Source organism: Indicator indicator, chromosome 10 (assembly GCF_027791375.1).
Source record: "Indicator indicator isolate 239-I01 chromosome 10, UM_Iind_1.1, whole genome shotgun sequence".
Classification (NCBI taxonomy): Eukaryota; Metazoa; Chordata; class Aves; order Piciformes; family Indicatoridae; genus Indicator; species Indicator indicator.
This window is the reverse complement of record NC_072019.1, coordinates 15650878-15755900: the sequence shown is the minus strand read 5'-3', so window position 1 is coordinate 15755900 and position 105023 is coordinate 15650878. Positions and strand designations below refer to the sequence as shown.

General features: G+C 46.1%; 2 protein-coding genes across 2 annotated transcripts; one reads left to right on the top strand and one right to left on the bottom strand.

Annotated features, from left to right (window-relative positions):
- Positions 1–4305: 4305 nt before the first annotated feature.
- COLGALT2 (collagen beta(1-O)galactosyltransferase 2) lies at positions 4306–59263 on the bottom strand. Its single transcript, XM_054384198.1, has 12 exons — positions 58986–59263; positions 22743–22853; positions 20537–20654; positions 19702–19836; positions 14731–14935; positions 11363–11482; positions 10854–10930; positions 8390–8496; positions 6618–6750; positions 5802–5929; positions 5086–5292; positions 4306–4613 (listed from the first exon to the last, which is right to left on the bottom strand). The coding sequence occupies exons 1-12, from the start codon at positions 59261–59263 to the stop codon at positions 4337–4339; spliced, it is 1896 nt and encodes a 631-aa protein (XP_054240173.1). The 3' UTR covers positions 4306–4336.
- Positions 59264–63892: 4629 nt separating this feature from the next.
- On the top strand, positions 63893–77935 carry TSEN15 (tRNA splicing endonuclease subunit 15). Its single transcript, XM_054384428.1, has 4 exons — positions 63893–63943; positions 64852–64933; positions 66425–66560; positions 77564–77935. Exons 1-4 carry the CDS (start codon positions 63926–63928, stop codon positions 77766–77768), a joined length of 441 nt encoding a protein of 146 aa, XP_054240403.1. The 5' UTR covers positions 63893–63925; the 3' UTR covers positions 77769–77935.
- Positions 77936–105023: the final 27088 nt, after the last annotated feature.

Here is a 105023-nt window from a genome sequence, read left to right as displayed (position 1 = left end):
AGAATGGACTGCGCTTGCCTTTTGGATGAATGTCACGGTTTGCTCGAGGACAAGGCAAACGCCATGCCTGTGGCTTTAGGTCTTGTCTAAATGCCACTGCAAGCTGGTTTGTCTTTTCCTTTGCTAACCCCTGAACAGAAACCAGTGCCTTTTGCATGTGCTCCGCCATGACTGATGTTCCTCTGAAATGACTGATGTTCCTCTTTGTAACGTGCAATAGCTTGGAGAGCAGAACTTTTAAATCACATCTTCATTCCTGAAGGGCAACTCAATCACCTTTTGTTTTAAAAGCATGTAATGAGCAGTTTTACCTGTCACCCACCCACTGGAGAGGTTTTATATACACAATCTACAGGCACTTCTCTTGCTCTTTACCTAAATCAGTTCCTGACATGGTACATCTTTCAGCTGGAATGAAGAATCCAGCTGGAAGAAACAATTTAATAATCTATTCTCTGAGAGACTTTAAAGAATGGATTTATTGAGTCTCTTTTCCCTCAACACAGACTTCACTGGAAAGGACGGTTACAGAACGAGTTTTTAAAAGCCATAAACGAGACATTGGATTGTAAGCAGCCATTACTGAACTGGCTGCCTTTGGAAGATAAGAGGATTAATTGAACTGAGAGATGTTAGGATTTAATTAAGAGACATTGGTATTAGCTAAAATAAGATGCATTAAGTTATTTAAAAGAATAGACATTGGAATTAGCTAAAATAACTAAGAAACCCTCCCCCAAGTTGTGTAGCACTAATTCTCAGAACTGGGCACAGCTTACACTGCCCTTCAGTGACAACCTGCAGCCAGTGTTGGGCTGAACTGCCTTTTACACTACCTGAAGATCATCTTTACAGCAGTACCATGCAGGTCCTAATCTGAATACTTCAAGCACTCCCATCTTGGTGTCTGTGAGAGGGTGAAGATGGTGAATTGGTAACTGAGCCTTAGTCTTAAGGCAGTATTCCATAGACGTGACAGCTTTCTCTTTCTTTCAGTGTAAGCATGTATTGATGTCTGTCCAGTGCCTGTTGTTAAGTGGAACATTGCTCACTCGGAGGGTATATGTCTGTGTTAAGGGGAATGTTCTTAACTGCTTACTTGTAATCTTTATATACTTGTTCTATAAATCTTTTTCCATCAGTATTTGCCTGGTGTGAAGCTGTTCTTAGTAGATTTTATTACTGCATGGCCATTGGGTTAGGTTTTTTTACACCTCTCACTTCTTCACTTCCCTCACTCCCTCTCTTCAACCTCACCCTTTTTACTGGTTTAAAACCGTGCTCAACTTGTTCCAGCTCCTACAACTCTTATTTCCTGCCACCACCAGAACTTGACACCACGTTTTGCCTGTATTCCTGTTCAGATGCAACACTTCAGCTCCATTCTTCCTTCAGCATTTTTACTCTCCAACATCATATGCAGTGACACTGTCAGTGTTACTGTCATGCTGCTTTTCTTGGGTTGCTAAAAGAGTTTCTGAGGACAGCTGCTGTCTTTCTTCAGAAGTGGGACTTGAAAAGTATACCAGCCTCTCACCAACATTACCCAGTGAGGGTGGTGAGGCAGTGGCCCAGGTTGCCCAGAGAGGTGGTAGATGCCCCATCCCAGGTCAGATTGGTGCCTCAGCATGCACTGGGTGACTTTTGCTTTGCTCTCAGCAAGCCCACTGCACTCCTGCAGCATGCAGCTGGACCCATGCACAGCTTACAATGAGCTGCTGTCACTGCTAGAATCAGTCAGCAAGGACATCTGCAACTGGAGCAGGCTGCTCAGAGCCCCAGACAGCCCCACCTGGAATGGTTCCAGGGATGGGACATCTTCCACCTCTCTGGGTAACCACTCTCACCACTCTCAAGTGTCAAAAACTTCTATCTATTCTGAACTTCCTTATCTTTGTTTAAAGCCAGCCTTTGTCCTGTCACAAAAGCCCTGCTAAAACATGATAAAAAGTGGTAAAAAGTCTTCCTGATCTGTAAGTACTGGAAGGCTTAATAAATACAATCCTTAAGCAACAACGCTTAATAAAAAAAAAAAAGCCTCAGTCTCCCCCAGCATCCAACCCAATTCCTCTGACAATATCATTTGCAAGAACCAGAGCTTTCCTGACACAGGTGAGCTTCTCCCTTGGCTGGGGGAAAGAGGTCTCCCTTGTAGCTAGAGAGATGGGTCTTTCACCCACGCAGGGGTGAGGTATGTGAACACAGCACAACCACAGTGAGGTTTTAGGTGGAGAAGCAGCCACAATGTTAGATCAGAGAAACCACACCAGGCCAGAGGGACTCACCCACCCAGTGCTGGCTCATCCCTGCTGTCCAGACGCACATTAGTGGGACTGGATACCTGCACAGATGCCATGCCAAATTGAAGCGCTGCTCCTGTGGTTCCCCCTTTCCACCACAGCTCCAGCAGCTACCCAGCCCTCAGACAGCATTACCAAAGGCCTAGAGAAACACTTGTGCTACAAAATCAGACCCATTGTCAAGGGAAACATTTACATGACAATGATTTGGTAACATGATTCTCACAACCCAGTGACACCTGGCAACATGCTGGGTGCTCACCAGTTCACAGATGTGCTGCTGAAGGCCACACCAAGCTTCTTACCCACATCTCTCAGATGATCATGCTCAGCAATACTTCAACCAGATCAGACTTGCCACTTGGACAGTGAAACCTGAGGAGGAAAGAGAGGGCTTGTCAGAGAGGAATGACCCAGGCTGTGCATGGTGGCCCCTAGCAGACCTGTTCCCTATACCATGTTGCACAGGCCACCTGCTGAGCCTGGACAGCAGAAAGAGCTGGTTCCAGGCAGTAGCTGTAGAACAGGCACATACATAGAGCCAGTGACTCCATGGTAGAGTGACAGAGCTTATAGTTGCCCTTCCCCAGCCACGGCTGCTGCCACCCAATGAAGAACACACACAGCTGCAGAGCTTGCACCAGGTTCTATGTATTATCAGACCAGCTGACAGGTAATAACAGGGCTTCTTCAGCAGAAAGCACAACATTAGCAAGTAATTATTAAAGACAAACAACAAAATTCCTCTAAAAAAAAAAAAAAGCCAGCCACACCTACTGAACCACACAGACCTGCCTGCAGGTGAATCTCTAGACTGCAGGTCATCCTCCTGTACCACCAGCAGCCTGTAGTTTGAGGTCTGTGCTAGCCAGCTAAGTGCTGTGGTCCATGATCGCCTGGCCTCTTAGAAAAAAATTTAAAGAGCAAAATCAACATCATACAGTGCTGGCATGTTAGCCAGATGCAAGTACACCAGCACTCATCCCAAATTGAAAAGAAAAAAGAAAAGTTCGTTCCTCACATGAAAAAATATCCAGGCAAGTTGCCTTTCTGTCCTGTAATGCACAATTCTATCAAGAAGAGTACAGCTGACAAGTGTTAACTGCAGTTAACACTGCTGGGGGTTGTTTTGTTCTGACAAGGAGAGTGTCAAGCAGTTCATAACCAAATCTTCTAGATTTGCAGTTCCTAGAAGTCCTGTACTTGGGTTTATGGCCTAATTAATTAAACAGACCTGCAAAGAGGCTGTCAGGCTTTGTTTTCTTCAAGGAGGAGGTTGAGGCAGGGAGTGAAGCAGGGATGTGACACAGACTAACTCCGCCTGCATTCCCTTCAGGCAGTGCAGAGATGAACAAAACCAGCAAACTCCACTTTCTCTGCCAGCTTCAAAGACTTGAGCCATACCAAGACATCAGTTCTGGACTGGGAGCCCTGTTAAGGTGGGATCTAGAAAGCTTTGAAATCTGTGGAGGGAAACTACAGAAGCATGATGAGGGAGAAGACACAGCAGAGGAGCACTGCTCCAGTGCATGGAAGAGCTTTGGAAACACCCTGATTCTGACAGGGATCCCTTTGAAAAATAAAGCCAAGTGACCCAAGCTTGGTTGTCCCCTGTGAACAGGGTTACGGAAGCCTACAAACCTGCAAGGAGCAACAGTTAGCAGCCCAGTTACAGCTACCCAGGAAGGTATTAACAGTTGTACACCTCTATATATTAATCTTTATAAATACAGTATTCTACAGCAAGCAACTGTAGAAAGACGTCGTTCAAGGTTGGCTTTTCACAAAAGCTTGTGAGGGCTTTTGTTCAGATCTCTGCCTTTTTTCTGCCAGTCTGCAGCACTTGTCCTTTTTCCTCCTTCATCTGCCACCCAGTCCTATGGGGCTCAGTTTGTTGTCAGGTCCAACCGCAGTGCTTTGCCATTTGAAGCAGTGGGAAGGAGACCACATGAAGAGCTGCTCTACAACTTTCAAGGGTGAAAAGCTAAAGTGTGAGGCAGGTTCATCTGTCAGCAGAGCCCTGGGGAAGCAGGCAGTCATAGCTCATCCCTGGAGGACGGTGTGTTGAGGGATGACTGGGAAGGCAGAGCATCCTTGTTCTGGGCATCGCTGTGGATCTCGCCCTGCTGCCGGGACTTCCAGGAGTGTGTTCTGTCCCAGTCTGTTGACACGGTCTCGTTGTCCCAGATGGTAGAGGTCTCTGTGTCACTGAGGTAGCCTGGCTGCCCTGTGTAGTGGGTGGGGTAAACAAGCAGGGGTTCTGCTGAAAAGGCTTTCAAGTCTCTGGACTCGTAGTACTCCATGTACTTCGTTCTAAAGAGGAGAAAAGAGCCACGAGTAACAGAGTGAGGGTTCATCCGTGCCACTGCTTATAGCTGTGAGACAGAAGCCAATCCACTGAGCAAACAGGTCTCAGGGAGTGCAGGGAGTTGCAGGGGTAGAGTCTGACTCTGTACAGCCTTACAACTACACACAACCTATACAACATAAGCCTCTTACCAAAGAGCCAAGTGTCTCAGACCCAGCTCTGGAACTAACAAACCAACCAAGGAAAACAAGCCCTGCACTAGGCAGGGACCACAATCCTTCTGCAACAGGTCTGCCACCTTCTCTGATCTGTGTCAGGAGCTTTGCTGCAGACAACCAAAAAGCACTGAGGAGCAGCACAAGCCCTGCCCTCCACCAGCTAGCCTACAGAAGTGAGACACACCAACATGATCTGCCTTAACATCATTCAGCAAGACCCAGCTCAGGCCAACTTGAGCAACAAAGGCAACCTACTTACACAGGGTGCTTGTTGTACATGACTGGCAGAAATTCATCTACAGGCAGCATCTTGCTGAAAGGCTCAGCTCTGATGAGTTTCTGAGCCCCTTGGAAAGAGATGGCATAGCCCAGGGTCCAGTAGGAGTAATCAGCTTCCACCAGGTTCATGACATTGGGAACGGCTTTCTCAGGCTCCTGCACCTGCATCCTTTTCCGGCCAATGTAGCTTAAAGGGTGAAAAGAGCAAGGAGGTTGGAACCAAAGTGAATCTGCAGCAGTTAGAACCACACAACTGTTCCTGCCAATGCCCTTGCAAAGGCTCAGTTCAAGAAGTAATTCTTGACCAGGCTCACAGATTTCCATCCTTCACCACTCCCAGATATCCAAGTCTTAACCCCATGGGTGATACAGCTCTGAAAGACTTCATAAGGGAGCTAAGATGACATGGCCTCAGGACTGAGTGTGTGAGGTGGTCTGTCACAGCAGCATTTCAACAGCTACTGCTGAAATCAGCCAGCACCAGGCACAAAGGGCAGGAATGGTAGACAATGGACATTCCAGCATCAACCTGCCCCTGCAGGCAGATCCATCTCAATAGGAAGAGCCACCAAGAAGTCTCTACCGCAATTCCCTGCACTCCAGCACTAACCTGCACCTCTATCATGACACAGCACGTGCTGCTTACCTCCCCCACAGGCACAGGAGTTCCCTGATGGCTGAGGGCCAGTTACTTACATAAGCTCCCAGTCTAGCTGGGCTTGTTCAATGTCATCCATCAGCTTCATGAGCTTCCTTTTAAACTGGTGTTCAAAGCGCACATCGTCCTCAATAACAAGCGTCTTCTCCAGTTCTCTGTTCACCACCTGAATCAAGAGGGGTCAGAAGTGATCACAGTAGCCCTGAAATGGTTGGGGTCATATCCTGACCTGGCACTGCCTCCTAGAACATGAAGGCAGGGAGGGCAGAGAACAGCTCCCAGATTTCCATTGCAGATGGGAGAGACTACAAAAGCCAATGAGAATAGGCCAAAAAATGTCCCATGACTGAGCATCTGCAACCTACAAAAGCCTCTCATCTGATGTGGCACCACCTAGAACCCAGGAGCCACCATCTAGCTGCTGTTCAGAAAAACCTCTTTGTTGGAAGAGAGTGTTCCTGGAGTCTGGGAAGGAAGGCAATCCAAAGTCTGGCCCTGATGACCTGGAGAGCACACATACTAAGGTATGTACAAAGGACTTGAGCCCCTTGAGCAACCTCATCTAGTTGGGAGAAGTCTCTGTTCACTGCAGGGGAACTGGACAAGATGACCTCCGAGGGTCCCTTCCAACCCAGTGCATTCTGTGATTCTAAAAATCACTCAGAACTGTTGGTGAATGGAAAGCAGAGATAAAGTTCAAGAAAACTCCTGTGTGTGATCCCCTACAAAGTAAGGAAAACAGTTCCATCCAAGAATCCTGCATTGTAGGGGATGCTCTACCCCAGCACTGGCTGCAAACCTTCTGCCTATGGCACCGTCCTGCAGGAACCCCAAGGCACCCACTCACTCCTTACCTCCTTCCAGATGTAATAGTGACTAAGGAAGCAGCCAATCTCTCCCCTGGTTAGTGGCCTGGAGGAGTAGGGGTCCCGGTAACCTGGGAGCATATCGATGCTGAGAGCCTTGAGCTGGCTTGTGTTTAGTGTTCTGAGAAACAGAGAGTATCCATCACCACTTTGTTCCAAAGTAAATTCAAGTCAGACACAGACACAACAGAGAAATAATGATGATGTCCAGAGAAAAGCCATATCTTGAGAAATTCCTCCACTTGTTTAGCTCCAGTACCTGAAGATGCCTAAAAAAAAGAGCTGGGAAGAGACTTTTTACAAGAGCTTGCAGTACCAGAATGAGAGGAAATGGATTGAAGCTAGAAGAGGGCAGATTTAGACTGGAGATTAGGAAGAAATTCTTTACAGTAAGGGTGGTGAGACACTGGAAAAGGTTGCCCAGGGAGCACTACAGGCTGGGAACAGAGTGGCTGGAGAGCAGCCAGGCAGAAAGGGACCAGGGGGTAGTGGTTGACAGCCAGCTGAAAATGAACCAGCAGTGTGCACAGGTAGCCAAGAAGGCCAATGGCATCCTGGCCTGCATCAGAAATAGTGTGGCCAGCAGGAGCAGGGGAGTCATTCTCCCCTATACTCAGTACTGGTTATACCACACCTTAAGTGCTGTGTCCAGTTCTGGGCTCCTCAGTTTAAGAAGGACATTGAGATACTTGAATGTGCCCAGAGAAAGGCAATGAGGCTGGTGAGAGGCCTTGAGCACAAGCCCTATGAGGAGAGGTTGAGGGAGCTGGGGTTGTTTAGTCTGGAGAAGAGGAGGCTCAGGGGAGACCTTAGTGCTCTCTCCAACTACCTGAAAAGAGGTTGTAGACAGGTGGGGGTTGGTCTCTTCTCCCAGACAACCAGTGGCATAACAAGAGGACACAGACTCAAGCTGTGCCAGGGGAAGTTCAGGCTTGAGGTGAGGAGAAAGTTCTTCACAGAAAGAGCATATTGGCCAGTGGAATGGGCTGCCCAGGGAGGTGGTGGAGTCACTGTCCCTGGAGGTGTTCAAAAAAAGATTGGATATGGCACTTGGAGCCATCATTTAGTTGTCAGGTGGTGTTGGGTGATAGGTTGGACTCGATCTCTGAGGTCTTTTCCAACCTGTGATTCAGTGGACAACCCCTCCCGAGAGGTGTTCAAGGCCCAGCTGGATGAGACCTTGAGCAATCTGGTCTAGTGGAAGGTGTCCCAGCCTATGGCAGGGGGGTTGGAACAAGATGATCTTTAAGGTCCCTTCCCTTCTTGTAGGGCTATCGACTTGTCAGGTGCTTGGCTGAGATGGTTTTCCTAAGAGGTCTCTATAGGGAGCCAAGTCTCAAAAGACCATCACATGGCATGTAGTGTCCTGTCTCCCTGAGGCCTTTTTGCACCTCCCAGACCCTAAATTTCTGCCTTGATTCCTCATTGTGAAAAAGTCTCAACTTGGAAAGGGCTGCACCAGGGTTACCACTGTGGCAGCACAGCTCTGTAGCACTAGTATGGACCATCCTCCCAGGAGAAGTTTGCTCTCAAACACTTTCACTGCTGACTCCTCCACAGAAATCATTTTGATTTTAGCCTGGTTTTCCTCTTAGTCTAAACCACACTGCTCTGGTTCTTGTCCCAAACACACTGTTAGGTAAAGCGTGTTCACCTCTCCCCTCAGCCCACCCTTGCCCACCAGAAGGGAAGTCCAAAGAGATGATGTTAAGCAGTTACAAACCACTCTGCAAGCCCCAGCAACCCCAGCTGAAACTCACTTTCCATCCACAGCCTCCACTATCTTGACTGCAATCTCCTGCTCATAGAGTGTCCGCAGCATCCGATCCCGCCTGTCCTTCCGGCGCTTCAGGTTGATCATGAAGATCTGGGTAAAAGACAAAGACATCAGGCTTGGAAGTGGAGAAGAAGAGTGAGTTCTGCTCCACTCTTCTCCAGCAGCCTCCCTGGAAAAGCAGATCTTATGACAATACTTGGGTGTGATTTCATTTCAGGTTGCTTAGAACTCGTCCAAAAACCGGGGCTGGTTGTGAGTGGAACACTTAGAGGCTTGTTCTCTAAACAACTATTTTTTGTGGATGTTCTGAGGGAAAACTTCCTCTTCAAGGATGAATAAAGGGCCAGTCACAGCCAAGCCTATACTCTCCAAAGTTACAAGATGCTTTGCTCTCTATTAAACACAGAGCTACATGGCCACCTCCAGCCTCAATCCCAGAGGAACACTGACCCATATGCTTCCCCACAATGCCACCACTGCCTGTATTTAGGATTATCAGTGGGGCCACCAACCAAGTACAAGGACACAGCAAAGAGAGGATTCCCTAATTCAGGCACTGAAAATCCACTGCTGCCCCTGCCAGAGCAGAGCACCAAGACCAGGTACAAAGTTGTCCAGGCAGGGCTTCATCCAAGCCTTGAGGAGACAGAGGAGGGCAGAGGGTTGAAGGCCTGCAGAGAGTCAGGGATATTTTTTCAGTCCTAGGCAGACAAGTACAAGTGCAGCCTTGTAGCCTGTGGAGCAAAACCTCATCCCCTTAAGAAGCGGATCAAATTCCAGCTCAGTACAAGTGCAAAAATAATAAATTGGATAAATAAAGCACAGCCACAAAGCACAACATGGAAAAACCCTGCACCAGCTGTGTCCTAAGCAGAGAGGCTCAAACACCCATAGCCAAATCAGGTTCAGGCTTTCCAAGCCATGAAAACAGATGTAGCAGAATAGCCACAAGAACAAAGGCTGCCCTGATTACATCAACTGCCTCGGTCACGGTGCCACTGCCACCCTGGCAGCTGCATACACAGGGCTTGCTGGCTCTGTGAACAACACTGGTTAATTAAAGCACAGCAGAGCCTCCTCCAGCCCTCTCCCTCTCTCCATGTGAGGCAGAGTTGGGAGAGGAATTTCTGCAGTCTTGGGGCCCTGGGAACGTCAGAGACCATCCTTCTAGTTCACTTTTACTTACAGCTGTAGCAGAAAAGATGTGAGGACCAAGCAGGACAGAGGGAGAGCTGCCCCAGTAAGGAGACAATGCATGGTGTTCATCACTCCTGGATGTACCCAGGTTGGGAGAGAACTCAGCTGAGAGCCTGGATTCCCAGCTGCTCTCAGCTCTCCAGTGACTCTCAGCTAAGATAAATTGTTCCCTTCTGGCACTGGAAAGCAGAAGAGGTTTCCCAAAAGACCAGTTTTTGTCTCAGACTGGGATGACTGCCAAGAGGAATAAGTACAAGAACTGGGGAACTAAATAACCTGATTTTCAGCCTCACTTCTGCCATCTCCTCCTGTCTGGGTTAAAACACAGAATCCGTTTGGTTGGAGAAGATCTTCAAGATCATTGAGTCCTTGAGTCCAACAGTTAACCCAGCACTGCAAGATCACCACTAAACCATGTCCCTCAGCACCACAGCTACATAGCTGTAAAATCCTTCAGGGTTGGTGACTCCACCTCCACCATTTCCCTGGGCAGCCTGTTGACAACCCTTTAGAAGGAAAAAAAGCGTTCCTAATCTCCAGTCTAAACCTCCTCTGGCACAAATTAAGGCCATTTCATCCTAACACTTGTTACAAAGAACAAGAAACCAACACTCACCCTGCTCCAACCTCCTTTCAGGGAGTTGTAGGGACTCAAAGTTTTCCCTTCAGCCTCCTTTTCTCCAGGCTAAAACAACTCCAGTTTCCTTAATTGCTCCTCACCAGACCTGTTCTCCAGACCCTTCACCAGCTTCATTGTCCTCGTTTGGACCTGCTTCAACACCTCAATATCCTTCTTGTAGTGAGGGCCCCAAAACTGAACGCAGTATTTGAGGTGCATACAGAGTACAAACATTCATACCAGCAAGACAGGAAGCCCCAAGACTTGCTGGGCACTGCCCTTACAGACAAGTCAGCTCCTGCTACAAAACCCTTGATTAGAAGAGCAATGTGCCTACAAATCTGACTGGCCTCATTCTCCACAGCAAGTGCCAGAGGGAATGAACATGCTTTGAGTCCTTTACATTCTGCTTCCCCAAGCTCAGGAGAAGTCCTCCCTGAATAAGAATGGTTATTTTCACCTTGAAAAACTGAAGTTCAAAAGAAGAGTGATTGGGAAAGAGCTAACTATGTACAGAGATAATATACTCCAAGGAAAATGGCTGGAAGCTAAGCTACAGGGAGAATCCAGCTCCTCTAACTGAAAAACAGGAAGAAAAGACAAAACAATGGCAGCAAAATAAGTTCCTTACTTCATCAAATCCCATCTTGTCAGGGTTCTTCGGAGGAACAGAGACATACTGAGAGGGTTCAATGGGAGGACGATCAACTGAAAGAGAGGAGAGATCCCAAGCATCACTCTCATGTATGAGCTGCAGTGATAGAACACATCCAATTGTGACTTTATCACTGGGTCTAGAAAGCCCCAGGGAGCTGGAATCTGAGCTCTGTGCAAGACTGGATGTAGCAGAAAGTGTCCATGTTGCACAGCAGAAGCCAGCAGCCACATACCCAACAGACCTCAAGACAAAACCAAGGTTCTGCAGCATCCTTTCTGCAATAAAGATGCAACTTTGCATCTAACGTGGGGAAGTGAAGTGGTTTTGTGAATGGAGCTGACCTGAATGTGGTTATATTCTTAGCTAGGAAAGGGGTAGAAAATGGAAAACTGCATATCCAACCAGTGTGACAGCAGTCAGAGCAGTCAGGCTCTCCAAACATTACCTTGAAGGGGTCCACCATGGCAAGGCAAGAAACTTACTCATGGCCTCAATCAGCGTGTGCACAAAGTTCTCGGTTTCTTCTTGCAGCGACTGGTGTGATTTCAGGGGCATGGGAAGGAAACCATAGTGCTCACGGTTGCAGATGAACATCTGTATTCCTGGGAATCAGACAAAGCCAGGAATTAGAGCCAGGCCTTTTGCCAGTGGATTTTGCTGCTCTATTGCTATGTAGCCACAATCAAACTTCTGCCCAGACCTCAGTTCCAAGATATTCTGCTTCATAAGCAAGTGATTCAAAAACATCATAGAGGCATTTTCTGTTTTATTTGGCCATCAGCAAGTTGCCTCTCCCATCTAATCAATTTCTTTTTGCTCCCTAACAGCAGGTATTCCTACCCAAAAACAGTTTTCTCCTTTTCTCCTAGGAGAGACTGGGAAAGCCCTTCTTAGCCCAGAGAAAGGGTCGTCTTTGACCTTTGCCTTCATGCTATGAAAACAATCCTACAACAGAGGGCAGAACTGGCCTTCAGCAAAAGCTGTGTCTGACCAACTGAATCACCTAGGTTAGAAAAGGCCTTCAAAATCATCAAATCCAACCCTTCACCCAGCACTGCCAGGTCACCACTAAGCCATGTCCCTCAACACCACATCTACAGGGTTTTGAAATCCCTCCAGGGATGGGGACTCCAATTCCTTGGGCAGCCTGTTTCAGGGCTTGACAGCCCTTTTAGGGAAGGAATTGTTCCTAATGTCCAACCTAAATCTCTCCTGATGCAACTTCAGGCTATTTCCTCTTGTCCTATCTCTTGTTACTCAGGGGAAGTAACACCGAGTAACCTTGCCACAACCTTGCAGCAGGACTGCTGTGGGTAACTGGGGAGTACCACAGAAACACCCATCCCCAAAACCCCACCTGCACTGCTCAGTCCTGGCCCTCACCTGACAAATCCCTTCATAGGCCCAGAGCCAAAAGGAGGAACAGGTTTTCACCCTTTAAGGAAGCCAGCCTCAAGTGCTGCAACAGCTGGCACAAGGAGCCAGTGGGCTTCCACCTGCCACAGTGCTGAAGGAGAAGCAGCAGCAGTCCTGGGATGTTTGGCCTCTCCCTATACAAATCCAGGGCTGAGCAACAGCCTCCTGCTCCAACTCCTCTGCAGCAAGGAGGGACAGCTGCAACTACAACAGGTTGTTCAGAGCCCCAGACAACCTCACCTGGAATGATTCCAGGGATAAGGAACTACCACCTCTCTGGGCAAACTGAGCCATGGTCTCATCATCCTCAGTGTCAAAAATACCTTTTTTTAGTTTAAAACCATCACTCCTTGTCCTGTCACAGCAGGCTCTAATAAAATGTCTGTCCCAAACTTTCTTCTCTGCCCCTTTAAGCACTGAAAGGCTACCAGAAGGTCTCCCTGGAGCCTTCTCTTCTCCAGGCTGAACAATCCCATCTCTCTCAACCTGGCCTCACAGAAGAGAGCTTCCAGCCCTCCCATCACTGATGTGGCCTCCTTTGGCCCTGTTCCAACAGGTCCGTGTCTCTGCTGTGCTGAGGACTCCAGAGCTGGCCCCAGCATTGCAGATGGGCTCCCAGCAGAGTGGAGCACAGGTGCAGAATCCCCTCCCTCCCCCTTGCTGTCCAGGCTCAGCCCAGGACACAGCTGGCTCTGGGCTAGGAGTGCACAGTGCCAGCTCATGTCCATCTTTTCACCCATGAGCACCCTCAAGTCCTTTCTCCACAGGGCTGCTCTCCATCCTTTCATTCCCCAGCCTAGATTGATACTAGGGATTGCCCTGACCCATCTGCAAGTGCACTTTGCCTTGGGGAACCTCATGAAGTTTACCTGGGCCCACTTCTCCAGCTTGTCCTGGTCCAGGATTCTATCCCATCCCTCAGGTGTTTCAGCTGCATCTCTCAGCTTAGTGTCATCTGCAAACTGGCTGAGGGTGCACTTGATCCCACTATGTCATTGATGAAAGTATTAAGCAGCACTGCTCTGTAACAGCTCCTGTGTCAGCCACTGCAGCACTTGAGGTTGACTTACTCAAAAGGTAAGAGCTGGCTTGCTCACTATCAACTACAACAGGAACAGCACTGGGCCTGATGCCACATCAGGCACCCAGCTCGAGCTACATCCAGAGAAGCCAAGGGAAGTATTTCTATTGGTTTTTCATTGAGCTCTACTAAACCTTTTTTTAAAGTAATTAACCACAATCTGACAGCTGCTATATACAGCAGCAAGTGCCCATGCAGGCAGCCAAGTAGATTTAAAGAAAAACACAAACCTGCCTTTCTTTTCATTTTGTTTTTTTTTTAATCAAACAATCACAACCACCCCACTCCCTCTAGGAAGTAAATGAAAATCAGACACTGCCTGCTGTGGGTGCTTCCATGTATGAGTGCCCCTAATCCCTGGTAGTTTTAGCAGAGCAGAATTGTCTGCATTAATGACTTTGCTGTTCCTACCATTTTAAGTTCTGCAAGTAAATTGCTGGCTGCTCTACTCGCCAAAACACATTCAGTTGTCAGCTGCAATTTAGGTAAATGGCAGAAGAAAAAAAACAAATGCTACCTGCTGACATTAATGGATTTGGCACTGATCTCATCAACTAATCTTATCTGGCTCACTGATCTCCGGTCTTCTCTTCCACAGGCTTAAACACTGTTAAGCTGCACAGAGTCAGCCAATCCTTCTGCTCCTTCTGGCATAAAAGCTATTTTAGAATCTACCTTAAAACAGGGTGGGGGACCCTCCCTCAGTAAGCCACCAGTCCTGAACCTCTGAACAGAAAAGCATTTCACTGGTGCTGCTGAGGTTTCATCCAAGGTCCCAAACTTTGCCCTATTCAACACACAGGGCAAAGAATGTCACAGATGGCTGTTACAACAGGAAATCCCTTCAGTTCTGACAATGGTCTACCAGCTAGGACTTTGCCAGGGAGAGAATACCCACCAGAAACACCCTCCAAAAAACATCACAGAATCATAGACTGGTTTGGGTTGGAAGGAATCTTTTCAGGTCCAACACCCCTGCAGTAGGCAGGGTCATCTGCAACTAGATGAGCCCCAAACAACCTGACCTGGAATGTCTCCAGGGATGGGAAATAACTAGGACTAAACATCCTCGCAAATCCAAGCACCAGTGGCAGCATCATACACTTGCATTTTGTCTCTGAAACACTGACCCCATCTCAGGAATGGCTCCTGTGTCCTTCAAAGCTAGCCGTGACTCAAAACTGGGTTGCCAGTCACTTGCTGCTGGTTATCCTGATCAGATCCAAAAAGGGAAAAAGAACAGGGGCTTAACTCACCACTAATGTCAACACAGAACTTCTTGCCTGTAAATTCAAAGTAGAGATCTGAATGTCTCTACTAGTGAATCCTCCCCAGAAGAGGCTCCAGACATACCTGCTTGACGACTGGAGAAGGCAAAGACCATGATATCATCAAAGCTCCAGGTGTAGTCCTGGTGAGGGGGGTAGAACGTCAGCTTGGTGGAGGCCTCCTTCCTTAAGTCAATGAGGAATGTGGAATGAATCATGGGGACAGCAAAACAGCCTGTCCTCTTCCACTCCCGGATCAGGGGATAATCCAAGGTCCTTCGGTAGTAGCCCTGCAATCACAGCAAGGAGCTGCTTGTTACAGGAGATTTCTGTTTCAGAGATGCTCCTCAGCAAAATCTCTCACCCTAGCCCTCCCCAGCAGAAAAGATCAGTGTTCAGATTTAAGCATTTCCCCTGAGGACAGGGCTCAGCCAAGTATTTAGAAACAATCACCACCCCAAAAGTTAAAGCTTCATTTTCTTTCTCCTTCTTAGCAGCTCTAGGAAATCCAAGCCTTTCCGCTCCAGAATTCCCCTGCAATAGAGCTTCAGACACTGGAATATTTTCTCCTGGTTTTTCAAAAACTGGTTTTGCACAAGGGACTCTCAGATCTGAGCCCAAAAGCTGCTGAGTACTTGTGACGTCCTCTGCCTTCAGCAGGCACAAAGGGCAATCAGTGCTGCACAGAACAGAACCTGGGAATTAGTTTTCAAAGTGACTTTAAAAAAAAATTTTAAATCATTTGCTTCACTGCAGTGAAGGCAACATCTCAGTCTCCAGCAGCTGTGTAAGAATCCCTGACACTTCCATTCCAAGGCAAGCAGGTTTAATACTTATCCCTGAGTTCTCCCTACAGAGGCTGCTCAGGGGAAGCACTTAGAAACATGAAATTGTTTAGGTTGGGAAAAACCTGTAAGATCACTGAGTTCAACCATTAACCCAGAACTGCCAGGTCACCATTACATGTCCCTCAGCACTTTTAAATCCCTAGAGGGATGGGGACTCCACCACTGTCCAGAGCAGCCTGTTTCAGGGCTTGACAACCCTTTTGAGGAAGACAGTTTCCTTCATGTTCCACCTCCTCTGGTGCAACTTGAAGGTGATTCCTTCTTGTCTTGTCACTTGTTCCACGAGAGCAGAGATCAACCCCAACCTGATGCCAACCTCCTTTCAGGGAGCTGTAGAGAGCCAGAAGGTCTCCCCTTCAGCCTCCTTTTCTCCAGGGTGAACAATCCTAGTTCCCTCAGCTGCTCACCACCAGACCTGTTCTCCAGACTCTTCCCCAAGCTTCACTGCCCTCCCCTGGACCTGCTCCAGCCCCTTAATGTCTTTCTTCTAGTAAGGGCCCCAAATCTGAACCCACTATTCAAAGTGTGGCCTCAGCAGTGCTAAGTACAGGGGACAATCTGCCCCAGTCCTGCTGGCTACACCATTGCTGATGAAAATAATGTGTTCTGATACAGGCTTCAACCAGCTCATTTGTCTGTGACCATGAGCTCTGCCAGCCTTCCAGACCTGTGGGTGCAACAGCCACATTCTGCAGCTCACAGATGGTTTTGCAGATGCAGTACGTCTAAAGCTATAGGATCTGGAAATAAACACACTGAATTCCTCCAGAAAGAGTCTTGAGGCACCAATTAGACATCTGGACACAGCTGACGGTTGAATCCAGAGCAGATCCTGGTCTTCACAGAAATGATGAGTCACTAAGAGAAGTTAAAAGTTACTTTTGTGTTACATTTTCCATGAGCATCCTAGCAACAGCTGGGCAAACCACTCTAGAACCACTTTAGCCTGGTTCTGTGTTGAAGCATGGTGTGGTGCATTTGTCTGTGTATCTGCTGATCCTTCCCTCTGCCCTTCAGTACTCACAGCACAGTCAGAAGGTCTCTCAAACACAGCCTGTCTGATTTTCATGAAAAGGAGCAAGCAGCTCTTACTTGCATTCCCACTGAAAGAAGGGTTAAGACACTCAACCTTTTTAACAGCCATCTGAGAATGCCCACAGGTGACAGATGCTGGAAACTAATCTTTTCTCCTCCAGTCATTCACTACAGGGTTTTTGGGCTTTGCACTGCTCATAAATCACATGTAGTCAAGAAAGACTCCAACTTGTCAGTACCGTCACCACGCTCTCCTAAGGTTAGCTTCATGACAACTAAATGTCAAGCTGCCTGGAGCTGGGTTTGGCTTGCTGCTGTTCAGTGCCAGAGGCCATTTCAGAGCATGCTCCAGCTGTTCCTCCCTTCCCAAGTCCCCAGGGAGATCATGAGGCTGTGGGACTGCAAGCACAGAAACAAGCAGCAGAAACTCAGAAAATTTAAAAAAAATCACATGGGAACTTTCCTATTTGTTAGAGCAGCTTCTTTCACCAGATTCTGCAAGATTTATTTGCTGCTAGATATTTTTACCTCTCCTTTCTCTGCTAATGCTGGTAATGATGGAAATTTACTACTGGAGAAGTAACACTGGGGGCCAGGGCTGAGGCTGGTGCATGCAGACAGAGATCCACTTCAGCTTGTGGAGCAATGCTGACTGACATCAGTGGAAAACCTAGCTGTCCAAGGACATAACCTTAAAACTTGATGGACAATGACCTCATTATAAAGTCTCTATCTCCATTCTAAAACAAAACCTGAAACAAGTAAACACACCCAAACCAGCCCCATCTTCTTATCTATTTACTTCCCAAGAATCTGGAAAGTTCAGGACTTTTTCCTGCTATTTTTACTCAGTTACTCTGAGCTGTGTAATTCCTTGCCCTAAGATGGTGTGGGTGCCAAAAAAAGATTCAGATATAGTGAGTTCGGTAAAAGAAAAAACAATCACTGAGAGCCTTTGAAGACAAAGACCTTTCTCAAGAAATCCTAGAGGAGACAGATAAAATAATTTGGGATAGTGTCATTCCCTTGTTTGCCATGCTCTTATACTTGGAATATCCCTAAGCATCTGCTAGGAACTGCTGCTATCAGATGGACCTTTGGCCTGATCCAACACCATTGTTTTCACTCTGCCTGTTGTCCCTACTTGCTTCCTTGGGAATACCAAAAGAAGGGGGAAACAGAATTTGCTCTTTGTTTCAGTCCAGCAATAATGTCAATTTGTATCTGGAATAAAGCAAGAGGATAGGGAAGGGCAGGAGTATGGAGCCTCTCTAAAACAGCTCTGTTCATATGTTCCAGGCTGACATGTACAGCTTTGGCTTAAACGCATTTGTCTATGCAGTAGGGCAAGCTAGTCTTTATGAAGAAGGAAACACAAGACCAAGGCATAGAAGTAAAAAGGAAATCCTGAAGCTTTCCAGAGGCAATATGTGCAAAAAGGGAACATTTTCAAGAGTAAATAAATAAATAAATAAATATCTCCTGTTATCATTCTAGGAGATATCCAATTTAGGATTCTGTCTCTTCAAAGGATGACAAAGCACATGCCAGCAGCAGACAGGAGAACAGCAGACAGGTCAAAAAGCTGATCTCATTATTGAGGCTTACCTGGAAGAAAAAAAGAAACCTAGTTACTGTAGTAGCCATTGCAGCTTAATATCTTGGAAAGCCCATCTACAGCTTCATTGAGATCATTTCAAAGGAAAGAGTAAAAAAAAGGCCAAAATTGACTGTGACAGATTTTGCCCTTCTGCATATTTGATTCTCTTGCTGAAATCTTTTTAAGAGCAAGGTGATTGTACTGGCCTGTCTGGTGCTGTGTTTTAGACTGGTGACCAAAACAGTGTTGATAACACACAGAGGTTTTGGCTGCTGCTGAGCAGTATTTGTACAGCATCAAGGCTGTTTCTCACAGCAAGTAGACTGTAAGTGGGCAAAAGTTTGAGAGGGGACACAGCTGGGACTGCTGACCCTAACTGACCAAAGGGATATTCCATACCATATAACATCAAGCTCCTCAACATCAAGTAACACTGACAGCAAGATTTTCAGGTCCAGGGTGCTCAGGGAACAGCTGACCATTTGTCTCCTGCTTTGTTTGGGGTGTTTTTTTTTCCCCTTCACTTATTAAATTGACTTTATGTCGACCCATAAGGGCTGTGGGGTCCAAGGTTGTGGGGTTTTTTTAATGCTTTTGCCCCTCTGATTTGCTCCCCCATCCTGCTATAGACAACATACCACAGAGATGTGGATTTGCTTGCAAAGTGATAGCTCAACCTTGTTCTGGCTCTAAAATCAGTGCTATTTCTACTACACAAGTATCTTATACTTTCTGTATGTGGTTTGAAAACGTAACATGAAACTCAAACTTCTGACCTCAGCACTTCCGCAGTTTACATCAGTACCTTTTACATACACACTTAGCACACACCCCCTCCCTACAAGGCAAAGGGTGCTGTCCCACTACATAAATCTTGTTTATATGTGAGAAAAAAGAACCTATACACAATGGAAAGCTCAAGAAAGAAAAGCAAATTCCTGTCAGATTAGTGTCACTGTATAGGAAAGCTGGTCTAAAATTATGGACCAAGAGTTTTGAGGCCATTGCACAAACATATGGAATCATTTATATATATTCTGGTGTGTATTGCGGGGGGTGGTTATGTAATTAGTGGGATTGTATCACTTCCCAGGATTTTGGCTAAGCAAGCTGAGCTTCCTCCAGATTCAGCTTTTTTCAAGTGAGGGATCTCAGACAAGGAAACAAGTTCCAGCTCTGTGCCTGCACACCCCATGAAGAACATGCATTGCTTTGCTCATACATACATCTTGGTTAGAAAAAGCCTGAAAAAACATTTTCAGGCTGCAAGGTCCACTCTATCCTGCTTCCCAGATTCCCTTTCCCAAAGATACCCACCCAAGATTTGGGATGCAGCCACTGAGAGAGGCACAAGCTGAGATGACTGCATGACAGCACTATCATCAGCTCCATGCCAAGATCCCCTCTGCATGCCTCAGAGCTACAGCAGCTTCTTCTCAGAAAGATACTACAAAAGCAGATTGGAAAGCCCACAGAATAGAAATGATGCCCACTGGTTCACAGACACAAGGCAGGCCTTTGAAATCATAGTTTGCGTACACAGACACCCAGCATCATTCCTGTGGTCACTTGCCTGAGGGGTGATGCCACACCAGAAGTTAGAGTAGAGAGAGCGAGACTCGAGCATTGGTGCCACTAACGTCTTGTTTTCTGCTATCATCAGGTTCAGGGTTTGTGGGTTGGTCAGTAAGTTATCTGCATCAATAAACTAGAGAAGGAACAGGGGAAGAGAAAAATTTGTTATTAGGTAAAGTTAATTGCTTTCCCTGACACTTTCTGGGGAACAAGGCAGTCAAAGACTTGAGGTATTGGCCAAAACCAGACAGCTAGTTTCTTCGACACCACAGGACATGTGGTTGTTATGCCTCTGCACCACAGCTGTGGGATGGGAAAGGATGAGGAACTTCCTTCTGACTGCACAATGTTACTCCAGCACAGGGGTGAGGGAGCTGTGATGGGAGATAACATTGCTGAAAATACAGGGCAGCCTTATTTTGTGAAGGAGATCAGGAAGAACCCTTAAAAACCATCCTGACATGCTCACCTTGTGCAGAGGCTGTGGGAACACCACAGGCACCCATCTTCCCACAAGTGTTCTGCAGAACTAGTTCCCTTACATCTCACCAATAACCAGTGGGGTTTCAATCTGGAGGAGCTTTGCAAATACATACCTACTACCAGGACTATAGTCAGTCCTGACCCCCTGGAGAAAGCCTTGGGCTTGCCCAAGGACTTCTCTCTCTAGCTGCAAATTCCCTCAGACCACACAGAACCAACACAGAGCATCACACTGCAGAGATCTTTGTCTTTAGATGGAGAAGAAACTTTTTTGGCAGCCTTAAGTATCACAGTGACTATTGGAAAAGCTTTAGCCTGAGGACAGCTCATAAGTCAAACCTCTTATTTACCAGGATGTAGTCTGACCACTTCTCCCGTGCAGCACGCAGGGCAGCCTGACGGAGCTTCATCACATGAGTGAATCGGGAGCTTGGCCAATGTTTTGGCCCAATTTCTTCTGGGTAAGACCTCGGAGAGAAAAAAAAAATTGTGACTGTAACCCATGTCTGGGTCCTTGTATATTCGTCTAAAACCAAGAAAGTTCTCTTGCTGCTTTCTTTCAGGGAGAAAAACAGTGTTAAGAGTCACCTCAGGCAACCCAGGAGAGGCTTGGAGGGAGAACGATTCCAAGTTTGGTGCTGGCATGGTTACACAGGGCACTGGGAAGCAAGCAGTGCTGCAGCATTTCCTGCTGGCCAAGTGGCCACAAGCAAAACAACACTACTGAACCCAGAAGTTTCTTCTGCAGCAGCAGGCCCTCACCTGATGTAAGCAGAGGTTACCCCACCAAAATGAACTAAAGATGATTTACCTCATCTGACCCTCTGGTACGAAGTGCTCTCTGCTAGGATTTCAGACTGTAAACACAACTTCTTTAAGCCCAGTGGAATCAACAAAGCTGAGGATGTGAAGATGAAGGCAATGTGGAGTCCCTTGGGGTCTGGACATTATTAGTAACTGTTAACACATCCCAGTAACAGCTCTTAAATCTGCAAACACTGAACTCCATAGCTCAATCATGTGAGCCAAGTTTTCAGGGGCAGGTCCAAAAGCAAACCTCTTGTAACAACAATGAGAGGAAACTTAGGGACAGATTCTACCTTTAATAAAAAGTCAGGCCTTTGAAACTGCACTGGCATAAGCCAGTGAAGGAGCTAAGAACTTAAAAATCTTTCTACAGGACTTAAAGAAAAGGTTAAGTGTGGCAGGATTAAGAAAATTCAATTCCAATTAAAGGATTAAAAAAAGTCAATAAAACAAGTGTTCCGTGTGGGTTTGTACCACAAACACCCCACCACTGCATCGAGCACCTTGGAAATAGAAGCCTAGGAAAGAGGGAAACTGATGAACTTTTTCCTGATGGAAGAAACAGAAACCAGAACAAAACAATGAACTGCTCATCTTAAAAACCCAAATGAATTAAAATAAAGCATAAAACTCCAACACACCTAACAATATATGTCAAAGCAATGATCCTGCAAGTCATGTTAAGGTGCAAGATTGACTGAACATGAGCCAGCAGTGTGCTCAGGTGGCCAAGAAGGCCAACAGTATCCTGGCCTGGAACAGCAATAGTGTGACCAGCAGAAGTAGGGAAGAGATTGTGCCTCCGTACTCAGCACTGGTGAGACCACACTGCAAATACTGGGTTGAGTTTTGGACCCATCACCACAAAAAGGACATTGAGGGGATGGAGTGTGTCCAGAAAAGGGCAACAAAGCTGGTGAAGGATCTGGAGAACACGTCTGGTGAGGAGCAGATGAAGGAACTGGGGTTATTCAGCCCAGAGAAGAGAAGGCTGAGGGAGACCTTCTGGCTCTCTACAGATACCTGAAAGGAAGTTGGAGTGAGGTAGGGGTGGTCTGTTCTACCTAAGTAACAAGTGACAGGACAAGAGGAAATGGCCTCAAGCTGTTCCAGGGGAGGTTTAGGTTGGCTATTAGGAAGAAGCAGACAGGCACAGGAATAGGCTGCCCAGGGAGGAGGTGGTGGAGGCACCACCCCTGATGGTGTTCAAGAAATGCGTGGACGTGGCACTTTGGGACATGGTTTAATGGCCATGGTGCTGTTAGGTTGATGGCTGGACTCGAAGCCCTTAGAGGTCTTTTCAAAGCAAAACAATTCTATGACTATACTGAACTAAATCTAGCTCTCTGGCTCAGGACTACCTGGATGTTTGATGACTCAGACAGAACTTCCACAGACACTAAAGGAACAGGCTATGGTTTCTCTGCTCCCTTGCAAAGATTGATAGCTTTCATTCCCTGTGGCTTTTGATGGCATTTGTTTACCATGCAAAGAGAGCAGAGGCAGATGCAAAATAACTGAATTATAAACATTTTCTTCTCAGAATCTGTGGATGAATTGCTTCACGGAAGTCAGATACCTTTTTTATAGGCTCCAGAAGAGCATCATTTTAATGGGTCAGACCCTGCAAAATCTATCCACATTCTAATGCTTGGATATTGACTACATCTCCTGGCTTAGAAACAGAAAATCTAGAAAATTTGACATATACATGAAATGGCTTTAGTCAACCCCTTGCTGCATACTCACTGGGGGTCTTCCATGGGTCTCCACTCCACGTCATGGTAGAGGTTCTGCACATTTTTCAGCCACTCTCTAAGGACTGCTGTGGTGTTGTCAACGTTGTGGTCAGTGGCTGCCCTGGGGAGAAAAAAAAAAACAAACAAAAAAAGAGAACAAAGTTAGCTTGTTAACACAAGGTTTAGGTCATTCTGTTCTTCCACTTATCACCTGCAATACTGCTCACCCGAGGAGCTACACCACGATTAAGAAACCTTTGAACAACTACTAAAGGAACAACAGCTTGACCACAGTCACACACACACACTTTGTATAACAACAGAAGGCCACTGTGATTAGGGGAATGGAATATCAACCTTATGAAGAAAGGCTGGGAGACTTGAGTCTGTTTAGCCTGAAGGAGACTGAAGGTCTTCTCATTAATGCTCAGACATATCTAAAAAGTGAATGTCAGGAGGATGAGGCCAGGCTCTTCTCAGTAGTGTCTAACGACAGGACAAAGGGCAATGGACACAAACTGGAGGGTACTATGAGGGTAGTGAACACTGGAACAGGCTGCCCAGGGAGGTGGTTGAGGCCCCTTCCCTGGAGATATTCAAGGTGAGGCTCAACGAGGCCCTGGGCAGCCTGGTCTAGTTGGGGATGTCCCTGCTGACTGCAGGGAGGTTGGACTAGATGACCTTTGGAGTTCCCTTCTGGCCTGGACCATTCTATGATTCTATGATTCAATAGCCAGCACTTCTTTACTTCTCCAAGCAAGACAAGAGGGCTGAAAGCAGCTCTTCCCATCGCATCTTTGTCTCCAGTTCCCGTTAGGTCAGGCCACACAAGTTTTACTGCATGGACATTACCACCATCCTGAGAGAAGGTTATGCTAAAGACTGCTACCGTCTCATCTTGCTCTCTGCTAAGAGCTGCCTAGAGAAAGAGTTTTCCAACAGTTAGTCAAACCTCCTGCACCTGTGGTTACCCATCCTGCTCCTGGTAGGGCAGCATGCCCTTGACAACTTACCCTGGAAGACTCCAACAGCTAACGTTGTTCAGACAGAAGTAAACAGATGCCTGGAGGAATCTCTAGGTCTACCCACAAGGAAAGTACTAGAAGAAAAATCTGCCGAGGCTGTGATGGCATTAAGTAGAAGGTAAATTCACATCCCAGTAGGCCTTCATGAAAATTGATGAGACAAACCTCTGGCATAAAAAAAGCACTGTCCTTTCCAGCACTATCCACCCCGCAGCGTTTCTCAGCCCAGAAGTTCTGAAAGGCAATAAAGTTTGTCACACCCTGGATGAAACATGCCCTATGACTAGCAATTTGGCAAACTTCTGTTTTTCCAGTTTTGAGCCTCAAAAAAAAACCCAAACAAAAAAACCCAACCCAACACCACCCCAAGCAACTCAAGTCATTCCCAAAAAGCAAGAGTTTAGAACAATTCATGTTTAAGATCAAACAAAATCAGCACTTATTCCTGCTGTAATGTCTGAACCAGTCCACTTCAGAGTAAAACAAAACAAACAAACCAAAAAAAACCAAACAAAGCAATGAGAAACCATGGTGTTGGCAATACCACTGCATGGAAAAAAAAAGCACATAGTTCTTTTTTCCCCTCATAAGGACAGCCCCTGCACAAGAAAAACAGGCCAATAAAACTGAGCAGGACTTCCCACTAGCAGCAAGAGCTCGCCAAGCCGTAAGAGGCACATCAGGATATTCCCCATTATAAATACTCCTCCTGCAATAGCTTCTCGAAGTCCTACAAACCAAGTACACAGCTAAAACTTCAAAACTCTACTTCAGATGGATGGACCAACCGGACCTTATTCATTCTTAATCCATTTTCAAGATGCTAAGGCCATCTCTGCTGCAGATCTGCTGGAAGGCCACAGACATCCTGGCCCAGACACTGGGGAAGTGATTGTGCTGCTGTACTCAGCACTGGTGAGGCCACATCTCAAACATTCCGTTCAGTTTTGGCACCACAGTGTAAGAAAGACATTGAGGTGCTGGAATGGGTGCAGAGAAGGGCAGTGAAGCTGGTGAGGGGTTTGGAGAACACATCTTCCAAGGAGAGGCTGAGGCAGCTGGTATTGTTTAGCCTGAAGAAGAAGAGACTGAAAGGAGACCTTATTGCTCTCTACAGCTATCTGAAAGGAGTTTCAAGTGAGGCTGGTGTTGGCCTCCTCTCCCAAGTAACTAACCACAAGACAAAAGGAAATCACCTCAACTTGCACCAAGGGAGGTTTAGATTGGATATTAAGAAGAATTGCTTTACTGAGAGAGTGGTCAGGCATTGGAACAGACTGCCCAGGGAAGTAATGGAGTCACCATTCCCTGGAGGTGTTCAAAAACAAGTAGATGTAGCACTTTGGAACATGGTCTAGTGGCCATGGAGGCGTGGGGTAAAAGATTGGATTTGATGATCTTAGAGGTCTTTTCCAAACTTAATGACTCTATGATCTCACCACCACAGGTGGTCTGTTGCCCACAGTGCACATCTCCCCAGTTCTGGAAAACTGACTGTCCTTTCTCTGAGTTATGACAGTCAGGAAGGGCTGAGACACACTGAGCAGCCAGCACTTGTATTGTATATGGTACAGTGAGACAAGGCTATGAAATGGCTGATGAAGGAGAATAAATCTTATGAGGAGCGACTGAAGGAGCTGGGGCTGTTTGGTTTGAAGAAGGCGAGGCCAAAGGGAGGCCTCATCACTCTCTACAACTACCTGAAAGCACATTGTAGAGAGGTTGGTGCTGGTCTCTCCTCAGGTAATTAGTGATAGAACAAGAGGAAACAGCCTCAAACTGCAACAAAGGAGGTTTAGACTGGACATTAGGAAAAATTTTTCACAGAAAGAGTGGTCAAGCATTGGAGTGAGCTGCCCAGTCACCATCCCAGGATGCATTTAAAGGTTGTTTAGATGTGGTGCTTAGGGATATGGTTTAAGGGTGAACTTCGTAGAATAGGGTCAATGGTTGGACTTGATGATCCCAAGGGTCTTTTCCAACCTGAATGATTCTGGGAAAGGAGACAGCCCATGTGATAAAATAAGGGAAGGTGGCACCACATGGAAGACATTGTGCTGGCAATGTCCTTCACCACCTTCTCCTGAAAAGGAAGAACTGGCAGAGGCAAGGTAATCCATACCTCCCAATACAAAGGCAATCCCAGGCTGCCCAAACTCCTCCTAAAACTGGAGGGAGGCAGCACAGGCTAACAGGACTTCTCTGTGCATCTTGCAATGAAGTTTGGTGGTGAAAGCACACCATGTAAGAGATGTTACCACCTCTCCTCCCTTCCTTGTCCTGGAGAAGTGGTTTAATACCTCTTCTGATCTGTAATGGTATGCACCTGACAGGGTGCTCACCAGAACACAGCTTAGCAGTCCACATGGCCCTTAGGCCAAGAGAGACACTAGATTTTTTTGAGTGTACTTTTTGAAAGGTTGGTGAGCACAGTATTGTTTTTTGAGTTGGAGTCTATCAGCATCATTCTTGGCCTGGTGTCATGTTCAAATCACTTTTTTGAGTGGATCAGTTTGAAGCATTTGAACACTCCAGACAAAGCAGGAGCTACAAGAACATGTCCTGAGTGCAAGACCACAGGACGAGGAGAGGTGAGCTGGCTGACAAGGACTACAATTCCCATCATTCTCCAACGTCTTATCTTCATGGTCTCACCACCTTTGTGGCTCTCTGCTGGACTTACTCACACTTGTTAACATATTTATTCATCAATAGGGCTCAAAACCAGATGTGATGTTCCAGATGTTCTCCTTTTGCTAGGCATTTGTTTGATCACAACCCCTGTCCCTTGATCTCTTGGCTTACTCATGTTCATGCTGCCATAGATGCAGTTGACCTTTGCTGCCAGGGCACACCACTGGCTCATGTTTGGGTTGCTGTCCACCATAGGTTTATAGGATACCTGAGGCCTCTTCAGCAGAGCTGCTCCCCAGCCTGCACCACTGCAAAATGTTCTTCCTTCCCAGATGACAGATCTGATGGAAATTCAAGGGATTCCCTGCAGGCAAATTTCAAGTCAAAACAAATATGCTCTACCTACATCCAGCAATTGTGGGAGAAGACTCAAAACAGCAGGCTACCCTTACCTAATAAGTGACAGGTTACATCAATGTTGTTTGCACTGTACAGAAACCAACTTTATGCTCAAGAGCTGATTAACAAAGCCTAGGATTTAATTAGAGGAAAAACGTTTCATGCAAGATTGACAACCTGAAGCCCAAGTGACACAACCAGAGGGCAGAGTGACAAAGAAAATAATTTAAATTCTTGCCACTCATTTGAGAAAAGGAAGTTTAATTTATCAAAGATCTCCAGATTTTCCACTCAGATTTAGACCCATTTCCAACTCAAATTCTGGAGAAGTGAGTGAGAATGTTCATACAGGGGCTTATGGTGGCTTAATTACAACCACTTCAGTGTTTACTTTGGCTTTAACCAGCAGTCTTAACATGGACACAAGCCCTCATTGTCCATGCTCAGAGTAGCCCCTCCCAAAAATACCCAAGAACCATGAATAGTGGAAAAGTAAGAGCAACATTAAGCACCTAATGTGTGAGTAGCAGCAAAGGAGGCAAACTGCTTGTATTTTTAGCTCGATAATGTGTCCCCAAACTATGTTTGCAAGAGGGAGTTAATTTAGCCTTTAATTGTTACCCTCCTCTTTTCCTCTCCCCCAAAAAGGGGGAAAAAATAAAAATAAAAATCACCCTTTTTCACTTCTTCACATCCCAGCCTGCTCTCCCAAGCTATTTATGGTTTATTTACCTCAGGCACTGGGTCAGAGGAGAAAATGTTCACCTTCACCATCTGTATAGGAAAAGTACTACAGGACAAAACCAACACTGTGTGCCTTTGGCTTGTCAGAGTATGGATCAGGTTGCAACACAAGTTGTGGGAAACTCTAAGGCCAAGACCCTGCAGTAATTTTCCTACTGAATTTAGCATTTACCAGCTCTTCTCATTGGCAAAGAGGGAGGGAGGGAAGGCTTCCAACAAGAGTAAGTACTTCATGATCAAAAATATATACTGCAAATCAGGGTCAGAACTGGAGACCATTCTCAAGAACAAAAGCTATGAAGAGGATCTGTCAGTGTTTTGAAGACTGTAGGGCTTGAGGAGAGTGTTGGCTGCTGCTTCTACTGCTATGAGAGGAAAACTCAGATAACTGAGGTTGAGTGGAAATGTCCTCACTCTCTACAACTCCCTGAAAGGAAGTGAGAGCAAGGTAGGAGTCAGTCTCTTCTCCCAAGGAACAAGCAACAGGATAAAAGCAAAGAGCCTCAAATTGTACCAGGGAAGGTTTAGGTTGCACATTAGGAAAATTTTCTTCCCCAAAAGGGTTGTCAAGCCATGGAACAGGCTGCTGAAGGCAGTGGTGGAGGCCCCATCCCTGAAGGGCTTGAAAAGCCATGTAGTGCTGAGGGACATGGTTTTGTGATGATCTGGCATCAACAATTGATCATGATGATCTTAATCCATTTCAACCAAAATGATTCTATGATTCCCATCACCTTACCAAGCACATACCACAGATAACAATGATCAGGGTGGTACTGAATGGTTCTTTGGACTGGTTTCAGTCCAAAGACTGAGAATGGCTCACACCAAGAGGATGCTCATGGCTTTCCAGGGCTCCTGTTGCTTCTGCACATTGCAGGACTGAGTTGGGCATGCAACCAAGTCCCAGGAAAACCTAACAAAATCCGTTTTAGCTGTCTGATTCAGTTACTCTCTGCCTGCAGACAGAGATTCAATTTACTCACAAGGCTTACAATGGGATATAGTCCAATATTGAGTTCCACTGAAACAAGAGTGCCCTAAAGCTGCAGGGTCTCATCCAAAGCAAAGCCCAAAAAGTCATTGGAAAGGCTGTTGATAGATCATTCTTAACTCCAGCATAGAAACTGGTGACAAAATCAACAGTAGCTCACTTTGGACATCTTGAGGTTGAACCTTGAACCCCTCCATGCTGTCACACTGAGCCAGTGAGACAGACTGGGAAGGAGCTCACCTGCAGAGCTGTTTCTTTCCTGTTTTATTACAGATGATACAGGCTCACAGGGAACACAGCATTTTGGGTCCAGCTCTCTTACTGTTTGCTAAAGCTCAGCAAGGCCACTGAACCTGCCACCTTCCAGCTTATTGAGAAATGCTGCATGTCTACAGTTACTCCCAAGGAAGCTACCTCCCACAAGTTTAAACGCTCATCAGGAATCTGGCCAGTCTGAGCTCTCTGGAGAAGCCTTGGAGACCAAAGCACTGTCACCAAACGGCTTGGTCGTTGAGTCAGCAGAGCTGCACCCTTCACTTGCTATATGGGTTACAGATAAAGCTGGTCCCACCAGATGTTTCAAGAGGTGATAGCTCAAAGCAGTACTCAGCATGTTTGTGACAACTTGCTGCCACAACCTAGCAGCAGCACAGGGAGTTCCCCTTTCTTACTAGGGAGAACCAACACCCATCTCACTCCAACCTTCTTTTAGGAAGTTGGGAAGAGCAAGGTCTCCCCTGAGTCTCCTTTTCTCCAGAACCACCCCAGTTCCCTCAGCTGTTCCTCATAAGACCTGTTCTCTAGTCCCTTCACCAGCTTTGCTGCCCTTCTCTGGAACTGCTCCAGCACCTCAATGTCCTTTTTGTAGCAGGGACCCCACAGCTGAATCCAGTACTACTCAAGGTGTGGCTTCACCAGTGCTGAGTGCAGGGGGAACTAAAGATAAAGCAACACTAGACAGGGCAGCATAAGGCTCACTACAGGCCTCTGAATTGTTGGAACTCTGCAGAGGGAAAAAAAAAAAAGCTTCCTCCTTTCAGTCAATTTGGACAGCTCAAAGAGCTCTCTGGTGTGAGTGGAGAGCTGAGCTCAGTGTCACATAGGCTGCTCTGACTGATGACTCTCTGTACTCTAGGTGTGAATTCAGTCCTGTCAAAAACAACAAAAATACCCCTAAGTTTTAAGGAGTCCAATACAAACATGGATGGAGACTTCCCAAAACAACTGGTAAATAAAGTAACAGGCGAGTCATTTCTCCCTGCCTTTTTGTTTGAATGCTGCCAGACTTGGAAAGCCAATTCAAAACATAAACCCCAAACTACCGGTTTCCACTGTGAACCCATGATGAATTACCTTGACAAGGAAACAGTGCAGCAGGGAGAGACTAGAAGAGAATGTATGGATCCTAAACGTCAGGAAAAACATCCAAAACAAGACAGAGGCAGAACACTTCTGAAACTCAGTGAGAGGAGCCTGCCAAAGAAGCAGAGAACTACCAGAAAGCAGCTGCACTGTTACAGCAGCCCAAGACAAAGCTTTTGCAGCTATGGCTCCACCACCTTCCCCCTGAGGGCCACAGAACACAACCCACCCCAAAGCAGCTGTTTTTTACTGCCACGAGCATGGCTTGATCACTATCACACAGAACGGTAGGGGTAGGAAGAGACCTCCAGAGATCATCAAGTCCAACTCCACTGTCAAAGCAGGATCATGTAGGGCAGGCCACACAGGAATGCATTCAGGTGGGCTTTGAAAGTCTCCAGAGAAGGAGACTCCACAACCTCTCTGGGCAGCGTGTCTTTGTGCCCAAGAGCTGCTGAGCACTCAGTTGGGCAGCACACCCTGATTCCCCAAACTCGGGGGTTTTATCTCAGCTGTGAAAATGTCCTCTTTTACCACAGAGGAACAAGCAGAGTTGTTACTATTACACAGATCATCTGTTACTATTACTCTTCAGATCATCTGGTCCAAGCCCCTACCAGAACAGGATCACCTAGAGCAGGTTGCACAGGATGGCATTCAGGCAGGTTCTGAATGACTCCAGAGAAGGAGACTCTACCATCTCTCTAGGCAGCCTATTCCAGTGCTCTGCCACCCACCAAAGTAAAGAAGTTCCTCCTCACGTTTAAAAGTAACTTCATACGTTCAAGTTTGTGCCTGTTACCTCTTGTCCTGTCACTGGACACCACTGAAAAAAAAAAATTGGCCCCACCCTCCTGACACCCACCCTTTAAGTATTTATAGGCACTGAGAAGAACCCCTTCCAGTCTTCTCTTATTCTCCTGCTCAGCATCTTCCCCAAAAGGCAGCAAAGCAAGCAGGGCTCATTGTATCTTTTCTAGACCTCCCATTCGAACAGGCAAGGTGTGGCTCTTGTTCAGACAGCACTGAGGATACTGTTAATAAACAATTTCATAGATTCACAGAATGGTTTGGGTTGGAAGGGACCTTAAAGATCATCCAGTTCCAGCCCCCTGCCACAGGCAGGGACACCTTGCACTAGAGCAGGTTGCTCAAGGCATCATCCAACCTGGCTTTGAACACTTCCAGGAAGAGGGAATCCACAACCTCCCTGGGCAACCTGTTCCAGTGTCTCACCACCCTCACTGGAAAGAATTTCTTTTCAATACCCAGTCTAAATCTGCCCTCCTCCTTTTAATGAGAGATTTCCGCTGCTTCCTGAACTTCCCACCTCACCTTACATCTATTAATCCAAGACGTGACACCTCAAACCTCGGAGGTATCAATGAGACCGTCCCACATTATGAGACACCACAGAGCTAGCACACAATGCAGTCCAGAGGCTGTGAACAGACTCAAACCTCCCTTGTCACCATTTATTTGAGCACAATTAAGCTCACACACTTCATTAATAAAGCCTGAACATTCAGGCCCAAGTTCAAAGAACTCTTTAAACATTTAAACGTGTTGCTAAAATCTTAACGTATGCGTAAGGCCTTCTGGCTTTGTAGGGACTTGGTGTTTGCTCTTGGGTTTTCCTTAATTAAGGACAGACTTTTGGAAGTACCTTCTCTTGGGTTGGTTTGGTTTTTTCAATCATTATTTTAAACCGGTCCCAGATAGAGGTGGTCTGAGCCCAGATCAGTGGCCGGGAGTTGTGTGGGAGTGTGGAGTGAGTAACAAGAGCAGCAACACTCCAGCCTGGGCAGCTGTACAAGAACAGGACCTCACACTACAGGAATGCAACAAATATGCTTCTTCTCTAACTCCTTCCCTGTGTCCTTCATCAACTTGTGGATAATGGATTTTGCTGGCAGCAGAACTGATTTTACAGCCTTCAATGATCTTCCAAGCCCAAGTGAGAGAATGATTCACAGATGTATAGAAGTGTGTAGATACATTCTTACACACCACGATCTTTGTTCTTTCCACAGTACCTCCAGAAATCCTTCTCTTGTCTCACTCTCCAAGATCCCCAGGTTGTCTCTGATAGCACAATGCCATGACAGGCATGTCCTTTAGCCAGTGGGCACAGACACAATGAGGGAATCAACACCTCCCCAGAAAAGCCATCGGGCTAGGGTTGCAACAGAAATGCATGTTTATCAGATGGTCTGGCATCCATGCAATGGGAATTCTGTTGCAGCACAAAGGAGCTTCCTGCTGCTTCAATCCCAACTCCTCTGTTAGTCTTGCTTTCATTCTCCCTGTGGCAACTTCACTTCAGACAAAGCTTTAAACGGAACAAAAAAACATCTGCATCTGGTCTTGAGAATATTTCCAAGCAGACTTGGCTGCAAGAAAGCATCTCCCATAAGGGAAGCCCAAGAAATGTCACACATGCAGGATCAGGGCTGTATGTGGCCCCTGAAATCAGTTTCCTCAAACAAGGAATTAATTGCAAGAGTTCTGTAATTTCTGAAGGGATGGCTTGCTCCCAGCAGTGCTAACTGGGACACCAGCTAATGCAGCTGTTTTAATTAGTGGAAGCATATAAGGCACCAGGAAGAAACACTGGTATTCAGAAACAGTGTTGGCTCTGGTAACAAAGAAAAACCCCAAACAACTGAATAGGGCAGAATCTGCTCAAATTAGGAGCTCAGGACCACTCAGTACATTGAGTATGGATCCATACCACATAACCAAGGGTCCTACAAAACAGAAACATCTGAAAAGCTCTCAGTTGCTACACCAAGCTTACAGAAGAATGACTGCAAGGCTCCTACAGTCTGCCTCACCACCAGGAAGATAACTTCGCAAGTTTGCAGATAACACCAAGCTGGGTGAGTGTGTCTAGCTGATCCTGAGGGTCTTTTCCAACCTGAATGTCTCTGTGATTCTGTGAAGGCAGGAAGATTCTGCAGAGGGATAGGGCAAGACTAGATCAAGGTACCTCATCCCACAAGCCTTGGCCCAACAAGGCAAAGTGCCAGGTCCTGCACTTGGGTCACAACAACCCTCTGAACTTCCAAGCTTAGGGAATAGCAGCAAAAAATGCCTGGTGGAAAAGGACCTGGAGGTGTTGGCTGACAGCCAGGTGAATATGAACCAACATGTGCCCAGGTGGCCAAAAAGACCACCAGCATCCTGGCCTGGATCAGCAATAGTGTGACCAGCAGGACCAGAGCAGTCGTTGTCCCTTGGTGCTTAGCACTGGTGAGGCTGCACCTTGAATACTGGGTTAAATTTTGGGCTTCTTACTGGAAGAAAGGCATTGAGGTGCTGCAGTGGGTCCAGAAAAGGGCAAAGTTAATGAAGGGTTTAGATCACAAAGTCTTCTGAGGAGTAGCTGAGGGAACTGGGGTTGTTTAGTCTGGAGAAAAGGAGGCTGAAGGGAGATTTTCTGGCTCTCTACAACTCCCTAAAAGAAGGTTGGAGCCAGGTGGGACGTAGTCTCTTTGCCCTAGTAATCTGTGACAGGACAAGAAGAAACAGCCTCAAGTTGCACCAGGGGAGGTTTACGTTGCATATTAGAAGAAAGTTCTTAACAAAAACTCCTCAAACACTGTAACAGGCTGCCCAGGGCGGTGGCTGAAGCTCCATCCCTGGAGGTGGGGTAAAAGATGCAGAGATGTGCTGCTGGTTGGACTGGATGATTTTTAAAGGTCTTTTCCAACTGAAGTGATTCTATGATTCTAAACCCCTGGGACTCCTACTAGCACATGAAACGGGGCTGGCAGGTTGGACAAAGTCAAGCTGTGCTGCACCAAGTGCTCTCAGCATCCCACAGACTTCCTGTGAGTGACATGCAGGCTTCATATTGATAGTGAAGAGGCTAGGAACACACCCCAGCAAGAATGAATGAAAGAGCCATCAAGGCCAACATGATGAGATTCCATGATGCCCCCAAACTGCAAGGACATATCTCATCATTTGTTCACCCTCTCCAGCCTAGCTAGGGTTTTTTGTGTGCTATTTTTTGGGGTTTGGTTGGTTTTTTGTTTGTTTGTGGGGTTTTTGTTTGTTTGTTGTGGTTTGGGTTGGTTTTAGGGTTTTGTTTTCTGTTGTGGTTTTCTTGTTATTGTTCTGGTTTTTTGTTTTGTTTCATTTTTTACAAATGGGGCTGTCCTACAGCAAATCACAGAATATTAGGGCTTGGAAGAGAGCTCCAGAGATCTAACCCAACACCCCCCACCAAGGCAGGATCACCTAGGGCAGGCTGCACAGGAATACATCCAGGTGGGTTTTGAAAGTCTCCAGAGAAGGAGACTCCACAACCTCTGGGCAGCCTGCTCTACTGCTCCATCACCCTCACTGTAAAGAAATTTCACCTCATGTTGAGGTGGAAACTCCTGTGTTCCAACTCTGTATTTAGGTTGCTTTCCATCCGAACCCTGCACCTCTCCAGTGTACCAGGAATTCCTTTGCTGCTAGGGCTATCAACAGGACAACAGCACCAAGCCCTCCAGACTTAGTCTCCAACAAGCTGCTACATGCCTGCATACTCAGGTGCACAGAGCCATTGCACAGAAGACCTCAACAGTAAAACGTTTTGTCTGTGTGCTGTGATTTCTGAAAACATGGCACAAATGTCAGCAGGTATCTTCCAGTTCAGCATGTCTGGAAGACTTCAAGGATTCTGGTACATACTTGCTGAGTAACAGCTTGGAAAAGCCCATCTCTGTAGGCTTTTGGACAGTGGTTTTGTTACAGTGCTCTGTACTAAACTTGCATGGCTTATTGGAGAACCTCATGCTTTTCTGCAATCCTAGTGTCCACCTCCTGAGAAGGACCCTTTGATCCACACCTGCATTGTGTTAGAAGCAGCCAAGGCTTGCAGGTAGACACAGAAACAACACTGCCCACAGAGGTGTGGAAAAGGGGAGCTATAGGCAGGAAGAAAGACTGGGCTCAGCCACCATCCCATGTCCAGGACTGCTCAAGTGCAGCAGTCTCACCAAAGATTGTCCCAGTAGCACTACCAGCAACTATGAGAATCCTATATTTGTTTTGGTTGGAAAAGACCTTTAAGATCATCCAGTCCAACCATTCTCTAACTCTGCCAAGTCTGGTGCTAAACCTTGTGCCTCAGCATCACATCTCTGCATCTCTTGAACACCTCCAGGGGTGGTCATTCAACCACCTCCCTGGGGAGCCTACTTCAGTGAGAAGTATTCTATCAACTTCCAAAGGGCTAGGGTTTCTTCTGGGCATTCCTTGGGCATGCAGGAAGGTAAGCCTGGTTCAAAGTATTTTATTTCTGTTGCACCATCCCGTGGATGGTGTCTAATCATGAAAGCCACCAAGACAAAATGGAGGACACAGCATTTGGCTGAAGAACTCTTGCCCTGCTGCATAACCTGCTCTCCAACAGAGGAGGGCCAACCCTCAGCTCCTGTATCTGCTGGCAGTGTATACACTGGTATTGACTTACACCTCCCCCGTCCCAGCTCAGTGAGGCTCACTCGCAGCGTAGCCGTTCAGAGAAATTAGCTTGCCTGAGCTCACACTACAAATAAATCCCCTGGCCAATTTGCACTCAGAAATATGACTCTGCACTTCTCTTTCATGAAAGGACTCACTGTCTGGGCACAGAGAGGGCTGTGGCAGGAGCATGTACCCGATGAATAGATCATTAGAGACACACGAAGAAAGCCCAGTGCTGCTGTCAAAGCACAGAGTATTGTTGTCGAGCACACAGCTCTCTCTTTGCTATACTCTCGCCCAGAGAACTTTGCAAAGTTTAAAGGTTTGGACCCTTTGGATTGCCTTGCACAAGCAAAAGCAGTTACAACAATTTCATTAAGCTTTTCCTCATTGTGTGTGCCAACCTCTTTCTGCCCTGATGATCTGCAGTGTACCACCAGGACTGGATGGTACAGAATACAAAGACAAATCAACACCCAGTCAGGAAGGGCAATTCCTTCCCAATTCCTAGAGTGGATAAATCTTAGATATGTGGTTATGTTGTACCAGGTATCAGACTTACAAAACCAGAAGCAGGCAAAGTTAGTGGTTCTTGTCCATGAGAATTCAATTTCAGGAAGGCTCCAGAAGAGCAGTTTTCAAACAGTGATCAGCAGACATCTGTGAGTTATTCCCAGTTTGTTTGAGAAAGGAAACTTGACCCCCATCATGCATGAGTGAAAGTTTGCTATGCAGGCAAACCCACAAGAAAAATGTGTTGGGATTCTGCTCAGCTGACAGAATACCATTTCCCTCTCATAGAATGGCTTAAGGTAGAAGGGACCTTAAAGCTCATCTAGTTGCAACCCCTCTGCCATGGGCAGGGACACTTTCCCTAAGACTAAGTTGCCTAAGGCCTCATCCAACCTGGTCTTAAACACTTCTAGGGATGAGGCACCTGCAACTTCTCTGGGCAACCCATTCCACTGTCTCATCACCCTCACAGTAAAGAGCTTCTTCCTAATAGCTAAACTAAATCTAACCTGCTCTAGTCTGATACCATTGCCCCTTGTCCTATCACTGCAGGCCCTTACAGAAAGTTCCTCTCCACCTTTATTGTAGCCCCCTTCAGATACTGGAAGGCAGCTCTAAGGTGTCCCTGGAGGCTTCTCTTCTCCAGGCTGAACAGCCCCAACTCTCTCAGCCTGTCCCCATATAGGAGGTGGTGCTCCAGCCCTCTGATCATCTTTGTAGCCCTCCTCTGGACCCTCTCCCACAGATCCATGTCCTTCTTGTGCTGGGGACTCCAAAGCTGGATGCCATACTCCAGATGCAGTCTCACAAGAGCAGAGTGGAAGGGCAGAATCACCTCCCTTGACCTGCTGGCCATGCTTCTTTTGATGCAGCTCAGGATACAGTTGCACTTGTTTTCACTTGTGTCAAAGGATCACCAGTCAGTGCCCCCATCTAAAACTTTACTGCATGATCCCCAGTGCAGTCACAGCAGGCAGCAGAAGCAGCCATCTCTACACCTACAGACTCACAGAACTTTTGGCACTAACAATAAGTTAAGTTTATTCATACACTGCAAGGTAACCAAGGCTGGCACAGGCACATAATAAACACCCCTGTGTCACTGGGAGGGCTGTGAACTACTGGATGCCTATAGGCAAGCTGAGCAAGCCTGAGGATGATGAAACTTCAAGTGCTCATAACATTTGGTAGAGACAGAGGAGTAGAAGCAGAAGTAGATTTCTTGACTGCTTCTGTACTAGTGAGTCAGCACGCTTTGGGCTGGAAAGTGTTAACACAGAACCTGCTTTTAAAACATAGCCAGGAGGTACAGCAAATAAAAGTCAACCAGGGACCTCTAACAGATTACTCACAAAAAGGAGAGTTGCCATGACTTTTTTCTTGGACTTCACCAGGATGCAGGCACTGGCTTAGATCACAAGCAGAGCTGGCCTTCCTGCTACTGCCAGAGCCCCTCCTCTTCCACAAATCACAAGGCTAACCACCAGAGATGTCCTAAGGGGCAAACTTGTATGTTGCTGTAAATACGACCTTTAAGAAGGATCAGTCTCAAGTCTTCAGACAAGGGAAATGTTACCCTCACTTCTATAGCTGGAAGATGTGTCAGTTACATACTTTGTCTAGAGCACAGATAAGGAAAAGAAAGGCCCAACCTGTTCATCATGAGGCTGTATCTAGCTAGGCTGCCTCCTCACAATGTGTCCCAGCACTGCAGGGCACCCCGAAAGCCAGCCTGTATACCAAGAACATAAATAAGAACATGCTGGTAGAAACCAAGAGAAGACCTCATCACAGAGCTCATAGCTCCAGGTGAATCCCGGAGATAGCACAGCTCCACAGATAGGACAAGAACTTTGCAGACCATCTCACAGGCAGGTCATATCACAGTTGATATGGATTGCATTATTTATCCCACCTAACACTGTCATATGCTGAGGCACATTCTTAGCCATTACGGTGCTGGTAAGAAACATCACAGCCCTCCAAGAAGTTACAGGGCTCACGCCTCTCTCCACCAAAGGAAAAGAGTTTCTGCTTTTTAGAACACTTCTAAACCTGATCTGCAGTATCAAAAACAAGCAAAGAAACTTCAAACCACAACAGCAGTGTACCAGATCCTCTTGGAAAGACTGAGACACAAAACCCACCTAAACCTATGTCCAGATTCTTCCAAAGGTATGCAAGGTGTTTACAACAGCTGCTGCTGATAGAAGCCACATGAAGGAAGCTTAACACAGCTAATAATGACCACATAATGTATATCCCAAGATGCTGCTGCTTGCCATATGGCAAGGAAATGAAAGGATATTGTGGGTGCAGGCCAGGACAATCTACCTTCAAGGCAAGGCATGTGCAATTTGAATGGACATTATAAAAGCCATACAGAAAAAGTAATGCAGGGAAATTAAAAATAAATAAATCAAACATTAGTTCACCTTCCAAATAGTTAGCAGAGCCCCCTCTTCACCATCTGCACTAAACTTGGTCTTTACCACCACCCAGCTGTGCAGAGGTGGGGTCATGAGGCCAGCCAGGGCTACGACTGGAGTGCAGTTTTTTCCAGTGACAGTCCATGAAGTGGCATAGCCAAAGGCTGAAGCACCCTGGTTTATTCACAAGACCAGGAATAAAGGATTTTGGCCTTTTCAGGGATTATCAGAGCTTCAGACAGTGCCCTTGAAAAAAAAAAAAAAAAAAAACCCACAGCCAGACACATATAAGTCAATTACAGAATTGTTAGGGTTGGAAGGGACCTTAAAGACCATCTAGTTCCAAACCTCCTGCCATGGGCAGGGGCATTTCCTACTAGACCAGGTAGCTCAAGGCCCCATCCAACCTGGCTTGGAAGACTTCCAGGCTTGGAGCCTCCATAACTTCTCTGGGCAACCTGTTTCAGTGCCTCACCACCCTCACAGTGAAGAATTTCTTCCTAACATCTAATGTAAATTGATTGTTTTCCATTTTGAAGCCATTAGCCCTCATCATTTACCTTCCTGTATTCTGGGATCAAGGAATCTCCAATAAAAGAGCAACATTTAAGTGTTAATACTGGAAATACAACCAGCCCTTCCCTCCCAGAATAAGTAACACCTCTAAGTTTAATAGGCCAACCAATGGACAATCCTGTGAACCTACAAGAGGAACTAAATCATATGCAGCAGAATCTAACGACATCACATTGTTCATTTCTCTTGATCTACTGTAAGTGAGCAGCAAATGAAGTGGACTCAATTACCCTCGCACTGGAACAGGTTTCACTTAGCATGAAGTTGTTTATGCCAAATTCTACTTTCACTGACACCAAGCTAAAGCTAACAGTCATCAGCAAGTTATTTTAGAGTTACACTTTGCTGAAGCCAGCATGGAAATTGAGCCTGGAAAAATGGAGGTTCTCTGAATTGCCTGGAGTGGCACAGAGTTTCAAAATATTATGTCATATTTGCCATCAAATGGCTGAAAAACTTTATAATTAAGTAAGAAATTAGGAAAATAACCTCTGCGGCCAAGCAGGGAAAAAAATTTCAAATTCAACCTTTACATACGAAGTAGAGAGTTCTCCTGGATGTTCTCTGTAATTTTGGCCACCACATTTCAAATGAAGAAACAACTGAAAAGGTGATGACACCTTAAAGGCTGAGAGGGTTTTGAACAGAATCATAGCAACGTTCCAGCTGGAAAACACCTTAGGGTTAGGAGTCCAGTCATTCTCTAACTCCACCAAGGCTGGTGCTAAACCATGTTGCTCAGCACCACATCTCTGCCTCTTTTAAATACCCCCAGGGATGGGGATTCAACCACATCCCAGGGTAACCTGTTTCAATGTTTGAGAACCTTTTCAGGTTGGAGGGGTGTTGGAAGTACATGATCTTTGAGGTCCCTTCCAACCCTAATGATTCTATGGTGCTAAATACATCTTAACACTTAACAATCTGTCTCAAAATTAGGCCCAAATATGCCAAGTTCCTTGCTCAACAGGCTGCTTCATTTGCTGACCTGGAGCTCCCTTGCCCAGATCCAGCCTCACAGGGAGAAGGGTGGCAGATAACAGAGGGCTGTGACTCTGAGTTAGTTTATTAACTGCCTTTCATCTTTTTGTACTTTGAAGGGTGAGCTTCTAAGCAAGCTGTCAAACCAGATAGCTAAACCTTTGGGTTTTCTGCCTAACTCAGCACTAGGGTGGCAAAAAAAAAAAAAAAAAGTTGCTCTGTAATCTCCTAGAGTCAACACTATAGAATAACATAGTATAGTGTTAGCTCAGAGGACTATCACCAACATCATGGCTTAAGAGACCTGAAAGGAAAACATTGCTACTTTTAAATTTCAAGTACTTCAGGCTAAGCTAAAATTTCTGTCTGAACCTCTCCGATTGGTGATCTTGTGTTTCAATCATGGATACAGGAATCCATACGACTTCTCCTATGAAGAGAGGCACAAGCACACATGTGCAGGACACATGGCTACTGCTTGGTGAACACAGGTGACATACCACAGATGCCAGAGGCAGAGCTCATTTTCTCTTGGAAAGGATCAACTGTGGACTCAAAGTGATGGAAAACACATTGATGGCTGACTCAGCTCTGCAGCCTCCCATAGGTAATGCTGAGTATTCCTCATCCTCAACTGAGGAAAATTGATCATGGAAATGAATTGACATCTAAACATCTATGGGATTGCTTTCATTATGCTGCACAACATGGTAGATCTCACTTCTGCTGGCCTGTTCTCTTTGTGCTGGTTTCAGCAGGCATCTCTAGAGAGCTGACCACTGGAGAGGTGCAAATTTCAGTGACAGCCGGGCACCAAAGGCTGCACATGGAGAAGAAAGCAAGTGCACAATTTATTTTAAATGCTTAAAGTTGAATCCTGACCACAAAGGCACAATTTGTGGGTAGCTAATTTTTTTTCCTTTCGTTGCTTGGATGCCATTAAAGAAAGGAAATGGGCACTTCCTAGTAAATTGACTGGGAAATTGGAAAGCCCACGAAATACATGCATGCCTTTATTTTGCAAAGTGTGATTCCTAACTATGCCATTTCATAAAATCATAGAACAGTTTGGATTGGATAGGACCTTTAAAGGTCATCTAGTCCAGCCCACCTGCAGTGAGCAGGGACACCTGCAACTAAAACAGATTACTCAGAGCCCCATATAACCTCACCAGGAATGGGGTGTATCTACCACCTCTCTGGACAACCTGGCCCAGTGTCTCACCTCTCTCACTGTCAAAAACATTTTCTATATATCCCATATAAGTTTTTAATCTTCTAGTTTCAAGCCATGACCACTTGTTCTGTAACCACAGGCCCTGATAAAAAGTCTGTTCCCAGTTTTCTGATCATCCCCTTTAGAACTGTCCCCTTGGAGCCTTCTCATCTCCAGGCTGACCAACCCCAAGTCTCTCAGCTTGACCTTACAGCAGAAGGCTTCCAGCTCTCCCATCATTACTGTGGCCACCTCTGGCCTTGCTCCAACAGGTCCATGTCTGTTGTGCTGAGGACTCCAGAGCTGGCCCCAGCACTGCAGGTGGGGTCTCAGCAGAGCTGAGCAGAGGGGCAAAATCCCCTCCCTCCTCCTCCCTAGGCTGTGAGCTCATGCTGCCGGCTCATGTCCAGCTTTTCATCCAACAATTTCCAATGGAAAAGCTTCACAGCTTGGATATATCCACTGCCTGTGGATGAAGTACACAAGATAAAGTGCTTTTTAATCTCAGTGGAGAGACTCCCCCACACACCTGCAGGCATTATTCTTGCCTGTCCCACCAGGGACACGCTCTGACCCGCACAGTCCTTGCATGCATCCCAACATGTGTCCAGCAGCATTCCCATGCCTGGACATTTGAACTCCCTGGGGGCTATCAGGGAATTTCAAAGGCTGTAATACTGAATTCTCAGAATACCTGATAAATCCATCACAAGGCATTGCATAAGGATGAAAGAGCTGAGAAGAAATTAACAGTCCCATTTCAGTGAGGCCACAGTCTACCAGTTGAGGTTGCAAGAATCCAGTAGCTCTGCCAGTGATTAACACCTTCCTAACCACAATCCCAGTATTACTACAGGGAACAGCAGGTATCATGCAACAACTGCTTTCCATATTACAAAATATCTATCTACTTCATATAAATATTGTAGGATTTTAGCCATGGGCTGTCTTTGGAGACTTTGGTTTTTACATAGGAATGTGAGGTATAAGGAGACAAAAATGAAACTTGTGTAATTTAACTGCTGCTGTTTTACATTTTTAGAAGTTATGTTCAAAGGTGTCCCACAGATTCATAGAATGGTTTGGGTTGGAAGGGATCTTAAAGATCATCCAGTTCCAACCCCCCTGCCATGGGCAGGGACACCTCTCACTAGACCAGGTTTCTCAAGGCCTCATCCAACCTTGAACACCCCCAGGGAGGGGGCATCCACAACATCCCTGGGCAACCTGTTCCAGTGTCTCACCACTGTAATCTCTTCCTAATATCCAGTCTAAATCAGCCCTCTTCTAGCTTCAACCCATTCCCTTTCATCCTATCACTACAAGCCCTTGTAAAAAGTCCCTCCCCATCTTTCTTGTAGCCCCCTTCTGGAAGGCTCTATGGTCTTCCCAGAGCCTTCTCTTCTCCAGGCTGAACAGCCCAAAATCCCTCAGCCTATCCCCCCAGGGGAGGTTCTCCAGCTCTCTGATCATCTTTGTGGCCTCCTCTGGACTCGCTCCAGCAGTTCGATGCCTTTCTTGTGCTGGTGGCACCAAAACTGGGCACACTGCTCCAAGCAGGATCTCAGCAGAGCAGAGGGGCAGAATCACCTCCCTCATCCTGCTGGTCACACTGCTTGTGATGCAAGCCCAGGATACTTTTGGCCTTCTGGGCTTCAAACACATGTTGTTGGCTCAGATCATTTAATCTGACTAACTACTTGCCACAGCCAAAGCACCACTTAATGTCTCCAAAAGCAGTTCAAAGATTTTACCATCCCTTGTTTGCCACTCATAAAAAAATACCAAATTAAAAAAAAAAATCCCCTGAAACTGTGTCAGGCCTGTTTTCTGAAGTCTTTCAGCTAATCCATCAAGAGTTTCATTCAAAATCCATACCGAAGCTGCAACCAACCAGCCAACATGTCATATAAGTAACTTGCCACTAGAGGGATTTCTTAGAGGAAATAAAAGGTAATCAGTTGATTTTCTCATGAAAACCAAGAGACCTGATCTGTCTTATCTGAGAAACCATTCTGTTCTCTCTTAAACATCTGCCAGTTTCTCAGTCACTGCCCAGGAGAACTGGCAGATCAGACAGGGTTTCTGCACCAGCACAGCCACCAAGATGTTTACAGGTAGCAGCTCATTTCTTGGGCTCCAGACCTCACCACCCAAGACAGGCAGTAGACACCTTACACATCATTTCAATATCAGCTATTTCTGCCCTCTAACAGCTGAGTAAGGCTTTTGGTTTAACGTGTTTCATTAACCTATTCATAGAATCACAGAATCATCACGGTTGGAAAAGACCTCCAAGATCATCAAGTCCAACCATAAGACTGAGTCCAACTGCATGATCATCAAGTCCAGCTACAACCTGATCATCATATAACCTGATTCAATATCTAACAAGCTGAAATCTCAGTTCCTTTGGTTCCTTATTTGTTTTTTTTCCAAACGTATACTTAACTTCTAGGCCAGAGACAGCACAGCTTTATAGCTCCCCTGCACTGCCAGCTCAAGAGACTTGGAAAAAATGTTCTTTTATTGGTTCAGTAGATAGACAAGAAATACATCCTCCAGAGCAGAAAAGGCTGGAGTTTTGGTCCAAACTGTTATAACCAGATGTTTTCCTATGTTTGTGGGCTGTCCCAAAAGTCTATGTGTAGTAACCAACTTGGCTACAGATTTTGCAGCAGCAGTAGAAGCTGGTCAGATTGGTCAGGTGAGTGATTACTGCTGTTAGATGTAACACACAATTACTTTACCCTAGAGATGTCACTCTGATGAGCTAAAAATAAATGTGGGATACTTGAACCATGTCTCTCCTCAGCAAATTGCTCCTCTGATTTTATGCTTGCTATGGCTTGTGAATTAGATCTGTGTGGCTCTCTGCAGTGGGTAGACAGTCTGCATTCTGAGTGCAGCAACAACTGATGCACTTCGCAGCAGACAACAGAGCAAAATGCCCAGCAGAGCAAGACCTGGGGGTGTTGGTTGACAGCCAGCTGAATGAGCTCACGTGTGCCCAAGTAGCCAAGAAGGTCATCAGTATCCCAGCCTGGATCAGCAGTAGCAGGGCATTGGTTGTCCTCCTGTACTTGCCACTAGTGAGGCCATACAAAACTGACTTGTGTTCAGTTTTGGCACCCTCACTACAAGAAGGACATTGAGGTGCTGGAGCAGATCCAGAGAAGGGCAACACATCTGGTGAAGGGACTGGATAACAGGTGTGGTGAGAAGCAGCTGAGGGAAGTGGGGTTGTGTAGCAGGGAGAAAGAGGCTGAGGGGAGACCTTCTCACCCTTCACCACTATTTGAAAGGAGTTTGGAGCCAGGTGGGGCTTGCTCTCTTCTCCCAGGTAACAAATGACAGGAGAAGAGGAAAATGCCTCAAGTCATACCAGGGCAGGTTTAGGTTGGATATTAGAAAAAACTTCTTCACCAAAATGGTTCTCAGACACTGACATAAGCTCCCCAGGCAGGGAGGTGATTTAATCTTCATCCCTGGAGGTGTTTAAAAGCCATGGTGATGTGGTGCTGAGGGACATGGTTTAGCACCAGTCTTTGTAGAGATTGAAAATAGTTGGACTTGATCTTGAAGGTCTTCTCCAACCAAAGCAATTCTATGATTCTATAAAACCTGACAGTGATCAATGTCCTCCACAGGTAGTGGGATCAGCTAACACCACTGCACTGCCTTTGCAACTTGCCAAGTATAGAACAGAAATTACTGCTGTCTTTAGCCCCTGGGGCTAAGTAATATTCTTACCCCCTTAAATTGACATCACATATACAAAGACAGGCTGGGCCAAAAAAAAAAAGTGATGTGTGTAGTCAAAGGCACCATAAATGCCACTGGTAGCAGCTTGATTCTTGTTCTGCAAAACAGAGCTTCCTTCAAGGCTCAGGTATTAGGCAAAAAATCCTGGCAACAGCCTACGCTTGTGTGAAGTCAGAGCAGAGTTCTGCCAGCAGACAGCTATGAGCTCACTGGTCTGAAATAACAACTCATTGACAAGACTATTTGTGGAAGAAACAGCTTGTTTGTGGGAGAAACAAAGCTGGGAAGGGGAACGCGAGTGTGTGCTAGGAGTGACAAAATGTGTATCACAAGTCCACTCCACGATCTAACAATGCCAATTTGCATTTTTAATCATGCCTTAAGTAAAACAAAACAACACATTTAAAAATCATAAATTAAGAGAAGGCATTTACCAGCAGTGACATTTTCATATTCCAAGCACACACACACTGAACTTTTTTGAGATGAGTGTTTTGAAAAATGAGTGTAACCAAAGTCTCCAACAGCCAGAGTCAAAGGAAGAAAATATTTGAAAGGGCAAAAGACGCAAAAGCAATTATTATTCTCTGCTAGTCTATTCAGAAATCGGGGTAGACTCCTCCAGAAGCCTGAAACCAGTAATCTCAGGGACAGCTAAATGGAAACTCCATCCAGAACTTCCTACTGAAGTAGGATGTATCATCTGGAACAAACACTGGCAGCATCCAGAAGCTGATTTATGTGAGTGAGTCAAGTACATCTTAATGGCATGAGATGGAAAAATGAGCATGATGCTGCTCTACTGCTCTGTTGTTCCCTGCTTGGTTCTGTGGACTGGTTATGCTGGTGCCTCTTCACAATGGTTACCAGAACTGCCCATTTCATTTCAAGCCCCAGGAAATGTGAAGAGAACATCAGGTCTGAGTCTACATTAACCCTTGGTCTCTAATTTTGTGAGCTCTACAGAATATTTTGGAGTCTAGAACCTTTACATTCTCCATCTTTGTCCCTAAGCCAGATACAAGCACACCCCAACAGCACAGAATAGCATGCAACAGGTCTCTTCCTAAACCTCCAAGATTCCAATAATCTACTACTATCACAGTATACAGCTGCTTGAAACTCCCCAAGCCTAACCCTGCCACAAGCTGGTCCATACAGCAAAAGAGAAGAGAATGAATTCACCTATACCAAAACCCCATCTCCATCTTGAGGACACTGAAGACAGAACCAAGCCAAACTACAGAAGCTATGAAGTTCCAAGCATTGACACTAGTAGAATTATAGCTAGAAACTCTGTACATACACTAACAGACAATAAAAAGCAATGCACCTGCGTCAACAGCAGCCTTTGTCCCACCTATGCCAGCCACACAGTATCCAACAGCAGCTTCATGTTTCCAAATCGTACTCCTAACCACGATGACCCCAAAACTAACAGCTTGTTCCAGAGGGATCTGCTTACAACAGATCGTAACTGGACACACAGGAATTTGATTGAGACAGCCTGCTGAATATGAGCCAGTGGTGTGCTCAAATGTCCAAGAAGGTCAACAGCATCCTGACCTGTATCAGCAGTAGGTGAGTAAAACTAGGGTAGTGATTGTTCCCCTGTACTCAGCATAGCAATGCCACACTGAGTACTGGGTTCAGTTTTGGGATGCCTCATTTCAAGAAGGACACTGAGGTCCTGGAGCGGGTCCAGGGAAGGGCAACAAAGCTGGTGAAGGGTCCAGAACACAAGTCTTGTGAGGAGGGGGTGAGGAACCGGGGTTGTTTGGTCTGGAGAAAAGGAGGCTGACAGAAGATCTTGCTCTCTACAACTCCCCAAAAGGAGGTTGGAGCCAGGTGGGGGTTGGTGTCTTCTCCCTAGTACAAGTGATAGGATGAGAGGAAATGGCCTCAAGTTGCACCAGGAGAGGTTTTGGCTGGATATTAGGAGAAAATTCTTCACTCAAAATTCTTCACTCAAAGTTCTCAGATACTAGAGGCTGCCCAGGAAGTAGCTGAATCCCCATCCATGGAGCTGTTTAAGAGGCAGAGATGTGGCGCTGAGGGACATGGTTTAGCATCAGCCTTGGTAGAATTAGAGAATGGTTAGACTAAATGATCTTAAGACCTTTTCCAACCAAAACTGTTCTATGAATCTATAGAAAAATAAAATGCAGGCCATCTGTTCCTGAAAACACCAGAACCTTTCTTAGCATCACTTCTGCCATTTTCCAAAACAAAAACATAAGCCTTTGCCCTATTCATACACTTTCTGCAATTTTTCATTGTTCAATGTCTTTTATTGTGAGGATTCTTGCTGTTCACAGTGATTTGCACTATTAGCTTTTCATTTAGCTTTAAATGGTTTTGTCACTGCCACTGAGGGTGGTAAAACACTTGGAACTGGTTGCCCAGCGTGGTGGTAGATGCCCCACACCTGAACACATTCCAGGTCAGGTTGGATGGGGCTCTGAGCAACCTGCTCTAGCTGAAAATACCCCTGCTAACTACAGTGGAGGCTGGACTAGATGGCTTTTCATGATCCCTTCCAATCTAAAACATTCTAAGAGTCTATGGTGTCAAATTCAAGTTCTGGTTAGACTATGAGATGGGACACTATTCATTTAAGAAGAGTTTTCAAGAGCAAAACCACACCCTCAATAAACCTTAAGGGGAGTTAATAGCATTAATACGCATCCCAGCACTGAAACTCCACAGAGCAGCAAATCAGCAGCTAAATCTCTGGATCCTGGGATTTCCCATGCAAGACAGCCCTGAAAACAGGTTCCCCAGGAAAGCAAAATAAGTACTCCAGCCTGTCCTCCATCACTCCTCTCCATGGGTTGTGTCACTCCTGCAGTCCCTATTTATCTTCTCACACTGAGCTGCAGCTGGGAGACAGAACTCTCTCAAAAAGTCACTTCCCTGCTGGCAGGCAGCAGGATGAAGCAGCCAAGGACCACACTCCAGCAGGCATCAGGGAAAACAGCTGAGGCAGTGCAGCCAAGGTCAATGCTAAGCACCTGTTCTCTCTGCAGCAAACACCAAACCTCAGAAGCTCCTCTCTAATGAGATTTTAACACTTAAACATGTTGGTTTATTTTTTTGATGTAAAGATGATGTAATACCCCTGAATCCTCACATGAGCTGGTAATTGCTGATGACTGAACAAGAAAATCTTGCTGCAAAGCTTTAAAGTTCATGTTCCTCTTTGCCTTCTAGACTACAGGAACTGAAAGTTTCTCATGGCTTTTCCTAGTTGGCCAAAGCTCACACTTACTAATTAACCTCCTCCTAGGACTTGGCATAAGATGGCTTTTGACTGTCTAATGACACAGCATCTATATTGGTTTGACTAGGGAAACTTGCTGAAGTAGACTTGGCTGAAGTTTGTGGGTGAATAATTCATGGATTTGAATGAATAAACGGAAGGAAAATTGACCAGGGGAGGGAGGGATGTGTGTCATAGTAATGTTTAACCCCCATGTCACAAATTCAACAAGGGCAAGGAGACAGGGATCTAGTGGAGAGAGTACAGGGTAGGGCTACAAAGATGTTGAAGGAACTGTAACATCTCTGTGAGGAGGAAAGGCTGAGAGACCTGGGACTGTTTAGCCTGGAGAAGAGCAGCCTGAGAGGGGATCTGATCAATGCTCAGCAATAGCTAAGAGGCAGAAAGCAAGAGGATGGGGCCAGATTGTTCTGTCACTGGGTGCCACTGAGAAGAGACAATCGCACAAACTGGAACCCCAAGAGGTTCCACCTGAACAGAAGGAAAAGCTTCTTTGTTGTGAGAGTGCTGAAGCCCTGAAGCAGGCTGCCCAGAGAGGTTAAGTCTCCTCCTTGAGAGACTCCAAACCCACCTGTTCATTGGGATCCTGGACAACCTGCTGTGGGTGACCCTGCTTTAGCAGGGGGTTGGACTAGATGAATGCTGAAGGCAGCCTTTTCCTCCAGTTTTCCTAAGCACAAGAATACTTGAAACGTACTGAGGAAATAACCCAGAACTACAGCCACAAATTCCTAATCTACCCCAAAAAGGTACAACACAGCAACTGTTTTAAGAGGAGCTTTTGAGCAAGTAGCAAAACCAAGACTCCAATCTGCTAATTGAAGAGATAATCACCTGCTATCAGCTTTGGGATAGAAACTAAACACTTCACAGTTAATGCAGCCTAGCTTTTGCCTTTGGGCAAAATTCAAGCCAGACTGCAGCCCTGTATAACCTTGCTTCTGGAGAGGGATCAAAGAGTAAAAATAAGCAAAGAATCAATTTAGAATTAAGGGAAGCCTATGTCCTGTCTGAGGGGGAAGTATAAATAAAACCCAGATTTTTCTCCTTACAGGAAAATAAATATACAAATAAACAAAAATCCCTCTGGGAGCTATTTTCCAAAACTAATGTGAAAGAGCTTTCATGGGTCCTACCACGCCCCTGTAGTTTACATGGATTCCCACTATCTTTTATCTTATTAAGGTTTATAAATATGTGAAGGGTGGGTGTCAAGAACAGGCCAGTCTGGTGTCCTGTGTTAGGACAAGGGGCAATAAGCACAAACGAACACAGGAAGTGTCACCTCAACGTAAGGAAAAAAATTCTTTAAAGGTGATGGAGCCCTGGAGCAGGCAGCCCAGAGAGGCTATGGAGTCTCTTACTCTGGAGACTTTCAAGACCCACTTGGATGTGTTCCTGCATGACATGTTCTACATGACCCTGCTGTGGCAGGAGGGCTGGACTTGATCTCTGGAAGTCCCTTCCAATCCCCACCATTCTATCATTCTGCTTCAGCAGAAATTTGGATCCTCAGGAGTCATGGCAGGGGACACAGCCTCAAAGTTAATGCATATTCTGATCCAGACCAAGATGTGCTTATCTTTAGAAGAGATCTGTCATTCCTAGCAGCACATACAGACATGGCAACAGCTAGAAACCTGCTCACTTCCATGCATCACAACTTCACAGGCATCATGATAGCACCAAAGCTGAACCAGTGTTTTAAGAGTCCCAGGGATAAGGAGCAAGGATGAACTTTGGTGAAAACGTGTATTTGTCAGAATGACAGGAGAAGATCACAGAATTGTTTTGTTTGGAAAAGACCTCTAAGATAGAGGTCGATCTGAGACCACCAGGGAGATAGTTTAATGGCTGTAAGTGCCATGTCCATGTGTTTCTTGAACACCTCCAGGTGTTCAACATAAACCTGCCCTGGCACAAACTAAGGCCATTTGCTCTTGTCCTTCATACCAGCCTCCACTCCTGCATAAGGAAGTCTCATTTCCCAGCATGTCTTATAGCTATCTCAAGTGACCATTACTCTCACAAAATCATAATACTGCATGAACACAATTCCAGTCCGCTACAGTGGAACTCCTTACTCAGCGTCTAGTATGAAATTAAGGTATTTATTTAGCAGGGCTACATCTGTCAAGAAGTTCAACAAGCTACATTAGAAAACATCACAACCAAAGTGGTTTTCATGAAATTACTACTCCACTTTGAAAGCTGTCTACATTTAGCCCCTGTCCAGAGCTAAAACTCTAGCATTGCTCTATCACCCCATGATCAAAGCAGAGAAGGGGGATTGGAGAAAAGGAGAGGACACCCATAAGCTGAAATTAAAATGGATTTAATGAAACAAGAAAACTAATACCAATGCAAATATAAACTACCTAAAAGTTATACTCAGCCCAGTGAATGTACAGTGGTCACAATAAATGGGAAAGCAGTGCTCAAGAGCAGGAGAAAAGGAACAGAGCCAAGAAGAGCCCAAAGAAGAGCAGAAGCCCAAGCAGGAGGCTCCCCATTCTCAGCAAGACCAAAAATGGTGTTTATGGCCTGAGATACCTTTGCAGCCAGCTCAAGTCAATTGCCCTGGCTGACTCTAAACTGCTAATGGCCTGCAGACTCTGTGATTCTGTCCCAGCAAAACCAGAACAAAAGCACATACCACTTCCACAATCAGCTGGCAAAAGGCTTAAATCATCACATAATTATCAGGTTCCCTGCTAACTTTCCATGAAGAAAATTGGAGTCCTTCTACAGAAACAAAAGTACTCTGGTCCAAGGACACCACATACAGACATGCATGGTCAAGCTGTACCAGGGGAGAGTTAGGTTGGACAATTGGACTCAATGATCTTAAAGGTCTTTTCCAGCCTCAATGATTCTGTGATTAGGAACAATTCTTCCCCCAAAAGGGTTGCCAAGGCCTGGATCAGGCTGCCCAGAGCAGTAGTGGAGTCCCCACCCCTGGAGAGATTTAAAAGCTGTGTAGATGTGGTGTGAGTGGCATGGTTTAGTGGTGACCTAGCAGTGCTGGGTTAACAGTCAGACTTGATGAGCTTAAAAGCCTCTTCCCAGTTTTATGATTCTATGAATGCGCATACACACACGTAACCAACCTCAATTATTTCCACATTTAAAGATTGGGATTGGGCACTGAATGCAGTAAATTGGGCAGTTCCATTGAAAGAATAAAAGTCCTTTTATCTTTACTGACAAGCCTAGCAGCAGTGCCATGTGCCTGTATGAAGAATCTGGGCATCCTGGCAGTAGATGGCCTTACAGAGGTGGATTTTTTCATCCTTGTTGTTCCTTAGCCTGAATTTTTGATGCATGTGGGCCTCATTTATCTCTAATCCACCCTGGCGATAAGCAGCATCAATGTACAGTATGTTTCACTGAAATAAAGGAAATTAGATGCACATAAATATACTGAAATAATGTTAAGTCTGAGACACCCCACAGGAAGGAAATTCCAGGTTCTGACAGACAGGACCCTGCATCGTCTCAGTCATCTAGCCCATATGGTCTTTCATGGAGTCCCCCAAGACCAAAGAGCGACAGAGAGTGCTGGTGACGGGCAGCTCCCAATGTTCTGCACACCATGTGTCATGGCTCTATTTTTAGAGAATTCTGACTCAGTACATGAAGACTTTCAGTCACAGGGGACTTGGATAAATACTTGCAGGTGCTGTGATACTTCACATAAGAGATCAAAAATGCCCTTCAATCTATGGCTCAGCCTACACCCCAACAGGCAACAGGGCTACCTGCTCTGCTAGCTTGTCTCTGGTCCCCCAAGCAAAAGCTCCTAGGGCAGGTCCATGCCATGCCTTTCAGGAACCAACCATGCCCCAGCTGGAGTCTCTTCTTCAGGCGGCTGACTAGCAGTGATAAAACAGCTTTCTGACAAGAAGATATGCTCAATTTAGCAAAAAGAGCATGGAAAAGAGAAAGGAAAAAGCTATTGGGACAACAACCTTTGAAAGTTTTGTCTTCATCCCAAAGATCTGCCACTCTTCTAGACTCACCCTCAGTTGATACTAATTTCTGAGACATTCCTTGCTAGTGATTATCTCACTGGAACAGTAGTTAAGGAGCTGAAACAGTTTGTATACCAGACATATACAAGTGAAATTGCCTCTTTTTTTTTTTTAAGGGACCAATTAACACCAGCACTTTACAGCCAAGCCTGGTTGCAGCTGGTCCTCTAACTGACACACCCACAGCTGCCTACCACTTCTCCCACACTTGAACAGGCTTCAGTTGAAGTGACAACACACAGCCTTGACACTCTTCAGCCTTGACTGGTTGAGGAATCCCAACCCTAGGCAACAGACAAAGCAGGGATGAAACAGGATCATGCCCTAGGCAGGAATGAGCTAGACAACACTGAGATCTTTTCACCTCTACTTTGTAACTTGAAAGCTAGTTCTCCCTGACCTCTGATATCATCCAAAGGCTTAAAATAAACAACCACCTTTGATATCAAACTCTGCCCAGCTGTTCCTTTGAGAAAACATATTATTTTATTGGCACCTAGCCTCTAAACACAACACCAAGGCACCAGATAGACAACACCATTAGTGACAGACAAAAGGTTGATGCGGCAGACCTGTCTCAAAATGTAGCTGCCAAAAGACAGCAGCCAAAAGAAACGGCTGTGTTTTCAAAGATATGGAACATGCAGGATTCAGACCACAAATCAAACATGCACCATGTATTATATTCACTAGTTTTACAGAATTCCTAACATCATGTTTACACTGTAATCCCCTCACCTCTGGAGGACTCTTTACTCATTTTGTGCAAGACCCCAATGCTGATTTATAGAACCCTAGGATGGTTTGGGTTGGAAGAAACCTTATAGATCATCTAGTTCTAACCCTCGCACCACGGGCAGGGACATCTTCCTCTAGTCCAGGTTGCTTAAGGCCTCATCCAACTTGGCCCTGAACACCTCCAGGGAGAGGGCATCAACAACCTCCCTGGACAACCTGTTCCAGCGTCTCACTACCCTCACTGTGAGAAATTTATTTCTAATCTCCAGTCTAAATCTACTGTCGTCAAGCTTTAATCCATTCCCTCCCAGCCTATCACTACAAGCCCTTGAAAAAAAGTCCCTCCCTCCCCAGCTTTCTTCCAGGCCCCTTCAGGTACTGGAATGCCCCTATAAGGTCTCCCCAGAGCCTTCTCTTCTTCAGGCTGAACAGCCCCAATTATTCCCATTCATATCTAGCAGACCCTAATATAAAGCATGACTCAAGATGCTCTTTAGTGGCATCAAAAAAGCATCAGAATCTGGCAATTTGTCAGCACAGAACAAAAAAAAAAAAATTTGCCTGCCTTTGGTGATCCTGTGTTAGCTGGGGAGGTTGGACTAGATGATCTCTAGAGGTCCCTTCCAATCCCTGACATTCTATGATTCTGTGCTACCCAACAAATTCCCATCATACAGCTGATGCTTCATTTAATGTTTTTCTTCAGAACTGCAAAATTTTTAGCTGAAGAGCAATTTTGAGTCTTGCCACGCAGACCTCAGTGAAGCACAACAGTAATTTTCAGCTTCCTTTCAAATAGTTCTACTGAACATTTTATGATGCCATTCACATAAGTTTGCCAAGATTTAGATGAGAGAGATGAACCCAAATGACCAAAAGAGAAAAAAGTTATTGTGGCTATAGGGATGGGATAATTTCTTTAGCCTTTTCTGGTTCTCTATTAGTAAGTAAAATTACTACACGTTAGTGTAGAATTGACCTCAGTAAGAAAGAAAGGTAAAAACTAAATAAATTAATAAGTTAATAATTAATGTCCAGTCTTAATACTTTCAAGAACCTTGTGTAGGTTACTTAATATTTCTTCCTGAATTTCCCCAGCTGGAAAATTGAAGTATTTTACTCCCATTCCTTCTCTGATGTAGTCATCTAAACACAAGTCCTACAGAAGGACTTTTTGCAAAATCTTGCACAACAGGACTATCACTTGAATCATAACTCCAAGGGCATGCAAGTGCCATCTCACTTGGTCTATTATTTGTTATATAGCTTTAACAACAGAATCAAATACCTGCAAACGTGAATTGGAAACTAAATTCCAGAAGTTTAAACAACCAGCCAAGTGAAAAGTCATTTTCTAAACCCTAAGTTTTAATCACAGCACAGGTAAGCGAATTTCAAACAGATGCAAAACCCCAGTGAGCAGAAGCAACAGGGACAGAGCCAGCAGACTAGAACTTCAACATTCCTACATGATTAATACTGACCATGAAGATTAAAGTGACCTTGCTGCACAAATGGAAATTAGGTCAGAAAGCACAGAGTTTAAAAGCAAATTCTTCCCAGTGAGTAATAACACCCATTAAAGTTTCAAATGAACCCTGAATCTTACTGGAAATTGTTCTCTTTTTACATTTGAAAAGTGAACCGCTGATGAAGAAGAAAATCCTTAGAGTAACATCAGCTAGTCCCAAACTAATCATATATAAATTAATTATTATACTGATCTCATCAGCTTCTGTTTCCAGGTACAACTAGTTCTTTTAAGCTGAAACTTCTTACACATTGGAGCTTCTGTTACAGTATATCCACTGATCTCTCATCTGGGATTTAGTCCAGTTTTCCCACCAACTTCACCTATGGTTCACATTATCATTTCTGAAATACAAGCACACTCTAAACTGCAAAGCAGGCACAGGTCCTCAAGCACAAAAGAATCTAATTATTGCTTCCAAGCACCGACTCATTCATGCAGGCACTTAATCCCCAGGTTAGTGAAAGATGAGAGAGCAGACAGCCCACAACTATGGCATTTAAAGATGAAATTACAGACAACTTTCTCTGCTACACCCTCACTTAATCCAAGGCTAAAGAAAGTGTAAGCCAGCGTGATAAACTGCTGAATACACACACTTTTAGTTTGCCTATTACAGCAAAGAATAACCTAACTGACAGGTTCCTTAGCTATAATTGAATGGATCTCAAATAAACAGTCAGCATTGCTAACATTAAAAAACAAACAAAACAAACAAAACAAAAAAAAAAACCTCCAACCCAAACAAACAACAACCCCAAAACACCAAAAGAGGGTTGGGGCCTGCTGACTGTTTTTATCCAAGATAAAGAAGAGTATTTTCCCCTCCCTTTGCAATTTGCCAACACAAACAATACAGTAAGTCCTTCTAACATGCCAGCTCATTTAGGCTGGGTTCACAACAGAGCCTCAGTGGCACTGCCCTGAGAACAGCTCAGCCCACCCCAGTAAACAGCCAAGTGCAGCCACACAATGACAATATTAGAAGAACACTCCCTAGCTAAAAAATAGATTGACTTAGGTCCAACAGCCCTATTTCCTAAAGGGAAACTGCTGCTGAGCACTAGCCTGTTTCTCACAGCATTCAGTGAATCCCAGCATGGTGATGGTTGGAAGGGACCTCTGGAGATCATCTAGTCAATACCACCTCCTGAAGCCAGGTCACCCACAGCAGGTTGCCCAGGATCACAATGTCCAGGCAAGTCTGGAATCTCTGCAAAGAGGGAGACTCCTTAACTCCTCTGGGCAGCCTGCTCCAGCACCCTCACAGCAAAGAAGTTTTTTCCCCTGTTCAGGTGGAACCCCCTGGGTTCCAGTTTGTGCCTGTTGCTCCTTGTCCTGTAGTTGGGCACCACTGAAAAGAATCTGGCCCCATCCTCTTACTCCCTGTGCTTGATACTGATCAGCATTGATCAGGCTGCTCTTCTCCAGACTAAATATCCCAGGTCTCTCAGCCTTTCCTCCTCAAAGAGATGCTCCAGTTCCCACACCATCATATGCATTTTTGAGCCATCATTCCACAAGCACTCAAGAGCTGTGACCCATTCCTCCTTCACAAGAAAGAACTGTCATCTCCAGCATTACTTTTCCAGAGCTACACAAGCACCAGCTTGAAGAGCAGAGAAGGAAGTTGGGTTGTGCTGCTAAGGCAGGGAGTCTTTGCCGTTCCCATCTTAGTGGCCAGCATCAATGTCTCTGAGACAAAGTGCCTTTGGCCACTAAGCAGGGCCCAGACAAAGACCTGAGCACTGTTTCACAGAACTTCCCACTGCTACATCGTAAGTATAATCCTGGGGTGATCTGGCCAGTAGGGTGATCCCCCCAGTACTCTCCAAGACAAGGGTTAATACATGCCATGGATCATCCCCAGGAGGTAGTCTGGACACAGTTCCTGATTCTCAGAAGAGGAAGGAAGAAAGAAAGGAAGTGTTTAACTGAAAGGACATGGGTTACCACACGCCAGCTGGCTCCAGACCAAATTGCCTGTTCAATTCATTAGTAGTCAGCAAGTCCTGAGGTTGCTCACAAACACAGCAATGGAGAAGTCAGAATTAAGACCAACACATGACTGTCCACTGTACATCTTTTGGACAGTATCAGGCTAATGGAGATTAACAGATAAAGGCTATGGAATAAAAATTGCTTGCTTCAAACTAATTCATTGTCTCTTAACCCATCTTTGTTGCCATTCATAAGTCTTCCACCCTAGAAGTGTGTCTGAGGAACCCACTGCTGAATTTAAGCCCTCAAGCAACAGGCAGAGCACATGGGGCTTCAGGAGATGATGTATGGTTTTAATTTTCACTCTCAAGACCTACATTTGGGCATTTTAAAATGTTGACTTCCTCAAGGAAAATTTGAAGTAGAACATAAGTGGCAGAGAAGGAATGCAATTCTTTTGACAACCACCACTTCACTGCCCCTCACACCAAGCTATCTCAGTAATGCCACAGCACAGGTAAATCCTGGAATTATTTATTGAAAGGACTCTATCAGGCATGAAGTCTGAAATGCCAGATGCTTCTAAAAGTGGACTGTATTGTTTCACTTGTTCTCAAGAGACTTGATAGGCACCATACCTGAGCTTCCTCTTGGTGGGTACTTTGATGTCCTGAATAGCCCCAGCTCATCTTACTAGGGAGATGAAGTGAAGCAACTGTAGCAACTCAAAACATCTATAGAACTTCCTTCTCAGTGACCAAGACATTTTAGTCATTCTCATTTTATAATGCTTGACATTTTCAACAGCAGATTTTCCATTTAACCATGACTTGTGATCATGCACAATCTTCTTTAAAGTTGAGTGATATTCTCCCAAGAATCTTAGCATATTTTAAGTTATGTTACATTGTTATTTCATGAACAGTCCCCACACAACACTGCAGAGACCTTAAGTGAAGTAAGGATAATGCAACCAACTGGCTAAAAACACTGTAGAGCCAACCAATGTTCTGCAGGACTTCACAAACAACCCAAACTTATTCTGCACTTCTACAGCAAGAGGCATTTCAAGATACACCCTGCTCTGGTGATCAAACTCCCACCAGGTTTTAAAAACACCAAGCTTAGCTGAATCACAGTCCACATGTAGGGTCTGATGGTATCTACTCAAACATACATCTGCTAAGGTGAAATCCAAACCAGCAAAATTCCTATTGACACAAATAAAAGTAGAGTCATGGACCCACAAACAGGCGAGACCTACATTCACCCCCTGCCCCATACCACCTTGTAATTCCACAGCCACATTCATGTGGCACAACACATTTGGGCTGATACCCCAATCTAATTTCAAAAGAGGAAAAGACAAACAAACAAACAAACAAACAAAAAAAAAAAAAAAAAAACACATGGAAAAAATAAGAGCCATGGGCTGATTGTACCAGCCACAGATTTTCTGCAAAGACTGGTGGAATACCTGAAGACAAGTTAACAGTTGCATTCCTGAAGCACGCACAGAAACATCTAATGCTGTCTACTTCAGGACAATGACCACTCATGAGGGAGAGATCTTCCCCACACCCTATTATACAAAGTAAAACTTCATTGACTTTAAGTCAACAGAATTCTTATCACTGATTTCAGTGAACTTTGGATCAGGTCCTACGGCACCATTTCTTACTTGATACGCGTACCATATTAAATCCGGTCTGAGCCCTTCCAAGCAATTCTGGTTTGTCTCAACATTTACGTCAGGTTGAAAGACTCTTATTTCTTTCTTCTTTTTACCCTTAGAAATATAGGCAGATTGACCCGTTCCTAAATTGGTCTAATGCCTCCATCCCGACACACATTTCATTGCCACAGCTGCCCCCATGCTGTGATTTCTGAATACATCTTTGAATCCATCCCTGAGACTGCAGCCCAGCAACAATGCTCCTTTTCAATGCCCATCAGCACCTACCCAGCACGCCTGCTCTCCAGCCCTGGCAAGACCCCGGCCATCTCCCCACAAAGCCCGGTATTTACCAGCCACGGAGCCAAACCCACGCTCCCACCCCGGCTCTCCATTAGTGTCTCGTCTCTGCGGATTTGGACAAATGCTCAGGCGATGAATATTCTCAGGCTTCAAGCCAGCTTCGCTGGAAAACCTCCTCTCCTGCCGCTACCGCAGAGCCCTCTCGCTGCTCCGGCGGCAGGGAGGCCCTCGGGGGACCCCTTGCCCTTCGTCCGGACGGGCTGGCGACTGTTCCCCAGCGTGCCAAAGCCAAACGCCGACTCTTAGGTGGGAGCGGCTCCCTCGGTTCGCTGCCGCTTTCCCCCTGTGCCTGGCCAGGCAGAGGTGCCCGAAACCCGGCTACCTGTGCTGCCGGGGCAGGCTCGGCAGCCCCGCTCCCACCGCAGAGCGGGAAGGGCCGACCGGAGGTAAGGGGAAACCCCCTCTCCACCTTCCCGGGCAAGCCATGCTGCCGGTTCCCAAAAAACTCTCTCTACAGAGGCAGCTGGACTCCTAGCCATGCACAACCGGGGACTGGGGTACCCGGCGCTCTGCTCGTCCCCCCGGGGCCAGGCCACAAGCCCCGGCGCAGGGGTGCCTCACACCGCCACCCCGCCTCTCCTTACCAGAGAGCGATCCTGCTCTTGGGGTAGTCCAGCCTCTCGATGCAGCCGAGGACGTGGGGCAGCGTGTGTGCTGCATTACGGGCGATGATAGCCAGGAGCACGGTGGGTTTCTGTAGAGCCGACTCGGGCAGGGGCTGAGGTTCGGGGCTCGGCGGTGGCGGTGGTGGCGGGGGCTCCGGGGTCAGCCTGGCCCCGCAGCCGCCCAGCAGCATTAGGAAAAGGAGGAAAAAGAAGAGGACAGGAGGCTGGGGGGCTCGGGGCCCGGCACACGCAGCCATGATGGGTGCGGGGAGCCGCAAAGGCTGTGCGGGGCGGCCGCTGCAGCGCGCCCGGCGCCGCGGGAAGAACGAGGAGGAGGGAGAAGGAGGAGGAGCAGGAGCACTGCGATCGCCAGCCCAGCCCAGCCCAGCGCCCCCGAAAACAGCATTTGTGGGCAGCACAGCCCTCCCCCGCGCCTCAGCAGGCCGCCGGGCGAAGGCAAAAATACGGACGCGGGCCCCCGGGGGTTGGCCCAGCTGGGAGCCTCAGAACACCTGGAAGGGTCTGATTAGCGCAGCCTGTGCGCACCGGCATGAGGCTGCTCTGGGTAAGAGTTATAAACCCTGCATTTATCAGCTGAAGTTTAGGTTTAAAGAAGCCTTTTGGCAGTTCCCGTCACAGCACATCCGCCACAGTGCTACTTCATGGATCTCCGGCGGCTGCACCCTTATGGAGTCACAGACTGGTTGGGGCTGGGAGGAACTTTTAAAGGTCATCCAGTACAACCCCTCTGCAGTCAGCAGGAACCTCTGGGCAGCCTGGGCCTGAGTCTCACTACTCTTAGTGTCAAAAACTTCTTTCTATCTAGTCTGATCGTCCTTATTCTTGTTTAAAGCCATTGCCCCCTGTCCTTTTACAAGACGCCCTGATAAAAAGTCTGTTCCCAGCTTTCTGTCTGGCCCCTTTACACACTGAAAGGCCCCAAGAAGGTCTCCCTGGAGCCTTCTCTTCTCCAGGCTGAAGAAACCAAACTCTCTCAGCCTGACCTCACAGGAGAGGGCTTCCAGCCTTCTCATCATTGCTGTGGCCTCCTGTGGCCCTGCTCCACCAGGTCCATATCTCTGCTGTGCTGCAGACTCCTAAGATGAGGGGTCTCTGCAGGTGGGGTCTCAGTAGAGTGGACCAGAGGGGTAGAATCTCCTCTCTTCACCTGCTGCCCATGCTTCTGGGTATCAGCCCAGGACATGGTGGGCTCCTGGCTGGGAGCACACATTGCTGTCTTATGTTCAACTTCTCATCCACCAGCACCCTCAGGTCTTTCTCACTGCGCTGCTCTCAATCCCATCATCTCCCATCCTGGATTGATACTGAGGATTGCCCTGCTCCAGGTGCAGGACATTGCATTTGGCCTTGTTGAACCTCATGATGGTCACATAGGTGCACTTCTCAAGCTTGTCCAAGTCCCTCTGGGTAGCATTCTAGACCTCAGACAAGTCAAATTGGTTCTATGGTTGATCCAGAGGGTAGTGGTCAATGGCTCAATGTCCAGATGGAGATTGGTGGCAAGTGATGTCCTTCAGAGGTCCATATTGGGACCAGTGCTGTTTAATAAAGTTACTTTGTGCTTTTACATCAAAAAGTGTTTTGGAGACACCCCTGGGATGGCAATATAAAGCAGCCTTGCACACAGCACCCATTCCACACTACAGGAGGGAGGCACAGCTGTCCCAGATGGAATGTGGCTGGAAGATGGAAGACATTTCCTCTCTTTCATTGACTCAGCTGCCACAGAAACATTCCCATGAATGGACTGATGACAATTTAACAACAAAATAAAACATGTTACAGCAATTAAAATTACTGGGTTATGATCTTAAAAGTGGCATAATAATCAGAGCTGTCTTAGAAGTAGATAGGATTTGGGCATGTTAAAACCCTTTTCAAGATGAAATCTCTAAGGGCTCCACCACAGTGTATGTGGTTTGTACTGTGGGTAGATAGTCCCTCCAGTGTGAAGAGATCCAATTTAAGCAGGCAGCACTGGTGACTGTGTGCTTGCAAATAGGAGGAAACGTTTAGCCAAAGGAACAACTGTTTCTTGATTATCCATACTCTCATTGAGAATTGTTTGCAGCCCAATTAGTATATATATAGTTCATGTCTGCTGTGTTGTTTGTAGAATGTGATTTGTCACCCACTTCATATTATATTGTCTTTGTTTCCTGATCAGATGACTCCCTAAAAAACTAGCACAAAAAGGAATATCTGAGGAAAACAGCAAACTTCGGTAAATAATCTCCAGAGGCTGAATGATCTGTACTAAAATTTGAGAAGCTTCTGCAATTTGTCAGCATGTTCCTGAACAGTTAATGAAAATTTATTCCTCCTGATTGCCCTTTACGACATCTTTATAATTGTCATTTTAGAATGATACATTAATGAGGCTTTTCTTTCATGGTTAGTTTGTCACATGTTGCTTTTATGCTTGGATTCATTAACCAAATAGAAGGAGCAGCTCTTTGTAGCCTGGACGAAGTGATTAGGGTTTTTCAGGAGCCAACTGATCCCACATGCACACAATGCCACTGTCACTTGCAGGACCACTCACATTTGGAGGATGGGGACTAATGCTACTGAACTGTGCTGGCAGCTGGCTTTTTCTATCCACTGGATGTTCTAACTGCATCACAATCCTGGTTTTAGGAGGCTATGAAGAAGCTTCAGAAGAAACGTACACCTCTGGTAACTCCTCCTTGCCATGTCTCCTCTGTGAATGCAGGTATAACAACACAAGCTGTGTCCCTTCTGCAGGGTCAGCCTTCCCCTGTAGACCAGGGCCAGTATGAACAAGCTAGCACAAGGTCAGGGTCAAACAGATATTTTCCACCACTGAAACAACAGGAGACCTGAGAGGCAGAGACTGCAAAGCCCCAGCTTTGTCCTACCTCCATAGTGAAATATAAAGGTACCATCCAATTATGTGTTATTGCAGTTAGTGTATTCAGCCTTGATGCCTTCAGTGAAATCTGAAGTGACTTCAGCTCTTTTCAACCTACTCTCTTTTTTTGTTCGCTTTCTAAACAGCATCTGAATCATAATGATTTGCTATCAGCAAATGCACTGCCTTCAAGCAGTGTCCCACAAGTCATTTTCTCCTCAAAATTACTTTCCTCTCATAACTCGCTTTGCTGTCTGCTTCCTGTCGGTACACAAAAGAAAAAGGCAGTCCTTACCCTGGAGAGGGGTAAATGCCTGAAACATGAGATGTTTCTTCATGCGTAAGAGAAAAGAGTTAACTGAGCTTCATTTCTTACTCCCAGTCACACAGCATGGGGGAATGTTTGGAAAGTTCAGGTCAACAGTTACCCTTACAATTCATGTCATTCTTACACCTACAAATTCATATACATTTAGTGCATAGACCAAGAAATCTGTATACATTTTTGACTTCCTAATTAGTGGCAATGTTTTTTTGGTTTGGTTGGTGTTTTTTTTAAGCCAAGACCAAATCCTGCTGTGACAGAACAATCAACCACCCTGTGGTGAAATATTCTAGCTTTGAGGAAGAAACAGATTTTTGTAGACTTAAGTCCTACAGAAATAAATGTAGACCACTTGTTTTGGCCTCCTCTAAATAACCATGCCAACAGGAACAGCCCAGCTGTGAGCACTGTCTCTGGCAGTGGCATAATCCTTTGGTTTGGCAGGTAACAAGTTCTCTCAGAGGCGGCTTTCTTCTAATTTTGACTTGTTTGTGACAAAGTGCAAGACAGAGGATCCATCCTTGGTGATGAAGCATATCATATGTGTAGACCTACAAGAAGAGACAAGTGTGTTTCCTTTGCTTTGCTTCTTCACCTCTGACAACTCAAATCCATCCAGTTCTTTCCAAGTAAACAGTTATTGCCAACTCTTCTAAGAGTCTCAGAGATTGGGTTCTTTTTTTTCCTTTTCTTTGAATTTATTTTGTGCCCAAGGAATTGAAGTGCTGTCTAACACAATGTCTACACAGGCCAGCCTCCTCAAAGTTGCTTGAATAAGATTGGCTGCAATACGACTTCCTGTGGCTACCAATTTATGTATTCCATACAGAGAGATTAATTTTCAGCAACACCTTATTATATAATAACAAGTAAGCCTACAGATAATGAAACTACGGTTTGGGTGGGAAGGGACCTTTAAAAGCCATCTGGTCCAACAGCATGTTGCAGTCATCAGGGACATCTGCAACTAGAGCAGGTTCCACAGAGTGTGACAGGACAAGGGTGGATGTTTTTAAACTAAAAGAGGGAGATTTAGACTAGAGGGAGAAATTTTTTTGACACTGAGGGTGGTGAGACATTGGCCCAGATTGGCCAGAGAGGTGGTAGATGCTCTATGTCTGGAGGAATTTAAAAGCCATGTAGATGTGGTGCTGAGGGACATGGTTTAGTGGTGACCTGGCAGTGCTGGACTAACAGTTGGACTTGATGAATTTAAAGATCTCTTCCAACCAAAACGATTCCATGATGCATGGCATCCTCTCTCCTGCTATCTCTATACACCAGACAGAGCAGCTTCTGGCCTTCTTACCTGCCTGAAATAGTTATTTGAACTCCCCAAACCTCCTTGCGTAATAAGATTTTGGGATTAGGAAGAGGAAGTGCAGAAGGCCCCGCTGTGGGCAGACACAGACATCATCCTGGCCGTGAATAGGGTTAACGCAGCGCTTCGGGCCGTGGGGCTTTGGTTGGGCGAGGGGGAACGTTGTGGCCGCGGAACTGGAGCAGCAGCTCCACAGTTACCGGCGACTGGTCGGCTGCGTGGCGCCGCCCGGAGCGAAGCCGCGTTACACCGGGGAGCGCATGGAGCCGGTGGCCAGCCCCGTGGAGAGGGGTTGTGACGCGGTGGAGGGAACCTCCGCGGGCGGGCAGGAGCCAGGGGAACAGCAGGGCTGGGCGTGGTGGGCTGGCGGCAACTGGATGGCGAAGCACCCCACGGTAGGTCTGAACAAGCTCCCCGGCCCATCATTGCGGAAAGGGCCCATCCCCGCTGAGGCGGGAGGCTCTCAGGCACTGGGAGTGATGCAGTCTCGCTTTCCCGCCCTTGCCCGTTGCCCCTGGCCCCCCACCATTGCTTTATGGAGCACCCCGGGGGGTGGGGACACGTAGGTGATCGTAGGCACCCCGTGTCCGAGGGCCGAGGAAGGAGGTACCGTGCTCGCCTCGTCGTGCCTCGTCATTCCCCGTCATCCCCTGCCTCCCTCGAGAAGGGGTGCTGGAAGGGGAGATTGTTTTTAATGTGTTTCGTTATATTTGGGCTGTTGAGGGGGATCATCTCCCAAGTAGTGCGGTGGGGATGTTGGAGAATGCTAGTTTTAGTAGGGGATAAGGCTCTAAATCATGAAATCATGGAATCCTTTAGCTTGGAAAAGACCATTAAGAATCATTTAGGTTAGAAAAGACCTTCAAGATCACCAAGTCCAGCTGTTAATGCTGAAGTGACAGCTGGGAAATGCAAGCATTTTAAACTTTGACTCCATCTCAATGTTTAGCATACTGAAGACGTGGAGGTATTTAATTTGGCTGTCATCTTGTGTTGATATACTGCAGCAAAAATAGGTAAAATTCACAGCCCTTTCCCACAGAGCTAGATCTGTTCCAGGAATAGATGAGATTCCTCACTTACTTGTTTATTTGGCTTGCTTTCTTAAGGGCTGAAATAGCAGGAATGAGGAAAACAGATCTCTTAACCATCAGACAACAAATCTTGCTTTTTAATTGCCTGTTGGTCCTTGAAACCTGGTTTCATATTTCAGTGGCAGAGATAACTGTTCAGATTGTGGGTTTGGTCTGCCTTCTTAGTATACTTCTACTTTCCTTCACTAACATTACTTTTTGGGTTTCAGTTCACAGAAATGATGTCACTTGATATATCTGACAGTGCCCAAATATATGCTGCATTTGTGGTGTATCTGGACCTCTTAGAAGGTAATTCAATGAAGTGGTGGAGCAGACATCCAATAAATGTGTTTGCACTTAGGTGGTGTTAAAATTGGTGCACTGACAGGACCCTTCCTACAAAAGTCCTTGTTGTTCTTCTTGAAACTTCATGTAGTGATGGTTCTCAGAAACATGATATTTTGGTACTGAAGATTCCTATCCTGTACCTGCCTGGAGCCTTACAAAGGTGAGGGCTCTTTTGTCCAGTGGTTCTAGGGCAAAGACAATTGGCATGGGAAAAAAAGCAAAAGAGGAGTAGGGGAAGAAAAGGGTACTTAGAGTCACAGAATCACGGGATACTAGGGGTTGGAAGGAATATCTGGAGATGATCCAGTCCAACCCCCCTGCTAAAGCAGGGTCACCCACAGCAGCTTGCCCAGGATCACAATGTCCAGGTGGGTTTGGAATCTCTCCAGAGAAGGAGACTCCACAGCCTCTCTGGGCAGCTTTCTCCAGGGCTACAGCACCCTCAACCAAAGAAGTTTTCTCTCACGCTTAAGTGAAACGTCCTGTGTTCCAGATTGTGCCCGTTGCCCCTTGTTCTATTCCTGGCACCATTGAAAAGAGTCTGGCCCCATCCTCTTGCCTCCTACCCTTTAGCTCTTGCTGAGCATTGATCAGATTCCCTCTCAGTCTGCTCTTCTCTTGGTTAAACAGCCCCAGGTTTCTCAGCCTTTGCATGTAATAGAAAGGTGAAACTACAAGTTCAGTGGTTATGCTGGTGAGAAAGTCCTCATTTGTAGGCTAATGTCCAAGTTACTAAATCATAGTGTTTCACTGTGGCTGATGGCCGTAGCAAATGGCTGATATGTGCCGGCCTGATTAGGATGTTGTTTTCTGGAAAGGGCAGGATTACTTGAGGAAAGGAGATGATTTGGAAGTCTGGTGTTTTGTAAGACTGGAGTAGAGGTATGTTTAAACATCTGCCTGATAGTTCTTGAGGCCAGGGAAGGGAGGGATTTTACAGGCCAGAGAGCACCATGTCTGTTACTGTTAACACCTCTGAAGAAAATGGCTTAATAGGCTTTAAGAGAAGATTTCTGTAGTTCTGCAATAAAAACTTTTAGCCTTATTCCTTCAAGCTAAAGGGGAAAACTGTGGATCATTGTTAATCATGTTTTTAGCACCTGCTCCTTCACAGTTCAGGGTACTGATAAAGTTCAAATTTGGATTACAGCTTTATGCTGCAGATGACAAAGATGGGTTTTGTCTTCTTTTTGCTTTTTTGAAAGGAAGATTTGTCAGCCAGATCCTTTTTCATCATCAGTGTATAGTTCTGGAGTCAGCAGAACTGCTCTCATGGGGTTTTTTTAACAGGGCTGTTTCTCAGAGGGGGAACTTGATAGTTGGCTCCCATGGGAGGTGTTCTGTGAGGAGAAGGACGGAAGACAGAAACTGCGGTGTTAAAATACCAAAATTGATATCTGATGGTTAAAATTTGTGGTTTATGTTCTTCTCACCAACAATGAATCTTCCTAGGGAGAAACTGGCATGAAGTGAAGCACGTTGGAGTAGCAGAATTGCAGCTGGTGTGCTTACATGCACGTGAAAAAGAGCAAGACAGTTTCCAAGTGATGGTGCCGGTACCTGTGCACATGTCCTTGAGCCATGAGAGGTGAGGATGTGGTTGGTCTTTGCCCTGTGTTGCCAATAAGATAAAATGAAGAAAAGATTTATTGAGCAGGCTGGTGGTGACTTGGGAAGAGGGGAATGGGGAGAAACGAAGGAGTATCAGAGCAAAGCAATGTTTCGGCCTGTGAGCAGAGTTACTTTGGGTGCTGGACACATGTACACAAAGTTGAGATTTGTTTACTTTTCTGAGCTGTATCAGTCTCTGCCTCTCTCTCTCTGAAAGTTGCAGGCCTTTCATGTCAGCTTCCCACAGCAGCTGTCTCCTACTGACAAACACTTCCTATTGTTTTGAAGTTGCATATGCTCTGGGAGATAACAAAGGGTATCAAAGTCTGTGCTTGAAAGGCAAGGTTAGAATACAAGACCTTCACTGCTTGCATTTTGAACGTTCTTGTGCTGCTTTTTTATAGTCTGGGAAGTCTAGCAATATTTTTGTGGTGTCACTGGGCTTTAAAGTACCTAAAAGGAAAGAAATTGTATGGGACCTGTCTAAAAATAAACATTTTTATTGTTGATTCTATGGATAAGCCTGGTCTGTTTGGTTTGTTTTTTGTTTTGAAAGTATAATATGGCTACTTTCAACTGGAAATTCCTCTTATCCAGACTTCAATGTTAAACGTCTTTTGAGCTGTGATTTTGATTTGCTTTCACATGTAAAGCTAAATTATTCTCCAGTGCAGGACAGCACAGCTCTGACTTTGTGGTATTACAGATAGTTGCAGCCTAGGAAAATTCCACTTCAGTCATCTTAGGGTCTATTTTAACTGGCCCTTTAGAGCAGCTTCAAACACATAGTGTGAATCACTCTCTGATAGTGGCCACCTTCTCTTGCTGGTATTTGCCATTCTGTCCTATGATCTCTCTGAACATCTGAACTATTTCAGCTGCATTTGGCAGTACATTTTGCACTTTCTTTTGTTCCTGCTCTTGCTGGGAGCGTGTAATCAGAGCTGGCTTTATAGACCTTGCTTGTGTTTGCTGTTTCCTCTTGCTCTGCAGGCAGCAGTCTGACACAGTAGTAGGTAGCTGATGAATTTTGTTTAGCAGACGTGTGTGTTTTAGACATGTTGAATGATGTTTTAAACTGTGTTATGGTTTTGGCTTTATTAATTCAGGTCTTAGAAGTGACAGAGCTGTCTGTTGCAAACAGTCTTCCATCTTAATTATTCTATAAGAATATATTTGTGAGGGGGAAGAAAATTACTAGATGTTGCTGGATTTGAGTACTACCTATGTGCTGAGAAAACCTCCCATTTGCAAATATTGGTCAGTCGCTCTTGGAGGCTTGATCTTGCCCAGAAAAGACAGTATGATCTCTGTGATCTGGAGCTGTAGAGACTTTCTTGCTCTCTACAACTACCTGAAAGGAGGTTGGAGCCAGGTGGGGGTTGTTCTGTTTTCCCTAGTACAAGTGATAGGATGAGAGGAAATGGCTTCAAGTTGTACCAGGGGAGGTTTAGGTTGGACATTAGAAAAAAATTTCTTCACTGAAAGGGTTCTTAAATACTGGAGCGGATTCCCCAGGGATGTGGCCGAATCCCCATCACTAGAGGTGTTTAAAAGATGCAGAGATGTGGTGCTGAGGGACATGGTTTAGCACCAGACTTGGCAGAATTAGAGAATGGTTGAACTCAATGATCTTAAAGGTCTTCTACCCAAAATGATTCTGTGATTCTATCTCCACAGCAGAGGAAAGCTGCTGAGAGGTCTTGCAGGATGAAATGCTGAGTGTCCTTGAGCCTCTCTGCATGTGTGTGCAGGGGACACACTGCATTAATGGTTCAAACTAGATTTTAGGTGGGAAAAGAAGGCAGCAAATTAGGATATGGGCTCTTTGGGAAGTTACAGCTATGTGCTGAGTTGTGCTTGCTTAAAGTAGCAGCTTTCTACCTAGGCTGGAAAGTTTGATTCCTAGCATTGAATCAATGCCAGCAAGGATGTTCTAATTGGCTTTTAATGACAGTACAATATTGCACTGCATGTGTGTCCTATCTTTCACTGTTTCATTGGAGCTTTTCATTTGGAGCCCCTGACCTTGTTTGTACTGTGGTGATACTGTTTGCTCTGCCTCTGGCAGCGGCACGGATGGAATCCATTACTGGAAGGATGTGAAGCAGGGAGGGAGTGAATGTGTCACGTTGATTGAAAGTACAGTGTGTGACTGGGTTTTGCTACAGAGCAACTACATAGGGCATGTTGTCACCAGAAGGAGCTGAATACTGGGTTGTGATGCCAGGTGAGTCCATAAAAGCCTGTATGTGCTCGATAGCCATGGGTGTTGTCAGTCAGGAAGATTGTGTACACTTGAATTTGTATTACTGGATGTGCATATGCGTGCTTGGAATTTTATTAGCAGGTCACCACTGCTCAGAGGGGCCTGGTCTGTCTTTGGAGAGAGAGGACAGTATCAACAGCTCCTGTGCTGGAACAGCAGGCAAAAACCAGGGGGTGTGGACAGTAGCTGTATCTCAAAGTGTCAGGACAAAGGGTACTGTCAAGGTCGAATGGCTTCAAACTGGAAGAAGCTGGATTTAGATTAGATGTTAGGAAGAAATTCTTCCCCATGAGGCACTGGAACAGGTTGCCTAGAGACATTATGGAGACTCCAAGCCTAGAAGTGTTCAGAGGCAGGCTGGATGGGGCTTTGACAAAGCTGGTCTACTGGGAGGTGTTCTTGTCCATGGCAGGGTGGTTGGAACTAGGTGATCTATAAGGTCCCTTCACACCCAAACTATTCTGTGATTCTCTGAAAGTTCAACAGCGTAGCGGGAGGCCATTAAAAGGCATCACACAGAAGGAGATGGAGATGGAAACAATATCAGAGTGCTGCTGCCTCTTTGTTCTGACAGTGATGAATGTGGTGTTGTGATTGTTGATGGTAAGAGGCTTGTTATGTTTCTGATGTCTTAAATGCTATTTTCTCACTTGACTTCCCAAGCTGAAGGTAGACAGGACAGCTTTTGTACCTGACTGCTTTGCTTTTTTTGGTTCAAAGCAATGCTAAAAGTAGAGGAAGAAGTATGAATGCATCTCACTTCATGTTGAAAGTAATGCATTGGAGGGCACTGGGAAGGTTGAAACCTTCTGTCCTCATTGCTGGGCCTGGAAATGAGCTAATGGCAAAAGCAGCATTTATGAGCAGCATTTTCTTGCTTAAGCAGCAAGGCCTGGGTAGGAGCTGCAGGGGTGGCTTTCCTCTCCAAGCCACTTCAGTCAAGCTCTGCCTTCCCAGGTGTCTCATGAAAGTTTCTGCTTGGCTGATGAGCAGGGGAATGTGTCCTTAAATGGGCATAGTCAAGTTGCAGTGGAAATTACCAGCGGGACACCTAAGCACATGATAAATATGAGTGCCCTACAGAAAAAAATAAAAATCTGCTCAGTGTTTTTTAGCCTATCATAAGATTCCATCATGTCCAGTTTCTGCATGGCAGCTAACTGCTTAAGGCAAAAGCTGTTCTGCTCACTCAGCTCACTGTCCACTTCTACAAACAACTTCTGGAAGCTGATCTTCCTGCTCTGACAGTGCAAGGCTGCACAGGAACTCATTGACTCACAAAATGACAGGGTCTGGAGCAAACTGACCACTGATGCAAATGGTAGTCTGACACAGTTTGAGAAGTGGCTTCAAGCTCTGTGTGTGTGTATGCTCTTAAAATGAAGGTTGCTGAATCTTCTGTGAGGAAAGACCTGGAGGATAAGATGCACAACAACGCCATGCAACACTACAGGCCTGGGAAGAATGTCTGGAAAGCTGCCCAGTAGAGAAAGACTGTGTTCCAGTTTGTGCCCATTGCCCCTTGGTCTGTCATGGGGCACCACTGACAAGTAACTCTGACCCTATCCTCTTGACCTTACTTTCATCTAATATCCAATCTAAACCTCCCCTGGTGCAACTTGATGCTCCTTTTCTTGCATCCTCAGCTTTTCTGCTCTGAGCATCATTTGAGTTTACTCATCCAGTTGGTGTATCTTGTAGAATGTAGCTAATTCTAATTCCTCTTTTTTTTCATGATTTGTCTTTTCTTCTTCAACTTCCATGGGAAAAGGGCCTTCATACACCTTGGGCTCTCAATTCCTTTTCCTGACCAGTGAGCCATGTGGAGTTTTCTTGGGTTTATTTATTTTTTTCTGTTATAAAAATTATAGAATCATGGAATCATTAAGATTGGAAAAGTCCTCTAAGATCATCAAGTCCAACCTTCTACCCAATATCTCCGTGACCACTAGACCATGTCCCAAAGTGCCACATCTACTCTTCTTTTTTTAACACCACCAGGGATGGTGACTCTACCACCTTTCTGGGCAGCCTGTTCCAATGCCACTCTTTCAGTACAGAAATTCTTCCTAATATCCAATCTAAACCTCCCTTGGTTCAGCTTGAGGCCATTTCCTCTTGTCATGCTGTTAGTTGCTCAGGAGAAGAGGCTGACACCAGCCTCGCTCCAACCTCCTTTCAGGTCCCTATAGAGAGCAATAAGGTCTCCTCTGAGCCTCATCTTCTTCAGGCTAACCAATGCCAGCTCCCTCAGCCTGGCCTCCTAAAACATGCTCTGCTAACTCCTCACCAGGTTTGTTGCCCTGAAAAACATAAGTTTCTTCCAGCATCCCATGTTCCTGTAGTTTGGAAATAAATCCCAAGATCTAATGGTGTCCAAGTACACCTTCCCACCACCACGTGCTTCTTCCTGTGTATTTCAAGGCACTGAGTTCATCTAGCTGCAGGGCAGGCAGCAGTGTCTGGAGCAGTGTTCCTGATGGTGAGCCATGCTGTGCTGTTTCTGTAATGCTGACTAAATTCAAGGTATTGTACTTTGCAGGAGGTTTCCTCCACCTTGGTTCTCCTGTCACGGGGCCTGTCTGAACACGCCTGGTACAATGACGTGCTCCGATGCACAGAGTAATGATCTGTCTGTAGTGGTACAGAGACCAACTTGTGTTGCCTCTCCAGTCCTGCCTTGATGGAGGGGAGGGAGCTGTTGGGGCTGGCCAAGCCTGCAATGAATTATTCATCCAAGTATAAAGGGCAGATTGAAAGCCTTTGGCTTTTCTGGTGGGGAAGGCAGGAGTTCCATTTCGGCTCAATGGAGCTCTATGCAACCTCCATAAAACCACCCGGAGCTTTCAGTGCTTCTGCTGCTTCTCAGAGGTGCCTGCATGGGATTTAGCACTGAAACACTCTTTTGTTCAACACAAAACTTACTGTCCATGTTGTCTTTCCTTTCTGATTCTGTTCTCTTTTAGTTTTTGGACAGTCATTTAAAATCTCAAGCCACATTTGCCTGAAGTTCACTGCTCAGATGCCTGTTTCTTTCTCTGGAGCAAAAAGGACATTGTTATTTTAGATCATTAGGAAGTTCAGTACAAATTTCTGATGTGTTGAAGGCCTTGCTAGTACAAAAGTCTTCTGTTAATAAAAAATTAAGATAGGAAAATTTCCCTCTTTTATATGGATTGTTTGTTTTTAAGCTGTTAATTGCAGCAGCGATAGGAGACTAAGTAAGTTCGCTGTCACCATTTAGTTTGAATGCAGCACTGAAAGCAGATGCAGGGTGGCATTCTTAATGCTGCTACCTTCACTGCCATGGTACTTGCATGATGTCCAGTGAGTTAAACCTGCTCTTACAGCTAATTCTTTGGTAGAAAAAAAGGCAGACCTAACTGACTGTAGCTTGTACATATCTAGAAACCTTTTCTGCAGCCTTTTTTGTGATGCAAAGGGTTTTAGAAATGCCAGCTCTCTACTTGGAGAACAATGTCTCCTTCACTGTTTGAGACCCTTTGCGTCTTCTGCAGTGTGAGGGGATTGTGAGTTTGCTTCCTAGGTGGAAATTGAGGGCTTCATGGTCCGTGGATTTGTCTTGCTGGGAGCAGATCCTAGCTTGCAGCAAATGTGCAGACACCGTCAGATTTTAGAGATGATTTTTCCAGCTATTCTGCAAACTTCGGACTGTACAATCTGCAACAAAGGATAATCCTTATTAACAAAAATAGTTCATCTCATTCTATTTGTGGGACTTAAAAACTTTCCAGTGTTTCTTGTGATGTCTGTATTCCCCTAGCTTGTGGATGTTATTTTCCTTTCGCAAGGCCTTCGTTCCAGATGTACGTTTCTGTGGGGCAAACCTAAAGCTTCAGTGTTGTCTGTTGTAACATTCAATAGTTTTTCTTCATAGAGAGGAGAAGGAAAGAAGGGAAAGGAGTGGTTGCACAATCTAACTCCTAGACTTCCCACTGTGGATGCTGCAGGGCACACACTTTGTTCTGTGAGCTCTCTTGGAGATACCTTTTTATTTGGTACCAGGTAGTCACTGGCATAAATCCTGAAAAGGCAGCACATAGAGAGTTGGCTGCTCCTGATCTCCCTAACCAACCTGAGCCTGTGGATGATCCTGAGGTGATGGACAAGGTAGAGCCTGGGGTTGAACATGTACTAAGGTGATTAAGTTCTCTTAAGGAGATGACAAAGTGAAATGGTGTGTTCTTCCAGCACAGGCTTTAGTTGAGACTGGGTTGAAAACACGCCGTCCAGACACTTCAGGACACTGTTGTTTCTCAGCTGCACCTTTTCTCATTTTAAGTCTCTTTATTCTGCTTAAAACTCCATGTCTAGAGTGGGCATGCCTTAAAACTTGATGTGGAGCGGGCATACCTGAATGCCTGTTGAAATGGAAGAGGCAGCTGGGGCAGGTCTGTGTGAAATGCTTGACACCACAGCTTCTCTGGGGTTCACCTGGTGGAGCATGGCCTGTAAAGGCTGAGGAACCAAAAGCAGAGCCATTGTGTGTCATATCCCATGGTATCAATGGGAACAGTGTTTGCAGAACGAGTCCTAACAGTTGTGAGTCATGGTGAAAAAAAGGCTGGATTGGAGGTTATCAAGCCTGTTGGAGGAATATGCCAAAGCACTTGAGGGTATTGAGTTCCTCTGTTCCAGAGGCTTCTGATAGTTGTCACTTCCAGAAACATCAAACCCATTTTTACTTAAGCAAAAGCCATCTTTTATAACTGACATCACTTGCATGGTGTAGCAGATGTTCTGCTCAGTAAGGAGCTTATCTGTAACCATTAACACAGGAACTGAAGTCAGCTAGCTCTGGGGGGAGGTGGTAACATATGGACTTGTTGTTTAGGACTTCATTTTAGTCATGGAATGCAGCTGTTGGGTGAGATGGGCTGCCTGTAAGGCTGTATCTCCTGGAATAAAGGCTTCTTACTCTGGTTAGGAGGTCAAACATGGATTCCTTTGAATTTCAGGAGGCCAAGAACGCTTTTTTCCTATTTTTTTTAATCTTTTTTTTTTTTTCATAGTGTTAGATACATAAGAAAGATTAAAAATACTCAACCTTCCCTGCAACAGTTCATCTTTCTGTTCAGGGCAGGTAGCAAGTGCAGTGAAATCAGCTCCGAGCCAGATGTTCTCTGACTCCTTCTCTGAAATGCTGTGGAGAAACTCTGTGGATGGGCTGGATGCAGAGGCTGACAGTGATGGCTTCAGGGGAGGAGAGGAAGCACAGGCATCTGTATCAGACTTCCTGAATTCCAAAGCTTATTCTTTTAAAAGAATATTTATTTTGTTACTCTCTACTGTACAGATGTGCTGCCTTGTGCCATGGCTAGTTGTACCATGTGGTATGCATGAATGAGAGCTCTTCTTCTGGGGCTACCTGAGTTGAGCAAAGGGGGAAGAGGAGAATTTTGCATTTGCAGTTGTAATTCTTTATGGTGGTAGAAGTTGATTCCCTATGTGCAGTGGAAAATGTGGGCTTTGTGGACAGCAGTATCAGCAGATCGTCCTGAGGTGGGTCTTTGTGTTCTTTACATAAAGCCTGAAACTTAGGCTCCCAAAAAGGAAGTCAGTGGTGTCCCAAAATCTCATTAATCTGTTGGCAGGACCTGACCACTTTGGGGATTGTGGTGCATCTTCTAAGTGCTAAATGTGGGGAAATAAAGGTTCAAATATCTGTGCTTGACAGTATAAGAAGAAACTGGGTGACGGAAAATCTGGATCTAAGACCTCACCATTACATCCATCTCCCTAATAGAGCAGGAAGAGAGATGGTGGCATTTCTAATGAAAATATGAAGGAGCTTCTGCCCTGGCTGAGTGCAGACCACTGCCAGAGTCTGCTTCCAGATAGGGAATTATCCACCTTCAACACAAGCTGGGTTTCTTTAGGGCCCAAAGTGTCTCTCAAGGATAGCTGTGCCCTTTTATTTGACTGTTAGTTGCTACTTCTATTTTAAATTCCTAGGAGAAAGAGACAAATAAATATCCACTGCTTCAAAAAGGCCATGGATAGTTCTTCTCTCCCTGAGTCTCTGACAGCAATCTGGCCTGACCATTGGCAATTTACTCAGAGCTTCCTCCAGACATACCAGGGTGTGACAAGTGGATCCTTGTTCTGTGCATGTGTAGAATGTCTGAAAAGACATCTAGAATCCTTTTCCAGACCCTTGTCACCTGCCAGAACTACAGTAAAACATTGTGGAACATTCAGAACAGTGTGACTAGCAGGTTGAGGGAAGTTCTCCTGCCCCTCTACTCTGCCTTAATAAGGCCATGTCTGGAGTCATGGTTCCAGTTCTGGGCTCCCCAGTTCAGAGGAGACAGGGATCTGCTGGAGAGAGTCCAGCATAGGGCTACAAAGATGTTGAAGGACCTGGAGCATCTCTGTGAGGAGGAAAGGTTGAGAGACCTGGGACTGTTTAGCCTGGAGAAGAGCAGCCTGAGACGGGATCTGATCGATGTTGATCAATAGCTAAAGGGTGGGGGACAAGAGGATGGGGTCAGACTCTTGTCAGTGGTGCCCAGCAGCAATAGGCACAAACTGGAATCTAGGAGATTCCATCTGAACAGGAGGTAAAACTTTGGTGTGAGTGTGCTGGAGCCCTGGAGCAGGCTGCCCAGAGAGGCTGTGGAGTCTTTTTCTGGAGAGATTCCAAACCCACCAGGACATTGTGATCCTGGGCAAGCTGTTGTGAGTGACCCTGCTGTAGCAGGAAGGTTGGACTAGATGATCCTTTAGTGCTTTCACTGGAAGGCCTTGACATTTTTGAGGCATCACTCATAGTGTTCCATTTTTATTGCATCTCCGTCCATGAATTACCTACAGCTTTGGAAAGCAGGCTTTGGTTTACAGTCTCCTCAATGCACCCACAGTGCAGTTAGTGTTCCTACAGCAAAGCACCTGCCCAGAAAGTGTGCAGACGAAGCAGTGCCAAGGTGGCAGGGAGCAGAGAAACTAATGTCACGTTGCTTGAAATGTGAGTCTTTTGCAGGTGTCTGTCTTCTTCTGCAGCCTGTCTTAGCTCATGTGTTCTCATTGTGAAATGTGCTGAGGAAGACCAGAACATGTCTTTTCTCAGCCTTAGTATCTCTCTTGCCTGGAATGATTGTGTATTGTATTGCCTTCCCTTGCATTGCATAATAGGCCAGCATGAAAGAAGGGAAAGCACTGCGGCGGTTATTAGCCAAGTTGGATTATGAACAGTTCAGAACACAGATGGACACTTCAGAGGGTCACAGACTTAACAGCAAAGGCTTTCCAGGCTGCTGCTGCTTCTCTGACGCTTTCCATTTGGCTTTTATTAAAGGATCAAAGAGGTTTGGAAGGAAGATGATGATTAAGGTTTGAGAGCTGATGTGTTTAGAAAGAGGCTGATTTTCAACTACAGTGCCCAGCTTCAGAAATGAATGTTTTCTGGTGGATGAGATCTGAGGGGTGATTTTTGCCTCTGCATGGCTGACTTCTCCTTGGAGCATAACTTGTTCTGGCAGTCCCAGGTGAGCCCTCTCACACCCAACCTTTAGGTGAAGGAAGCAGTGTTGTCCTCAGCTCTGAACTGAAGAGCAACTGGCATGTTATTCCTCAAATAAGCTGAACAGGAAAAATTGCATAACTTTGCCTTGAATTTTTACGGAGGATGTTATTTATGCTGACTGTCTTGAAGAAGATTACTCTTGTGGCTTCTAGTCTAGACAGGGAGGTAGAGAAACCTGGCTTTGGTTCCTGCGTCTTCCACAATCTGTACTGTAGCACAGAGACTGGAATACTTGTCTCTAGAAATGGAACAAGTCTGAATTATGTTGTTCTCTAATTGACTACCATGTGTTACTTAAATAGATTATTATTTTAAGGTAATGAAAATTAGAGATTATAGACTGCCATGCTATGGTCGTGCTGGGTGAAGGATGGGCAGGGCTCATGCACAGTAGAACATCTAAGCAGAGCTTAGAGTCATAGAATCATAGTCTGGTCTGGGTTGGAAGGGACCTTAAAGATCATCTAGTTCCAACCCCCCTGCCCTGGGCAGGGACACTTCCAACTAGATCAGGTTGCTCAAGGTCACATCCAGCCTGACTTTGAACACTTGCAGGCTTGGAGCCTCCACACCTTTTCTGGGCAACCTGTTCCAGTGCCTCATCACCCTCATGGGGAAGAATTTCTTCCTAATCTCTAATCTAAATTGAGCTGCTTCTAGTTTGAAGCCATTACTCCTCATCCTGTCACTCCATGCCTTTGTAAAAAGGCCTTCTCCAGCTATCCTGGTGGCCTCCTTCAAATACTGGATGGTTGCTCTAAGGTCTCCCTGGGGCCTTCTGTTCTCCAGGCTGAACAACCCCAGGATGCGCCGAGCTGTTCCCAGCAGAGATGTACCCAAGGGAGTATATCTGCGTGAGATTCTTTGTTATTTGGGCTTGTTACTTTGCTTATATGAGTTTACATCTTTACTGGAACAGAAATCACAGAATCATTTTCACTGGAAAAGACCTTTAAGATTGTTGAGCCCAACCATTATCTCACTCCACCAAGTCTGGTGTAAAATCATGTCCCTCAGCACCACATCTTTGCTTCTTTCTTCAGTGAAGACAAACGTGCAAAATAAAGCCAGACTGAACACAAATAGCAGTAGTGCACTTCTGCCTCAGTGCCATGCTTAGGTGGTTGTGGTGGGCTCCTTTCTAACCAGCTGTTTGCTCTTGCAGGATCAGAGAAATCCTGAGGAAGGCGTCCCTCCCCCAGGACGACCCCGACACCCCGCTGTCAGTTACTTTGGCCATAGTTGAGTCAGATTCCACAACAGTCTACTACAAAGTGACTGATGGCTTTGTACTACCAGACCCTCCTGACGACACCGAAGAGGCCAACAATAAACAGTGGAGGAAGAAAAGAAAGAAGCTTTTCAAATGATCGAAGCAAATGGACTTCTCTTGAACTGCTGTCCTCAAACCTAAGCAAACCCAGGAGAGGAGATAAGGGCTGTGCTGAAGGCTGCCCTCTGTACCTCGAGCTTCTGTTCAGGGAGTGCAGCTGTACTGTAATGTAATGCCATTTAAAGTCTGCCATGGGTCACACTTTGGGACAGATTGCTCCTGACTAATAAATACACTTGTGAGATACTTCCAAAGTTTGTGTCTCCTTTCTGTCTGCTCAGGTACACAATTAGCACGTCCTTACCCATATCGTCAGTGCTGGGTAAAGGTAAATCTGAGGAGCTTGTGGCTGGTGCTTAGGGTTTTGTAGTTTTACAGAGTGCCTTTGTCTTCATGCTCTCAGAAGCACTCCTGCTACCTCCCAGGTTACATTGCTGAACGCTTTCTTCTGTCCTCTGCTTTTGGAGAAAAGACTTTTCCACAGAAATGCCTTAGACGTTGAACGTAGAATGCTAGGGATAGGAAGTGACCTCGAGAGGTCAAGTGGAGGTCTGGGGAAGGGAGGCAACTGTTTTGTTGGCTTGTTTGGACTTCAGCACTCTTAGGGTGTTCCTGGGCTTGTATGGCATACTCATCCCTCCCAGCTTTGCCAGCAAGCTGAGAAGAGAATCATAGAACCATAGACTAGTTTGGGTTGGAAGGGACCCTCAAAGCTCATCTAGTCCAACCTCGCTGCTGTCTTCAGAGACATCTGCACTGGAGCAGGTTGCTCAGAGCCAAAAACCATTCCAGAGCTAACCTGGAATGCTATCACGGATGGGGCATCTCCCAACTCTCTGGGCAAACTGAGCCAGTGTTTCAAAACCCTCAATGTCAAAAACATTCTTCCTTACCTCTTGTAGTTTAAAGCCATCACCCCTTGTCCTGTCACAACAGACCCTGCTAAAAAGTCTGTCCCCAGCTTTCTCATCACCCCTTTTAAGCACTGAGAGGCCACCAGAAGGCCTCCTTGAAGCTTTCTCTTCTCCAGGTTGAACAACCCCAACTCTGTGAGCCTGGTCTCACAGCAGAGGGCTTCCAGCTCTCCCATCATTGCTGTGGCCGCCTCTGGCCCTGCTTCACCAGGTCCATGTCTCTGCTGTGTTGAGGACTCCAGAGCTGACCTAGTATGGCATGTGGGGTCTCAACAGAGTGGAGCAGAGGTGCAGAACCCCCTCCCTGCCCCTGCTGCCCACACTGCTGGAGACAGTCCAGGATGGGCTTCTGTGCTATGAGCACAGGTTGCTGGCTCATAGCACAGCTTATCGCCCACAGAAGAGTGCACTGTTGCCCAGAGCTCTGCATGGCAACCTCAGGCAAAGAGGAAAACATTTTCTGAGCTTTGCCACAAGCACCATCACCCACGGGTCCATGATGACTTGGAGAGCCTGTTAATCTGTGAAGAGCAGGCTGCCTGGCATGCCCAGGTGCTTTGCTGAACACATCCTAGTCAAAGAATCATTTTGGTTGGAAGAGACCCCTAAGAGCATCAGGTCTCACTAATGCAGGAGGCTGTTCCAAGCATGTGAGCAACTCTCTGGTATTGTCCCTTACAGTAGTGCTGTTTTTTTCATCTGTTGCTGGAAACATTTCTCATCATCACAGATCTTTCATCCAACTAGCTCCTCAGGCATAAGCTGTGGGTCACTGACGTGGGGCCTTTGGTAGCTAACACCAGCTCAGGAAGATTTGCTGCTGGCAGTTTTGTTGTCACCTGTTGGTCTGATGCTGCATGGGCTGAGCTTGGATGGGGTTCAGCTGTGGGTATGTCCCCCAAGATGTTAAAGGAATGGGACAAGGCATATGTGAGGCTGTGTGTATGTTCTGCTGTGGTCAGAAACAAAATGGGTGCTTCTTTCCTGTACAGCAAGGGGAGACCTGGGGTCTGTGGGCTTTGGTCATGGAGAAAGGCAAAGAAAAATTCTCTTTTTCTCAGTCCTGCTCCCTTCATGGATGAAAAAACATAATTTGACTTTGGTCTCATGCCATGCTGCCTTAAAAGGGTACCTGTGTGCTGGCTCCTGATGGGCTGCATTTGACCTTTCTGTTGATATTTCATGTACTCTGCTGCTGGTTCCATAAAGTAAACCTTGGGCTTTGCTAGGCACATACCACCAGGGAAATCATCCTTGCCAGAAGCTGGGAAACACTTCAGCCCCAGCATGTGTGCTGGGAGAGAGCTGCTCTAACAAATGCTGCATAATTTGTATTTCAGTGGCACACAATTAACCCCCAAAGCAAATCCTTCTGCTTTTGCTCCCATTTCTGGGAAATGTTTGCATTTTTCAGTTTGCTGCATGACAGATGCTCAGCTTTCTCCTTCATTTTACCAGCAGGGCAAAGGAGGTGATTCTCCCCCTTCTACTCTCCTCTCATGAGACCCCACCTGGAGCACTGTGTCCAGTTCTAGTGCCCCCAGCACAAGAAGGACATGGAGCTGCTGGAGTGGGTCCAGAGGTGGCCACAAAGATGATCTGAGGGCTGGAGAACCTCCCCTAGGGGGACAGGCTGAGAGAGTTTGGGCTGTTCAGCCTGGAGAAGAGAAGGCTCTGGGGAGACCTTACAGCACCCTTCAAGTACCTGAAGGGGGCTACAAGAAAGCTGGGAGGGACTTTTTACAAGGGCTTGTAATGGTAGGACAAGAGGCAGATTTAGACTGGGTATTAGGAAAAGATTCTTTACAGTGAGGGTAGTGAGACACAGGAACAGATTGCCCAGGGAGGTTGTGGATGCTCACTCCCTGGAGGTGTTCAAGGCCAGGTTGGATGAGGCCTTGAGCAACCTGGTTAGTGGGAAGTGTCTCTGCCCAAGGCAGGAGTGTCTGAACTAGATGATCTTTAAGGTGTGTCCCCCAGCCCCCAAACCATTCTAGGAATCATTTCTGTGCACAGAAAGAGGAAAAGAATTTGATCCTCCTTCTCTGTACACCAAAACCTGCTTACCCAGTCTTCAGAAGCTAAGCTGGAGAGACTGTGTCCGGAGGCTCTGCTTCCTGCCATGTGTCCCACTGAGAAGTGATGATATAGGCCCTTTTCCAGCCTCCTTAGATTGTGGTGGTTCTTTATTTCTGAGGGGAAAAAAAGAAGAAGAAGAATAAAGAATACGACTGTGCTGTTTGTCCCATGTGAATTACAATGTAAACACAGGGATGTTAAAGAAGTTTAGAGCCAGCTGGGCTGTTCCTCCTTTACATTCCACTGAAGTATTTCTCTTTGTCATAGATTCAAAATAATTTTGGATGGAAAAGACCTTAAAGATCAACAAGTCCATCAGTTAACCCAGCACTGCCAGGTCACCACTAAACCACATCCCCCAGCAATACATCTACACAGCTTTGAAACTCCTCCAGGGATGGGGACTCCACCACTGCCCTGGGCAGCCTGTTCCAGGGCTTGACAACCCTTTTGGGGAAGAAATTGTTCCTCATGTCCAACCTAAAGTCAGCAGCACACAGGTCAGAGTCTCTGGTCTTCCAGGCACTGAATAAAGTTAGCAAGATACCTCACTTGGAAGTGGCTTAGTTCAGAGCAGTAGTATAGCATTCCTATATCTATAGTGTCTTGGTGCTGTGCCTAAAGCAGCCAGACATTATTGTGCTTTTCAGTATCTGAAGGGTGGGTGTCCAGAAGAAAGGGTCAGTTTCTTTCCATTGGTGTCCTGTGACAAGGGGCAACAGGCACAAACTGGAACTCAGGAAGTTTCACCTCAACATGAGGAAAAATATCTTTGCTCTGAGGCTGCTGAGGTCCTGGGGCAGGCTGCCCAGAGAGTCTGTGGAGTCTCCTCTAGAGACTTTCAAAACCCATCTCAATGTGTTCCTGTGTGACCTGCCCTAGGTGATCCTGCTTTGGACTTGATGATCTCCAGGGGTCCCTTCCTACACTTCCCATTCTATGAATCTATGATTTAAGCATTTGTAAGACACTTGTGGAAGCAGAAACTATGACACCTTTGCTAATTCCTCTCTTACTTCAGAAGCTTTCACAGGCTACATCTTGCTGTCTTTCAAAGGTTTTATCAAGTTTTATGTGCTAAGCACAGCTTGATTTGTTTTACTGATTACCCTTAACCCACAGAAGGTATATTTTAAAACCTGAAAGAGTATCATTTTTTGGGAGATTATTGTTTCAAGTGTTTTCTCTCTTTGGAGAGCTATTTGCATTGCAGCTTCCCCAGCGAGCACAGAATGATAGCAAAGCAAAGGGCTGTCTTGGCAGGGCTCTGTCGGTGAGACTCGGGGCCCAGTTATGTAAGCGAGCATCCGCTTTGGTCTATGCAAACTCTGTTTCCTTGAGGCATTACTGGCACCCTCGCCCAGGCTGTCCTGTATCCAGCCTGACTGTCTGCAATGCACACACCACGTTTTCTGCTAGAAACACCCATCAAGAAGCTGGAAGCCTTGTCAGAGGCATGAAGAGGAGCTGTGGTTGCAAAAAGAGGCCAAGAAACATGCACTGTAGCAGACAGCTGCACAAAGTGCACAGCTGCTACCACAATATTCCCCTTCTTGTGGTGAAGATGCAGCAGCAAGTGCATCTGGGCAGTGGGCTCCCTCCTTTGGGGTCACCTACCCCTGGCCCCAGTGTCTGGCCCCACCTTCTTTAGCTATTGATGCCCTCCCAGGCTGCTCTTCTCCAGGCTAAACAGCCCCAGGTCTCTCGGCCTTTGTGGCCCATGGTGCAATTGGGAGAGAGAAGGATGCTGGAGCTTCAGCTTACAACCTGTCCCTGCATGCCAGGGTGTGCCAGTGTGACAGCAACCCAGTCCCTGGCAGCACTGCCTAGCAAGTAATGACCAGGTTAAAGTGTGTTGCTCCCCAAGCACACCCTAAATGGGATCTTGTTGCCTACAAAATGGCCCTCAGCATCTCTACAAATCAGTCCTGGTTTTCAGGAATCACTAGAAGAAAGACATAGTCTCCTCTTGTAACCCATTCTCAAGCTGTACAGTATCTTCTAGAGGGTCTTTTGCCTGGACACGTGTCAGTGCTGTGCCAAGGTCCACCCTGCAGAGGAGGCTCTTTCTGTTGGAGGTTGCTGCCTTCATGATGCAGGGTGGTTGTCACTGCCCTGTCCACCGTTCAAAACCTCTCCAGTAACACCCAGCATGGATGTCTGATATCTGTGGGATAAACCGGCAGAGAAAGCTTCCTGAAGGCAGCTGGCTCTGCTTGCACCAGAGGGCGCTTGCAGACTGCCGAGCAAGAGCTGCCTTCTGGTAACGCCAGAACCTGGCAAACCCTCCTTGCACTCCTCTGCTTGCCTTCTCAAACACAAAACAGGTGGAAAACCCCTCAGCAGCAAGGCCTGGATGGCTGTTACTCCTTCTTGAACGCTGCAGAAGTGCTGAAAATCTGCATCCTGGCCTGGGTAAGCACGGGTGAGGCCAGCAGGACCAGGGCAGTGATTGTCCCCTGGCACTCTGCACTGGTGAGGCTGCACTTCAAATGCTTGGTTCACTACAAGACAGACACTGAGGTGCTGGAGCATGGCCAGAGAAGGGCAATGAAGCTGGTGAAGGGTCTGGAGAGAGAACAGGTCTAGTGAGTATTCAGCTGAGGGGGTACCAAATCCTTCTGTGGATCTGAGACATCTGCCCCACTCCCTTCTCATCTTTTCCTGCTTCCCAGGAAGCCCAGCCTGTCCTCAGAAGGACAGGTAGCTCAAGAGATGTTTACCTTGGTGTCCTCTTCTTTGTGTCAGTTAGGCATCTATTCTACAGGCTTGCCTTGTATGGCCATTTACAAGGAATCACAAACTGTCTTGGTTTGGAAGGGACTCTCAAAGCTCATATAGTCCAACTCCGCTGCCATCTTCAAAAACATCTACAACTAGAGCAGGTTGCTCAGAGCCCCAAACAACGTCACCTGGAATGGTGCTAGGGATGGGGCATCTCCCAACTCTCTGGGCAACCTGTTTCAGTGTCTCACCACCCTCACTGTAAAGAATTTCTTCTTCATTTCCAGTCTAAATCTCCCCTCTTCCAGCTTCAATGCATTCCCTCTCATCCTGTCACTACAGGGCAATGTAAAAAGTTCCTCCCCATCTTTCTTGTTGCCCCCTTCAGGTACTGGAAACCTTCTCTGAGGTCTCCCTGGAGCCTTCTCTTCTCCAGGCTGAACAGCCTAACTTGAGCTCTGGCATTTTGAACCTATTGCTTGTTTTCCTGAGAACCAGGTTACTGCTAGTTTGACATAATCATGATGGTCCTAAGGAGAAATGAATTCAGATGATGCCCTCACCAAGCTATTGCCAAAGCAAAATTATCTAAACAGAGAGTGATTGTAAGGACTGGTAAAATGGGTTTGGAGGTGAGAGAGTGTGATGAAAAGATATCACAAGTTGCATATCTCAAGGGAAGTATCAGGGTGGAAAGAGATTACTCATGGATTTGTTCAAGGGTTGATCTTTGGCCTGTTACTGATGGCTGTTTTAATTGATGGTGTTAGATTAATCACAAGCACAAAGATAATTAAATGTCAAGGCAAGAAAAAATGTGAAAGAGAATGAGAATGTCACATGAGGGGGAGAAAAGGGCTCTGCAAGCCATTTCTGAGAGCCATACCTCTGTCCAGCCTGCAGCATTGCACAGTCAGGTCCAAATTCTGTGCTGTAAACACAGGTTTTCTGGTTAGGACTGATGGAAACCAGACTCTAAACTGGAAAGCAGTGAATTGGCACCAATAACATGGCTGCAAAAAGACAAATGCAATCTCTAGGACCTCTCAGGCAAAATATTTTCAGCAAGGATATGCAACCCAGTAGGTACCACCAGTAGGTTTTCTGGGGAAGCTGAGAGTCAGGAGAGTATCTTCATCCAGGGGTTTGGTTTCAAGACCACCAGGAGGAATACAGACTAGGATCAGAGCTAGCTGGAGACATTTTCATGGTGTATTTTTTTTTTAACCCAGCTATTAAAATGTGTTGTCAAAGTAATGCATTGGGTTAAAAGAGTCTAAGCTGAGCAAAGGGAATTTACACAGGAGCACAAAAAGCCCCCACATCCTCTGGGTGGTGATTTCCCCAAGTCAGCCTAATTCCCATCCAGCTTGTTCCCAAACATCATCTTTAATTGCTGGATCCTGGCAGAAAAGACCATATGAGGAGAGGAAGATGGTAATTAGCCTTGCATCTCTCTCGCCTTTGTTGTGAGTCTGCAGGGACTGAGCCTTTTCTCCATCTGTTATTTGGTTAAATCATTTGGTTCCAGTGGCTTGGTTAGAAGGAGAGCTGGGGTGGGGGAAGGCTGCTGGCATTATGCTGTGCAGGCCCTGAAGCTTCTATTGTTGGCTTCAGGGAGATGAATATTGTTGACATGTGTCAAATGTTTCTCTCCCAGTTTACAAAATTGCTGCTTTTAGGAATGTGAGAGGAAAATTCAGATGCTAGTGTAGGGTAGCTTGGGCAACCTAGGAGGCACGCCGAGGAGAAGACCTGAAACTTTGAACAAATCCAACAGAAAAGCAGAGTAGAGCAATGGATGGAGTCCTGCTCCTCCTCATCTGCAGCACCCATTCAATTCTCTCCCCCTCAAGGCTCATGGTGGTGTTGGGTTCATAATTGGACTTGATGATCTTAGAGATCTTTTCCAACCTTAATGATTCCATGGCTCTTTAAGTTGGTCTCTATCTGGTATGGAGGCAGACAAATAACTGCAGTCACAACAGAAAGGAAACTGCAAATTATTTTGGGAAGGAGAAGAACAGGTGAGATTTAGAAAATGAACTTTAGCACCAGCATTAATAAAAGATGAGCTTCTGGTCTGAGGTAGGCCAGACCTGATTCTGTTCAGTGCAGTCACTTTTCAGCTCAGGCTCTGCTCAGTGAGGCACTTTCTCAAGTTCAGGGCAGGTTTGCACAGCCAGGGGCTGCATCTAGCAGGGAGAAGCTGATGGGGAGAGAGTTCCTGCCAAGGGCTGGGCTGAGGCAAGGCCCTTGCCTTAGACTTGCTTCTGGGCAGACCAAGGGCACTGTCACAGTTTATGCCCCACCTTTAGGGGCAGGAAGTTGGGGTGGCACCTGCAGGGAGGAGCAGACAGGATGGGGGACCCTCAACTGCCCCACAAAGGATTGCAGCCCATGGATGGCATCTTCAGGAGAAAGATGAGGGATCATCAGGGTCAAGCTTCTCCTTCAATCACTGGTGTCCCAGGAGGGCTCTGTTCTGCCTTCAATCCTGATCTGTGTGTTCCTGAATCCAGTTCCAGAATCCAGTTCCAGAATCCAGTTCCTGAATCTGGTTTCCATCTGCTGCTGAGCCCAGTCTGGAACTTGCCCAGTTCCTGTCCCAGCATCAGTTGTGCCAATGGTGACATCACTGCCATCAGGGGTTGGGTTGCCTCTTGGTTTTTATGTCATTGCCTCTATTCCATTGGATTATTCTTTCCATTCCAGCTGGTTCAATTTCTTTCCTACCCCATCAGTCTCTCTTCCCTTTTCCCTTTCTTCTTTGGGAAGGCAGAGGGGTTCACAGAGACAGTCTGCCATTCATCTGGTGGATGACAGTGATGATTCATCACAGACCCACTTGGGAAGGAGGCCATCAATGAGAACTAAAGCAGAGCTAAAAGTGAGATTGTTTGTTAACTGGGATAGCTGAGGCATCTTGATGAGGGCCCAAGTGGGAGAAGTTATCTAAAAATAAACAAACAAACCAACCCCCAAAGCTCTGAAGATGTCAGCACCATCTGGAGCCTCTGGGAAGAGAGAAGCAGCTTGCCATAGTAGGAAGGATTAAAGCACAAGGCTTCTATATCCTCCTGTAGATGTACAAAGATGTGCATCAAAGCAATGCACATCACCAAGAGAGGTGAGTCCAAGGCTCAGAAGTCGAATCCAAGCAGAGATGTCTGCAGTCACAGTTTAATAAGATAGAGGCTGAAGTGCCAAGTGCTGAGAGAACCAATTCTCATCCAGAGCCTAGCACCCCATCCCAGCCTCACCAAGTGTCAGGGAGCTGTGCTGAGTCCCAGCCAGGAGACCCTGACCTGCAGCTGACTTTACATTGCTTAATGAACATAGTTTGTCTCTGAGATGAAAAGAAATAAAACAGGGAGGAGAAGGGATTTGCTGGTGTCACTGATTTGTCTTAAGGTGAATGTAGCAGCAACTGTTGAGTCTTCAGATGAAGAACCACGTTGGTGGGAACATGTATGAGTTGAGAACAGGTCCCTTCACCTCTTTAGATCCCAGTCAGTCCCCTAAAGAGAGGTTTACTTCAAGGTGTGGAGAGTTTTGGGTTAGCTATTGCCTCCACAGCAGGTTGAACCAGCAAAGTGCAGCTGAATTGCTAGGCATGAGTAATTAAAGCAAATTGAATTAAAAAGTTAAGCTCTCATTATCTGAAACTAAGCACTGGAAATTACTAGACACTTATGGCCTTAATCTCTGTTCCTCAGATCTCAAGCTGCAAAAGGCATCACCTCGGTCTAATTTCCTCATCTAATTACAGAGGATTACAGTGCTTACAGCTCACTAAAATTTGTGCATTGTTTCAATATTCCAGTGAAACACCCCAAAGGCAGGACTGCTGCTTTCAGTGCTGTATCCAAATACTCTTAATACAACAATGAACATCACACAGAGTTCCAGTGTGGTGGGGTTGGAGGGGACCTCTGGAGTCATCTAGTCCAACCCCCTTGATAAAGCAGGGTAACCCTCTGCAGGCTGCCCAGGATCAAAATGTCCAGGTGGGTTTGGAATCTGTCCAGAGAAGGAGACTCCACAACCTCTCTGAGCAGCTAGATCCAGGGCTCCAGCACCCCCACAGCAAAGATTTTTCTCATGGATTCCAGATGGAACCTCCTGGGTTCCATTTTGTGCCTCTCGCCCCTTGTCCTATTGCTGACTCCATCCTCTTGCATCCCATCCTTTAGCTCTTGCAGAGCATTGATCAGATCCCCTCTCAGACTGCTCTTCTCCAGGGTAAACAGCCCCAGGTCTCTCAACCTTTCCTCCTCAGAGAAATGCTCCAGGCCCCTCACATCTTTGTAGCCTCCACTGGACTCTCCCCAGTAGTTCCCTGCCTTGAACACTTCAAAGGAGGGGGCATCCACAACCTCCCTGGGCAATCTGTTCCTGTAAAGAGTTTCTTTCTAATCTCCATTCTAAATCTCCCCTCTTTCAGCTTTAATCCATCCCCTCCACTTCTATCAGCCCAAGCCATTGTAAAAAGTCCCTCCCCAGCTTTCTTGTAGCCCCCTTCAGGTACTAGAAGGCTGCTCTAATTCTCTCTGGAGCCTTCCCTTCTCCAAGCTGAACAGCCCCAACTCTCTCAGCCTGTCCCTATAGGCGATGTTCTCCAACCCTCTGATCATCTTTGTGGCCTGCTCCAGCAGTTCAATATCCTTCTTGTGTGGTGGGCATCAGAACTGGACACAGTGCTCTAGGTGGGGTCAGAGCAGAGCACAGCAGAAGGGCAAGACGACCTCCCTTGTCCTGCTGGTCAGACTGCTATTGATACGGTCCATACAATCCATGCAGTCCCTTTTCTCCCTACAGTGTTAGGGAGAAAAGGGGATTTTAATGGCCATCTGGGGCATTTCGTGGTTCATTTCACAAGAATGAGCCAATGTTTCATCTCTGAGCAGCTGCCCAGCTCGTGGATCTCATGCTCACAGCCAGTGCCCTCCCAGCACAGCTCCCCACATCTCCTGATGTGGAGCCGGGCATCCCCCCAGTCACCACCTGGGTTTTTGGAGCGCTGTGGCTCGTCTGCCAGCAGCTCTATATTTAGCTGCCGTGTGCTGGCATTTCCAGCTTTCTATTTTTGTTAATGCTGTTTCCCAGGAAAGGGGCTGAGCCACCTCTGAGCCCTGCCATCACCAGGGAGCGGGGGCTGTGTCTTTGATGGTCAAGGTTGCCCCCGTGCTGCTTTGGAGAGACTGCAGAGATTCCTCCTGCCCTAGGCACAACTCAGTGTTCCCTGTGCCAGCCCAGGCGGCTGCAGAGCTCTGCCAGTGGGGTGCTAATGCACAGACGATTCCCCTCCCCGTTCTGCAGCCCATCCCACAGTTTTCCTCAGCCCCTGCAACCCCCTGCAGTTCTCCAGGCTGGGGCAGAGTGGCTGTAAAGCTGCCTGGCAGAAAGGGATCTGGGGGTGTTGATAAACATCTAGCTGAAGATGAGCAAGCATGTGGCCAGGTGGCCAAGAAGGTCACCAGCATCCTGGCCTGGATCAACAATAGTTTGGTCAGCAGGACTAGGGCAATGGTTGTCCTCCTGTACTCGCCACTGGTGAGGCCACACTTCAAATACTGGGTTCAGGTTTAGGGCCCTCACTCCAAGAAGGACATTGAGGTTCTGGAGCAAGTCCAGAGAAGGACAACAAAGCTGGAGAAGGGTCTGGAGAACAGGTCTGGTGAGGAACAGCTGACAGAACCAGGGGTGCTTAGCCTGGAGAAAAGGAAGATAAGGGGAGGCCTTCTGGCTCTCTACAATTCCCTGAAAGGAGGGTGGATCCAGGTGGGGGGGTCAGTCTCTTCTCTCTAATAACAAGCAATAAGACAAGAGGAAATGACCGCAAGTTGCACCAGGGCAGATTTTGGTTGTTAGGAAAATGCCTTCCCTGAAGGGGTTGTCAAGCTCTGGAACAGACTGCTCAAAGCAGTGGCAGAGTCACCATCCCTGGAGGAACTGATTTAAATAATTTTGGATGGAAAAGACCTTGAAAATCATGACTTGCACCTGTTAACCCAGCACTGCCAGGTCACCACTAAACCATGCTCCTCAGCATCACATCTACAGAGCTTTTAAATCCCTCCAGAACTGGTTGCTCACCCACTTCCCTGGGCAAAAGACACCTTTAAAATCATCCATCAGCAGTAGTGTTCACTGGAAAGACAACCACTGGTTACCACAGCCCTGGGACCATCAGCATGAGATAAAGAGAGGCTGGGACAATTTCCCCCAGGCAAGTATGGAGGCACCTGTCTCCCTCCAGACACCTTTCCACCTTACAGTGAAGGCATCTTGGCAGCTTTCTTCCCAGGCAGTAAGTCCAGCCACAGACTTCTACTGTGCTTTCTTTAGTGTCTTTCACAGCCAGCCTTGCAACACACATTGCAACACGCTCAGTTGGTCTCTCAGGCTGTGAAAGCTGACTAAGTCTTCCATCTCTTTCCATGTCTTTCATTTAAAGCCTTTTGAAGAGAACTGTCAGGGATTGCCCTGGCAGATCTGGACCCTACAGGACTCCCACAGGCAGCTGAAGCAGACAAAGACTAGAAAGCAAAAAGAGAACAATGGTGTTCAAAACACACCTCTGTGGTCCAGCAGGGTCCTCAAAGGGTTGTCTCTATTGCAACATCTCCTTGGCCCGAGAATAACCTCATATCTCTTTGAACTTGTGGTCAGCAGGCTCTGGCCAGATAGGAAGAGTATCCATGAGAGCTTCTCATTAGTACATTAGTGCTCAAGGTAACCCTGTTTTTCTCTTTCTCAGGCAGCAGCTAACTGAAAGAGCATCTCAGGGTTGAATCAGGCTGAGAAAGCTTTTCTCCTCCATCAGAGGTATTTCTAAGCATCACCAAATTTTAGCTATGCCAACGTAAGTGATGGAATTAAAAAAAAAGAGATCATAGAATCATAGAGTTGTTTTGTTTGGAAAAGACCTCTAAGATCATCAAGTCCAACTGTCAACCCAACACCACCATGGACACTAAACCATGTTCCCAAGTGCCATGAGTACATGTTTTTTGAATACCTCCAGGGACAGTAACTCTACCACCTCCCTGGGCAGCCTGTTCCAATGCCTGATATCACTCTTTCAGGAAAGACATTTTTCCTGACATCCAGTCTAATAAGGTGGAGATTTTTAGAGAGATACTCAGTGATTTGGGTTGGCCAAGCAGGAGCTGCATTTGCACCAAAAAAGGGCCATCCAAATGCTTTGGGCCACCCAAACCCCTTTGCCATCCAAACCTTTGACATTTTCTTAGTATCTGAAGATGTACACCAGCAAGCAAAGACTTGAGACCACAGCTGAAATGGATATCACAGTATATCAGCATGGGGGCAGAATTTAGGAGTTATTTTATTGACAAGAAGAACAAAAATTCCATGCTGGGGATTTTCCTCACTTTTGAAGCCACACTGCAGGCCCACAGCAGAGTAATGCAGCCTGTATGAGTGAGTGACTCACCCAAAGTATGCGAGCAGAGCATTGCTGCCAGGCTTGGGCACAAGAACTGGAGGAACCTGAAGCCAAAAACACAGCTCAGCAATTCCTTCAAGCCCTCTTGGACTGATGGGGCCAGCACACAGAAACAAGCCACTGCCTGACATACCATTAGCATCCAGCCAAGCCGAAGGCAAGAAGAAGCTGAGCTAGACTGGGGTGCACCAGCCTGCTTTTAAAAGCTAATTCACTCTGTGTGACTGGCAGGGTAAATTCATGCACACAGCAGGCATACTGCTGCCTCTGGAGATGATATACCCCAGTACTCACCACTGGTGAGGCTGCACCTTGAATATTGGGTCTGGTTTTGGGGCCATCACTCCAAGAAAGACATTGGAAAAGGAGCCTGAGAGACCTTCTGGCTCTCTACAGCTTCCTGGATGGAGGTTGTAGTATGGTGGGTGTTGGTCTCTTCTCTCTAGTAACATGAGGAAATGGCCTCAAATTGCACCAGAGGAGGTTTAGATTGGATATTAGGGGAAAAAATAATTTTAAAGGTATTCAGACTTTGGAATAGGTTGCTCAGGGAGGTGGTGGAATCACCATCCCTGGAGGTGTTCAAAAAATGTGCAGACATGGCATTTTGAGACATGGTTAGTGGCCATGTGGTGTCAGGTCAATGGTTGGACTCGATGATCTTAGAGGTCTTTTCCAACAGAAACAATTCTCTGATTGATTCCATAGTTTACAAAGCTGTCTCAAAGCTGTATGTAGTTCTTGCACAGTTTTCACATGGGACCGTGTTTGTGAGGCCCAGCAATTTGCTTGGGATCCTGTCCTCTTTCTACTGCAATTCACTCATAAGTGGACCCCAGCTTCCACCAGCTCAGTGATGGTTTGCAATAATTTCAGAAGCTGCATGCTCCCTCCTTCTTACTTGCAATAAAAAATGGAGGTGTAGAGGAGCAAGTGAATTCCACCCTGGATTTTTGTTTCTTTTTTTCTTTTTTTTTTGTCAGCAAACCCTAAATTCTGCTCCAAAATGGACATGTTACAATATCTATTTCAATTTTCCTTTGAGATCAATGCTCCATGGTGTACAAACTCTTCCATCACTTACTTCCTTCAGTGGCTTTATCCTTCCTAAATTAGCCTCTGTGTTTATGAACATCTCTCTTGTCTCCGATTCCTTGCAGGGCCCAGGGTACACACATAGACCAATCACAGGGCCAAAACACCCCATGGGTCCTGTGTTTCCAACTATCACCAAAACTAGCTTGCATGTGGCAGATGACCAACTCTCCCACCCAGTGTAGCTCCATTTGGGATTTCTGAGCTCAGGCTCAGGGCTGCTCTGCCATCTGGGATCTCAAGCAAACCACACAGAGCCTGCAGACACCACCTGGCATCTTTGTGGTTAAACATGTCCACAAAGCCTAATGTTCCAGCTGCAAAGCAGCTAAAATATTAATTAAAACTTGAAGTAGACCACAAGCAAAAGGTGGAAAGCATCCTGATCTGCAATGAGTGTTTACAGCCCAGAGCTTTGCACTTGGTCATTCACTGTCCCATTCCTGGGAACTGGCAGGTTGTGCCAGCTGGAGAAGCTCCATTGATACCATCATTTCTCCCCAGTACTGGGTGTTGTCCATCCTTACAGACAACCACTTCATAGTCCCAAGAAATTTGGGGGTACCACCTTTACTTTAGTTTCTAACCCACAGTGTTTCACTTTGTGCTCTATTTGGCATCATAAGAGCTCAGGTTCAAAACTGAACATGTCCAACTGCTGCTCCACCAGGGAACATGCCAGCAATGAATGCCCTTGTCCATCCTTACAGTCCCCTGGCAACCATTTCATAGCCCCAAGAAATCTGGGGGCACCACCTTTAATATAGCTTATAGGATGTTCTTTGAGGCCATACATATCAAATAAACTATTGCCCAATTTCCTGATCCCACCACAAAGTCTACTCATCCATCTCTCCACCACTGACAAGCATCTGAACAATGAGAAGTTGTGCTCCCTTGAGTCCAATGAGCAAAACATGGAAAAGGCAGAAATCATATTAGTATTTAAAACTTGGAGAGTTCATTGCACCTTCTCCTGCCCAGTTAAATTTCTTTCACCCCCTCTACTTCTCCTCAGACAACATTCCTTCTGATGTTATTCCAGGACTGGTATCAGACTCCTTTGATGCATTGAAATTCCCCAAAGAACAATACTCAACTTTCACACACAACCCTTATCTGCATGTATATATTCCTTCTCTCTGCCTCCAAGGAATAGTTTCCTATGATCTTCCAAAGTTTATTTAGGTCGATTTTGTCTCGATTCAGTTTTATCTTTGGAGAAGAAATCCTGCATATGTTTCTTCAGATGTCACTCTCTCTCTCCCATACAGTCACAGTAAATACACAGCTGTGAAGTCTTTCCTCCTTGTAAACATTGAAATAAAGAAAAAGTATCCCAGTTATCTTCAAGATTTACCCCTGGGGTATCTGCTCCCCTTGAAGTCTGCATTAGCTTTAGTGTTCACCTCAATTAGCAGCATTAACCCAACACCAAGGCAATTTCCAAAGCCTCCACCCAAGTGTCTACTATTAGGGTTTGCTTCTCCCAGAGTCTCAGAAGACATGTTCTGCACACTTCATGTGAATGCCATGACTCACTGTATCCATAGGAACTTAAAAGACACTTTTTATAGATCTGATTTCAGCTAAATTCAGCCTTCTGGATATGAAACTGTTCAAGAGCAGGAGCTGCATGTCTTTGGAGGCAGCCCTGTCCTGCTTTTTTCTATGTAAGGTCCCCTAGACTTGATTACAGTATCACTAAATCCCAGCATGGTAGGGATTGGAAGGGACCTCTGCAGATCACCCAGTCTAACCCCCCTGCTAAAGCAGGGTCACTAACAGCAGCTTGCCCAGGATCACAATGTTCAGGTGGGCTTGGAATCTCTCCAGAGAAGGAGACTCCACAACCTCTCTGGGCAGCCTGCTCCAGGGCTCCTGTTCAGATGATATATCCTGGGTTCCAATTTGTGCTCATTGTCCCTTGTCCTTTCACTGGACACCACTGAGAAGAATCTGGCCCCTTCCTATTGTCTCTTGCCCTTTAGTAATTGATGAGCATTGATCAGGTCCCTTCTCAGGCTGTTCTTTTTCAAGGTAAATAGCCCCAGGTCTCTCAGCCTTTCCTCCTCAGAGAGATGCTCCAGGCCCCTCAACATCTTTGTAGCCTCCACTGGACTCTCTCCAGCAGTTCTCTGTCTGTCTTGAACTGGGGAGCCCAGAACTGGACACAGTTATCCAGATATGGCCTCATTAGGACAGAGCAGAAGGCAAAGAGAACCTCCCTTGACATGCTACTGGCCATACTCTTTTAATGCACCCTAGGAGACCATTGGCCTTCTTGGCCAAAAGAACACATTGCTGGTTTATGGTGAATTTGTTGTCCACCAGTACTGCCAGGCCCTTCTCTGAAGAGCTTCTTTCCAGCAGGCCAGTCCCTCACCTGCACTGGTGCAGGGGGTTATTCCTCACCAAGTGCAGGACCCTACACTTGCCCTTGCTGAACTGTTACCAGCTGCCCAGGTACCACCAGCCGCTACAGGACTGCAAAGGCAGAAAACAAGGCTCTGTTTTTGTCTAATTATCAGACAGTGAAAGTTATTTGGAGGCTGCCAAGATGATATTCACAAACCCAATGAATTTGTGATGGTTTCTGCAGTTCTCCATGGCCCAGGTATCACTCACACACACATAACCAGTTTGTTCTTCAGTAGAACAGCCTCCAGCAAGACCCAGCTCAGGAGGAGGAGGGATTACTTGCTGCCTTTCCAGCTCCTGAAGCTGGAGGGCCTGGAGTGAAACGAGGCTTGAGCCAATGTTTCCCACACGGGATGAAGAGGACAAATAAGCGTCCTGACAATGCAGCTCATAGGCTTTGGGAGATGCTCAGTTTCTGCTGGTCTTTTGTAGGCACTAATCTGCTGATATGGCAACTGGATAAGAACAAATTTCCATGGCAGGAGTCTGCATGGGGGGGAAGGGGGAGGTGGGCGGAAAGCCCCTTGGTGCCAGCAGAGCCAAGTGCCAGATTCTGCTCACTGTAATCTCTCAGTGAAACCACTTATCTGCAAAGGCAGGAGGAAGCTGGCTCCAGTTCTTTGCATAATTAAAGGTCTGGTGCTCTGGGCACATATGCTTGGAGTAGAAATCTTATTCTCCTACTTTTCAGCTCCCAAAGAAACATGGCTTAGTTACAGTGACTTGTAAACCTATAAGACCAAGATCTATACTTCCTTCTCACTTGCCATTGATAGAGTCAGTGCCAGCTCCCAGTCAGAAGAATCTCCAGATACCTGCTGGCGTGGAAGACATTTCAGCCATGCGGGTGAGCCTGTAAAATCACAGAATTGTTTCTGTTGGAAAAGACCTTTAAGATCATTGAGTCCAACCATTCTCTAACTCTGCCAAGGCTGGTGCTAAACCATGTCCCTCAGCATCACATCTCTGCCTCTTTTAAACACCTCCAGGGACAGGGATTCAACCATCACATCCCTGGAGAGGCTGTTGCAGTGTTGGAGAACTCTTTCAATGAAGAGCTTTCTTGTAATGTCCAACCTAAACCTACTCTGGTGCAACTTGAGACCATTTCCTCTTGTCCTATCACTCATTCCTTGGGAGAAGAGTCTGACCCCCACCTGGCTTTAACCTCTTCTCAGTGAGTTTTAGAGAGCAATAAAATGAGTGTGTGGGTGTGCATAAAAACACACAAGTGTAGATGAGAGAAGGGGTTACTGATGTCAAAAGCAATCTTGTAACAAGCAAAAAAGAAATATAACTTAACATCTGTGCATGATTCACTGTGGTCACTCAGTCTCTTGCCCACTGAAAGTGATTTCTGGCTCAGAGATTTTACTGTAAAAGCTCATTTTCTCACCCAGAGAAAAACATTTATTTAACCAAGCCCCTGGGAAAGAAGAAAGGTTGGACTGTCCTATTTCCACAAAACAATTTTGTTTTAAAAGTATTCTTATTCCTCAAGTGGATGTGAGTGGCCAAGTTTACTAATCTTCTTAACATCCATCTGTAACTTGTCTCAGTAAGGGGAGAAAAGATCTTTCTGCTCTCCCATGGCGAGTCAGACTCCTCAAGACAAAACCCCATTACTATGTGGATAGCTCTGCCATCTGCTTCAGCACCTTCATAACATGAGCTCTTGGCTTTTTTCTCACAACTCAGTTTTACTGTTTTCGGCATGGCTGATCCCACTAAGAGGGATATTCCTGCACTTTTTACCCATTTTCCCTCAGTTTCTGCTCAGAAGCTTTGCCAAGAGTAGCTCCCAACAACACCTGTGTAGGGACAGGTCACATTTCCATAAGACTGGGGTGGGAAAAGCAGCCTTTGTCTATATATCAAATATATTTTACAGATTTTATATATAGTCAAATACAGTTGATGCGATTTTGGAGGAGAGCCTTTTAAAGGGAGACCAAAACCCATTCAGCTGAAGCCCAGCATCTTCATGGCTCAACTGTACAGTCCAACAAGCGTTAAAGCTTGCTAAACCTGCTACTATGAGTGTTAAAATTTGCTAAAACTGCTACTACAAGTGTTAAAACTTGTGCTATTTTAATGTCCTCCTCAAAATGCTAAACTAGCTGTAAATTTCCTGGATGCCTTTATCCAAAACAGCAAATCTGGATGTCTTCTGGCTTTGAGTCATTGGGGCAGGGTAAGGGTCTCACCAAGCTGCTGATGGGAGATGGGGCTAACACTTGTGCTCATTCATTGGGTGTCAAGAAGAGGCCAGCCTTGTTTCAATGGTGTCCTGTGATAGGACAAGGGGCAATGGATACAAATTAGAACACAAGAAGGTCCATCTCAGTATGATGAAAAACTTCTTTACTGTAAGGGGAACAGACCACTGGAACAGGCTGCCTAAAGAGGTTGTGGAGTCTCCTTCTCTGGAGACTTTCAAGACCCATCTGGATGCGTTCCTGTGTGGCCTGCCCTACGTGATCCTGCTTTGGCAGGAGGGTTGGACTCAGTGATCTCTAGAGGTTCCCTCCCGCCCCCACCATTCTATGATTCTCATCACTCTGAGCCCTGTGAGGAGTTACCTGTGAGGTAGGTTTGTAAAGCTCTGGAAAGGTTGATTTTCCCAGCCTGCTCCCCAGCTCGTAACAGCGAGTGCTTACGCTTCTGCATGCAAGGCTGCTGAGCAGCCCTCACACACTTGCTTAAGCAGACAAACTGTTTTAGCATGAGTAACCCTGAAACTCTTGATGGGATGGAAAGTCTGTGCTCTGCATCCAAATGGAGTTATAATTTTGCTGCTGGGTAGTTTATATTCAGGCACTGCTGCCTAATGACATCACTATGGGATCAATGATGTTAAGAAAGCAGCAAATTAACCAACAACTCATTTGTAATGTCAGTTCTGCCTAGAAAAATGACTGTTATCCTCTGTGCTGGAACAAGCCTGATTGTTCAAGTGGGCTGAAATCCATTTTCCATGATGTTTGATCAAGCTGAAGTGCTGTGGATAGCAGTATTGCGAAGCATTATTATGGGAAAGCATTAAACACCATCTGGATGGACTTTGTCTTTACAACATGGAATTGGCATATCTGCACCAGTGGTGGGAGAGGATGTGAGACCTTGACGCGCAAATCAAATCCTGCCCTTTCAACAGGCATGGCATTTCTACCCCAATGGCATCTCACGTACAGAGTTGCGTTTCAGAAACATCCCGAGCAGCAAATTGCTTGTGTTGTAGCTCATGAAAATGCAAATACACATGAAGCTGATGGCTTCTCTGGATGGGTAGATGAGGGGAGATCATGGATGGTGTCTACCTTGACTTCAGTAAGGCTTTTGACAGTGTCTCCCTGGTGAGGCCACATCTGGAATATTGTGTCTAGTTCTGGGCCCCTCAGTTCAAGAAGGACCTCAGGGAACTGCTTGAAAGAGTCCCCTGCACAGCCACGATGATGATTAAGAGAATGGAACATCTCCATTCTGAGGAAAGGCTGAGGGAGCTGGGTCTCTTTACCTTGGAGAAGAGGAGGCTGAGAGGTGACCTCATTGATGTTTAAAAAGATGTGAAGGACGAGTGTCAGGACAGAGCCAGGCTGTGCTCAGTGATGTCCAATGATAGGACAAGGGGCAATGGGTGTAAGCTGCAGCAGAGGAGGTTCCATGTGAACATAAGGAGATTTTTTTTTCACTGCAAGGATGACAAAACACTGGAGCAGGCTGCCCAGGTTGTGGAGTCTCCTTCTCTGGAGACTTTCAAAGCCCACCTGAATGCATTCTTGTGTGACCTGCTGTAGGTGATCCTGCTCTGGCAGGGGAGTTGGACTGGATGATCGCTTGAGGTCCCTTCCAACACCTCATGTTCTGTGATTCTGTGATAGGACATCTACCATCTCTCTGGACAACATATTACTTAAAACTGTTTTTAGGGTTCATCTGAAACAAGTCTAAGAACAATCTAACAGTAGAATGAGCGAGCTCCTGTTGACTTCAGAGGGAGCATGGCTGTGATCTGACAGCTTTTCGAGCCCATAGAGCACGTTCCCTCTGACTCCAAGAGCCTCTGCATCCTTTGCTGATTAATGCACTATAGCATATTAAGAGTTATTCATGTCTTCATGGTTGGGAATGCCCAAGAGCATTTCCAAGCTGCTTATCTCCAGATGTGCAGCTTGTGGACTGCAGGGTCATGAGCAGAAACCCAGAGGAAATGATAATCTCAGGATAAGATCTTAAACTGGCATGTACCTGTGTCAGCTCTGGGATGCCATTATGAGATGCTGGTTCTTCTGCAGAAGGAAGCAGCAGAAAGCACGTGGACTCTCACCACAAGACCTTGCAGCCATCAGGATGGGAATGGTTCCAAAAGGGGATACTTAGCAGATGAAAGATGTTTGTTTTCAATGTCTTCTAGCTCGGATATGCTAATCCATTTTGTCATCCCTCAGACTTGGAAGTAACTGTATAATAAGGCCTGACAGGAAAGCTGACAGAAAAACAGGCAAGCAGACCACTGCTGTCACACAGTTGACTTCTGAGTCCCCCCTTAGGTTTCCAGTAATTCATTCTTATGCACTTTTGCTATCAGTCTTTTGATCCAGAGATTGAGTGACATGTGTGTACATCATGTGAGCAGGTTGCAGTTCCATCTAGCCCCAGATATCCTTTATCAGCTCAAAAAATCACAGACTGGATAGCTTCCTGAAGAAGTCTGATGACAGTCATGACCACATGGGCACAAACTGTTGGGTGTGGGAGCACAGACTCCCTAGAGGCAGTAGAACAAACTGGTTTTGATGCAAGAAAACGGGCAGGAGCCCTAGCAAATTTTCAGGTCAGTAATCCTCCTTTTGATGGTACCAAACTACAGAAAAGTCCACAAACTAAATGCAACCAACAGAAAGGGTTTTGTCTACCCTCAGCCCAGTTAATTCTACCCAGAAGCAAGCTGAAGTTGGCCTGACAAGCCTGTCCCAGAGGGTTATTTCACCACCACTTGTTCTTTTGGTCCAGAAAAGTGCTTACCTTCCTCAAGCTTCTGAGCAGTTTCATAACAACCTACTTCTTTGATATTTACTTGGGACCCAAAACAAAAAGACACATCCCCAAAGTCTGGATGATTTCAGAAGTTGCCTTCTTTGGATCCATGCCAAGGTGTTCTCTGTGGGACACAGACTACTGTGGTACCCACTCCCACCCAAGCAACATCAAGTTGGATCAAATTAGTCAATTTCTGTATCCTAAGAAATCCATAGGTGAAGCTAGGGTAATGGGACACCACCATCCTGTCACTGGGCACCACTGAAAAGAGTCTGGTCCCAACCCCTTGCCCCCCAGCCTTTAGGTATCGATCAGCAGGCTGCTCCTCTTCAGGCAAAACAGCACCAGGTCTCTCAGCTTTTCCTCCTCACAGAGGTGCTCCAGGCCCCTCAGCATCTTTGTACTTTACTCTGTCCAGTAGTTCCTTTTCTCTCTTGAACTGGGGAGCCCAGAACTGGACATAACATTGCAGGTGTAGCCTCACTGGGGCAGAATAGAGAGGGAGGAGACCCTCAACCTGTTGCTGACCACACTCCTCTTAATACATCCCAAGCACACATTGAAGCCTAATGTTTCTCTTTGTGTGGCCTCGAATGGTCTAATGGAGGAATTAGCTAATTAGCTTTGATGACAGAGGGTGTATCTTAGAAAGGACATGGTACAGGTGACTTTATTTTCAGCTTTTTTGGATGTAGACATTGACAAGGCAGGAATTTGTGGACAGCCTGGCTTTGGAAGAAACACTGTACTCTTCATCACAGTACCTGATCACTACAGAAGATACATTTTGAGCGCCTTGAAAACTTAGAAAGTTTTTGACTTTGCCCCACAGAGGATACACAGGAGCTGAAAAATCAGTGCTGGGAAAAATCAAAGGTATTGATATGTGCATGATTCTTCATACTCATTGGCGCTTCTCTGTGCAAACAGCTTACAAATGCAAGCCATCATCTTCAAGTCATTGTTCACACAAGCTCCTTTCAGCTCAAAAAAGCTCATCAAAGCCCATGAGATCACGGCTGCAACCTAAACACTGAAAAGCCTTCAGCAGTGGTAAGGGCTAAAGAATCAAATTCCAAAGAGCCATCTGGGAGAATGGAGACAAGGTTTCCTTCTGATCTCTGTGTGGATGGACAGCATTAGCCTGTGACAGTCTCCTTCCTTCTTCTTCCAAAGCAGAGCTTGTGGAAAAAAAGGAGGGTCTGAGACCATTTATTTGAATTCTCAGCAGCTGCTTGGTTCAGCCATGCTGGAACCTCGCACTTATTCTTTGCAAGTCATCTGTAAACAGCCAGGGAAAGGGCTTTTTGTTCTCACAAAACGTTTGGGAAGCGCTTCTGTGTGCTCAACATCCAGAGTTGTGCACATACAAAAATGCATTTGTCTTTCCATTTGCAGAACCTCCCCAAGCACCATTCATAAACAGTTATTGGGATGACTTCTTGCTTTGAAAACAAACAAAAATGGTTTTAATAGTTACAGTCAGCATACTTCTAGAAAGCTACATTCAGAAAACTGGGAGATCAGTGAAAAAAGTGGGATCTTTGGTCCTTTGTAAAACTGCCTGCTACTACTTGCAAGTAAAAGCATCCTTTAAAATTCCCTGTCAGTGTAATTCAAAGTTCATCTGCTTGTGGAGCCAACTCAACACATTCCTTGGCTGATGGTTGGGTCCAACCCCACCCCCTCATTGTACCTCTGTCCACATCTGACAGCCTTACTGCTGTCCCCAGTTTACCAGCCCACTAGCCACTGCGTTCCCTCAGAAATCCATGCCTGTGTTTTGAATCTAGCCACTGAGAACAACCTCCTCTGCATCCTACCAACTGCAGCCTACATCACTGAGGCAACTGCTGGGTGAAACCCAACTGAAACCACCAGAGGTGTTCCCATCTCACCATTTCCACAGAGTAGCCTGAATGCTGCAAATGGTGCATAAAACCCCAGGGTAGCTGCAGAACAAAAAATATTCAGCTTATCTACATTTGTCCTCATTATTCCCTGCCTGCCAGCCTCAGCTCCCCTCTCCCCAGACTTTAGGGAGTGCTGCTCCACAGCCTCAGCTCTTTTCATGCAAATCAGAGCCTTCTGTGCATGAATAAGCAAAGATGATGGTGGTCTCCCCCAGCTGCAGAGAATTCAGCCCATCCGGAAGCAGAAATGATGTTCCTTAGGTGATGGCACAGGGCAGGATGAAGGAATACCAACAGCCATACAGAGGTGTGTCTGAAGGGATACAGACAAACTATTTTACAGGCATTTAAAATACTAATTAGCAAGTCTAGGTGTAATGAGGACAGCAATTAAATTAAACAAATAGTTTGGCTGCTCATGCTGCTGGGCTTGCTGCAGTACATAGCAGAGCCTTTGTATGGCACCAGGCAAGAAATCTATGTTCATGTCCATCCTTCCTTTCCCAGTTCTTGGGTTTTTCTGAAACATGATCCTCTTGGACCGTGTTTAAATAAGACGTAGCCCTTCATTTCCTCTGCCCAGGGCACAGAAGCGGCAAGAAACCCAAGCAGAGAAATCTTGGTCAGGGAACTTTCAGCTGCCCAGCCTGAGCTGAGTTGATGCCTTTATGATTTCTTGGTATTTCAGCAGAAAAGCAAAATAAAAGTTTCTACTAATAACATTTTAGTTTTGTTGCCTTTCATTCTATCTGAAGCAGGAAAAAAGGAGATTTCAGAAAGCAATGATGATATTCTCCATCCTTCAGATGCAGTATAAGAAGGAAGATTTGCTGATTTACAGCGTGATGAATCCCATCATCAGACCACCACAGCAACACCAATTTTGACACCAAGTTCACAAAAAAAACCTTTTGGATTGGCTACCTGAGCCACCTCAGGCTGTGGTCTCACAAGGCCACCTGCAGCCCCACTCATGTCCATGTTGGCCAAATTGTCTAACCAAGCCCTAAATGGCAAAGATGGTGAAAAGATTTGGCACCTCTTGCTCTTAGCAATTTCCTTATCCCTCAAGTAACTGCAGGGGAACATCTGTACATGGTGCCCACAGGGGCTGTCTCTGGACATCTTTATTTTGGAGATACCTTGTCCTAATCATTATGGCTGAAGAGATGTTAGAGCAGAAGGAGTTCTGGTCTAATTCAGTGTGAGAAAATTTCCAGTTTCTGATTTTTTTTTTTTTTTGAATGTATACATCTCCAACAAGAGCTGTCGTGGCCAACACAGCTTGTCTGATAAGGTCACGGTGGGGAAAAAGTGAGGCCATTTACCATACACAGATTCACTGCTGACCAGTGTATGGGTGAAACCATACCATGGTAGAAGCCTCATCTCTGGAAACATTACAGGTGAGGTTGTTTGGGGCTCTGAGCAACCTGCTCTAGTTATAGATGTCCCTGCTGACTGCACGGGTTTTGACTAGATGACCTTTAAAGATCCATTCCAAACCAAAACAGTCTGCTCTATGAGGCAAATAAAGTTTTTAGCTTGTGTCAGGAACTGACCAGCCATTCCATGGAAGGAAGTTGTTTTCCATGACATCAGGAGACATTGCAGGATGACAAATGCACTACATAAGTGGATAAATGCTTCTTCCTAAGCCAGAGTCTACCTCAGTGCCCTATTTCCCTCACCCATTGTCCTCTACTTTAATATATGGCTCTTGTATGACAACCAGGACTTTCAGTTTCCTTTAAGCCATGTGAAAAACATTTCTCTTCCAGTATTTTCCGCCCTTTCTGTAAGGAGAAGGGAGGGAACCTACAGGTGGCTTGGGCTGCCATTGAGCTCTGCCCTGCCCCAAGAGCTTGTGTACTGAGGTGGTCTACTGAGGCGATGCGCAGCCACTGGAAACAGTGAAGATGCACTTGAGAGACAAATCCTACCCAGTCTTGCTGCTGAAATCTCTTACAGTTCCTCAGAGGTGACAATTGTTGACCTTCTGCATATGATTCTGTCTCTAGCCCTGTCCTCCTTTAGGTCAGCAGTTTGCCTTATTTTTGAGTAGAGAATCTTGGTGGCTTCTTGTTCCAATGTAAAGGATACCCATGCTCTGTGTCCCCTGCTGCTTTTCTTCACAAGAAAGCAGGTTCTTGGTAATTAAATCCAGACATTTGGCACCTCAGGGAAGAATCTCTCCTGTCTCCTTTGGTGTGGTAACACCAGTGCAGTTCTCTTTCTATAATTTCCCTCTAATTGCATCACCCATTAACTTTCCTGAAGGACATCTGAAAAATGGCTGGGCAGTTTCCACTAGCTAGTCCCTTCCTCCTCCTCACAAGTGTGAGGAGATGTGCTGGACACATGTTGCTCTTTCCCAATCCCTGGTACCTCCACAAGGGGAACACATCTAATTGGAATCTTTCCAATTGAGCAAACTGATCAGGATTCAAGGACTGCACTTTGGCAATGGACATGCAATAACCACCCAGTTCCAGGAGATGCTGCTGTGCTTTCAGCTAAAGGCCTGGAGGAGAAGCAGACGGAGCATGGGAATTGCAAGGACAGAGGGACAACATTGTAAGCGTTCTTGAAGACGGCAGTGTCAGGGAGTGTGCAAGTGTGGCTAAGAGCAGTGTTTGGGGCAGCTCTGCACTTCAGAAGCTGCAAAGTGGGGGTGCAGGAGGCTCGAGCTAAAAGCAGACAGGCAGTAGCATCAAGGGTTGCTCCTCTATTTCTAGACATCTCTTGTGCCTCAGACAGTGTTGTTTTTTCATACTTGCTGGTCCGATGCCACGCAGAAGGCAGGTCACTGCTTTACATAAACATTCAGTTCTTCTCAAATGCCTTTTGACCTACAGTAGGAAAAACCTCTCAAGCTTTCTATCCCACCACATGGCCAGTTAAACACAACCCTCTAGGGACCTAGAGACAACAGGAAATATATATATATACACACTTTTACTAAGCTTTTAAGCAAGAGCCTGGATCATAATTTCTCCAAGGCTATGAGCAAAGTCCCCAGGAGTGCTGGAGAAGGCACAAGGCCCAAGTACAGTGTGACTGGAGGAATCACTGACGTGTCCAGATGTCCTGGTTTAATTGGGACTGTCCCAGTGAATGCCCCCAGTCAGTGCACGGCTCTGGGGTTTGCTTGGGGCAGAGGGTTTGTGCTGTCTTCTGTCACCCCCGCACAGGCTGCAGCCTTGGGAACAAGCTTGTTCCCAGCTCCCGGCAGGAGCCGAGGACAGACATCTCTCCACGGGGTCATTCCCTGTCCTTGGGTCACCCTGCATGACCTAGCTTGGGGGGCCTGCCTCCTACATTTGTTTGTGAAGAATGGCCACCCTACAAGTAGAAATAAGGACAACCAGAGAAAACAGAAGCATGTAAGGTTGTTCCCATATTTACTCTGCATGCACAGAAGGAGCCTCATCGTTTCATTGTCTACACTCAAAAAGACTTTTGCAGACCAGAGAGTGTTGGCAGCCCAGCCCTCCTTGGCTCCGCTGAGAGCCAGGAGCATCACAGGGACCCAATCCGCTGCTGGCTTGCACTGCTTTATCCTCTCTGTTCTCCACAGCATCACTGATCCTATTCTTCCTTCCAAGAGGGTTCAGGACAGTATCTTCAGT

Coding starts and splice junctions, on each gene's coding strand:
- COLGALT2 (XM_054384198.1), bottom strand. CDS start 59,263: ATGGCTGCGTGTGCCGGGCCCCGAGCCCCCCAGCCTCCTGTCCTCTTC. Junction 11,483..14,730: donor CTTCTCCAGTCGTCAAGCAG/GTATGTCTGGAG, acceptor TCTGATTCCCAG/GAATACAGATGTTCATCTGC. Junction 4,614..5,085: donor ATGTACAACAAGCACCCTGT/GTAAGTAGGTTG, acceptor TCTCCTCTTTAG/AACGAAGTACATGGAGTACT.
- TSEN15 (XM_054384428.1), top strand. Junction 64,934..66,424: donor GTATCTGGACCTCTTAGAAG/GTAATTCAATGA, acceptor GAATCTTCCTAG/GGAGAAACTGGCATGAAGTG. Junction 66,561..77,563: donor ATGTCCTTGAGCCATGAGAG/GTGAGGATGTGG, acceptor TTGCTCTTGCAG/GATCAGAGAAATCCTGAGGA.